Here is a 138,976-nt window from a genome sequence, read left to right on the forward strand (position 1 = left end):
TCTTTCAAAGCAGTTATTTCATTTGTATAACCATGTATGTTCAAAAAGGAAAGTAAAAAGGATATAACACATACACCCCCCCAGGGGATTGGTTTATTATTATTATTATTATTATTATTATTATTATTATTATTATTATTAGTATTATTAATGCTGCAATTAGCCACTGTAAACTGTTATATTTTTTATTTTCATGGAATCTTTACTTAAAACATTCATCTATTGTTTTTATTATTATTTTAAGTATCTGTTTGGTTTTGGAAAGATGTTGGCTGGCCCAGTTTCATACTGAAAATAAGAGTGAATAATCAAATGCTACTTTATATAATGCCCTAGGGACTAATCCTGCTCTAGTTAAAATAGAGCAAGAATCATATAGAATGGAGAATGGCTCCATCTTCTGACCAAAGAAAAGAGTATGAAGAGGGAAAATAGAGGGAAATTTCAGCATGAGCAAAAATGTAATGGGACAGTTTTCATATTATCTCTCTGGAATGGTTAATCTGATTTGGAGATCCACCTTGACTGGGGAGGGTTAGCCTCCATTGCTTCATACTATTGACAAAATGAGCCTACGTGAGCTTACTTGGAAGTAAATCTCAGTAGTTCAATGGGGCTTAGTTGATTGAAGAATTGTATTTCTATGATGCTTTCCATTCAAATGAATCCTAAAGCTGCTTACAAAGAATAAATAACAGTACCAGAACAGAACATCACAAATATATCATAAATCATATAATATAATTAACAAATCATCAGTTAAACAATTGCAATCTATAAAATACTATTAAAAAAACCAACAACTAAAGATAAAACAAAAATCACAATTACAGTATTAAAAAATCAGTGTAACGCTGCTTGTAATGCTGTTTTACATCATTTCCCTTCTCTGATTATCAGTCTCTTGTAAGTAAGGATTGCTGCCTAAGGGGTGGGGGGGGGTGGGAAACAGAGCCCCACCTTTTGGGAAGCTGCATTGTGTTGGGAAACTGGTAACTGTTCAGAACTGGGTAATCAAGAGCAAGGGCAGAAAGAAAACAGATCCAGATCTCCTGGTAGACATCTGGTTGATTTGCAGTCAATCATCAAGAGTTTCTGATTTTCCTGATTGATTGGCATCTTGTCCCTCTGAACCTCTGCATCTCCCGCCTGCAAATTAGGACAAGTAGTGAAGAAGAGCTGACACAGCTTAAGTTTAAGAGAGAGAAAATGCTTGAATCACTGCTGTGCCTATTTTAATAAATGTTTTAACCTTCCACCTTCTTCTGGCCAATGGAACTCAATGGAAGGCAGATTATACAGCAAACATTTAGAATAAAAATTAAAAGACAGTAAAAACACAATGTGGGGGGAAGAGCTTTGTTTGTCCATGGATCACTATTCCCTTTTGGGACAGTATACCAATGGTGGGTGTAGCTGGAGACAAAAGTAGGCAGAGCTCGACCAATTACACAAACACATAGGCACATACTCTCTTCCTTGCGCAGACACAAACATCCATTCATATTTCCTTCCATCCATTTCATACTCTTCCCCATCATTCTCCCACCTCCCCTCTTCCATCCCTAGCTGCCTCCCATCCTCACTGCACAGTTGAGCTTTTCACAAAGGCTTTTCAAAAGCCTAACTATTGCATTTGGGGAGGGGGGGGGATCTGTGTTATGGGCCAACATATAAATGACGTATCAATCAATCAGTAAGTTTATTGTGCTAGTCAAAGGCCATGACAAAAGCAAAAGCACAAACAGTTTCAGACTCAAATTATAAATCAAGGCATTGGCTGAAACAAACAGAATCATCAGCTCCTGGTGAGACTATAACCAGGGGTTCTCCACTGCTATATACAAAATGTATTTCGGATTTAGACCTCTGAATACCCCTTACAGTTCACAGCTATTTTGTCCAAATCCTTCTACCTAATCTCCTTAGCCACCAACACGAAAAGGGTCACACTATGTGTCACTAATGTGTTGGAATCACTCAGTAACCGCAGAATGCACTCAATTGTGGGATGATTGCTTCCTTGAACAAACAAAGGTTTAAAAAAGCTGGGGGCGTGTATAAGGGGCAGTATAACAAATAATGAATAATATCTTCCACCTCCAATTACCTGCATATACAAAATCTATCTGCGTATGGAATCTTTTTGTAACAACCAACCAACACTGCCGAGGGCATTGCTTGAAAGCACAACTCAATAAAGGTGGATATTAATGATACAGGCAGGGGTTTTGACAAATAACTGGCTCTAAAATGCTCCATTTTCAGTGCAGAGGAACATGGGGAGCATTAAGATGATTTAATTGCTTCTAAGTTCCTTGGTACGCAGGCTGAGACCCTACCTGCCTGTGGACTGTCTCGCCAGAGTGGTGCATGCTCTGGTTATCTCCCGCTTGGACTGCTGCAATGCACTCTATGTGGGGCTACCTTTGAAGATGACCCGGAAACTACAATTAATCCAGAAAGCAGCAGCTAGACTGGTGACTGGGAGTGGCTGCCGGGACCATATAACACCGGTCCTGAGAGATCTACATTGGCTCCCAGTACGTTTCCGAGCACAATTCAAAGTGTTGGTGTTGACCTTTAAAGCCCTAAACGGCTTGGCCCAGTATACCTCAAGGAGCGTCTCCACCCCCATCATTCAGCCCGGACACTGAGATCCAGCGCCGAGGGCCTTCTGGCGGTTCCCTCATTGTGAGAAGTGAGGTTACAGGGAACCAGACAGAGGGTCTTCTTGGTAGTGGCGCCCACCCTTGGTAGTGGCGCCCACTCCCATCAGATGTGAAGGAAATAAGCAGCTATCTTATCTTTAAAAGACATCTGAAGGTAGCCCTGTTTAGGGAAGTTTTCAATATTTAATGCTGTATTGTTTTTAACACTCGATTGGGAGCCGCCCAGAGTGGCTGGGGAAACTCGGCCAGATGAGTGGGGTATAAATAATAAATTACTGTATTATTATTATTATTATTATTATTATTATTATTATTATTATTATTCAGGAGTCTAAACAGTGATGCCAATGCTTTGAATGTTTAGTTTCCCCCAATGTATGTTTAAATTAATGAAATCATTTCATTAATTTAGGCCTCCTTCCATAATCTGCTTTCTTGTTCTTGAGCAGTTTCTTATAATCTGCTCTAGAATTACTCGGTTTTTCCATGGATTTTGCTACAGATTTCTTCTGGAAAGCCCTGTTAAACTTTGCCAGAACTTTCATAACATCTTTACATTGTGCATCAAGCCAGCTGTATTGAACCATCTTGGTATATTGTTTGAAGCTTTTGAATTTAATAACTTGGGTCTGGTGCAATTTGTGGGAAGGTGTCCACCAGAACTGACAATTCATTTTCAAAGCTCTTGCACAGAATCATCATACGAAAACTAGATAATATCTTTTGAGCATTATTGCTTCAATTGAGTGACCATTTCAATCTTTTCACACCCAAAAGCTCTACAGAAACACCTCCTGCCTGAGGAAGACATTTTATTAGGGGACCTAATAAAGGGAAGTGTTCACTTTCTGTTTGTTCTTGCACTTCAAATATTTTCACATAAGAAATTAATGAGGGTGGTACTCTAATATAATCAACAACACTTCTACTGTTTAGATAGCTAGAATAGATCAGTTGGTAGAGCATGAGTCTCTTAATCTCAGGATTGTGGGTTCCAGTTTCACCTTTAGCAAAATATTCCTGCATTGCAGGGAGTTGGACTTGATGGCCCTTGGGGTCCCTTCTAACTCTACAATTGTATGATTCTAACTATATGAAGAATGGGACGCGGGTGGCGCTGTGGGTTAAACCACTGAGCCTAGGGCTTGCCGATCAGAAGGTTGGCGGTTCGAATCCCCACAACGGGGTGAGCTCCCGTTGCTCAGTCCCTGCTCCTGCCAACCTAGCAGTTCAAAAGCATATCAAAGAGCAAATAGATAAATAGGTACTGCTCCAGCGGGAAGGTAAACGACGTTTCCGTGCACTGCTCTGATTCGCCAGAAGCGGCTTAGTCATGCTGGCCACATGACCCGGAAGCTGTACACTGGCTCCCTTGGCCAATAAAGCGAGATGAGTGCCGCAACACCAGAGTTGGCCACGAGTGGACCTGATGGTCAGGGGTCCCTTTACCTTTAACTAGATGAAAGAATGTAAACTGACCATCTGAGGGCTCGATGAAGAATGTTCAAATCATGAATAAAAACCCCATTCAGCAGTTTCATACACTGCGGATTGTATTTCTTGTCCAGGAAGTAGCTTGGTAAAAGAAAAATGCCCCCCAGCTTTAAACACAAGGGGAGTACGACTCCTTCTGAAGCCCTTCCTGCAAACAAAGTAAGTAAAGGGAGCTAAAACCACAAGAACACAAACACAGCCCTTCTGGATCAGATCAAAGACCCACCAAGTCCAGTAGCCAACTAGATGCCTTTGAGAAGCCCACAAGCAAGACCTGTGAGCAACAGCATTCTCCCCACTTGCTTTTCCCCAGCAACTGGCATTCAGAGGCATATTTCCTCCAACAGTGGAGACAGAGCACAGCCATTGACAGCCTAATCCACCATTTGCCTAACCCCTTTTAAAGCAATCCAAGTTGGGGGTCATTGCTACATCTCATGGTATTGTCAGAGAACTTATTGAAATTATAGCATGCAAATTGAAACGTGTGTTGGAAGGGTTTAGCAAGCGAAGGTTGGAATGTGAAGGTTGTTTTTGCAAGAGAACCATGAGAGAAGAACAAAGCAGCACGTAAGCAAGAGGAAGGAGATAAAGATGAAGGCCATTGCTATTTCAGAAGGCGGTTGAGCTATGCTGTGTGACTTAGCTGGCCAGAACAGTTGTTGTGTAGGAATGCTTAAAGTTTAACTATTGCTATGCTTTTTACATGAGGTGGTACTTTCTGCTCTAGGCGGTTAAATGGTGTCCATTGCAATGCTAAATAAACACCTTGCTTTGCTAACCTCTGGAGTCTGGATTTTATTGGCCATTCCGGCCCGAACCTGCAAGGTACTGACTACTGAAACCCAATATTTCCCCTTAGTAGAACATTCCATAGTTTAACTACATGCTCTGTGAGGAACTATTTATTTTTGTCTGTCCTGAACCTTCTAACAATCAGCTTTATTAGATGACCCCAGACACGAAAACTAGTGATCTTTCTCTTTTTAAAAACATTATGTGAGTCTTATTGCATATTTAAAATGGTTCTACACTTATCTGATTTTTAAAAAATGAAATTGCCATATACAAGTAACTTTATAAAGAAAGGAGAGCCCTTGCAAAAGGGTCTGTTTTTCATCTTGCATACTGTCATTGCAAGCAGGTTGGAGGTGCTTGACAAACAAGGAGTGGCACATTTTCCTGGTTCTGGTGTGCACTGATCTGCTTGCAGTTATGATTAAGAAGATGCACCCTTTGGAAGACCAGGAAGAAGTGCCATTGGAAGGAATTGATTTTGCATGGCAAGCAAGATAGGGCCCGTGAGCTATGGGTGCACCGTACACATTAGTTTTCATTTCTTTTCATTAACACAGCTGTGAAAATTGGCTTGGAATCTCTTTTACCTACAGTCCTTTAACATCGAGATATGGCATTGTTAGAGTGTTGTACTAGGACCCGAGAGGCCAGGGTTCAAATCCCCATTTGGCCATGAAGCTCACTGGGTAACCTAGGGCCAGTCATTGTGTTTTGAGGATAAAATAGTGAGTAGAACCACAGCGGGTGGCGCTGTGGGTTAAACCACAGAGTCTAGGACTTGCCAATCTGAAGGTCGGCAGTTCGAAGCCCCACGACGGGGTGAGCTCCCGTTGCTCGGTCCCTACTCCTGCCAACCTAGCAATTTGAAAGCACGTCATAGTGCAAGTAGATAAATAGGTACCGCTCCAGTGGGAAGGCAAACAGCATTTCCGTGCGCTGCTCTGGTTCACCAGAAGCGGCTTAGTCATGCTGGCCACATGACCCGGAAGCTGTACACCGGCTCCATCGGCCAATAAAGCAAGATGAGCACCGCAACCCCAGAGTCATCTGTGACTGAACCTAACGGTCAGGGGTCCCTTTACCTTTAGAACCATGTATGCCACCGTTCCTTGCAGGAAGGGGGGCATCTAAATGTACTGGTAATTTTAAAAATTGCTTTTTAAAGAAAAAAGCATGGCAATACCTGTGCAAAGTGAAAAGCTGCTTAGTACATATTTTTATAAACAGAACCAATGTGAGTTGGTGGCAAAATGACATCTGGAGGTTGTGATGTTACTTTTTTGAAAATCTTCATGGTTTTGAAATATTATTTTGACTTATTATTTGCCATGAAGCATAACTGTTACTGGCACTGCTCTTGAACAATAAACGAATCAAGGGCATTCTAGAGCGTTCACTTGGGGCAATGGTTCACATTTTAGTTTAAAAATACCAATTGCTGCCAATGTATCTTTGCTTCCACCTTTCTGCTTATTCAGGTGTTGCTCTCCCCCTTCCCTCCATCCCCTTCTATGTATGTCAAAGGGACTATTAATAGGCTTCAGAACTGCCAGAACAAGGACATCCAAATTTGATTCTCATGGGAGAGGAAATAACTGCTCCAGCTTGATGCAGATGGTGAGGTTTATTCCAATGCCACACATTGGGTTTTTGCAAAGTGTTGCAAAAGTGACTTTAAACACACACAGAAAGAGAGCAGTGTTCTAGATATAAACCAATGTGCACGTAATTCTGCAAGTCAAGGCTGGTCCAAGACATTTTTCTATCTGAAAGGACAAGACAACCCACCCCCACTTCTATATAGGAATTCACAAGGCCAATAATTGAATATTACTTCAAAACTGGCAATAATATGGTTTCCTCTACCATATCCAAGAGCAGCAGACTAAGGTGTGCAGAACACGTTGTGTGACAAATAAATTCTTATCTTCCAACCATGCACATCTGCAGGAACCCCCACACCCATCCCATGAACCATGGAACTTAAGAACATAAGAAGAGCCCTGCTGAATCAGGCCAGTGGCCCATCTAATCCAGCATCCTGATCTCACAGTGGTCAACCAGGTGTCCATGGGAAACCCACAAGCGGGACCTGAAGATAAGTGATTCTGTGCATAGCATCCAAGACACACATTCCATTTCCAAGAGGACTTATGCTAGTGCAATGGAACTCCCCCCCCCATGTGTGCCTTGCACGCCCCCAAGATCTGTTCTGCAGGGAAGGGGGAACCCTCATAACAAATTTAGAGGAACATGAGTGAGGGAGGAGAGGGAGGAGTTCCATTGTGCAAGGGGATGTCACTATGCTAACATAACTAGTTACCTAGAGCTGCACTAGATGCAACCACTAGCTTCCTTCCTTCCTTCCTTCCTTCCTTCCTTCCTTCCTTCCTTCCTTCCTTCCTTCCTTCTTTTTCAAGCAGGTTTCTAGCATTTGTAGAACCCAAGATACGAGACACAATGTACAGTATTCTTATTTTTTGTGAGGTTAGCCTGCTCCCCAATTTCAGTATTTTACTTTGTGTCCCCCCACTCCTTCCCCAGGGGGAAAAATCCTATGCACACTTGTGTCCAACACCTTGCAGCTGCTCCCTGCTTCCCAGCACCCACCATCTCAGACAGCTACTTCCTTATAGTAGGGCTGACCCTGCAAAAGATTCCATTGGCCTTCACATGATCCCCAACACCTGTGGAGGAAGGGCCAAAAGGCTGAGTGCATTCCTTAAAAAATAAATGAAAAAAAATAAAGGAGCCCCATTTAGTTGTTATAGAAAGAAGTGGGAATTCAAACAAATGAGTTCTAAATGGAAAGTTTTATTTCATTTCAATTGAAGCCCTCCTAGAACAGCCCATACAAGTCACAGAAGGGTTACAAGAGGATTGAAGAGAGCAAGAACACAGTGTCATTTTTAGATTACTTATAAAATGGTGACCCCTTGCTATGCCTTATTATTATTATTATTATTATTATTATTATTATTATTATTATTATTATTATTATTGAAATCTGATGACTTGGGAGTATTAAAATGCATAACCATTTCATGCCATCCAATAGGATGGAAAACATAGAACTTACAAGCAAAAGAACAACTGGATCTCCTATAGAAAGCAATAAGAAACATAAAGGATATGCCTCTTTTAAAACTCCTTCTAAAGTAGGAAATCTTTCTCTAATATATCTGCAGTATTGACTTTTTGATGCTTTCAAGGAATAGGGTAAACTCTGGATATATCTTCAATACCAAAGGTACAGGCAGCAGAATACTGGCTAGCCCCCCCCCCCTTGAAAATAATAGCAAATACAAACGGCACTAATGGAAACAAAATGAAATAGTTCCAAAGTTATGAAAAAGAACAAAAAGGAAACAAATAAAACATTCAATACTGAAAATAAACTGAGTAAACCCCCCCTCAAAAAAATACCATTGTACATCCCTATGTGAAAATGAGCAGTAAGCCAATGCACATATGCAGATGTCAGATCTCACAGGCATGTTCCAGATTCACATCTATCACTCACTCAGCATTTGCTGCGTTTGTCACAGGTGTTCTCCAAAAATTGGATCAGGGTCAAGTAGCCCACCTACTGCTACTGACACATGCAGGTGTGAACATGTACATGCAGCAGGTCTTCACACCAGTTCTTGTACACAAAAATGCTTCCACGTGGCCTGGAACCCTGAGTGTCTGGGGCTCCAGATCAGGAGGAAAAATCTTTGCACAATACATGAAAGCCCTGTCCTTGCAGAGGTTTGTACCATACATATAGAAAACAGTTGGGGTGGGGGCTATTTAGTGGGCATGTAGGGGCAAAGCCTAGTTCCCCTCTCATGTGTTGGGAGCATGCATTCTGAAGAGGGTCAAACATGGACTTGTTCCTCTTTACGTCAAGCATTCACACCCGTTAACATGAAGTTGCACTTGTTCCAGTCACCCTATTTTTGTAGCACTCAAACCCAGTGTTCTGTGCCTGGGGGGAAAGGAAACACTTTACATAGACAGACATTCACTGTGATTTGAGGTGCGTAAAGTAGGAGCCTGCTTCATGACTTTTCTCAGCCTCTGAGGCCCTTCCCAATGTTGCCAGAGTGATATTGGATGGTGGGGACGAGAGGATGGACTTTTTCCAGTGTGTATTTTGTTTACAGCATTTATACCCTGATCTTTAGCCAAGAAGGCTGTCAGTGTGGCTTCCAAAAATGTGTCCTAATAGGGATTGTACCCATATCTCTATACTATACTCATCTGCTGTTTTTACATGTATTTTATATTGCTGATTTTATACTTTGGCACCATCTTGAGTTGGAATGTGTCTTGAAAGACAGGGTATAAGTTTTATTATAAATATGTGTTGTCACAGGAAACTTATCAAATACTGCTGTACCTTAGTGAGGAACCACCACTACCTGATGAGCTTAAAGGGTTTGCTTTTTTAAAATTTTAAGTCCTTTGAAACTGTATAATTCCAGCACTAGTGCATCCGGCTAACTATAGGGGGGGGGGGAAGGGAATTAAATGACATCTCTCTCTCTCTCTCCTTTCTCCTCTCAGAAGCACGTATGAAGCCAATAGTGTGAATGACACTCTTCTTATGAAAAGGCTTACAGTCCCAAGAGAACCAGTACAGGTATATGCTATGATTAAGCCCTATAAGAATAAGTTAGGGCAGGGGTTGCCAACATTTTTTGCAGCACTGAGCACATTTGAAATTTTGAGAACATGCTCTGGACAGCAGTGACACCAGTTGCACAATGGTGCCACAGGGGTGTGGCATAAGGCAAAATAGCTGGTGTAGAGGCATGCCCTAACACAAAACATCTACCACATCTAAAAGAGCAGAAAAAATAGACCTTTGAAATCTGCTCTAGGGTTGTGGGACTTTATGGAGCACATTAGAGGAGGTGGGCATGGGAAGAGGAGGAAAGGGAAGTATTGTGTGAATGGAACTCTGATTGTGTAGACTTGGATTCAACTTTATGTTAGTAAGAACTGGTACTGGCAACATGCTCCCAGAATACGGCACCTATTCCTGTGTGACAAAAAATTTAAGAGGGCTGAAGAGAAGACGTAAATGTCAGCAATGCAGGCATTGGCACCATCTTTACCTTACTCTTACCTCTGAACACACACACACACACACACACACACACACACACACACACACACTATTCCACAGCATGTGTACAATCTTAGTGGAGCCTCTTACAATTGAGAGGAATTTAAGTTCAAGTAACTGTAGGAGCTTTGATGAAAAACTAAGAAGATTCAAAACTAAAAATGATCAAAATTGTTTCACTTGGCAAACCTTATGAGTGAGTGAGTGTGAGTGTGTGCATTATAAAATATATCTTGTACCCATGGACCCTTTTTAAAGATGCTCCTCACAAAATTTCAATGGAAGCAATAACAAAAACACAGATTTCTATGCTGTCTTTGGCATATGTCATGATTCAGAGAGAGAAAGCATACACTATCTTTAGCAGCATGGATGCAAGAACAACATACTATGTAATACAATACCGGCTACATCCTTAAGTAGAATGTAATACAACACAAACTTTAATGTCAATATATACAGAGCCTTAAAAGAAAACTTTTTTTTTAAAAAAAAGGAAGACAACCTGAACAAAATAAATACAATATGATACAAATCCACAATGTTTTGAGAAATGAATGATATAACGTTAACAACAGGGTTGAAGTGGGTAGGACTTTTTTGTGACTTTAAATCTGTAAGAAAATGCTGTACCCTCAAATAGCATGTATTTAAACACTGCATAATTTGCTGTCACATGATGCTTTTTCCAGGTTTTGAAATTCACAGCCAGGCACATGCCCAAACAGGTTCAAAAATGTAAACTAGGCAATGGTCTGGTTCCGACATAACATTGAAGACTACCTAGGTTAATTAACCATAGGTTCCCATTATGTCTGAAAGGGGGAAGCTATAGTTACAAAGCTCAGGATAAACCAAGAGCTTCAAACCTTGTTCCAATTTTAGGACCTATAGTTTACCACTTTAGATGTAAGAGGAAACTATGACTAACTCAAGTATGAAGAGGAAGGAAGCAAAGAAAGGGCAGTGAGGACAAGGCCCATGCATATCTTGGCTTTATACACAGAGTTGTGTTATGTCTGAATCAAACCATTCAGTGCAAGAATGCCAAAGTGCTTGGGACGGTGGAAGAATGCAGCATAAGTAAAAGTCAATTGCAACCACAGTTTTCCCACACCCCTTTTAATATGAACATTTCCATCCTAGAAAAGGGATACCGCATCTGCTCATTTCTTCAGCAACTTAACTCAACACAAATTTTCAGTTTAATAAAACTTTTCTGAAGAGGGTATTCAGGAACTATATCTGGAAGAACTGCCCATTTGTCATTTAAAACTGCATTTGACTTAAATTTGTTTTTTAAAATTCACCTATTAGTTTCAGCTACTCAGTATCTCTACTTCCATTGCAAGTCTATATTAACACAGATAACTAATTTTATAATTATCCTCTAGCAATACTGCAGAGTGGGAGCAACCATCCCTCAATCCTCATAGGAGACAAGGGGCTAAAAACCACTGAGACCTTTCCCTGTTTAAGTTGTGCTAAAATGAAGGCAACTCTGCAAGGACTCTAATGCATCTGCACAACAACTGCTATTAAGTTCAAAGGGTGTGCATAGTAGAGTTTTCTAGCGGGTTCACAAACTTAGCCACTGTGTAATTGGAAGACCCTTCCCTTGTTGTCTAACACAGATTGGGATCATACTGCCAAGTGCAGAATGAATACATATCTGTACAGGCACGACCACCACTTTCCACCAACAGGACTATTCTAAATATGGGTATAATTGGTTTGCCAAAAATATAGCTCCTATTGGATCACATACTAAAAGTAATCCCTGTATTTAATGCTAATGTATTTAAATTGTGTATTTACAACAAAATTAACTAGTGGCTTTTTAAAAATGACAAAGAGTGCCCATTTTTAATAGGGCAGATTCAACAAGTGCTATAATATAAAATCTGGGCTTTGAACACACACATAATTTGGTTTACTGAAGCCATCTTGAAGTCACACAGGTTATTTCTCTTTATATAATGCATCTGAATACAAGTGTGTGGATCCTTTGCTGCCCCATCAATTGACACAGCTGTGCCTGTAGACTTTTCATGCTATGCTACTGTGTACTTGCCAGGAAACTGTTTCTGGCTTCCTAGTTTTTCAGGGCTTCCTCCCTGTCCCAAAGGCAAGGTAGAAAATCAAAGAGGCTGTGTGCTGCAAGTTGCACCAGCATTACCCAATCTTTCAGGGTACCACTGCCCTAAAAGAAGATCATCCTAAGCAAGCAGCTTTGCCATAAAGATGTCAGTCACTGTTTTTTTCATGCAGTTTACCAAAGCAAGAGGCAAGAAAAGTGGGCCACAGCTTGGAGAAAGACAAATGTGATTAAACAATACACTGATTTTCCAACAGGTATTTGGGCATGGAGAGCCTCACAGAACCCAAACGATGGGCTGTGATATCATGATAAATAATTTTGTCACATATCTATGATTTCTTCAGGTGATTGAATTAAAGCAGCCTATGCACATGCACCCCAAAGATAATTTTTAAAATTTGTATTGCATTTTAATAATGTGCAATAATATTTCAAGATTCCACCTATATAATCAAATTGGAGGAGACAGTATGTTAATCACTCAGCAGTGGTGCTCTGAATGCAGTAGTCCTCACATTGGGAGCTCCAATTAAGCACAGGTAGATTTTTTAAGGAAAAATATTTCACAAGAAGCAACACTTTAGATGACAACTAGGACACAGTTGGTGATAGAAAACTCTATGGGGAGGGTGGGAATCTAATCACACAGGCACAATGGAGTCTCAGAGCACATAATCAAGACCATCCAACTGGGATTAGTTGACTCATAGAATGGTTACACTTACCCTCACAACAGCCAATTCACACTAGCCAGTGGTCCTCATGAATGCTTGCAAATATACAGGGCCACTTTTGAGCTTTTGGTTAGGAGATGCCATTTATATGAACAGACAGCTCCACACAGGGGGCTGTGTTGCAATTTCTACAATGACAGCAGCTCTAGAAATGGGGGTGCTGTAAGTGTGGATGTCGAAACATCCACACTTTCAGTTTGCCACACAGAGGTGGCAGTTCATTCAAATTTCATCTCCACATAGAGGTCCTTGTATAGATGCCACTACCTAGTGCAACCCAGCTCTTAGTGCAGTAAAATTCATTCTGATAGGTAAAAGTCAGGATGCTAATCCACTTTAGCATATGGCAACCTATGGTATGATCATTCATTGTAGGGCTATCACTGTGGATGTTCTGTATGTGCTGATGGCACACACACAGAAATAATTTAGTATCTTTCAAATTGCCTGTCATGAGTCTCTGAATAAGGCACTTCACTCTTTTAGCATTAAAAAAAAAAAGAAAACAGAACAGCTTTGCTTGAATCAAAGAAGTGGTCCATTTAGCATGGAACCCTATTCTGGTTTTATAAGGAAGTGCACACTAAATCCTATATTCCATCCCCTGGTATCCATTCTTCTGCCTTTTGGTGGTGAGGATGAAGGGCAACAATACATTTGGCTGGATGCCCTGATCCCCAATCCTAATTGACAGTGATGTTTCTAACTTCCATTACTGCTTTCCCTAGAGAGAATTATCCATGTCCTAGCCATCTTGCAGGAAAAACAAACAAAAGTCTGGTGGCACCATAAAAAGAAACACATTGTGGCAACTTGCATGGATCACAGTCCATAAAATAAGATGTAACATCACTTTTCAAATGTGCTCCACATTACTTTTGAGGGGGCGGGGAGGTTTAAGAGGGAGAATGCCAGTACCCAGGGCTTTTTTTCAGCCGGAACTCACTGCAACTCAGTTCTGGCACCTCTCAGGTGCGCTCCATTGCCATTAGAAGTGAACAAGGGAGGCATTCATGGTGAATTCTGGCATCTCTTTTTCTAGAGAAACAGCACTGTCAACGTCTAGTTTTCCTTTGCACAGAAGGCACTCTTGTCTTCTCCTACTCTATTATATTCTGTGCTTTATGCTATGTAAGCATAATTACAAACGTGAATAATTTTGTCCTAACAAACAATTCCATCTGCCACCCTCTTCTTTCAACATAGCTGGATGCTTCTATTACCTTACAGTCTCCCACAGATTTAGCTAATTTGGTATTACCAACAAACCAGCATTTGTTCATAGCAGCTAGCACAGAACAAGGAAGTTTTGAGCTCAAATCCCCATTCAACCATGGACCATGAGCCAGTCACTATTTCTCAGCTGGTTAATCTCACATGGTTTTTATGTTTCAACTCTTGTTCAAAGGATCTGTTGTGAAAGGTCCCTGCCCAGGACCCAGGAGAGAGTCATCCAGTCAGAATAGACAACACTGGGCTACGTTTGCTGACAAGGTATAAGGCAGTTATATAGATTTGGGGAAAGGGAAGGACACACCAAACACACTATCCAAAATTCTTTGTAAGAGTGGGACTTTAAACTGTAAAATGTTAAGTCACACTTTCACTGATGAAATAAATGAGGGATCTATAATCTTCTTTACTCATATAATTTTATGCTCATAAACTAGGGTATATTACTGTAATGATTTATTGAATTTAGAAACTGCATTCTATTTCAGGTGTTCAGCTCCAGCTGCCCTGTTATTCCCAACGGAAGCATCAACAAAAATGATATGATCTCCCAGCATATTTAACAATATGTAAATAGTTAAAACTAGTTATGTTCTTCATATTTAGTCACATGGAATGGAGTTTCTTTTCCCTGACTGCATTAGTGGTTATTTCAAGAACTCACAATAAAAAGGTGATCATATATTATCAACATGAGGGTTTTTATTGGAGGAAGGTTCCATCTGATCTCATCTTGCAACATCTCAGAAGCATATTCTGTGGCCAAATATTGTGAGATCATTATACAGTCTAGGCTAAGGCTTACTGAAATGTGCTTCTTTTAAAATTCACATCTTTGGGGTAAAATACACCAGTTTGTAAATCCAATGTGGGCTAACATGTTAAGCTGCTGACCTTATGCTTAAGATTGGTTATGGCCACAACAGCAAGAAATTGCAGACTTTTCTCTACTTTTTCCATTGAGACAAATTCTCCAGAACAGATTAAAAAAAAATATTTAGAACACATTTCAAAGTTTAGATCTGATCCAGGACTTCAACGGGCTTAAAATGGATATTCATCTTTGAAATGTTTATAAAGGGTCTGGAAAAAAGCTAATTTAATGTACTAATTTCCTACAGAAAGTATGAATAAATTTAAAAACATTATGAAATGTGAATATGTTGGGGTTTTTTAATTAAAAAAATCAGTATCTTATAATTCATGGTGAAATAACATCTAATGGTGGAAAGGGAATGAAACAAGAAGAGAACACAGTGGACTATCAAGGTAGCTTCAATTGCCTGTCAAGAGTAATAATGGTAATTCTATAGGTTCTTGCTCTGGAGGGCTTGTATTTAAAACCTCAGTGCAGAAACAATTATCAGCCCTTCTACAGTAAATGAAAGGGCACAGCCCATGTTTTGCAAATGTATACAGTACTGACAATGGAACACATCCCTTATCACAGAATGATAATATTGTTGGAGGGGGGCTCATCTAGATCACCTCACAGTCCTAGATATTCTATACCTAATTGTCTTATTCTATACCTAAAGCATACCCAAAATGCCTACTCACCCTTTTCTTCAAAGCCTCCGAGGATGGAGATGTCACATGTATGTTAAAAATACAGTAGGCTTTATCATTCTAACCACCAACACCTCACAGCAGTCTTACACAAAAGCACTCCCAGGCTGACCAATCCTACAGTTCTAGTGATGGCTTTCACACTACGATGAAGTGCAGGTTCATGGCTGATTCCCTTTGTACATTTTCTTCAGTTGCCTGTTACCAGGCATACTTGGGGCTTCCATTTTAGCGTACATGAGTTTTGCACCGGCACATCCTTTTCAGTTATCCTTATCTTGCTGTACCAATGAGTTAAGTGAATGGAGTCCATTGGTAAAGTGACCAATTTACAAAACTAGAGCACATAAGTTTGATTTTGTTTCGTTATTTTACAATAGGGCCAGATAGCAAAAATACTAAAACACTGACTATTTTCTTTCAATTTTAAATTTACAACTTGAGCAGTGTTGATGGTCCCCTAAACCATTTATTTATAAACTGGGAAAAACTATACAGTATTTAAAAGTATTAACATAATGCAACAGATCTTTGAAAAGGACCGTGTACAGAAAACTCTTCATGATCATTATGATGTACCCTGATGCTTTGTTTCAATGAATCACTGACACTTCCTGCAAAATGTGTGATGAATCCCACTGAACCTGTGGATATCTTCTTTTTCTTCAACAGAATTCAAGTAGTGTAGGAGGAACTTGTATATGCCTTTTAAATCACAGGCCAGGCAGATACAGAGCCACTTATTGAATTTTTTTCTCTTGCTCCACTTTGGTTAAGTGGCCCGGTGGAACTATAAGTCGGTTGATGTTAGCTTTTTCATGCTCCGTCGTTGAGCTAAGCTTGAAGCTGCAACAGGCTCCAACACAGGCTGAAATGTCTTGTTATTCAGTGCAGAATAGGTGGCAGCCATGGCACCCTAAAAGACAATGAAATTAAAATAGATACCCTCATGAAGAATAACAAAACCAAAACCCCAATTTCCCACAGGTATCAACAGATTAATTAGTTCCAGTTTTACCTTTACTAGATGAGGTGCATCTTGCCTGTTTAGCTGGTAATGTGGCAACTGGTCCCTACATGCTATCCACGAATGCTTAAGAACTTGCTCTGCAGTATATCGCTGATGTGGATCTACATGCAGCATATGAGATAGCAAATCCTAAAGCAAATTGGACAGATACAACTGTTACAACCAAATCTAAGCAGTGAGAGATTGGACCCTTTTGGTCTTATCAATCATATAATGACATTCAAGTGATCTTTCTTCTGAAGCAATTAACACTCATACAAAGAGAGAAGCCCAAATGAAAAAGAGCACCATGTGTGCATCAGAGCCCACATGAGTCTCTGAATTTTCCTCAGAGATTTAAACATACAGTAAATTCCAAAAAAGCAATAGAGCATGTTCTAAATTTTAATTTTGTATAAAACAGTCTCATGTTGCTTTATGTTGCTTTTGGCCAGCACTCATAACCCACTTAGGCATGCTGCAGATGTAATATTTCCATCTCTTACAGAGAACATTCTATGTGAACTATTAAAAGTTGCATTTCGTAAATTCAGTAGAATAGTTTCAGAAGTAGTAAATTATACATGTTATCGACTTTTAAATAATTATTGATCAAAGGTGCTATATGTGATGAATACATATACTGTTTGCATTTATTCTATCCTACGGGTGACATCAAATGTTAGTCATACACTGAGTGGAACCACTGATGTCAATTGCCTTACGTCCATTTATTTTAATAGGTCTATTCAAAGTTTGATTTAGTTTAATGTCACCCTATGCTTTTAACTGTGACCTTTCATACAGTTTTAAAATTCCACTGCTTACCTATAAATCTAAGCTAAACAAGAACTTCTGATTTCGGAGATGAGGTACAGTAAAAGTCTCAGACATCAAATGCCATAGGAAAACAGGATAATTGAATGTCAAAATAAATGGGCTCATAATTTACATACCATCTATTCATATATATAGAAATTTAATGAGTTTTTAAATAATTAAAGCTCATGCAACACAAATTCTACAACAGCAGCTTGGGTCTGAGTTTCGTAAATAACAAAACAGGTTGCTTTTTCTACCTCCAATAAATACCTTAGGAGCCAAAAGTGACAGAGACCAAAGTGATGCTTTCAGTTCTGCTTCAATACAAAATTACCTTTCAAATGTTTACAGAGAAAGGTCTTAAAGGTAAGTTTGCTGTTGATGTCATAGTTTGAATTATTGATCCTAGCCAAAAATGTTATTCTGATGTTTCACACAGTTACCTGTATTTTATAAATTATAAGATAAAATACATTTACACCTTTGCTGCGTCTGAAACAGTGTCCCAGTTGCCTCCACTTAAAGAAAAATTCCCACTGCCTATTCGTAACAGGATTTCCTCAGGGGTATCATTGGGACCATTGGCAAAAGGAGTATACCTGGGTTCCAATACAAAAGAACAAGATTAGAATAATACAATAATTTTAACAGACATCACTGAAGCCTATTGACTATGAGGTGTCAAATTTCATGTAGGATGGCACTTAGTTCACCTGTGCTAGACTATAGAGAAATAGCTACAGCCACATAAAAAAACAGTGTGGTATAGTGGTTAGTGTGCTGGACTAGGACCAGGGAGACCACTCAGAGATAAAGCTCACTGCATGATCTTGGCCAGTCACTATCTCTCAACCTAACCTACCTCACAGGCTTGTTGTGATGGTAAAACAGAGAGAGGGAGAAGTGTGCAGGTTTCAAGGCGGGAGTTGGGAGCAAGTCTGCAAAAACTTACAAGGTGTCTGTGAAGTTAACTCTTTATTCAAAGAAACAAAGAAGTGCAGGCCTAGCGATCATAGCAACTCTTCCCAGTAGGTCTTGCCCCAATTAGGCCGTTACGAGGACTGAAGGTCCCCACCTTCCACTGCTCTCTAAAGGTTCCTCCTCCCTTGGATCCTTCCCCAGGAACCTGAAGCTCCTTCATTTTGTCTCTCTTTGAAGAAGAGTAGAAGAGTTTGGATTTGATATCCCGCCTTTCACTCCCCTTCAGGAGTCTCAAAGCGGCTAACATTCTCCTTTCCCTTCCTCCCCCACAACAAACACTCTGTGAGGTGAGTGGGGCTGAGAGACTTCAAAGAAGTGTGACTGGCCCAAGGTCATCCAGCAGCTGCATGTGGAGGAGCGGAGACGCGAACCCGGTTACCCAGACTACGTGACTACCGCTCTTAACCACTACACCACACTGGCTCTTTGCTCTGCCCTATTCATCCCTCTTCATGTTCTGAGAGACCAGGGAGGAGGGGAGCTGGTCACAGCAGCAGGAGGAGACATATTGGCTTCTTCAGCAGCCTGTTTCCAATCTGCCTCTTGGTCCCCCTCCTCACCAGCCTATGCTTCTGCTTCTGGACTGCTCTCTGCCACAGTCTCTTCTTGCTCACTAAACCCTATTAGCTCTTCAGCTTCTGAAACCTCCTCTTCCCATTCTGCTCCCTCTTCTACTACTTATCATTGTCCTGCCACCCATCCCATGGCTCTGAGCCTTCTTCCCCTGGGGGACCCCCAGCTTGTGCCTCCCACCACTCTTCCTGCATCCAGCCAGTGCATGACAGTACAGCACCTTGAGTTCCTAGGAGAAAAGGTGGGCTATAAATGTAATAAAATAATAATAATAAAACATTCAGTGCAATGATTAAATGAAAAACACTTCTTACCCAGCCAACATTGTATAAAGAAGGACACCCAAGCTCCAGATATCACAAGCAGCATCATATCCCTGTCGCATGAGAACCTAATGAAATAGAGAAGAATAAACAGTTCAATTTTTCTGTCATAAAAAGACTGTAATTTGAAAGTCCCAACTAACAGCTTAAAGGAAAATCTCAAAAATATGCTAGTTACAATAGCTATGATTTCAGAAATGTTCTGGTTAAAGATGACAACAGTTAATATTGAAAATTGGTTTCTATGCATCTGCTTTAACAGTTAAAATAACAAAACGAATTGTTAACATATTTATTTTGCAAAGCTTTGTTAACTGCCTTGAGCTATGAGAACAGCTCTCTATAAATGTAATAAGTAAACAATTTGATAAAAAAGTAACAAAACAATTAACCTTTTGCAATTAGAAGATACAAGGCAAATAGATAATATAATGTAACTACTTTCTTGAGATGTCACAAGAGCATGTGCAAATAATATACAAGAAATTCAGCATACCTCTGGCGCTACAAAGTTGGCAGTGTAGCAGGGGGTTAAGAGAAGCCCATTCTCCCCCCGAAGTTGTTTTGCAAAACCAAAATCACAGATCCTGATGGAGTCAGCATTATTTGAGTCATCCATATATAAAATGTTACTGGGTTTAAGGTCTCGATGCACCACCTTAAAAATACACAAATGTTAAACTGAAAACTGAAAAAAGCAGGAAATGATAATTTGGAGCTTTTTCAATTTTTTGAAAAGAAAGAGACAAATACTTCAGATGCAGAATCAATACAACACGCATGTGGGCCCAATATGGGTGCTCTAATTAGATACTATTCATAGCATAAATGCAACTTAACCAGGCTGCTGATTTAGACTGCAATCTTAAGAACACGGGATAAGGAATAAACCCTATTGTGATTGATGAAATTTATTTTTGAGTAAGCATGCTTTCATTAATTTTTTTTAAGAACTGATGCTTGCTTTTCCATCATGAAAGCAGATCCAGATTTTAGTCACTAGTGGAAAAAAAAGAAAAACGACACATTTTTCTTTTGCCTACAGATTTCAGAATTACTATTGTAAATTTACTTTTACGTTATTGCTTACCTAATCAAACTCTTGAACACAATATCCTACAGTCCTGTTTACTATGTAGAGTACTGCCTAGTTTAAAGTTACTCCACAATATTAACAACATATTAGAATGTATACGAATGTAATTACTATACTATACTATATTATATTATATTATACTATACTATACAATAATCAAAATGGACATAACTTACTCCTTGACAATGAAGGTAGTCAACTGTTTTAGTGATCGTAAACAATACAGCACTTGCTTCCCGTTCTGAGAAATACTTTTGTCTGAGTATACGATCCAGTAGTTCACCTCCCTTCATTAATTCAGTGACAAGGTAGATATATTTACCATCATCATACACCTGCGGAAATTAAATGCATATGAATAATGTAAATATTCCTAGGCACCTGATTACTTGAGAAAAGTGAATCAGAGTCATATAATATATTCAACTAAGTTTAACTCAGCATAGACCTACTAAAGTTCATATCCCTAACAGAGTCATAATAAAAAAAATTCTTCCAGTAGCACCTTAAAGACCAACTAAGTTAGTTCTTGGTATGAGCTTTCGTGTGCATGCACACTTCTTCAGATCTGAAGAAGTGTATCTGAAGAAGTGTGCATGCACACGAAAGCTCATACCAAGAACTAACTTAGTTGGTCTTTAAGGTGCTACTGGAAGAAATTTTTTTATTTTGACTATGGCAGACCAACACGGCTACCTATCTACTACTAACAGAGTCATGCTTATTAATTTCAATGTATCTACTCTGAGTAAAATGACCAAAAAAAATCTGAATTACAAAGTCAAATTCCAGTATAGGAAGGGCATCCCTTCCCTGGCAGGAAACAGGATCATGCAGCCCAGGCAGCAGGATTTAATCTCCACTCAGCACCAGATGAGCAGAGACAGAAGATCAGCCCAAGACTAGAGGATTTAAAAGGGAAAGGGGAGACTTTCAAAGGCTTTTGCAAGGCTCCTCTGCTTCCAAATACCAAATTGTGTGCCAAACTTTCAGGCAGCATTTTGCAAGCAAAGGCAGGGTGCAAGAGAACTCCCCATTGCATTTGCATGCAAAATGCACCTTTCTTTCTCCCCTCCCAGTTTATGGATGTGAAAGAGAAAAAGGAAGGCACATAGACAGTGGATCCTGTCTTAAAGTACCTGTCTTAAAGCACACTTTGGAGCACCCACCCCATCCTTTAAAGGAGGTGGTCACTACTTCAAAGGGTGCTTTGCAGCTTTAAGATAGAATGCTAGAGTGTTTACCTTTGCAAGTCTTTGTGCATTTCTCTTTTAAAACTTCAACAGTGGCTTGAAGGAGAAGTGAAAGACAACGTGCAAAGCTGCACAAGGGATTTTGACAGGTGGGTATTTCTGTCCACCTTTCATTATTATTATTTATCCAATTTATATACCACCCATCATCTGAAGAGCAGGTGGTTTACAAAAACCACAAAAAATCATAACATAATAACAAACGAACTCCTCATACCCTGTTTAAAAGGCCATAGGTGGTTTAATTAGGCAAAGGCATAGGAACAGAGAAATATTTTTGCCTGGCACCTAAAGATATGCAATGAAGGCACCAGGCAAGCCTCCTTGGGGAGAGCACTCCAGAAGCAGGAAGTCACTGCACAAAAGGCCCCCTTCTCATGTTGCTGCCCTCCGGACCTCTTTCAGAGGCAGCACAGGAAGTAGGGCCTGATATGATGATTGCAGGTTCTGGGTTGGTTCGTATGTGGAGAGGTGGTCTTTGAGTTATTGCAGTCCTGAGGCTTTATAGGTCAAAACCAGCACTTAGAATTGGGCCTGGAAACTAACTGATAGCCAGTTTAGTTGGTCCAAGATGGATGTTATATGCTCAAACTGCCTTGCCCAGTAAGCATATTGCTGACAATGTACTCCAAAATTCTGAATGACCCTACTCAGCAGTTTCATGTGGATGTTAAAAAGCATTGGGGGGATTGAACCCTGAGGAACCCCACATTCCAGGCTCCAGAGGAGTGAAGAACACTCCCCAAGCATCACCCTCTGGAAATGACCATCGAAGTAGGACCAAAACCACTGCAACCATTGAAGTAGGACCAAAACCACCGCAAAGTGGTGCTATCCAGCCATAATTTCGACAGTAGCTCCAAAAGGGTATTATGGTCGATGATATCTAAAGCCACTAAGAGGCTGAGGAGAATTAACAAGGACAAATTTCTCCTGTCTCTCTCCTGAAAGATGTCATCGTGCAAGGCGACACAAGCAATTTCTGTGCCACAATTCCGACTGAAATGGATCTAGAAAATCAGATTTTCTAAGATACCAGGTGATTGGCAGGTGCTCACCTGTCAAATAAGGCCCTGAGCGGCCTGGTAAGAATCTGTCTTCTAGAACCAAAAATATTATCCATCCCTAGTTCTAGCAAATTCAAATGCACATTTACTAAGGCCACATTAGTGTTTCATTTCATTATCTGTGTGAGTCCATAAACCAAATGAAACCACATGCAAATGAATTCCAGGCAATGCTAACATACTACCAATTCCCACAGAGATTACATCATTTCTTATGTAGCAAGGTGCACAGATATATGTGTGAACCTCTATGTATGTCTGTGGGGTTTAGCAAAAAGGCACAGTCTCCCCTACAGCAATGGTCACATGGACAATTGAACACATGGCACAGCATTACAGTGGAACCTCTACTTACAGACATAATCCATCCCGGAGGTCTGCCTGCTGGTCAAAATGTAATGCTAGAAGAGGCATCTTGTGTGTGTGCGCATTTGGCGACAGTGCACTTTTGCGCATGCGCAGACGGCGGCAGCCGTTTCCACACATGCGTAAATTGCGGCAAACCGGGTGTTTGCTTCTGGGTTTGCTGCAGACGCAACTTGGAACGTCCGTGAGACAAGGCATATGTAAGTCAAGGTTCCACTGTACATTCAGTTATGGTAATGGGCTTTTAATGAGGCACAGTGAAATATTTTCCTGAAAATTATTAAAGAGGTTGAACTTTCTATATTCTAGTGAAGAATAGCAAGAACTTGTTTTACTAAATCCATGTTTACAGATAGTATGCTTTTTCAGAAACCAAGCAGAATACATACATCTTTTAAAGTGATAATGTTAGGATGCTGTCCATAGCGCATCAGAATCTCAATTTCTTCAGAGGGATCTCTTTTACTTTTGTCAATTATCTGGAAATATTAAATGGCATGCAAATGTTACACATTAGGTTTTTTAAAATGAAAACAGTTTTATAGTAACAATAAAATGTAAACAACTTTAAAAACCTGTAAACCACAATAAACATAGTGTTTGTAGGCATACATCTGAGCAAGTGCTTTACCTCTGAGAGAGGTAATTTCAAGGAGTGCAGTCCAGTTATTAAGACCATGTAAATAGTATGCTTTTTCAAATAAAATTATACTGAGTTGCAATACAAATGACTGGCTTGTTTATATGACAAAATGAGATCTTGCTACACTAAAAGAGAAGGAATCCAGATTGGATATTCTCTGTACTACTCTCAGCTCATGTAACAACTACTAAGATCAGTAACATCTTTCCAGTTTTGAGAGCTCTGCAACTAGCATAAAATAATCCCAGTTTTAGAGGGTTTCAGAATAATACCACATAAACACAGAGAAAAGGATTCCTCTCAATTTTTTGTTCAGTGATAATATTATTTCTTTAAAGACTATGTTGCACAATGTTTTCACTGCTGGGCGGTTACATATGAGGTGCCAATATGGGAATCTTCCATGACAATTCCTCTAGCACACATTGTATCTCCCCACCCCATTTTTATTGTGAACCAATTTCACAGGTGATCTGTGAGCTAGCTTGAGAGTCTCCCCCCCCCACCATGCCAACTGAAACATATATTAAAAGCTTGGGCGCCCATATTTTATTCAATTGGTTTGTTTTTAATTCCTCTGCAAGGTCTTTTCCCCACACAACTTTCAATCCCAAGAAGATAAGTAGTATTTTTAAAAATTGCATAAATCTTTGACAGCAGGTCTTTCAAAGATGTTCAAAAAATGTGAGAGGATGAATCACCTGTTTTAAAATAAAGGAACTGGAGATAAAGTAATGAACTTGCTGGAGAATTAACAAACCCATCAGGGCACCTTGCAGTTGGCTTTTTAGTTGCTTTTCTGACAATGGGCTACCATTAATATAAGAACATATGAATCTATAAAGGCCTTTTCTTTGAAATGCCTTGAAGGAAGTTCTTTTTTCTTGACAGTACAGAGCATTTGTGCTAAATGGGAAGGACACAGTGACAACCTCTGCCATTTACAGTGGTACCTTGGGTTATAGACACTTCAGGTTACAGACTCCGCTAACCCAGAAATAGTACCTCGGGTTAATAATTTTACTTCAGGATGAGAAAAGAAATCATGCGGTGGCGGTGGAGCAGCAGTGGGAGGCCCCATTTGCTAAACTGGTACCTCAGGTAAAGAACAGTTTCAGGATAAGAACGGACCTCCAGAACGAATTAAGTTTTTAACCTGAGGTACCACTGTATACCAAAATTCAATCAAAGAGGATAGGAAGAGATTATCCATGTGTTGTCATTTCTTAAAGGAAGAGGATGTTATGTTCACTTTCTAGCCTCTTAGGAATTATAAGTATGGGGGGGGGGGACGTGTAGCACTGCACACTACCACCTTATCTACTATTGACCATCAACTGAATACAGTGGTACCTCGGGTTAAGTACTTAATTCATTCCGGAGGTCAGTTCTTAACCTGGAACTGTTCTTAACCTGAAGCACCACTTTAGCTAATGGGGCCTCCCGCTGCCGACGCGCCGCCAGAGCACAATTTCTGTTCTCATCCTGAAGCAAAGTTCTTAACCTGAAGCACTATTTCTGGGTTAGCGGAGTCTGTAACCTGAAGCATCTGTAACCCGAGGTACCACTGCACACCAGTTGGTGTTCACAACTCATGCACTCAAGTTTTCTCTTTAGCCTACATGTTATGATGCTCTGAGAAACAAGGACAGCAATAGAAGTGAGGATCTGATCATGATGCTCTGAGAAACAAGGACAGCAATAGAAGTGAGGATCTGATCACCATTTGGCCAATGTAGGTCTTCTGACTGGAGGACCACTAATGACTGAAATATTTACTTGTTTCAATATATTATCAGCTTTATCCCCAAGTGCTCTGTTGATTATCAGTTTCAAAAATATTTTTATTTGACTTCTGCTTTATTTTGAAATATGTATAGAATGCTTAATCAGAAAAATCTAAGCAGTGTACATTTTTTTTTAGTATTAATAAGCACAGATGAGATCAGCAAAGCATAAAAACAGAATGTACAACACTAAATTATATGTCTGGGTTGGCATGCTGAAAGAAAAAGATTTTCAGCAGGTGTCTAAAACAATACAGTAAAGCCACTTGCCTAGCATCAATAGGCAAGGTGTTTCGAAACACAGATGTGACCGCACTAGAAGATTGACACATAGCTACTGTGGAACATTATATAGCACTTGTAAATAGCGCAAGTTCTACAGACAGAAGCTGTCCAGAAAGTACATATGGAGGAAGGCAATCCTCCAACGAAACTGGTCACAAGGCGTTAAGGGCTGTATAGACCATTTATTTATAGAAGATAAAGAGTACTGTGGCATCAAAGAGACTAAATCTTTTTAAGTGTCCTAAGCAACTCCAGCAGGACATTACAAAGATATTCCTAAGTTGCAGGATACTCCCTTGGGTACATGAAGGTAACTATATGTAAGCAAGAATACTGAGTATTTATTGTAAAGCTTACAGTTGAATAATGTTTTAATAACAGGCTGCTTTATAAACATTAGAGTGAAAGGTCTTTGTTTTAAAAACGTACATTTTTGTATTCAGCAGAAATAGTTAAGTATGGTTAGAGGAAAGAGATCTAAGATCTATTAATAGATTTGCCAGTACCAACTATGGAGAAAGGAACTCCATATATACCTTCACAGCAAACTCCATGCTTGAAGCCATGTGGATGCAGCGCTTACACACTGAATATGAGCCAACACCAATGTCCTCCTTAAGTTCATAAGCATCTGTGAATAGTGCACTGTTCCCATGAAGTTGCTAAAAGCAAACAAACTGTTGTTTAAAACTATACACAATTCTTAACAATCATTTCATAAACTTCAGCAAATGATTCAGTTCCCAAACATATGGCAAATATGCTTTTATTAGATGCTTCTGCAGTGTGCCCAGAGTGGTACAATAGGGCAGCAATGAGAACCATAAGGGCACAGAGCTGCAAAACAAGATCACAATTTATTGGCTTAACTTAACTACTGATAGTTTTGTCTGCCTCAAGTAGGACCCTAAGGACAAGAAAATATAGCCATGAACTGTAAGGGAGATGCAGAGATCTAAATAGAGACCATTATTTGTGGTGTGACACCCCTTTTGTTTATATTTATTTTTGATTCAGATTTGTCATGGCCAATAGCTAGTACAATAAAGATATTTGGATTGGATTGGGCATTGGAAGCCTGATGATCTGCACCTAAATGTTAATTGCCTTATGTAAGATGTGAATAAGATATCCTACATAAGACATGCTCCCCGCCCCCTGAACCTCCAGAAAAAACAATCCTCAGCTGGGAAATTGTGTGTACTAGCTAGAATTTTGAGACTGACAAGTTTCATCCTCTATGTTTATTTGTGAACCTGCTACAACAAGGGTGGGCAACCAGATGCAGTTGGCAGGCTGGATTCTAAAATCCCTCCACCTTCCCTGTGGGCCAACTTTGGAAGACGGCTGGAGCTGCCCACTTGTCAATCACCTGACATCAGATGATGACTTCAAGTGAGTTCTCTCTCAGTGCTAAATTAGGAAACACCTTTAAAGTCTGTTTGCAAGTATGGTATGGATTCAAACCATGCCAGCAGGTGGACGTTTTTCGTCTGCCGCTCTACACATAAAAAAATGATGTTTTTCCTCTGCAGATTGGCAGAGGAAAAAACACTGTTTTCAGGCAGAATTTGAATTCCTACTATGCTTGTAAATGGACCTCAGAGGAGTTCCCTTTCAGCACCCATCAACGGATAAAATTGAGAAGAAGTTCTTTTAAAAGCTTGCACTCAGCACAACTTCAAAAGGCACTAGATTTCAGCACACGTTAGCTGATTGGCTCAGAGAAAAGCCCTACCAGCTTACTAGCAAGTTCCCAGTGCAGCTGATTCCAGTCATGTATTCCAGCCCTATATTTTCCTGCCCCACTTCTGATGTTACATATCCATAGCTGTCAACTTTTCCCTTTTCTTGCGAGGAATCCTATTCGGAATAAGGGAATTTCCCTTAAAAAAAGGAAAACGACAGCTATGCATATGACATCTCATACGATGCTACATATGAGGTTCGGTGCAATACAAATGGGTGTGGCTTGGATAAAACTGCCTCGCAGGCCAATTAGATCTGTGAGACAGAGGTCTTCCACGGCTGTGCTGGAGGATTAATATTCAGAAAATAGAAAATATGCATCTTGTATAAGCAATATTTGCTTAATAAGCAATTACTGCAAATCTTATCACTACACCACTGGAAGTAGCTATTTCAATAGTTATATGTGTATACAGGACCCAGGGTGAGAAAATGAAACCTTTTACCTGTACTATTGGCAATATGTTGTTGAGAGGGGAGATTTTGTGGTCTTCTATGGCCGTAGTTGCGACAAAGCTAAAGCCTTTGAAGAGCTGGTGTGCATTAGCACTAGGTGGAACTCCTGGAGAATCTAATGATTAAATTTACAATACGTTAGGCAGCCCATAATACATTTTTTTCCACTGCAGTTATGGATTTTTATTTTACTTTTTGAAAAATAAAGACAATTTACATTTATAAGAATTTAACGGATCTATAAGAGGAAGAAACTGACAAAGGCAGAAGGAATAAAGAGCTACTTTGTCTTCTTTCTGAGATTTGTTTTTCAAACAATTAACTTGACGATTTAATTTCCAAAGAGATCAAAAAGCATATTTTAAAGGAAGCAAATTAATGATCTCTTCAAGATATTATTGATAGAGTGTTTGCTGTAAATGGCCAATGCAATAATTATATGTGAACTGATTGTTGTTTTTAAGCAGATTAGATCCGTTCCAACACTGCTTGGATTTTAACTGAAATTTACACTGTAAATGGGCATGGTAGAGAAAAGAGTTCATATTGTTGTTTGTTTGACCGTATTACCTTTTGGTGTTTTTGCTGTGAATTCTGGATCAAAACAAAATGTGTCTTCTGGCCTCCCGGAAGCAGGTTTAAATGGAGGCAGAATCTCTCTCCTGTATAGTTTCTGAAAATGGAATTGCAATATATTATTTCCTCATGAAGGCAAACACATCACATGCAAAATTAAACCATCAAAATGTAAAGTTGGTATCTCTCTTTAAGTTGGTTTCACCTGATTCTCTAGTGTGAATCGGAAGAACTTCCAAAAGGCTACAAAAAACAATTCTCTACATGCTTGAGTGGGGAAAAAAGACAATAAAAATATCTTTCTCCCGACTCACTTCTTGCACATAATGGCTGAACTTGCACATTAACGCTAAGCCATGGCTTAACAGTACATGCATGAGTTGTAGTGAGCCCCAGTGAAACATTGGTTTTCTACTCTCACTTCCTCTTCTCTTCCTGTAAATTTGGAAAAAGGACTTCCACAGAGAATGGTTTTATTCTAATAAGATATAAGGCTATGAAGATCTTAAGATGGAGACAGGAAATGTAATGATATTGAATTGTTAATAAGATCAAAAATATTCAGTACGGCAAGTATATTTTGGACATTCCACTGACTGTTGGCATCCATCAGCAAATGTTTGGTAAGCAAATAAAATTGATTAGATCAAAGTTTGATCTAATGGTAAATGAAAGCAAGCCAGAGACAAATGAAATGAAAAGTGGAATCAAAGATGATACAGAGACTTTGGAAAAGAATATGGGTAAAGGATTGGCAGAACCAGAGGGTGAAATGGTAGAGTTGGAGGGAACAGATAGTGAAATAGAAAAGCCCTTCACAAGGGTGTTTGGAGGAAAGAAACAGCCAAATGGTGGAGTTCGATTCTACAGGAATGGAATGAAGTCATGGATGGAGAGAGATGGGATCTGTAATCAACAGAGCTGAGAAAGAAATGCTCTCTCAGTGTACAATTTTGAGTGAACTCAGAAGAAAAAGATATCAAACCTCTGGCCCTTTTCTTGGAAATGTTTTTTAGATAAGGATGCAAAACCACATCAAACCCAACAGGAAATTGGAACTGAAGACACTGAACTGGGTATGAATTAATGGTTACATAACAAAAAAAGAACTATGGAATAGTATCTCAATATAACAGCAGAGAGACTTATGTGGACAATGACAGAATTTTTATTGTTATTGTTAAATATGGAGGCATGTTCGTTGAACTTATTGGAGGCAAAGTTGATATGTTTGATCAAAGAAAAGCCATTGCTGTCTTTTATTAATAATAACAATTAGATAAAAATTAGAGTATGAAACGGGAAAATGAACAAATTTTAGACATTTAGGACTGAAGGTTGGAAATGGCCGCTTACCTGGTGCCAGGGTGGGTGGCAGTTGTGGTGTGTCGCAGCTGCCCCTCTACTCCCCATGGGACAAGACGCCACATCATAGTGGCTAATTGTTTGGGGATCCACAGGAGAGCACGTCATCCTCCAAATTGCCAAATCAAGGGCATGCTTTAGGCTGAGATTGGGCAGTAACCAGTGTGGATGTCTTCACTCTGGTCTGACACCTGAATATTTAGACTGGTTGTGCCTGAGTTCAGGACCACTATGGTTTAATAATTGCTGTATCTGGAGCCAGGAAGGAATTTTCCTGCAAACAGATTGGGCCCTATTGGAGGTTTTGTCTTCCTCATAGCAAAAAGGCATTGAGTTGAGATGAAGTAGTGCATCACCTCTACCTCAATCAGGTGTGATCTAAGAATATCCCATTAACAGGGAATAAATGGGTCTCTGTCCAGTTTAAAAGGCTATAGATTGTTTAATTAGCCAAAGGCCTGTGAGAAGAGGAGTGTTTTTGCCTGGTGCCTAAAGATACAGAAGAAAGGCTCCTCAAGCATTCCACAACTGGGGAGTTCCCACAGAAAACACTCACTTTCCTAGAGGAGATACATGAAGAAGGACCTCAGTTGATGACTGTAGGGTCTGGGTTGGTTCATATGTGATTTCATCTCAGTCTCCCTTAATGGTTTTTTTCTTCTTTTCTTTTTAGAAAATAGGTTTTCTAAATATATGCTAGAAGTACACAATGTTTGGCTGCTTGAACAATTTGATATATCCCACATTTATTTATTTTTTTGAAAGGCAACATTACAAAAACGGAGTGTTAAATTTCAGGCTTCTTTTATGTACTCACATTCCAATCAATGGTTGAAAAGAAAGGATGTCTCTTGATTTCTTCAACCCCATCAGGACCAGCTCCTGTCATTTCAGGAAATGAAAGGTACTAAATCAAACAGCGTAAAGAAAAATATTGTGGGGCATCCAAAGAGGCTTTGACGTTTAGTTTCTCAAATAGCACCTCTCTACCTTACCTAAAATATATTGGAATATCGTTTCAAAACTAAGGGTTTTGAGTGATAGTTTTGAAGAGCAGACTGTTGTCTCTTAACACAATTTAGCTGACATGCCTCAAACCTTGGGCACTCTTTGAATCCCAGCCTATATTTAGTAACAAGATTTAAGAAAAAGTCTGAGGATATGGAACACATCTACTTATAGCATTTGAAGTGAAATAAAAATTCCAGGATTGACCACATGCAGTTTTTTCACCTTCAGGTGTACCATGAAAATGAAAAAAGAAACAACATTGTTTATATAAGGTACTGTACCCACACATACATCACTACCCAAAACAAACAAGCCCCTGTCACAGTTATTAGCCGACTACTATAATTTTATCTTTGGGAACACAGTATTTTATTAGTTCACAACAGAATACACCCCAAAGGAGCTGCATAAACTAAATCAAGATAAGGAACCTCTATCCCTCTGTAAGTTATTGCAGACCAACTCCCTTCAGCCAGAGTGTGCAAGTTCAATGGTCAAAGATGAGGAGTTTTAGTTCAGCAACATCTCCGGGGCCACAGGTTCGCCACCCAAACTACATTATTTTGAATGACGGCTCATTTTGATGAAGCATGATTCATTATAACTTGAACACAGAGAGTATGATTCATTATAACTTGAACACAAGCAGAAATTACAGTCAGGCTGTATCAGAAGACAGAAAAGAAGGGATGTGAGGCCACCATCTGTCCTGTCATCTGGCAGCAGTCATTAAATCAGGCTGCAGCAGAGAAAGAACAAGAAGAAATGCAGAGGACACACCATTGACTCCAGTGAAAGACCAGCAATGCTACTGAAGTTTTCCACTCAAATAGGTCATTAGAACAACTTGAACTCAATTTGCTTATTTCCTCCTTTTTCCAAATTTATTTTCCATGAGAAATAGTATAACCTTTGCATAAGCCAGGACAGACTATAAATGCAAAGCTAGTGAGACAATTGAATAGGAACTTAATATTTAACACTCAAGGAAATGCTTGGTTTGAAAACATCTTTAAGACATATCCCTCTGTGGTTTTGCTAAGATTCAACAGAATGAATCTTTGATAAACAACTAAATAAGCAGGCCTTAGTTGCTTACAATATAGGCCAGTGATGGCGAATCATTTAGAGACCGAGTGCCCAAACGGCAACCCAAAACCCACTTATTTATCACAGAGAGCCAACATGGCAATTTAACTTGAATACTGAGGCTTTAGTTTAGAAGGGGAGATTGGTGCATCCACGTGGAGAGAGAATGGAGCAAAACAGTGGTACCTCAGTTTTCGAACAGCTTAGTTCTCAAACTGCTTGGAACCCAAACACTTCAAACCCGGAAATTAAGTGTTCTGGTTTTCAAACTCTTTTCAGAAGTGGAACATGCTCTGTTCTGAGTATAACTTCTATTTTGAGTGCCACACTTCCATTTTCAGAGTGAGGGAAGGCAGGCTGGGTGGCAAGTGAGCAGGCACCTGCCACCCTCTAGTGCTGGGTCCCTCTGCCGCCGCAGCCGCCGCTCCTCAGCCGTACTCCTCAGCTGAGCTGCCGAAATCTGCTTCTACTTGTGTGCAAGCAGGAGTGGAGGCAGGGATTTCTCAGAAGTGGAGTGGAGGTTTCACGCTCCTCAGCTGAGCTGCCCGATCCCACTCCTACTTGCGAGCAAGCAGGAGCAGGATCGGGCAGCTCAGCTGGGGAACTTGAAGCCTCCACTCCACTTCTGACTCCGTTCCCATTGGCCCTGGCCGGAGGGTGTGTGAAGCCTCAACCTCGAAGCAGCAGGAGGAAGGTGGATGCTTGGAACTCTTGGTGGCCCACCAACGCAGCAGCGCACTTTTGAGAATGTGCATTGCGCTGTGCCCTCCCCACCCACAACAGAGGTTCCCCAAGGGAAAATGCGCACCCTGGAGATTGTGGCTACGTTTTGCACGCACACACACACACACACTGATGCCCCATCTGAGGTGCTTCTACTTGGACACAAGTTGAGCTGAGGACTCGACACGCTGCCCTTGCTTTCTGCCCTTGCCTTCTGTGCTGGGGCGACAGCGCGCGAGCCCACAGAGAGGGCTCTGAGTGACCACTCTGGCACGCATGCCATAGGTTCACCAACACTAATCTAGGTGATACAAACTTACCTAACCTATTTGAAGGATTCCTTTTAAACAACATCCGGAGAAGACTTTGAGCTTCAGTACTAAGAAACTGTGGCATGCCTAGTTTTGCTCTAGAAAAAGAGAGAATTCATGTTCAAAGCATACTAATTAAATAAAACATAGACTATGATCTGTGCAATACACTTCAATGCAACAAAGAAGTATGCAGTTCAATTCAATTCCCCTAAAAGAGCACATTTAAAAGGGGTTTAACAATTCATGTCATCCACTTTCTATATTGCATCTTACACAGAATTGTATATTCTTGTTCATCTATTCCAGATAAACAAACAATTTTCTGGGAATACAATACTCCATTATGCTTTCATGAGCTGACTATTTAATCAGAGTTCTTTGCAAAGCTTTTCTCCCCATTCCATAGTCCAAAATCATTGAGCAAGTCACCAGAACACATGCTCATTCCCTATGTAGAATCAAGTCCCAAAAGCACTCACTGTGGCTGGAGAGGGGCAAGAATCTAGTATACAATTTGGCAAATAAAAGTGTTCCTTACCTTTTCCGAGAAATATATCTGATACTATACAATAGCTTTTTAAAAGGGGGGGGGGATGAACACAGTGATCTTAACCTTTGCACAAAAACCTGCCAGCATCGCCAGAGCAAGTTTCTTGCAACACAAACCAAAAGCTATTGTTTGCAACATTGTGCCTCTGCTGTTGGCAAGCCCCAAACTAACCCAATTCTAAAGATTAAACCGTTTGACTGTAGGTTTAATAAGCAAAGACCCTCTAAAGCAGGGGTAGTCAACCTTTTTATACCTACTGCCCACTAATGCATCTTTCTTGATGGTAAAATTTTCTTCCCACCCACCTGTGCTTGATGGAAGGAGGATTCAGCTTGTGCCGTAGAACCCCCTACCGCCCACCTGGAATCCTGAAATGCCCACTAGTGGGCTGTAGGGACCAGATTGACAACCCCTGCTCTAAAGCATAGAAGACATTAAAATTTAAAGAAAATGCCATCTCCAAAATGTAATTTGTTCATTTGTAGAATACATTTTCTAATCATTTAGGTCATAAAGAAAACTGAATTTTTACTCTATATTTTCTTTCATTCAAATTAAAGATTATATGGTATTAGTCAAATATAATTTGTATTATACTTTCTAAGTTGGAAATACTTAGAAATAGAAATATTTTGAGATAGAGAACAGAAAAATACTTACTTGAGTATCATATTCATAGTTTCATTTCGATCTTTACCTTGAAATGGTAATGTACCAGTAAGCATTTCAAACTGGGAAAGAAACAAGCCCAGATCAAACTTTTAGAAAATCTAATTTTAATTTGGAGGAATTTTGAACTGGGGGTAGGAAAGCAGCAAGAAAATAATAAAATAGCTAGACGTGGAATTTATTATATATCCCCCCATGAAGTTTGGAGGGCCATTAGTTAAAATGCAGCTATACTATTGGCAATTGCTAGTTTGTTCAGCCATAGCACATACAGACAACAACAAACAAAATGCCCTTGGCTAAAATTCAGTCCATGAGTTTGTTGTAGTAGTTCATTGCCACAATAAAAAAGCACAAAGGAATATAAGATTCTTCAATCAAATGGTAATGCTAAAATGTATTAAGGTTTTCATTGTCAAAATATTGTGTGGTGAAATGTTTTCAGTTGCCATACTTCAGTTATTCAACACAGAAAATAACTACAAATTTCACACAGAGGTTAAGTATATTTTAAAACAAAAACTTTCTTAGATTTTAAGCTGGGCAATATAATGCTATATCAACTATCTTGACAATCACAAAAACATGTGGACAATGGCAACAACACGCAGCACATCTGATTGTCATGTAAAATTAGGTAATGAAATATACAGTACCATAAGAACACCAAATGACCACCAATCAGCACTCTGGTTGTGGCCTCGTCTGTTTACAACTTCAGGAGCCATGTACTCTACAGTACCACAGAAAGAATAGGCTTTCTTTTCTTGATCCACAGATTCTTTGCTGAGGCCGAAGTCTAAAATAGTATTATACAATATTTCACATAAAGAAACTTTGTGCCACAGGGGTTGCAAAACATTACAAGCTTGAACTGTGTATTTTTAGGAGTAAATATACTATCCTATAGCCCATAGGGCAGAAAAAATGGGATGCAAAACAGCTGATCAAGGAACTCTCAAATTAAACAGAAAAATAACTGAAACATTTGCAAACTGCATGATAACACGGTATTCTTTTACTGTGTTATTTCCTGTACTATAATAGCTTCATGTGCTCAGGGTTAATCAATATTATATTATTGGCCTAAAGGCAAAATGATGGCAGATACAAACAAAGTGGTTGCCATACTGTTCCACCAATATATGAGCTTCAATGACTCATGTGAATATTAATAAGTCACCCTTGGCTTATTATACTTCAAACAAAATTAAATAGGTTTTTTAAAAATGGATCTTTAAAAAAAGCACTATGCTGGAAGACTGAACATAATCTGTACATACAATATAACATTTATTTTCAGGTATGCTTTCAGTGCTGCTCAACAGTGAATACAAGGACAGCACAGTTTATTAAATAAGTTGGCCTCCTAACAAGCCATTCTATATACACGCAGGTCCCACTATCTGCCCACTTGTTACCCGCAAATTCACTTATCTGAACACAAGGAATTATGCCCAAATCTTGTTATATACACAGCTGACTCAGAAATCCCAACAGCCAGAGTTTGTTCATTTACTTATTTGCTTGTGCTTTGCTCATCAGCAGCAGCCATTTTGGGGCAGAAATCATGGACAGAGGGAGGGGAGAGTGAGATCAGACAAATCAGAGAGCAGGAGAAGTTGGACAAATCAGTTTTTCCTTTGTAATTCTTTTGCTGGTTGGTTGCAGCCATTTTAGGAAGAAACCATGTGGGACGGGGCAGAAAAAGATCATGGTTTGTAAATGTTCTCATAGGGGGGGAAATGGAAATCATTAACTCATTGTGTGAATGCTCACCCAACAAATGATTCCCTGGGAACTGTAAGTGGGATCTGCATGTACACACCTCTTGCCAAATTCTTGCCGTACAATATAACATGAAAATGTTCATCAATAGCAAAACTATTACTGAAAAGTCTCATTTTTATCTAACATTAGGAATTATGGCTGTATTTTTAAAGCCATGTAGAAACATGCCAGTAGCAACTCATATTAACAAAGCTGCTGTTTGGTTTAAAATCAGTTTGCCTCCAGCTGCTGTGATTGAAGTTTCAAGGAAAGAACAGGTTACAAGAATCAATCACGTCCAGTTTTCTGTAAAGCTTTTTCAGACCATTTTTTAAAATCTTTACATGGCTTCCACCAGTGTCCAGAAGAACAGTCTGCAAGTTAATCCAATGGTACAAAGGCAAATCCAGCCAAGAAAAAGTAAGGGGAGTGTGTGTTCGTGTATGTGCATGCATGTTTAACTGTCATCTGTAATACTATCTCCCTCCCCATCAGGATTTAGTTTAAAGCTCTCCTGATCAGGTTCACGAGACTCTTAGCAAACATATTCTTGCCAACTGCTATGAGGTGCAGCAAATGCCCGTTTACAAGTTCACATCATAACAGCATTCAATCATATTATTAAATCAATCAACCATCTCATTCAATCATAGAATCATTCATAATTATAATAACATTGCAATACAATTATAATATCACAATTACATAATCATAAACACACAACACCATACAACCACACAATCAGATCAATATCATACAATCATAATATTTCCCAATCACAATATCATAACAATGCCATCACCAAATATCATAGCCCTCACCTCCCCAGCCCACACACCCCACCCCGGCTGGCCAATGCAAAACGAATTTCAAGGAGAGGGAAATTAAGCCTCTCCCATATTACACTAGTCATCAGCAACCAGTGGCGTAGCGTGGGTTGTCAGCACCCGGGGCAAGGCAAGTAATTTGCACCCCCTAACCAGTGGATTTGCGCCCCCTAACCCGTGATTTGCGCCCCCTAACCCTAACCCCCAGATGTTGCGCCCGGTGCGGCCGGCCCCCCCTGCACCCCCCACGCCACGCCACTGTCAGCAACATGTGTTGGAGGAGCTGGATATAGGTTAATATCCTTCATTAATGATCATATGATATGATTTGATGATTGTACAATATGATAGTGTGATATTGTGAAGGTATGATATTGTTATATTGATTGTATAGTTGTGTGGCCATATGATATTATGACTGTATGATTTTGCTATTATGATAGTACGATATCATGATTATATACTATTATATGATATGATTGTTTGACATTATGATTGCAGGGTATTATATTATAATTGTATAATTTGTTTTAGCTTAGCTCATTGTGCCCCTTTAGAACAATACATTTCACAACTTAATGTTGTCTTCTACAAAGATTCATTGACTTTGTTAACAATGCCACACCAAAAGCTGAGTAAGCTTGACCAAATAACATGTTTTCTCATATATATTTTTTGCTGTGGCTATGTGAAATACTGCCAAAATTCACTCATAAATGCCTACTTTGCTTTTTTGTCCCTTATAATAAAGCTGAAAAGAATTTAAAGTGTACTTGCTAACAAGCAATTTTCAACTATATTTTAGCATTTTTCTTTCTATTAAAATTGCAGCCTGCAAAATAATGCAATATTCCCCTCCATGACAGAAAGAACATTCTGTTCTAAATTCCAGTTCCCCTATGACTGCAGAAGCAAGGCAAAGGGACATTCCAGACCTATCCAAAGAACAAGACCCACCAACTGCTATTCAAGAAAGAATGCCAGCAAGTGAAGATCAACCAGGTCCAAACTGGATGTAAAGACATGCTTAGAGACCGGTACTTTGTTCAACTGACCAGAGGTACTGATCTTTCACCTCCCCTTGTTCCTTTTCTCCTAAAGCCATTCTCTTCCTCTCTTTTTTTCTTATTTTCTTTTTAACTGAGGTGAGACACTTTGGGAGAAAACCATTTTCTACAAAACGTGACAAAAATAAGGTAAATGTAAACCATTCACATGGAACCCAAACAGGGATTTTACCAATCCTCACTCATCCTAAATTTGGGGCGAACCAGCTCCTCCCTGCATACTATTTTTCCTGTTTTATCAAGAGTAGAAATTGAAAATTTTGAAGGACTCAGATGAATTTTCTCTCTTTTGGAATGACTGAAAGACTAAACTCAGATTGTTTAGTATGAAGATACTTAAGGCAATCTACAATGATAATACCTCTACCTCTACTTATGCAGGGGTTATGTTCTGGGGGTCACATGTAAAGCCAAAAACGTGTATAGCCAAAACTCATTGGGTTCAATGACAGGTGGGATTGCCAAAGTATTTCTTCCTGAAACCCTGCTCCCTTTTCGGGGTTTTTAGTCCCTCCCACAAGTGTGTAAAGCTGAATTTGCGTAAATAGTACTTCTATAGACATATACAACATTTAAATCCAAGGTGCATTTCTGCACTTATACAACATTCCATCTACATGAGAGAAGTGTACTAGGTCTTCTTCCTGCTTGTCTTTGATGACCTTTTATATACTTTGGAGATACTAGAAGCAAATATTCTGTGTCTGCTATCATTCTGACATAATCCTTCATCTCTCTCATCAAACAACTGTGACACACAGATCGTTATACAAAACTAAGACATTAATACTTTTGAGGCTACAATCCTTTGTGTGCTTACTTAGGGAAAAACACCACTAAACAGAGTCTTACTTCTGAGTACACATGCAGTGGATTATTCTGTAAATTTCAGCAAGATGTCAGAAGGTATCCACCAATGAGTTCCTAAATAACTAAATGGTCAAACGGCTGAGCTTCTATTTGAAATATTTCCACCTGATTTATAAATTTCACCTAAACTCTACAGTTACTATGTTTAACTGCTTGGGTTTTTTGTTATTTTTACTTTATGTGTCTTTTTTTATTAAACCACTGTGAAAAAAAGTGTCTAATACATTTATAAGCTGAATAAATATATATGAGGGCAATCTCAATAGCAAATGAGCTACAACAAATAGAAACCATGCCTGACAAACTGGGCCATCAAACTGGAACATAGTATCTGCTTCCATCATAATTTTGGACCAAGAAATGGATCTAACAGCTGACATCCTCTGCAGAAAAGCAGAAGTAGATTAAAAGAATCATGAGGATATTAAATTATACTTTGGGGTTCTAACCCACTCAAAAAAATGCAGACAATAACTGCTTCCACTTCACTGTTGAAAATCCTTTCAACTAGGATCCAAGGGCACTATTGCAAAAATAGAAGGCATTTCCTTTGGGCAGCTGAGGTCTCAATTTCAGAGACCCCTCTTCTTGATGCAGCCTCCGAGCTCAAATGCCATTCTGTTTCAGTGACTCCTTACAATAATCAGATATTTCGCAGAAGCAAGGCATTGGTGGTGAAAAATTATATTCAATTCAGAAGCTAAGCCAATATATTAAAACATATTGTTGCAGAATAAGTGCTTTGGCCCTATATACCCGAATGAACATCTCCACCCCCATCATCCAGCCCGAACAATGAGGTACCACTCAGAGGGCCTTCTAGCAGTTCCCACATTGTGAGAAGGGAACCAGGTAGATTACCTTCTCGGTAGTTGCACCTGCCCTCCCATCAGGTGTTAAAGAGGGGGAATCTACACACATAAAAACACTGTGAAAATGTTTTTTAAAAAAAATGTTTTGAAAAAGGCATTGAATTTTGCATAGCTCACTATTACTATCTAGTGTCACATTTGTATATTGCACTTTACAACACATTTAAAACGTTTTATTTGCAGCTGTGTAGCCGAGTCCAGAGATAAACAATTATATAACTTTCCATAGACATCTGAAGGCAGCCCTGTATTGGGAAGCTTGTAATGTTTGATGTTTTGTTGTGTTCTTTTATATTCTTGGGCAGGGTACAAGAATGAACGAATGAATGAATGAATGAATGAAATTCTTCTTCATCTTCTTCTTTTTCCCTGATTTAATTAAAAATCTCCAAGAAGTGCTTAACAGTCAACAGGATGGTGCATGAGAATATGTGAGCTTGCTGGCTAGGACACTGGAGGAAGTCACAACAGCTTACAACCTGGCTAGAAGAAAGTCATTTCTGGTTATATGCACAAGATCCTGGCATACAATAACCTCTAATACTCTAAGTCTAAAATGATTGAAAATGCACAAGAAAAAATGCACATAATAGCTGTGAAAAACTCAATGCAGTATCTCCTGCTACAACTTTTCAAGATACTTATATAAATATTTTTTAAAAGTTATGTTGGTAAGTTCCACCTACCTGTTAACTTGATATGTCCTGCTTCATCAAGCAAAATGCTGAAAATTAAAATCCACATTCACCAATACACATAACAGGAGAATTTATAATACATTTAATTTAGCAAATGAAATAATAATTAAACCAATATTATTTATATACAGGCATTCCCCCCCCCAACCTTATGTGGAGGTTATGTTCCCAGACTCCGCACATATATGTGAAAAATGGGGGGCGCTATTGAGAGAGGCTGGGAAACAGCTCTCTCTCAGCAGATCCCATCCATCCCATCAGTCTTCCCCAGGCAGCTATGTACCCTCGGACATGCATGCCCTGCCTGCCTCCAGTGACCAGAAAGTTGAGCTGTGGGTTGGTAGCTGGGTGGCTCCAGGTGCCCAACACTGCTGCTGGACTTCTCGGCACTCTCTCTAGTAGTCTTGGAAGTTGCTGGAGACCGTTTATTTTTTATCTAATTTCTCCCCCACTCCTCAAGAAATAATGTTGCTGCCTATTTGTTGGGCAGCAAGGGAGAGGGTGATCAGAGGGCAGAGGGACTCTCAGATCCTGTCCAATAAACAAAACTGACAGAAGCGAGTGAGCGAGGGATGGGCAGGTGGGCAGAGGCATGGAGCACCCCCACCCCACAATGGCTCTGCTGCCGAGGAAGAAGAAAGACAAGGAGGGTGCGTTAGTGGAGGCGGCAGGACAATCAGAGCGGCCGTGCAAGCTGTTTTTCCCCACTCTCCAGGTCTCTCTTGCTCTTTTTGCAGTGTTTTGGCACCATTTCCTGGTTTAAATCATTTATTTATTTCACGGTGATGCGTCTAAACGTGGTCGCACGTGAATGGAATGCGCGTAAGTGGGGGGGTGCCTGTATTATATTAACAAATGTGCAATACTCTATTTTCAATATATATTAGAAGAATAAAATATCTAAACTTTCATGTATTCTATATTTTGATTACAAAAAAGGCAAATAAATCTTCGAACAAGAGTACTGTAGTAACGGATAAAATACATTTTACTTTACTTTTCTGGCTTCAGGTCCCTGTACACAATTCCCAAGCTGTGCAGATGATCCAAAGCAAGGGCCAGTTCTGCGAGGTAGAATTTCACATCTTCCTCTGTAAACATAACCTAATAAGAACTATATAGATTTACATTCTGATCTTGTTAAATTTCTGCATATCTAAGATGACTATAAACTCCCGTAAGATCTAAAAAGCTGTGATGCATGTATCCCCCATAATCCAGGATGATGGGAGCTCAGGCTGTATATAGGCCATCAGAAAAGACAAGCTAGAGAGGGCTAGCATAAATCCTGCTAGCTCCCAACGGAACAGATATTCAGATCATTCCTCCTTCTTCCCCTCACCCCTGCTAAAAGATGACTGGGATGGACAGAAGGGAAGTAGAATGATGCTAAACTCCCTAACAGATCATCATGTGCTCTACTTGCACACCCACTCCCTCCACATGAAATAAAGATCTGAATGCAGTCCAGATACTCCTTGGTATAAAAATGCTGATAACTGATTTCAGAAAACAGCCATTTTATAAAAATATTCTGCAACTTGGAATGAAGTAGGTAGAAATGTAAATGCTAAAGTAGTATATATGAAGTATAAAAATATTTATAGAAGAATATTTATAGCAGGTGGAAGAGATTCAAAGCAGAGTCAAGATTTTCATTTTCTCTTGTTCCAAGGAAAAGTAAATACTTAAACACACATTCCCGTTTTAGGAATGAGCAGTTGTAAATGGGAGGCATATTTCTTAGTCCATACTGTATACTGAACGAATTACAGGACAATCCTATGTATACAGGCGTCCCCCCACTTACGCGGGGGTTACGTTCTGGGGGCCCCGCACACGTAAGTGAAATTGCGTAAAATGAGGAGTGCCCCACTTTATTAGGAAGGGTGTGTGGGGAGGAGAGAGAGAGAGACTAACCCCAGAATTTGCCCAGGGCTGCTGCCAAGCCTGTCTCAAGTCCATCTGTGTGCCCGAGGGGAACCAGTGTGAACAGTGCTGGCAGCTGGCCACGGAGAGCAAGGGCCAATAAGAGCACCCAGCAGAACTATCACAAGAATGGGGACGCGGGGACGCAGCCAAGTGGCAGGGAGAAGGCATCTCCCGACCCCACGTCAATTGAAGGCTGCCTTCCCTTATTCAGTAGAAGCCCAGAGCGATTTCAGGGCAGAAGCCTCGAGCAAGGGAAGGTCTGTCTGTCTGTCTGTTTGTTTGTTTGTTTGTTTGTTTGTTTGTTGGCTATCCACATAAACATGGTCGTACATTAATGGGATGCACATAAGTGGTGGGGTGCACATAAGTGGTGGGGTGCCTGTACTTCTCAGAATCCCACAGATTGAGTGTGCATAGGATTACAGCCTTCAGCTCATAAAAACCAAAGAAAGTTATTTAGGTCTAGAAGGAAAAAATCTTTTATTGGCACAAATCAAGATGTCACAGAGATGTGGCACGGTTCTGAGTTCTCCAGAATTCAAGATCATGGAACAGAATCCAGAAGCTGACCTCATGGTTACTACTTCAGCCTTATTTTTGTACTCTTTTGTTTTTCTTCACTCTTGTCACTCCCTACTTTGTGCAACATCTTGCTTGGTGAACAGTCCTGGATAACTCAAAAGCTTGCCACACTTCTGTGACATTTTGTTTGGTCCTGGTGAATGTTCTTCCCAATCGCGGGTTCAGGAGCCTTACCCAAAACACACCCATTACTGGAAACTCTGCTCATTTAATTAAATAGGTCCAGCTACTTACAGTTTTCTAAGTTGGTATGTCTTTATGATATATGTACTAATGTATATTCAATATATATCATGCAATGCACAAATGTGGAAGGACAGGGTAAAAATGTAAAATTACAAGATAGTCCATTTTGCCTAATGTAAATATTAATTTTATTTTCAAAATTATAGAAATACGTACCTCTTTGGATAATCTTGTGAACACATCTCCTCCCCTGAGAAAATCCAATATTAAATATAGCTTCCCTTCAGTCTGAAAAGCTGATTTGAATAATCATAAGAATACTTCATCAAAATACTAAATTAATACCTGCATGCTTATCTAGAACTCTAAATATTTTAATACTATTTACAAATTAAAAGTACTCAAGACTTTTTCTAATTTTGTATCCAATTTTACAATTAAACCTTTAAAGAAAGCAGACAAAAGCCATGAAAGTTAAATTCATCACATGCTTGCATTCTTATTTGCATAAGTAGAAACCTCAATCTAAATTCAAGTGAACTTTATTGAGACAAATAGGCTTCATGAGGGAGTAGAATTAGCACTACAATTTGGTCGTGTTGAGGCAGAAATTCTATATTTAGCAATGTGGTCACAGGCTACCAAGATGTCATACATTATCAGTGGTGTGAAGGGTCCTTTTAAAAATAGCTTCTTATAAAACTACAGCTATTTCCAGATTGTCCAAGAACAATTTTAAGACAGACCAAATAGTGCATTGAAGAGCTCATTCAGTCCAGGGATTGATCATTGTTAGTTTCATGCATGTTCACTATCTGTTTATCATGTGTTCATTCATAATTAAGTTCTATTTTGCTTTCCCATCAGTCAGCAAATTTCCCCAAAAAATCTGTAAGAAAATGCTTATTAGAATTTTCATTTAAATATGCATTTCAATGGACACAAAAATACTCACCATAGTGCAGTTTGACAATAAACGGATGATTTACTTCTACTAATATATCTCTCTCCATCTTTGTACGAACTCTATCTCGAACTGCAAACAGAAATGGCTGTTATCTATATTAAGCAAGCTACCTGAATTAAATCAGCCGCAGAAAACTTTATAAACAACCACAGTTTAGTTAAATGGCTATTTTCACTAAGAATTTGAGGGATAATATATACAACAGGCGGAATTCACCAAGGAGTTTCTGTACACAAACCACTAATGTTTATTCTACAAAATGACTCTCCTTCACTGGAGAAGGTTGGATGGCCATCTGTCAGGGATTCTTTAACTGTGATTCCTGCATTTCAGAGAATTGGACTAGATAACCCTTGGGGTCCGTTCCAACTCTACAATTTATGATTGCACTGGGTCACCAACCAGATTCACACACACTGCAACAAAAAAGTCAAGAGAAATTCACTGTAGTAGTATGATTTACAGGTATAACACGATATATATGGAGAGGCCATATTTTAAAATCCATAAATCACTGTCATATCTGTTTAAACCTTTATTAAGGCAAGCCCTAAAAATATGTCATTTAAAGCTACGGAAGAAAGACATGATTTTGAAGAGAGTGTAGTCTTCAACCTTGTTTTCAGTGTTCAGGATAAATACTGGAACAAATGCCCCTCAACATGTGCAGAGTCCTTTTCACTTAACAGGGATATTCTGTCACTATATTTCACATCAAAATGAGCAACTGCCAGGCAGGATAAGCCCAGGCACTTTTTAGTCAGGAAATCAAGCACTGATTTAAGATGAAGGAAACAACTGGTTTAAACAGAAGTCTGCCATCATTAAGCCACACATTTTGAAATAATCAATAATCAAGACCCATTGAACTATTTCAGATGTATGCCCTTGAGGACTGCAGCCAAACACTTCAGTCCTACAACATATTTACTTAGGATATAATTACCTTCAATTGAACTTGTAATTAATTTTAGTATAGGAATGATTATTAAACTATAAAACAAGGCATGGTTATAGAAAAATGTATTCACCTGGCCCTAAAGATAAGTAATGAAGGAGTCAGGAAAGCCTCCCTACAGAGAGCATTCCACAAACGGGAGCCACAGCAGATAAGGCACGTTCTCCTGTTGCCACCCTCTGGGCCTCTGGTGTAAGGGGCACATGAAGAAGGGGCTTTAGCCAATGTACTGTATTTTTAAAAAAAAAAAAAATGCAAGCAAACCTTTTAAAGAAGCTTTCTTCAGAACTTTCATTGCATACAGCTGTCCAGCATCAGGACCAAAAATTTTCCTCACGAGGAATACCTAACCAGAGAACAGAGATTAAATATTTTACAAATGCTTACGAATTATGCACGATTGCTTTTGAAAAGCTAATGTGAACTTGTAATCCTTTAGTGCAGATGTTTTCAGACTTTTTGGGTCCATGGCTCTCTTGTCAAACTACATTATTTCTGCAGCACCGCTGTGGGGCTCAAAAGCCCAGTTATGTCACCCCTTGCCTACAGAGCCTGCAGCCCCTCATCCCTCCATTGTGGAGGGTTCTCTCAGCCTCCTTCTCCTTTCCTTGGCAATCCTCTGGGCAGCTACAGCTGCCCCCCCCCCCGGTCTCTGAGTTGCCCCCCTGCCCCAAAGTGAGGTGCCTCCTCACACTGCACCAGAGGGGCCTAGGAAGCACCCCCTGGCCAGCCCCAGAGGCACCATTCACCTGGAGAGCTTGTAGTCAGGACTGCTGCAACAGCTGTGCAAGCCTTTGGGAGGCAGAGATGCAAGAGGGCATCAGAGGAGGGAGGGAAGGAAAGTGGGACACAGGCCAGTGTTGCCCGCGGCATCCCTGACCATCATTCAAGGCACCTCGGGGTGCCACAGCACATTGGTTGAAAACCACTGCTTTAGGGAAAGGTCTTGTTTCCCAAATCTATAAAGTACTAAACTGAAATGTTGCCACCTCTCACAATTATAAAGGCATGATAGGAAAAAGATTTGAGTGATCCATTAGATTATACCTTATGGAACAGAATCCAGGTAAAAGCCCCTTTTAAATCTGCTCCAGTAAGAACCAGGAAAATGCACTTAAAGGTATACACTAGTTGTATAATTTTATTATTGAGTAAAATTACTAAAAAAGCATTAGCTATGTATTGGAGAAATTGTAATGTCATACGGTCATTTATCCACCTGCAGTGGCAATACCCCAAAGTCTTTTTGTTTTGGAAAAAAGTAGGCCTTACCACAAAACAAGATACCCACTTTGATCCTAAAACAGCACTTCTATCATACTACTCACAAACTGATCAACAGCTTTCCCAGAAGGATCTTATTACTCACCTGATCAATGCAGCATGGCTTACAATTGCAAGGTATTAGAAGACTGTAAATGCAGACCTATTTTGAGACCTCACACCCCCGGGACTTAACATTAATGGACAAAGTGACAGACCATGTCTAAGAGAGTTGAATAGACAAGAAAACCACTGCTTTTCAATCAACCTGGCACAGTTTTATTACATATGCAACATTGATAGAACATGGTTATAGACATCCTAGGACAAATGACAACTTGCGGAATGATACCTGTTTAAAAACTTAAATGTTATTACATATACATTTGGTGCTTCAGGAGGTGTTTAAGAAGTAAAAATGATAAAATATTTTTAGGGGAGTGATTACTGAAGTACGCACATGGTACACGCTCCAGTGTTGAAGTCAAAATACAAACTTGCTTTCAGGCAAGCAGTAAGTCTGCAGATAAGGAGAATCCCAGGACCACCAAGTGGCCAATATGATAATATGTCAGATTAGAATAATCCTTCCCTTACCTAGCTGACCTGGTTTTTTCCAGTCCCAATTCTACAAACTGAATACTACAGAAATACAAACTTAATACAGGCAACCCCAATTTATGCACGGGTTACGTTCCAAGGCACCACGCATTTAAGTGAAACCGCATATATTTGAAGCAACATTGAAAAAGCCTGAAAACTTTGTTTTGTCCCCACCCCATTCTGCCCATTTGTGACATTTTCAGGGCACTTCCAGATTCAGCACAATGTGCATGGGCACAATTGTGCACATACTGAACCGCACAAATGGGGGGGGTTGCTTTTATATCCACAGCATGAACTAATTAAGAGGCTGTGTACTCATGTAAAATAGAGGCTAACTTGTACCTACTCTTCCATGTGACCTATAAATATTAAACACAAAGGTGAACTATTGTGTTTCTGGGGGAAGAGGAAGGGAACTGACAGAGAACCACATAAAAATACTTGCTTTGAAATATTACTTAAGACTTTAAATTAATTGCAAACCTGTAAAATTTGCCAGTTTGACTTCTTCCCAGGTACTCTAGATATATGAAAGCTCCCACTCTTAATTCATTTACTCTGATACTGGTGCAGGGGCTAACTATGTCAAGTCACACCATGCTTAAAAAAGATTATGAACTACCCTTAGCCCCCTTCCCCCAACTTTACTTTCATTTTTATAACCTAGCCATGCTATAACATTATTTCAGTCCAAGTGTTTTAGCTGAAACTAGTTAGCAAACCAACTTTCAATAATAGCTGTAAACTGTCATTTGGATCTAACAGCTGGTAACAAAACTGCTGATTCAGATGTAACACTTAACCATAGTTAACAATGAAACATAGCGGGAAGGAAAGTATAAAATAGCAGTGGATAACCTTTGACCCATAAGGCACTGATAAACTTCCAAGTCCCATCAGCCCTAGCAGGCATGGCCAATGACAAGGGATAATAGGAATTGTAGTTCAGCAAAATCTGCTGAGTCCCTATGCCTGATATAAAAGAAGATGATATAAGCGGGAAGGGAACACTCCTGATCCTCTAACCATTGATTGGTTAACTTCTGCATTAGGCCTATAAATAATATAATCAATTTTAAAATTGTTATAAAATGTTAATATCATATAAAAATATTTCCACACCACCCAATTTTGAATTTTCAGTGTAAAACTTATCTATAAGTGAAACTGCTAATGAAAAATAAAAATGCATTATTTAAGTTGTGTTGAATCTAGCAACTCATTCCACAAACACACACATTTTAGTGTTTTAATAGCAGTGGAGATGAATACACATCCGTTTAAGGGTCACTTTCATAGCTTTCCAATTATTAGTTATATGCCACCCATCTGACTGGGCTGGCCCAGCCACTCTGGGCGTCTTCCAACAAATTATAAAACCACAGTAAACATCAATTGTGTTGGCTAATCGTTTATGCTCAGTAAATCAAATATGCCTTTTCCATCTTCCACCAAAAGCAATATGTACTGTTTCATCATAAAAATGACTAAAATACTTTCGAAAAGTAAAACGTCTTGTGAAAGCAGTGGAGAAGGTATTAGTGTATGTACTTTGTAAATTTACTATAATAACTCTCCAACATAGATAGCTCACTATACAGTCATTAAATACAACTCAAGTATGTCTTTAGATGAATGAACAGGACTAGAAATCAAATATGACATGAAATTGCATTATTTAGAATAAACAGTTCTAGTTTTGTCTTACCTTTCCAAATGATCCTTGACCAAGGACTTTAAGTAATTCAAATTGTGCAGGATCTGCTTTTTCACATCCTTCTTTCACATGATGAGTAATAGGTATCTCTTTCACAACTCCTTCATCCTATTCAAATAAAAATGAATAATAACGACCACTGAAATAATAATCTTTACTGCCCCCATCTGTCTACTTTACTGTTTGTGAAGGGGAAATTATTTATACATTTATTATTCATACAATCTACAGCTAGTGCTATAAAAATAAGCTGCTCTGCCCATAGATGTATAATCATAAACAATATACCACTACCACCTATCAGAAGCCCTACTACAAATTATCCAAAAAGTGAGGATGGGTGATGGGTTGGATGTTAGCCAACAAACTGAAGCTGAATCCTGAAAAGACAGGAGTGTTATATGTTCAAATTTCCGATGTCGAGAAGGAGAGAAAACAGCCTGTTCTGGATGAGGTTGCACTCCCCTGAAAGGAGCATGTTCGTAGCCTAGGACTATTCCTAGATCCAGCACTGTCACTTGAGGCCATTGGTGGCTGGGTTTGCCTATTTTCAGCTACAACTGTTTTGCCAGCTACAGCCTCTTTTGAACAGAGATTATTTGGTCACTGTACTCCATGCTCTGGGAAATTCCAATGTGCTCTACATGAGGCTGCTGAAGTAAACTTCAACTAGTCCAAAATGCAGTGCCCAAAGTTGCTTTTAGAGCACATATGATCTATATAACCCCTTGTTTTAAAATAGCTGCCTGGGCCACCAGTTCATTACCAGGCTCAAGGTGCTCATTTTAGTATTTAAGCCAAAAAAAACATGGGCTCCAAATATCCGAAAGACCACTTCCTTCCTTACAAACCCGCTTGGTTGTTAAGATCAGCAGAGGGGGGCCCCTTGGTAGTTACACTTCCTGCAAAAGTTTTGTTGCCAATGGCCTAGGAGAGGGCATTCATCCCCTGTGGCATCCACTTAGTGGTAGAATTCCCTCCCCATGGAGGTATGTCTGGCCTCTTCACTATACAACTGTTCAGGAATACTGATGACACACCTCTTTACCCTGGCCTTTGGCACCTGAGATTCATGTTTACAGAAACCCACCTATTCTGGTGAATGTAGAATGTTTTAATTGTTTTTAATTCCGAGTTTCAAAGTGTTGTAACACACCCTGAGACCTGCTGGTGAAGAGCAGTGATAAATAATATTTAAATAATAATAATAATAATAATAATAATAATAATAATAATAATAATAATAATAATAATAATGGGAAGGACAATTCAGGCCTCTATGATCCTTTCATAGTAGACTGTTCCTTTTTCTATTGAAAAGCTCCTGTTTTTAGGGAACCACTGAGTGGGGAGGATACTGCAGGCAATAGTTACAACATTGTCCAAGTCCTCTCAGAGACATAGTCTCTAGCAGATCCTTATATTGGTTGTGAGGAAGCAACAAGATTATCAGACCTTGAGAGTAATTCATTGTCTACAAACAGAAAATAAATGCTTAGGATATGAAGCATGTTGCATGTTTTATCAACATAAAATTACAAATCACTGTGCAAGGTAGTGTAAGTTTGGGACTACAGTATGGGTAAAATGTTGCTTAAATGGGTAAAATATTTGACAGTGTTTACAGTTTAAGTAGGCTAAGTGGTTAGAAGTTAGGTGTGAAACAAGGTGAATAAAACAGAGATGACAATCTCATAGTCATGGGGGAAGGAGAAGGCTAGGAATGCCTTTCACCACTTTCCTCTGGTTTGCCAACTACAGCTGTTCCTGGACAAGGATAGCTTAACCACTGTCATCCACACATTGGCAACTTCAAGGCCAGATTACTTTAATGGGTTCTATATGGGGCTGCCCTTGGGTCTGATTCAGCAGCTCCAGCTGGTGCAGAATGCTAGTATTTAGTTTATTTGGTCTGCCATCTTGATTCAACATGGCACTTGGTGTCTAAACATAGGAAGTCTGCCTCTTCCACCTTGGGAATCCTCATGCCAAGTTCAGTGAAAGTATTTTCAGAGGCATCCAAAACTGCATAGGTTGCAACTGTCCTGCCAAATTTGGCAATGCTATCTTCAGAGCCATCCAAATTAGTAATGGTTGGAACTATTGGTTCAAATTTGGCAAAGTCATGGTAAAGTGGATAACAATATCTTCAGAGGCATACAAATGGATGCTTAACGCCAAATTGGGCAAAATCACACCAGTCATGTTTCTGTCCAGCATCTTGATTCAGAATGACAGCCAGAAGCTCCACGTTAACAAAAATTGCTGTCCCAACCTCAGGAACCTTCATGCCAAGTTTGAATCAGTGCAGTTTGTACCAGTCATACGAAAAACCAGACAAAGCCGTGCCCAAGTCACGTTTTGGACTATCATCCTAATTTGAAAGTGCATCCAGTGTTCCAAGGTTGATAAAAAAAATAGCTGCTCCCACGTCAGGAACAATTGTGCCAAGAATGAAATTGGTGCAGTTTGCACCCACTGCACTGAAAATCCAGTGAAGTTACACCAAAGTCATGTTTCAAGCTGCCATCTTGATTCAAAATGGCATCCAGTGTTCCAACATCAACAAAAACCACCACCCTCACCTCAGAAGCCTTCATGGTTTAGCAATAATAGCTCAAGAGGCATCTGCATGGAGAATAAACAAACCACTTTCCAAAATATATAGTAGATAATTAATATATACAATGTTCTCAGACATTTACTGCTTGAATTTCAAAAGATGGTATTAATCAACAAAGCAAGTTATTACCTCAATGTGCATAAAATACCTTAGACACCTCAGTATCTGAATAACTGTTCCAGTTCCTCACAGTGATGAGAAATATAGAAAATAAAAGGCTTACATTTTCAAAACTGAATATTTAAGATGTGTAACAACAAATCTGCTTTGTTTTTAAAGAACTCAGTTTCTTCCAACAATGCACTGAAGATATAAACACCACTAAGAACTTCAATTGTATATAAATGCTGACATCAGAGCCTCCATCTTTCCCTCACATAAGATTAGAAGGCATCTAAGTAATGTCCTGACACATATTAAAAATTCATCCCTCCTTTTCTTAAGGAAAAACCAGTTAAAATGCTAGTATTCATGTTGCCTAGTGACAGAAAAAACAGAAGTCATATCAATAAGCTCTAATAAAATCTTCAATAGCTACTGATGCCACACACAAGACATTCAACAATGCTGTTTTCATATTTCAATAAACTGGAACATTTGCATGAAAAACCATTTTAGTCATTCATCTGTTTCTATTTTTTTCTTCCACCTTAAGTTACTATCCTATGACATCACAATTTGTTTCTGTGGAACTTGGCAACAGTCATTAAATAAGAATCCAACAGGAAAAAGCAATCATACAATTGTCCATGGAATAGTCTCCTGTAATATAAATCCAAGGTCCTGGCTGAGTAATTTTAGATCCCATGTGCTATTCAGTTATATTCATTAATTTGAAAAAACTACATTCAGTGTATCCTAAGAATTGAGTAGCAACCACGTAATGTAACAAAAGAAAAGAACTTGGTCACTCAACAGCTGTTCAGTGTGGGCAGCAGCAAAAGAAGCAGAGCATAAGTATCAGGGAGAGAAACCAGGTTTTATCAACAGTATAGTGCTCTCAATCACTTGACTTTTGTTTCAGATTTAGCCTTCTGCACATTTTGTTCCTTGGACTACAGCTCTTTAAACCTCTGTCTACTTTCTTCCTGCTATTGTAGTCCTATCTTCATCTACCTACAAGTTTGATCTGCTAAAGCCAACTTCCTTTAGTTTCTCTACTCCAGCCCCTTAATTAAGATATCACAATCCAGAATATCTGCAACATAAATGAAGGTCCAGGGGGGTAGTCCAGAATATTGTACCAATTCTGCTGCAGGATGTCAAGCTGGTCCCACAGTACTATTACTACTTCTTCTTCCCCCACCCTGACTTTAAAGCCAAAAAAATCAGATCACACAACCACCATCACAGCCAAAGTTGAGCAACCAAGCTATGAACAAGTCATCCATCCTTTTCAGGTCCTGATTTGAAGAACTTGCTCTGTCTGCCCTATGATCTATAAACACCAACCTCACTCACTGTTTCCTTGAATACTCATTGTTATGTAATTTAGAACTGCATGTGGTATTTTATTGCTTGTAAAATAAAGTATCAGGTATGAATATTATGGTGCATGTGTTTTTAATGCAGATACTCTCCTTGCCTAAACTAAGACTTCTTCCGTTTTAAAATGAAGCACACTACTAATAAGCAGAAGTCCGCAGCTTAATAAAGGCGGCAACAATTTTGCACGGAGGTTCCATTCCTGGCCCCCACACGTATCAGCAGAACATGGATAAGCACCTCCTGCCCCAATTCAGCCCTCATTTTGCCTTCTTCCAGGTCCAAAAGGACCTGTGCATTGGCAGTCGCACATCAATTGGATACACCTAAAATGGTTGCTGCCTCTATCACACTGCTTCAGTAACAAAAGAAGCCACAACTAGCAGAAGCCACCTTCTAACAAAGGTGAGACAATAGTTCTGTCAGTTCTAGAGTCCACAATCCTAGGACTACTTGGCACCTGGCCCTGTCCTCCAAAGCTCTTATTTTCCCACTTCTTTCCTGTTCATACAGCCTTTTATATTACCCAGGCTTTACATCAGCTCCTATACAGCCCGCTGCCAAGTCGACTCTACTTCCTTTAGTTACTCTATTCTTGACTCCAGTTCCTCTCCATCCCCAGCATAGAACTATTCCTCAATTCTAGACTTCTTCAGAGTTGCCTTTCACCTAAATTTAGCTATCTCTTTTGCACTTTGTAACAAAGCACTCTTGGCTACAACAGCAAGCTGCTTATCAAAAAGCAGGACTGAATCAAAAATAACTCCCAGGTTCCAAAGCTGTTCCAGTGGTGAGATTACAGCCCCATAAATTATAGCAAGATCTATCATCACTTCTTACTTGTCTGAATTCAACTTCAATCTGTTACCCCTCTTCCACTTGACCATAGCTTCTGGACACTGATTTAGGACAAAGATAACAGCATTTGGAAACTTAGTAACTTAAATTTAGAGTTGGATGTCATCAGCATATTTGATTAAGACTGTTGTAAAACCACTAATGAAGAAACTCTCTTCAAACCTTGAAGATTTTAACCAATCATCAGCTGGTCAAAAATACCCACAAATCACCTTCTTAGGCAAGCTACTTGAGCAAGAGGATGAAACTGATTGTCTCGTTTCATTTCAGTCTAGTTCTAGGCTTGTTCTTGGCACAGAAACTGCCCTAGCCAACCTAATGGATAACATATGCCAGGATAAGGGGAGTGCTTCCAGAGGCAACGAAGTACTGACAGTTATTTATAAAGCACTTCACAACACTAAGCACCTACTGGAATGGCCCCTCACCCACCAAATACCCTGTTGGAATGATTCCAGAGATAGGGGAAGGCAGGCAAAGACCAGCTCCAGGGCTGGGCTGCTCTTATTTTAAGCTTGTGTGGCTTTTAACGTATTAATTACATTTTATTAATATTGAAAACTGGACTGGGGACATGTCTCAAATATTCTCTATCTCCAGTCAGACTCAGAAATCTTTTTCTGCCTTTGTCCATGTTTCAATGCCTTCCAAATTAACAACTTCCCTTCCCTTCACAAAATATGCACTGTAAGGATTCTGTGTTGCCTCAGCAATCATAATGTTTGTAAATGATATTTCATGCCATCACATCATCTGAGCCAATCTGTGTATTGCCACCAAGTGCAAATAAGGTATACTGCCAGACATTAGAGGAATGGGGAATATGAAACATCCCCTACAACGGTCTTCCCTAACCTGGTCCCCTTCAGATGTTGCTGGACTATAACTACCATCATCCCTGACCATTGAAAAAGCTAGCCAGGCTGATGGAAAGACACCAGGTTGAGGAATCCTGCTCTTAATGTATGCAATACTCAGAATCATGTGTGCCTAATATCCAAGATAGCACTCATTGCCTAATATCCAAGATAACACCCAGGCTATGCATTCCATAGATTGCTTATGTAGTCACTATATATAGCACTAATATATAAACCAAAGAAGAAGCCAACTAATAAAAAAGAATTAGACCCAATAGCACATCACTCAGATGCCAGTACTGATGTTAGAGACCTAGAAGTTTTGCTTACAGGTCAAGCATTAGAAAACAAAAAAACAGTATTTAAAATAAAATACTTTCACTGGATCCCCTGAGAAAGAATTTGGAAATTATTTAAGGCATTAGACTTTACTATATGATTATCAGTCAAATGAAAATCAGAGCAAAGTAACACCACACAGAAAGTCTAAGGAAATTAAATACAATCCAGAACACTGTTTGTATACCTTTACTGGACAGAATGCCTATAAGATTAACATATTTGCCATAAACACACTTGAGTCTATTTCAGGCTGGCTGGTACTGCTCAAAAGTAATTTAAACATCCAAAGTGGTGGTGATGATGATGATGGTGATTCATTTATTTATACCTCACCTTTTTCCCTGGCGGGACTCAAGGCAGCTTACAGATAAAAACAAACGCCACTAAAAGCATAGTGTCTTATGATAAAACATTTTAAGAACTATTTTTTTCTTTCAACCAGGCTTATAACTAGCACCATCTAAATTGCCTATGGCAAATAAGCATGGTTCCATTCCAAGTGATCAGGAAGAGCTTTGCATAACAGGCCCTCTCCATTTGTTAAGGCTATAAATGACTAACCAGCACATGTAAGAAGGCAGGCAAAAAATAGTTCTGTGAACTATTAAGTATTAAGTATTAAGCATTTATTTTCAAGACTGCTTCCAGTAACAATAAAAATAGATTCTAAAAATTATAATAATTTGTAGTTACTTCTTCCTTCTGAAACAAAATGTCATTCAGGCTGCCTGCTGCCAGTATACGGCTTTCCTCACCCAAACAAGCATCAGATATGTATCCAACACATATGGAACAAAAATTCATTAAAAATACTACTTGATTTGCATCAATACTGCAAATCTTGAAAGTCAAACTATTTCAAGCAAGGTTACACATCACCTATGTGCATCACCTATGTCATACACTCGGGCACATAGGGGAAAAAATCCTGAACTTTTCTACTGAAGAAGCAGGGTAAATTTCTATTACTTCTCTTTTACCTCTCATTTTGTCCTCCAAGTTTTCTCCTAGTTTGGTTCCTAAATAAAGCATCCAAAAGAAAATATGAAACTCAAAATATTTTGATGGCAGTTCCCACCCTTAAGAACTTATGCATGAACTTACTTCATAGGAATATGGTTCTCCTTCCTCCATAGGTTCATCCACCACTCTAATGCCATTCAGCTGCAGAAATAAATGAAAAATGAGGTTAAACAGAAAACTTGAATAGAATTGCAGAATATATCCAATACAAGTGTACTGGTCATCACATAATCCCTAATTAAATATCTTATTTAATAACCTTTCCAGAACACTGCTCAGAAGGGCAGAAATCTTAACTTCCCCCATTAATTTCAATAATGTACAATTGCCTAACACTCCTCTTAAAAAATGCATGTTTTCTGCAGAGAAAAAGACATAAAGCTGAACGACCAGAAGTTTCAGATTATTTATACCTCTGGGTAGTATAAATACTTTAGATAATGTCAAATGGGTATTTTTAAAATTAAAACACCAATTAGTACGGATTCCTGTTCTGGAATTATAGTTGGAACCTGATTTATTTTTTGTTTTGTTTTTCTTTTTAATCAATTACTTAAATTGCCATGATTTAAAAGTCAAATCACCCAATTGACAGTTTTCAAATAGGTAAAGGTCATAAAAAGGGGAAATAACTGTCTGTCCATATGGCTTCTATGGTTCAAACTAGAAGAAGGAAATTTATGAAGAAGGAAATTTATGAAGAAGCATTAGAAAAATTCTTAAAAGTTCAACAGCTAAGGAAGAATATGGCTTTCAATGAGTAATCATGTATGCATGTTTTGTAACAGAATCGCCTGTTTGAAAGCAAGATAATTAGCAAGATGGCTCAGAGGGTCTGCCTCTACGAAGGAAACTGCCTTATACAGAGTTAGATCATTGGTTTATCTAGTTCAGTATTGCCCACACTGACTGGCAGAGGATTTCCAAAGCTTTTGATTGAGTTTCTCCCAGCCTCACCTGGAGACACAAGGAGCTGAACCAGGGATCTTCTGCACGCAAAGCAGATCTACAGCAGTTCTCTACTAAATCTAATTTTATTACAATTGCCTCCATTTAATAAGAGCCGTAACTGTGCTAAGTTACGAGTTGCTAAATTTGATTAAACAGTTGAATCATACAAACAAGGATATGCACTTGCTCCGACATGTAGAATAGTAATAATTAAAAACTGGAAAAACCTGCTAAAGACAATTATTCATTTTGCTATATTAATTACCAAACAAGTCACCCTCCTGTGGTGTGCATACATATATATCATTACAACAAAACTACAAAACTTCCTGAGAAGTTCTTCCCCATTTTATCCTCATAACAACCCTGAGAGGCAGCATAGGATAACAGATAGCAATTTGCCTATGGGACTGAATGGCTATTTGAACTCTTTAGTCAAATGTTTTTCCAATGGAAAATTATAGAATTTAATACACTTACAAAAGAGAAGATATATATTACTTGGAAAATTATTTCCACTGCAAGAAAAAAGGGGAGACTCTTCTCATTCAGCCAATCTGGATTCAGTCCCAGCATCAGCAGTCAACACAGAGGGCACCTGCTGAAGCCCACTGCTGAGTCAGTCAGCTACTGCTCTCTGTGGAAGCTGTGGCCAGGCTGAATTCCCAGTTGAGCAGCAATAATACACAGACAATTTCCCACTACAAGGCATTCCTGGCGCCTGTGCTCAGACCATATCTGAAGCTCTGTGTGGCTTCCTGTACTAAGATATTGAGTTTGAGTGTTGCTGGGAACAGGAGATTGCAATCTGTTGCACAAATCCTCGGTGGGATTTGTAAGGATCTTGCCTGCCTCCTTCTCAAAAAACGGTGTAAGTCTATTTAGACTCTAAGTTTACTTCATTGAATCCTTCTCACACTTTCAGTTTAGTAAAGTGTAGAATGTGTTATGCTATAGCAAAGATAACTTTGTTCAGTTCACACATTGAGCATTGTCTCCCAGGTAGCACTGTTAATCTTATTTATTTATTTTTGTTTCATGTGTTTCTTTTATACTTTCAAATCATTGCATTTTAAGTTTAAATTACTTATTATCCATTTACTTTAATGACAAGTATAATATCATTTTAGACATTCAAACATTTAATCCTTCCATTGGTGTTACCTAATTTCATATATCGTCAGCTCTCATCGCTGGAGCTAACCTTCCAAATCATGCGAATTTTTATAGTTCATATAGCTTATAAAGTTTTTGCAAATAGTCCTTAAATTTTTTCCAGTCCTCCTCAATTGTTTCTTCTCCCAAGTCTCGGATTCTGGCAGTCATCTCGGCCAATTCCATATAGTCCATCAATTGCGTTTGCCACTCTTCCAGTGTGGGCAAATCTTGCGTCTTCCAATATTTGGCAATAAGAATTCTTGCTGCTGTAGTTGCATACATAAAAAACGTTCTATCCTTCTTTAACACCTTTTGGCCGACAATGCCCAAGAGGAAGGCCTCCGGTTTCTTAGGAAAGGTGTACTTAAACACCTTTTTTAACTCATTGTAAATCATTTCCCAGAAGGCCTTCACTTTTGGACAAGTCCACCATAGGTGAAAGAATGTCCCTTCAGCCTCCTTACATTTCCAACATTTGTTATCAGACAGATGATATATCTTAGCAAGCTTGACTGGGGTCATGTACCACCTGTATATCATTTTCATAATGTTTTCTTTCAGGGCATTACATGCCGTAAATTTCATACCGGTGGTCCATAACCTTTCCCAGTCTTCAAACATGATGTTGTACCCAATGTCTTGAGCCCATTTTACCATGGCTGATTTAACTGTTTCATCCTGAGTATTCCATTTAAGCAGCAAGTTATACATTCTTGATAATAACTTAGTCTTTGGTTCTAACAGTTCTGTCTCAAGTTTCGATTTTTCCACCTGGAATCCTGTTTTTTTGTCCAACTTAAAAACCTCATGAATTTGGGCATAATGGAACCAGTCTTGCACCTTATTCTTTAGTTTTTCATAGCTCTGCAGTTTCCAATTGTCTCCAATTTTTTCTACAATTTCCCAATATTTCGGCCAGCCGGCCTCCATATTGGGTTTTTTCCGAGCCTTGGCCTCCACTGGTGATAACCACCTCGGAATCTTACTTTCTAATAAGTCTTTGTATTTTGTCCAGACCATAAATATTGCTTTTCTGACAATATGATTTTTGAACATTTTATGTGTTTTTACCTTGTCGTACCACAAATACGCATGCCATCCTAGCGAGTTATTAAAACCCTCCAGATCTAGGACATCAGTGTTCTCTAACAGAAACCAATCTTTCATCCAGCAGAAGGCTGCAGCTTCGTAATATAACCTTAAGTCTGGCAGGGCAAACCCCCCTCTTTCTTTTGCATCAGTTAGTATTTTAAACTTTATTCGGTGCTGCAGGTAGCACTGTTAATCTTAGATCTAGTTTTTAAAGTGCCCAAAGGCAAACTTGGAAAATACATGGCCATGCCACACTTTCAATAAGGTAAAAGCAAATACAGGAATCATATAGACTTCCCAAAGTATACTGGTGAGTAAGAAGGGCACTTAGTTTCTCCTGCACCTGCAAAGTCTTCCTTGCAAATGCATTCCAGCATTAAAACAGAAAGACTGTGTTGAGAACCAAACGTTTTTCTTGTAACATCTAGTTGGCCCTAAACTTTGACTTCATTTAAAGAAGGGGAGAATACTTCAAACAGTGCTTTTGAGAAACACGTTAAGGCAACTCCTGCAGTCCCACTTCAGATGAAACAGGAGTATAGAGACTGCCTTAAAACACTTCTCAAAAGTGCAGTTTGTGCACTTCTCTGGCAAGACCATACATGGACAGCAGCACAGTTACCACTGCTGCTCAGCCAACTGCTGGAGAAGTGTAGGAACTGCTTCAAACAGTGCTTTTGAAAAGCATTTTAATCCCCACCCTTCAGCAGATCAGTGGAGAGTAAATCCTTCTGCCTTGCCCATGCAAGCTTGTTCCCTGCTGGGAGCAGGGCATGCAGCCAAGGCAAAATTAAACCCTGACCTCCCACCCATCAGCTAACATCATCAGTCACATCAGTGGATGGGCAAGATTGGTTCATAGACCAGAGGTTCCTCACCCTTGCCTTAGGAGGTCTGCCCAGCAAGTGTGCTTTGTCTTGCCACCACCACCAACTGATCTGAACAGCTTCAAAAGCATCAGCAGTTAATTTCTACTGAAAGAAGTTACAATACATTCACTGCATTCTAATATCTGGATTTGGTTGCTCGAATATTACTTTTCAATCTCAAACAACTAACTTCATTATCAACACAGACATAACAAAGTTATCATGTAAACCAAGTCCACTATTTGATTATTATTTTCAACAAAAGCTTAATATTCAAAGCACCATTCAATCACCGCAAAGAACAAATTAAATGCTTGCTATCAATAAAACAGCAAGTCTCAAAAGCCTCTTGTGTTTACGTTCACACGTAAAGCAATTAAGCATTTACCTAAAATAAAATACCTTTCTGCAGATGCCAGCCCAATCTACCCTGTAAGTAGTAGCAGCTTATATAAATTTTGATTATTCTTACTAAATATGTTTTAAATTATCTATTTTATATACCGTATTTTTCGCCCCATAAGACGCACTTTTTCCCCTCCAAAAATGAAGGGAAAATCTGGGTGCGTCTTATGGGGCGAATGCAGGCTTTCGCTGAAGCTTGAAGAGCGAGAGGGGTCGGTGCGCACCGACCCCTCTCGCTCTCCAGGCTTCAGGAAGATATCCGCCGCCCAGGCAGCCCTGTGGGAGGTCCCACAGGGTTGCCTAGGCTGCGGATAGCAGCCTGCTTCTCGGAGCGTCGGGCGCCCTGAAGGCAGAGCGCCCGACGCTTCGGGAACAATTCCGCCGCCCAGGCAGCCCTGTGGGAGGTCCCACAGGGCTGCCTAGGCTGCGGATAGCAGCCTGCTTCTCGCAGCGTCGAGCGCCCTGAAGGCAGAGCGCCCGACGCTTCGGGAACCATTCCGCAGCCCAGGCAGCCCTGTGGGAGGTCCCACAGGGCTGCCTAGGCTGCGGATAGCAGCCTGCTTCTCGGAGCGTCGGGCGCCCTGAAGGCAGAGCGCCCGACGCTTCGGGAACAATTCCGCCGCCCAGGCAGCCCTGTGGGAGGTCCCGCAGGGTTGCCTAGGCTGCGGATAGCAGCCTGCTTCTCGGAGCGTCGGGCGCCCTGAAGGCAGAGCGCCCGACGCTTCGGGAACAATTCCGCCGCCCAGGCAGCCCTGTGGGAGGACCCGCAGGGATGTCTAGGCTGCGGATAGCAGCCTGCTTCTCGGAGCGTCGGGCGCCCTGAAGGCAGGGTGCGCAAGGCTTGGGGCGGCAGCGGACTGCTTGCGCGCACCTAGAAGCTTGGGGCGTGCTGAGGTCAGCGCGCCCCAAGCTTCTGCATGCCGGCAAGCAGTCCGCTGCCGCCCCAAGCCTCCCGCACCCGGCAGGAGGTCCCGCCGGGTGCGCAAGGCTTGGGGCGGCAGCGGACTGCTTGCGCGCACCTAGAAGCTTGGGGCGTGCTGAGGCCAGCGCGCCCCAAGCTTCTGCATGCCGGCAAGCAGTCCGCTGCCACCCCAAGCCTCCCGCACCCGGCAGGAGGTCCCGCCGGGTGCGGGAGGCTTGGGGCGGCAGCGGACTGCTTGCGCGCACCTAGAAGCTTGGGGCGTGCTGAGGTCAGCGCGCCCCAAGCTTCTGCATGCCGGCAAGCAGTCCGCTGCCGCCCCAAGCCTCCCGCACCCGGCAGGAGGTCCCGCCGGGTGCGGGAGGCTTGGGGCGGCAGCGGACTGCTTGCGCGCACCTAGAAGCTTGGGGCGTGCTGAGGTCAGCGCGCCCCAAGCTTCTGCATGCCGGCAAGCAGTCCGCTGCCGCCCCAAGCCTCCCGCACCCGGCAGGAGGTCCCGCCGGGTGCGCAAGGCTTGGGGCGGCAGCGGACTGCTTGCCGGCACGCAGAAGCTTGGGGCGCGCTGAGCTCCGCACGCCCCAAGCTCCTGGTGTAGCGCAGCGCACCTGGGGGGGAAATAAAAATTTTTTCCTTCATTTCCCCCCCTAAAATCTAGGTGCGTCTTATGGGCCGGTGCGTCTTATGGGGCGAAAAATACGGTACGGTACATTAAATTTCTTCTGGCACAACAAAAAATCATTTCTTATTTTGAAACCCTAAATCCATTGATACATTAGCTCCCCAATAAAGACACATTTCCAGCAAACTGAAAAGTTAGGGCAATTGTTTTTCAATGCAGAGACAAACAAGGGGCTAGTGAAAACAAATACTCATATGGAAGAGAGAGTTCTGCAACATTAATTGAACATCCCCCCTCCTCATATTGGGGTCCATAAACTGAGTTTGAATTCTGGAAAGACGGAGGCATGGTGATCTGAGAAATATTCAGTTGTCTGTATTGAATTGGTTCAACTCCCTCTGGTGGAGCAGGTGCACAGTCTGGGGGTACTCTCTCACTTGTAGGCCTCTAAAATATGTATCCTGTATGTGGGGGGTGGGGACGTACTATGAAACTAATGAAGCTTAAGCTTCAGGGCCCCTAATCTCAGAAGGGCCCCTGAAACAACTTTAGTCCACATTGTTTTTAAAAAATGGCCTAGTAGACCCAATTTTTGCTGCAAGACTCAAATTGATTTTTTTTTATGTATATATTTCAACAATCTCAAGGTCTGAGAGTCAATAGCACAGATGTTTTGAAGGAGTTGTGATCTATCATAGAACAACCCCATTGAAGAAGATAATAGATTTTTAAAAGTTTAAGTGAGGTATGGAGAACCTTTGACCCTCCAGATGTTGCTGAACTACAACTCCCAACAGCCCCAGTAAGCATGGTCAACGGACTAGGATGATGGGAGCTGTAGTTCAGCAACTAAGTTTCACCACACCTGTTCTAGGTACACAATGTCAACAGGATGACCTATATCTATATGACTGCGGACACTCTGTATACTTTCTTTTACAAATCCTGCACTGGACAGGATTGTGTTGTTGCTAACACAAACTGGGAATCAATGGAGTAAGTAACAACAGGTCAGATTTAGACAAGACCCAAAACTCAGAACTACACTGCCTGAAAATAGGTATAACACATGGACTTCAGATTTAGACAAGACCCAAAACTCAGAACTACACTGCCTGAAAATAGGTATAACACATGGACTTCAGTGTGAGCTTGAGTGTCACTATGGCTTCATCAAAGTTTTTTTCAAAAGCTTGAGAAAACCTTTCTTCGAAAGCTTTAGAAAACTATGGTTGTTGCACTTTTTAACCTAGCTCCACAAAATTCCCACCACTCTAGAATTTTATTGGAAGGGGCAAAGCATAACCACCAAATATTGTCCACCAATATTTTGGACCGGGGGAGAAGAGAATAAGTAATGCAAGTATTGTACCCCTTCCCTGGTTGAATCATTGAGGCTTTCAAAGGTGCTTCCCCTGGCTTTAATTGACCAATACCTGGGATAGCACTGTGGCTCCCAGCCAGAGGGAATAAGTGAGGTAGTTTGCCTCTTGCTGCTTGTATAGGGGCAAGTAATGCTTGCTCTAATATTCACCTATGATGCTGCAGAAACTTTTTCCCAATCTAGTCTAACTTTAGTCAAATTAATTTTTTCAGCATTTAATGAATTTAAAAGTTGGCAATAGAAGAAGTGGCTGCCCTTTCCCCCCCTTCTTCCTCTGGAACTTATTGTAAATATAAATGTCATAATATTTTGGAAAACTATCTGTAAATAACAAATTACAAATCTAGTAAATAAGATATATAGAAGGTTGAACTGTGAAATGATAGGTTTCAAAGATCAAATACCACCTTTCAAATCCCTTTAAACACTATGCTTTTCAGTGGATTTATTTCACACATTCAGCTGCAAGTCCTCATCTTGAGCTATCAAGTAAATGTTTATGCACATGTGAGACATTGGCCTATAACCATAACAGAAGTGTAAAAGATGCACAGTACCTTACCAGTGTCCTTACTGTCACTGTTTAAAAGCAGAAGGTAAATAAATATGAAAAAAAATTTATTTCCCTTTAAAAATATTTCCTCATTTATCCAGAATTCTTTAATTCAGCCCTCATTTTTAATTCAGCCCTTAATTTCAAAAGAGGGCAAATGAACTCTAAAATTACAGCACCTAAGTAAATTTCCAAATATAGAGTTATTACTATTAGACATTTGACACTACCTATGATTGTAAGAGATATAAATTCCTAAAAGTTCTCTTGCGCACACAGAGTACTCTTTGGAAAGTACAACTTTGCCAGGGATGTTCACCATAACTGTGTTCTGTTTTGGTGAACTGTGAACCAAGATAAATGAGAACAGTTTCATAAAATTAATCTAAGCAAAGACGATTGTAAAAAGGCTACTAGAAGAATTTATTTCTATCACATAATGAATATAGGGACAAAGTTGATAATCCAAAGATGCACTCTTCTTTCTCACCAATTCAACAATAAGAACACACACAAAAGAGGCATTGAGCTGGTAAAGCAACAGAAAATGCAAGGTTCAATTCATATTCATGACAATATTTGCTGTCTCCAAATCCAACAGCATTGTCCTAAGTAAACATCCTTTTTGTTATGGCTGAATAATTTCATTTCAGGCTACAATGTTAATCTGGCATTTGACTTCCTCATAAACTTCAAAGAGTGAAGAATGCATTTCCCACGTACAATTCTAATTTTTAGAAAGTATAAAATAAAAGAAACCGAAATTTTAAGTCTTGCCTTAATAATCTGCTAAACCAAACTAAACCAAAAAGCGCTCCCTCTCTCTCATGCACACACATCAATTTTACATTTTAAATGCATAATCCTGTCTAACACACACACATACACCTCCAGAATATTACAGGAGGAGCAGTTCCTGTAACAGCACCCACATACCAAATGTGCAACTACTTGTAAAGCTCCATTAATTGTCCAACAGTGATGTCTGAGAATGGACACTGAAAATGTTGCATGTGTACCAAGTTTACAAATATACCATAACTATCTACAGCTACCTGCAAAACTCCATTACTTGTATGATAGCATCTGAGAATGGACACTGAAAATGTTACAAGTGAATCTTAATCTGTGCTCTGTTAACAAATATACTGTAACTGATTTCAGACATTTCACAATTTTAGCACAGATTCAAAAGAGATGTCATCTGTTTCTTTCTGTATCATACATGTATCTGTTCAACATAAAATTAAGAATCAGACTAATAAATTATTTCTAGATTGACTACTTTTAAACCAATGTTAACTTCAAAACATTTCTGGTTGTTTTGATAGTATGCAGAACCTGTACGACAATAGCTGAAGATCCATAAGATTAATTTGATTTACATTTAAATCCTTGATTTTAAAGCAACTAACAATTTGTGGAATGTTGACAAGTATTTTTTAGCATTTAATCTAAAACTCCCAGATTTGTACATAGTAGTAGCCCCATACTCCTAGTACTTCAATGAAAAATGATCCATTATAAGCGATCTTCTAGCAGGTACCAGTTGGTACCTTTCAAATAGTAAGCAGGATAGTGAAGTTGGAGTGGGGGGGGGGGACAGGAGGTACTGCGGAAACAGCACCTGTTTATGCATGAACATTCTACTAGATTTCTGGGTAGGGGAATACAGTGGTACCTCGGTTTACAAACTTGATCCATTCCGGAAGTCCGTTCTTAAACCGAAACCATTCTTAAACCAAGGCACACTTTCCCTAATGAGGCCTCCTGCTGCGGGACCCTTCCACTGTTCAGATTCCGATCTTAGCCCGAGGTAAAGTTCTCAAAATGGGACGCTATTTCTGGTTTTGCGGAGTTTGTAAACTGAATCATTCTTAAATCGGACTGTTCTTAAACCGAGGTACCACTGTAAATTAAAACCATGGTTTTCCAAAGACAGATTTCATCAGTAAGACACAGTATTTAAGACATGCTTAGGATAGAGGCAAGCTTGACCTGCTTTTCCTACTGCAAAGTTTTGTCATCAGCTATACCCCCACTGTTCCAGCTTTCAGAGTAGATCATAGTGTACCAGAAAAAAATATGGGGGGGGGAGCAAGAGCTAGAAGGGCACAACCCTTGCCCACAGAAGTTTCATGCTTTTGCTTCTAGGCATTGTTGCCACTGCTTAGAATCCCTGCTTGGCAACTGGATCCTTTGCACATTAGTGTAATGTGTAATTTGGCCCTACACCTGACAAAGTTCAGTGGAGTTTACTTCCACATATGCATAGGATTGCAGTGTTAGAAGACAGTAATGACTACTGGAGGTGTGACATGCATACTAGTTTTTTGTTCAAATAAGTAACTTAATGAGTTACTTTAGAAGAAGAGGAGTTTGGATTTGATATCCAACTTCATCACTACCTTAAGGAGTCTCAAAGCGGCTAACAATCTCCTTTCCCTTCCACCCCCACAACAAACACTCTGCGAGGTGAATGAGGCTAAGAGACTTCAGAGAAGTGCAACTAGCCCAATGTCACCCAGCAGCTGCATATGGAGGAGCGGGGATGCAAACCCAGTTCACCAGATTACAAGTCTACTGCTCTTAACCACTACACCACACTGGCACCTAACAATATGCTACTTTGCACGCAGGTTCTTTAAAAGAAGGCTAAAGTTGTTGTTTTTAAACAAATGTTGCTATGTTGTATTTTAACAATTTTGAGTATAAACACCAATCTTGTTTTTATTTAGATACTCAATAATGAATTTTATTATAGTATTTTCCTAAATTACTAGGGCACATACACCATGAGGGGAGTGGGTGGCACTGTGATCTAAAGCACTGAGCCTCTTGGGCTTGCTGATCAGAAGGTCGGTGGTTTGAATCCGCATGATGGGGTGATCTCCTGTTGCTTTGTCCCAGCTTCTGCTAACCTAGCAGTTCGAAAGCACACCAGTGCAAGCAGATAAATAGGTATCATTGAGGCGGGAAGGTATACGGTGTTTCTGCATGCACTGGCACTCGTCATGGTGTACTGTTGTGCAAGAAGCAGTTTAGTTATGCTGGCCACATGACTCGGAAAGCTGTCTGTGGACAAATGCCGGCTCCCTCGGCCTAAAAAGTGAGAAGAGCGCCCACAACCCCATAGTTGCCTTTGGCTGGACTTGACCATCCTGGGGTCCTTGATCTTTACCTTTTTTTACAGACCATGATTAAGGATTCAATCACAGAAATATTTCAAAGTGTATACTGCTATAATATAGAATTGCACAGCAATTACAGTGCTCAGGAACAGCACTATGGACACATAAACAGCGAAGTTATAAAACACTAAGGATACAATCCTGCACAGTCATGCTGCTTAAATCCCACTGATTTCAATCCTATGCACACTTACTTTAGAGTTCAGCCCCATAATCTGTATGACTTACTTCCATGTATAGAATCTGGTGTTATTTAAAACTTCCTACCTCACAGAGTAATAAACTTTCAATTTATAGTCTCATACATTTACAACATAAAAAAAAATCATATTGAGCAATGAATGAGTTCTTCTAATAGAAGTGGACCAATAAAAACACTTGAAGAACAACCAGAAACTAGTCTGACCAGTTTTTGAAACAGTACTGTATTTAGATAAGAATGTTCATTAACATAGCATATAAATTTGCATTTAAGGCCTATTTTTTTATTTATTAAATTTATATACTGCTCTGCATCCGATCTCAGGGCTGTTCACAAGATAAAAATACAGGATAAAAGAACAAAATAAATAGTTAAAACAAAAACAAAACAATAACCCCCCCCCCTACAAACAGATATATTCAACTCTCTTCTGCCAATCTCAGGAACATGGGGTCTAGCACAAAGTTTCTATATTCAATGGTATTCTGTACTAGAATATTATTACTTGCACAACGTGATTTTTTTTAACTCACACCATGCACTCAATTTCCAGCAATAGCTACATTAGGACTAAGGAGATTCCAAAAGCTGCTGCTTATTTTTTTACCATGAAACTGCTGAGTATCTTTTTTTTCAAAAAAGTGTTCCGACATTGTTGAAACTATCAATTTTAATGCATCTAGAATGTTTGTTTAATGACACTTCTGATGGTGCCTGGGACAAAGGGAAAAGTCAGTCAGACTGCTAAAATTAAGCCACTGAAAGCCAAACAAAAGCCATTCTGACAAAAGCTGTTACAACTGGTAGAATGTAAAAGATCCTGACATCAAACAGTATTTGATAACATCCTGGCAATGGTAGTATACGATATAGAAGTTGGGCATACCACTTTACAGAGAACATTTTATTCATCTGAACAATACTTTGAAGACTCTAACCTTGTACAGTGGTACCACGGGTTAAGAACTTAATTCATTCTGGAGGCCCGTTCTTAACCTGAAACTGTCCTTGAAACCTGAAGCACTTTAACTAATGGGGCCTCCCGCTGCCACCGCACCACAATTTCTGTTCTCATCCTGAAGCAAAGTTCTTAACCCGAGGTACTATTTCTGGGTTAGCGGACTCTGTAACCTGAAGCTTCTGTAACCTGAAGTGTCTGTAACCCGAGGTACCACTGTACAAGCTGTTTTCCATAATAAATGAGCCCTTGAGAGAATAAAAGGTTTACCAGCTTCTCCTTGGCTTAGAAACAGTTACTACATAGGTTCTTTGATCCTCTAAGGAGAAATAAGGCTCAAAGTGCAGGTGGTTTATAAGGATAAAGAAGAAGCTGAAAGATGGGACAACTGAATGACTTTTAAACTGAACCAGTCTTAAAGAGATGTTTAAGGAGTGGGGGCTTGTTTTGAGTGAAGCTTGGGGTGGGGGGTCAAGACTATGTTTAAGAACACATGATGCAGAACCCTTGCTGAAGCTATGCAGGTCTAAGTCTAATGCACTGCCTCATTGCGAGGCCATCTGGGACCCCCAGAGCTCTATTAACACAGTAATAAATATAGTGAATTGTATTTGAGGTGCTTGAAAGTAGTAAAGCAAAATCAGCTAAGCCAAAAACAGCATGACATCTTCCAAAGCAGATACATCCAGAAAGGGTCATTAGTAATTCCTTATTTTTATTGCTAAGTTTTGCAAAACATTCCTTATGTCTGTTCCCAATTTATGTAGTTGACAGATGTCACCACACCTCTTGTTTTTAAAATGGAATGTTAGCATCACTCCGGTAGGACTGATACAGGAAATATGGCAGGAATCTATAGGTCATTAGGGCTACTTAGAGGAGACACCTCAAGGGCAAAGAGCAGCAGGCTCTTTTGAGAAGTTCAAACAAAATTTGTGGAATGGAAAGGACAATTTGGAGCCTTTCAGAATTAGGATATTAGATGCAAACCACAGCAAGATATTTCAGCAACAAATTCAAAATAGTTCATCTTCTTAAGTCAACAAACACTGAAGCAAAGAGGAGTAACTCACTACTGCACCATGGTGCCAAATATGTTTTAATGCTGAAGTAAAAGAGGTAATTTTTGTGAGAGTAAAGTATTTGTTAAGTAAGAACAAACTCAAGAGTCAGTGCCTTGCTGTGAAGGGGAGACAGCTAGCAGGGTAGAGGAAGGATGCATCAGACCTTGATGTCTGGGATTAACTACCAGGAGAACTAGGGTGAACAAAGTAGGAAGTGGTTGTTAATAAAAATAGATGGAGATGGATATAGAAGTGTAGAATGGAGGCATCTGGCAACTGTTTAGAACCGAGCATCTTTAGGACGCAGAGGACAAACAGATGTGGACAGGATCTGCCTTGGAGAGGAATCTATCTGGTAAAAGTACTTCAGTGAAAAAAAAGTGAAACCTGAGGCAGCAATAGGTAGATGGACAAGAAGAAAATTATAAGGCAATACTTTTTTGAAAACCAAGTGGTTGTAGAAAGGGGGGGGACAGTTTTCAGAGACTTTTGGGTGTCACTGGATCCTGTGCAGTAAAAAAACAGAGACCTGGAATTCGGAGCTAGAGAAGATGGAAAAGAGAAACAAAAGGGAACAGGTTTCCGTTTCAGGATTCCCTTGCATTCCACTGCATAAAGTGAGTTAGCTCTAAAATTCCCGTTCTCTGATGGGGCTGCTAAATCGACTTTTGAATAAGTCGAGGTTCTCAGTCCTCTCAGAGGGGCAAGGGCAATTAGCAAGGCCGGAGTTAGTGAAAGGGAAAGAGAAGGTGCCAGCCAAGAGGGCAGGAAAACGGGCGAGCGGAGGATGCGCGCAAAGAAGAGATAAGAGAATGACAGCGCAAGTTCAGCTGTTGATGGATGGAGGAATCTATAGAGGATTGACAGGAAGGCATGATGGAGAGGGACAGGTCAGAATAACGAAGGTATTGAAAATAAATAAGGGGGCGGCAGGTAAGCAAGCAAAAGGCAAGTTGAAGGACCAGGTGGAGTCAAGGAAGATAGGGGGGTGGCATGAAAGATACCGTAGGGAACGTATGAAAACGGGGTGGGGTGTCGATTTGGTGTCACGAAGCTCCTCTCACGACCCCGGCCGCCGCCCCCCCGCCGGCCCCTTCTCCCTCAGACCCCTCCGGAACCGGTTCCCGCATCCCTGCGGGGAGAGGAGGAGACGAAGCACCGAGGGATGGGAGAACAGCGGCAAGCCGGTACTTTCCCCTCCGCCTCCCTCACTGCCCACCACCGGCAGCGCCACGCACGCCCCCTCCTCTTAAGCCGGCGCTGCCTCTGCCTGCCGCCCGCCCGATCCCCCCTCAGAACCTTTTACCTCAAGTTCCCTCAGAAAACCCAGCCCGGGACTCCCTCACCTCTCCGCCTGGGCTGCTGCTGCTGCTGCCGCCGCCTCCTCCGCCGGAGATCTCCATGAGGCCGGCGGCGGCAGGAGGCGGGGGCGGAGGAGGGCAGGAGGAGGGCTCCGCTTCGGGCTCAGGCTGAGGCTCCTCCGCGCCCTCCGGCGGCGCGAAGGGCACCATGACTGTGTGGCGGCGGCGGCGGCTGTCGTCGTCGTCGTCCTGGTGGCGGCCGCCGCGCTCCTCCTCCACCTCCGCCTCCTCCGCCTCTCCTCCTCGTTCTCGCCCAAGCGGCGCCGCGGCGGGCAGGGACGGGGCAGCCGTTCATGCTCTTCCCCTCCCCTCGTGCTGAGGGGACGGGAAGGAGGAGGAGGGGGAGGGAGAAAGGAGGGAGCTTCGCCCTCCCTCGCTCGCTCGCCTTTCCCCTAGTCAGCCGAAGCCTCCAAGGCTGTTGCGGTTTCGCTCATCGCTCCCAGCCTTTCCATGCAGTGGCCCGTCGAGGAGGAGGAGCTGCTGCTGCTGCTGCTACCCGGGCAGGCGGGGGCGGCTCCGTGTTACGCCGACCTCCCCTCCTCCTCCTCCTCCTCCTAACATGGCGGGAGGAGAAGGCCGTCGCTAAACCGGCGTCTCTGCTTTGGTGGGCTGTTGGGTGAGGAAGGAGTGATGTCAGGCCCGGGTAGAGGAGAATTCCCCTTGCGGGAGGGGGGAGTTGCAAGCATCACGCGTAGGGTGGTGGGAGGGGGTAAGAAGGTAGAGTTGGGGAGGGAGGAGGAGGTGTGGCGTCAGCGATTGCGTGGGCTCGGGGAAAGGTGACGTCGGTGGCGATGACGTCGGCACCCGCCGCTTTTCCACCGCCACCCATCTCGTCTTCCTCTCTCCCCCCCCCCACCGCCCCCCCACCGAAATGTGCAACGCTGCTCGGATCAGAGGAGGGAGAGAGATTTGGCTGTTTTAAATAATAAAGGCTATTTTATACTCGAGATGAGTTTTGGGTTGGGTGAGCGGGGGGGGGGGCGACAGGCAAGTAGTGGAAGAACCAATTTCCTTTTTTAAAAAAAAATTAAATAAATAAATCCAGATGCTATTGAGACAGTCGTGCTGCTGTTGCAACTGAAGCACCCTGAAAGGCTGGTGCCGCACAGTAAACCGGTTAGGGCTGCAGCTCCAAACGTTTGCTTCCACCCCCCTTCAATGTTCCATTTAGTTATTTCGTGGAATTTGCATACCTCTTGACTAAGAAGAAGAAACCTCAAAGCGGTTTACAAAAAGAATAAAACAATAACATCAATAAAACAGCTGCGACATATTAAAAGAGTGATTAAAAAATAGCTATAAGCTAAGGACCAACCAAGTTAAAACACACCAACGTGCTACATATTTGGGCAGGCTTGCCTAAACAAGAATGTTGGGTTTTGTGTTTTTTTTAAAAAAAAACGCTGGCTTCAAAAAGAGTACAGTGAAGGCACCTGTCTGACGTCAATAAGTGCTGCCACACGTAAGGTGGATTTCTTACAAGTGCAGAATGGGTATTATGTGACACCTGTAGCAGTGCCAGTTCCACAGATCAAAGCAAGTCAGGTATATGGCGTAAGGCAATCTCACACGTAAACTGCTCCCAAGTTGTTAAAGGTTTTACATACTTGAACTTGGCCCAGTAGCAAGTCAACAACCAGTATAGGTCTCTGAGCACAGGCATTATATGCTGACAAGGTCTCACTCCTGCCAGCAGTTGTGCCACAGCCTTCTGGATCAAGTGCAAAGGAAGCCCCATATGGAGCACATTGTTGTAATCCAATCTTGGATGTAAGCAGTGCATGAACTACTGTGGCCAAGCTTTCCCAGTCCAAGGTGCTTCTAGCCTCTGAGGCTGCCTTGGTCTCCAGTGACAAAACTCGATCCAGGCAAACCCCCAGACTGTCAACCTGCTCCTTCAAGGGAAGTGCAAACCTATCCAGAAAAGGCAATTGACCAATTTCTCAGACATGGGAACCACTCACCCACAGTGCCTCTGTCTTGCCAGGATTCAAGTTCAGCTTATTTTCCCTCATCCATCTCATCACTGTCTCCAAGCACTGGTCTAGGTACTGCATGGCTTCTCCCTGTTCAGATGCTCACTATGCTCCAAAAAGTGGCCTAAATTATATTGAATGAATGCACTTACTAGAGAATGTGCTTACCAAGTCCCAACAAACACAGGAAGCAGATCCTGTAAAATTAGGTTGCAACAAGAGTCTTTGACGATTTTGTAGTCTTAAGACAACTACCTCTCTGAAGTAAAAAGTGATGGGTGAAAAGATATATGCAAACTGGGACCTTTCTTCCACACCAGGTTTCAAGGACCTGCTTCTAAGAATGTTCAGAGTGCCTTTCTCCAACACTAAGGCCTGTGCGCTTTACTGCTGATTGCAAGGTAGGTAACCAGTAAGACACTGGGCTTAGTGCCACATGCAAAGTTCAGTTTTTGCCACAACATATTATCTCTATCTCCATAAGCTCTTGAAGGGAAATGTGATGTATCACAAGACAAATTTTGTATGCACTGGTTGAAGATATGCACTGGTTGGCTGAAAGTTGGCGGAATAATATTTATATAATACTTACCCCCAAATGCTCAAAGAGTATCACATGAATTCTGATAGTTATTGTTAGAACATCCCTGCAATGTGAGTTACTATTATTATCTTTGCCATATTGGGGGTGGGAAAGGTTTAGTGACAGCAGGCATACAACTAACTCATTCTTCTTTCGTAAAGTAGATTCAAAGCTATTTAGAACTTAAAAGTTAAGAACCAGTACTTTGAATTGTGCTTGAAACTGAATAAGCGTACAACGTAATTCTTTATGAATTGATCTAGTAATATGCATCCTGCTATCCACACCAGGCAGAATTCAGCTTCAAGAATTCTGAAGTTTCTAAGTCATCTTCAAGGGCAGCCCCACATATAATTTACCACAGCAGTACAAATGGAAGACTAACAGGGCTGGAAGACTCACCATAGCTAGGCTATCCCTAACCAGGAATGGCTACAACTGGGCAAATTAACCTAAACTGGTAAAAGGGACTTAGAACCACTTGAGGTTTCATTAACAGAGCTGGATCAAGGAGTATTCCCAGACTGTGCACCTGCTCTTTCAGAGGGAGTGCCAAAACATTCAGAACAGGAAAAACAGCAAGCTCCCAGACCTGAGAACCACCTACCCACAGCACCTTAATCTTCTCAGGATTCAGCATCAGTTTCTTGGCCCTTATCCAGCCCTTTACCTAATCCAGACAACAGTTCTGAAATCCTTTGAGATGTTTGTAGGCTGTCAACTTCCCACACACCTCTCCCTGCCATTTTCCCCTTTTCTTTTCTTCAGCCTTCCAACCTTTTGCCATCGCGTTCATCCTGCTCGTCTCCCCCTCTTGCTTATAATATATTTGCTTTTGGGTGAAAGGCAGTGGTTGCGGCAGAGCAACTGCAAATGTTCTTGGGCAGTACTAATTATCTGGGTTTAGCGCACGTTTTGGGACTGAACCAGCCTTGATCTCCCTGATAGATTTCCTTTATGAAAAGCAACCCTGTGTTACTCAATCTTTAAGTGGTGTTTAATACCATTAACCATTGTATCCTGGACCAGTTGTTCAGGATTGCTATCAGAATCACTGTATTACTTCAATTCCTGCCTGTGCTGCTGAGTCCAAAGAGCACTGGCAGAATGCTCCTTGGTGGCTGTCATTGTGCTATGGGGTTCTGCAGGGCACTATTTTGTCCCCAGTGCTATTTAGCATCTAAATAATTGAGTCAGGAGCAGTCATTCAGAGTTTTGGAGCACAGTGTCATCAGTACTCTGATGACACACAGCTCTGTTGCTCCATAACATCTTAATCAGGACTGGCTGTGCAAGCTCTGGACCAATGCCTGAATGCAGTGAAGGACTGGACGAGAGCCAATAAATTAAAATGAGAATCATAGAATTGTAGCGTTTGAAGGGCCCACACGGATCATCTAGTCCAACCCTCTGTGGCTGATTAGCTGTTCTCCCTGTGCAAAGGTCAGAGGGGGCAGGGTTTCTGTTGAGGAAGGTGATTAGCTGTGGGAGGAGCTTATCAGAGGTAGCAGGGCAGCAGTTGAAGAAGGAGCAAAAAAGGTTTTCTTGTGTGTGTGTGTTTCTTTGTGGCTGATTAGCTGTTCTCCCTGTGCAAAGGTCAGAGGGGGCAGGGTTTCTGTTGAGGAAGGTGATTAGCTGTGGGAGGAGCTTATCAGAGGTAGCAGGGCAGCAGTTGAAGAAGGAGCAAAAAGGGTTTTCTTGTGTGTGTGTGTTTCTTTGTGGCTGATTAGCTGTTCTCCCTGTGCAAAGGTCAGAGGGGGCAGGGTTTCTGTTGAGGAAGGTGATTAGCTGTGGGAGGAGCTTATCAGAGGTAGCAAGGCAGCGGCGCGCGCCTAGCGGCGCGCGCATTTTGATCCATCTTTTAGATTTAGGGGCACTAGTCTCAAACATTTGTTGGGGGAGACCTAGGTTTTTTTGTGGGGGGAGTTATTTGTCCTGTCTTCACACTTTTTATGATGGAGGACCGCTGTAGCCACCCCAATGACGTTCTCAAGATGGAGGGGGAGGGAACAGCTGCAGTCGCCTGCGGTTCCTGCGCAATGTTTGCCATCTTGCCAAAGGTTGCAGGCAGCTTTACCTGCAGCAATTGCATGTTGATTGCCCTCTTAAAAGACAAAGTCCAGCAACTGGAGGAACGTGTAGCTACGCTCCAAAGAATTAGAGATCTGGAGCTCTTCTTGGAAGCAACAGAGCACACCATCTCCACCAAGGAGGAGACAGGGGACTCCCCTGAGAAGGAGGCTAGTTCATCAACACAGGAGCCAGATATATGGAGAAACGTGACTCAAAGAAGTAGGAGGCCCAGGGTTCGTTCTGATTGTTTAGAAATACACAATCGCTTTGAGGTCCTCTCCCCTAGCATGGAAGACGAAGAGCAGACTCCATTTGAGGATCTCTCCCTCATTTCAGTCGATCAGGTATATGAAGACGAGCAGCAAAGTCAGTCCTCAGGGAATGTGCAGGCGACCTTGGAACAGACAGCTCATGGAAGAACCCCGACCAAACCTAAGAGGAGGCGTGTAGTGGTGATAGGGGATTCCCTACTGAGGGGAACAGAAGCAGTGATCTGTGGGCCTGACAAGATGTCTCGGGAAGTGTGCTATCTCCCCGGGGCTAAGATCCAAGATGTAACTGAACGACTGCAAGGAATCATAAAACCCACTGACAAATACCCCTTCCTCTTGGTTCATGTGGGAACCAATGACACTGCAAGCAATAGCCTCCAGAAGATCAAAAGAGACTACGAGGCTCTGGGCAGGAAATTGAAGCAATTAAATGCACAAATTGTCATCTCATCTGTCCTCCCAGTTGAACGACGTGGCCCAGGGAGAGAGGGAAAAATAGTGGAAGTGAACAGCTGGCTTCGCAAATGGTGTAAACAGGAACGGTTTGGATTCTTAGATCACGGACTGCAGTTTCTTGAAGATGGACTTCTGGCAAGCGATGGGCTGCACCTCACAACGGTTGGGAGAAATGTTTTTGCCAAAAATCTCAGAAACCTCATCAGGAGGGCTTTAAACTGACTAATGTGGGGGAGGGAGACATTGCTCCTGAAGGTAGGAGTCTATCAATTGATGAAGATGATCATCCAAATGTCATAGACCAAATGGAGCAAACAGCACGCAGACCTAGTGGTGGGAGGAAAAAATCCTTAAATAAGAGACACGGGGGAATGATTAATGGACTTCAATGTCTGTACACTAATGCGCAAAGCATGGGAAATAAACAAGATGAGCTTGAGCTCTTGGTACAGCAAACTAAATATGACATAATAGGCATCACTGAAACCTGGTGGGATAAGTCCCACGATTGGAATGTAATAATGGGGGGATACAATCTATTTCGGAGAAACAGACCAGACAAGAAAGGAGGAGGAGTGGCGTTATATGTCAGGGATGTGTATACCTGTGAAGAGATCCAAGATTTAGAACCTCAAAGCCAAAGTGAGAGCATTTGGGTCAAAATTAAGGGAGAGAAGAATAACAGAGACCTCATTGTGGGAGTTTACTATAGATCCCCAAGCCAAACGGAGGACATAGATGATGCCTTCCTGGAACAGATGGCCAAGCATGCAAAAGGAAGGGAGATAGTAGTAATGGGGGACTTCAATTACCCAGATATTTGTTGGATGTCAAACTCAGCCAAGAGCATAAGGTCAAACAGATTCCTCACTGGCCTTGCAGACAACTTCATTGTCCAGAAAGTGGGAGAAGCAACAAGAGGAACAGCCATTTTAGATCTGGTCCTAACCAATGTTGATGAGCTGGTTAGTGGGGTAGAAGTGGAAGGATCATTAGGCGCGAGTGATCATGCTCTTCTGAAGTTTACTATACAGCGGAAAGGAGCAGCCAAGCATACTAGGACTCAATTTCTTGACTTTAAGAAAGCCGACTTCATAAAACTTAGGGAAGTGCTGGGTGAGATCCCATGGACAGTAATACTAAAAGGAAAGGGAGTTCATGATGGCTGGGAGTTTGTTAAGAGGGAGATAGTAAAAGCACAACATCAGGCAATACCAATGAGACGGAAACATGGAAGGGGCCTAAAGAAGCCAGGGTGGCTATCTAAAGAACTTTTAACTGAGTTAAGATTAAAAAAGAATGTGTACAAAAAATGGAAAAGGGGGGAAACCACCAAAGAGGAATTCAAACAAATAGCCAGCACGTGTAGACACAAAGTCAGAAAAGCTAAAGCACAGAATGAACTCGGGCTTGCTAGAGAGGTTAAAAGCAACAAAAAAGGCTTTTATGGGTATGTTCGTAGCAAAAGGAAGAACAAAGAAACAGTGGGGTCACTCAGAGGAGAAGATGGTGAAATGCAAACAGGGGACACAGAAAGGGCTGAACTCCTCAATGCCTTCTTTGCCTCAGTCTTCTCCGATAAAGAAAACAATGCCCGACCTGAAGAATTTGGAGCAAATGATTCAGCAAAGGAAACACAGCCCAGAATAACTAAGGAGATAGTACAAGAATACTTGGCTAGTTTAGATGTATTCAAGTCTCCAGGGCCAGATGAACTGCATCCAAGAGTATTAAAAGAACTGGCAGATGTGATCTCAGAACCACTGGCAGTCATCTTTGAGAATTCCTGGAGAACAGGCGAAGTCCCGACAGACTGGAGGAGGGCAAATGTTGTCCCTATTTTCAAAAAGGGGAAAAGAGAGGACCCAAATAATTACCGCCCAGTCAGTCTGACATCAATACCAGGGAAGATTCTGGAGCAGATCATTAAGAAAACAGTCTGTGAGCACCTAGAAAGGAATGCTGTGATCACCAATAGTCAGCATGGATTTCTGAAAAATAAGTCATGTCAGACTAACCTGATCTCGTTTTTTGACAGAATTACAAGCCTGGTAGATGAAGGGAACTCAGTGGATATAGCCTACCTTGATTTCAGTAAGGCATTTGACAAGGTGCCCCATGATATTCTTGTAAAGAAGCTGGTAAAATGTGGTCTTGACTATGCTACCACTCAGTGGATTTGTAACTGGCTGACTGACCGAACCCAAAGGGTGCTCATCAATGGTTCCTCTTCATCCTGGAGAAGAGTGACTAGTGGGGTGCCACAGGGTTCTGTCTTGGGCCCGGTCTTATTCAACATCTTTATCAACGACTTGGATGATGGACTCAAGGGCATCCTGATCAAATTTGCAGATGACACGAAACTGGGAGGGGTGGCTAACACCCCAGAGGACAGGATCACACTTCAAAACGACCTTGACAGATTAGAAAACTGGGCCAAAACAAACAAGATGAATTTTAACAGGGAGAAATGTAAAGTATTGCACTTGGGCAAAAAAAATGAGAGGCACAAATACAAGATGGGTGACACCTGGCTTGAGAGCAGTACATGTGAAAAGGATCTAGGAGTCTTGGTTGACCACAAACTTGACATGAGCCAACAGTGTGACGCGGCAGCTAAAAAAGCCAATGCAATTCTGGGCCTCATCAATAGGAGTATAGCATCTAGATCAAGGGAAGTAATAGTGCCACTGTATTCTGCTCTGGTCAGACCTCACCTGGAGTACTGTGTCCAGTTCTGGGCACCACAATTCAAGAAGGACACTGACAAACTGGAACGTGTCCAGAGGAGGGCAACCAAAATGGTCAAAGGCCTGGAAACGATGCCTTATGAGGAACGGCTAAGGGAGCTGGGCATGTTTAGCCTAGAGAAGAGGAGGTTAAGGGGTGATATGATAGCCATGTTCAAATATATAAAAGGATGTCACATAGAGGAGGGATAAAGGTTGTTTTCTGCTGCTCCAGAGAAACGGACACGGAGCAATGGATCCAAACTACAAGAAAGAAGATTCCACCTAAACATTAGGAAGAACTTCCTGACAGTAAGAGCTGTTCGACAGTGGAATTTGCTGCCAAGGAGTGTGTTGGAGTCTCCTTCTTTGGAGGTCTTTAAGCAGAGGCTTGACAACCATATGTCAGGAGTGCTCTGATGGTGTTTCCTGCTTGGCAGGGGGTTGGACTCGATGGCCCTTGTGGTCTCTTCCAACTCTATGATTCTATGATTCTATAATGCAGAAATCTTTTACTCAACGTGGGGCTCAAACCTACGACCTTGAGATTAAGAGTCCCATGTTCTACTGAATTTATGTTTTGCACCACATTGATAATTTATATGCAGGGGCTATCTATAAATATTTTAAATAATTAATAAATAACTATTTAGCTAAAATTACTCAATGCCTACATCATTTCCCATGTTAGATACAGTACTAGAGTATTGGTCCAACAAGTAGAGTATTGGTCCAACAAGTAGATTAGGACCCACACATGGTCTGATTTATGGTGGGTCTCATCTGTTGTGCTAGATTTATGTTGGGGTTTTTTAAGAGCAGCAGGAAGGGAGAGTGAATCCTGCATGTGGGTTTTCCACAGGCATCTGATCAGCCACTGTGAAAACAGATGGGCCATTGGCCTGATCCAGCAGGCGCTTCTTATGTTCTTATCAACATTAAGATGAAATCTTTAAAAGGTTGGTGTTTACTACTCTGGATGCTTTATAATAAGCCTTATAAAGCCTATTCTCAATCCTTTGTAATGACTCTTCCTGAGCTGAGATGCCCTGTAATCAAGGCCAAGTTTGCCTTTGGATGTGTGAAAATGCAAGCAATGTAGAGAGGTGTATGTTTTCCAGAGACGTGCATTCTGCAGATTTTCACACTTCTGACTGTGCATTCCCTTTCTCTGAATATTGTGGTCTCTTGTTAGGCTTCCCACATTTGCATTTGTAGGTATCTGTAGATGTGTGCAGCCAACCATGACTTCGCAAAGTAATATGATAAGGGCCCAAAGATGCAAATCCCTAGTTTTCAATTGAGGCATGGCTAGGCTTCAGCAAAAATTTTAGCACCATTCCTATGATTAATTCTCTCTCCCACCATTTCCTGTGACATAACAGAGGAAACAGGCACTGCAGCCACTTGTTTGGGCATCTGGCTTGGCTTCTTTGTGGGAGCTAAAAGGTGTAGGAGAAACAATATTTATTCCTCCTGCCCATGCCATTTCCTTGAAACAATCTGTGCCCAGTGACCTTAAAAACTCATGCTTGGGTGACTAACTGGAAATACCTAATGCAAGGCAGGGACTGTTTTGGGCTGATTTGCACAAATACTATGTTTGTACCACATTTGTGATGGTACACACTATACAAACAGGGCTCCTCCAGTCCAGATGACCATTCATTCTGATTCACTTACACAGTGATTAGACTATGTCCAGTCTTTACTGAGCATTCATTCTGATTTTGTAGGTGGTAGTTACACAACAATGAATATTCATCCTGGTTTGCTTGCAGGTGTTTACACGTGTTCCCATTGATTATTTGTTTTCCCCACACTTTTCAGTATTTGCACATTATTTTCCTAATAGCAAAAGTCATTAAAAGTCATCATCTGAGGCCCTCCTTCATGTGCCTCCTCTGAGAGAGATCTAGAGGATGGCAATAAGAGAATGGGCATTTTCTGCAGTGGCACCCTGTTTGTGGAATGCTCTCCCCAGGGGGGTTCACCTTTAGGCACCATGCAAAAACATTCCTCTCCTCCCAGGTCTTTGGCTAATTAAACAATCTATGACCTTTTACACTATGGGAGACGTTATTTTTGTTTGTTATTATGGTATGTATTTTGTGTGTTTTTTATTGTAACAAATCTTTGGATGAAAGGCAGCATAGAAATTTAATAAATAATAATAAGAATATTAAGAAATGGATTTGTTTCATTAGGAATGCAGAGCATTGAATCCAGTTTAATTGTACAAGCTTAAATTTCCAGTATGCACTTGAATCTAATAATAATAATGAGAGTCATATGTAAAGCATTTATTTCTGCTCTCCACTGTTTCCCAGCTACAAACAGGGACACACTTCTGTGCTTTACCTAACACATAACATTTTCCCTTATCCCCCTTCAGCCCCATCAAGGCACTCTATTTTTAGGGCTACAGTGCTTAGTATATTACTATAATTTGTTAGACTAAAAGCATCTTTCCTCAATTAATCAAGTAGAAATTGCCCTGATTCAGTGCGCGCGTGTATGTGTGTGTTATGAAAACCTAAAAAACTACCACAGAAATTCCAGAGGATTACCAACAATCCAGAATTAAATACATTATGAATCAAGGTTTTCAAATCATCATCATCATCACACACACACAGACACACACACACACACACAGAGAGAGAGAGAGAGAGAGAGAGAGAGAGAGAGAGAGAGAGAGAGAGAGAGAGAGAGATTTAGCCAACAAAATGTTACTCAAGGTAGTTCCACTGAAATTAGTGGAACTAAATTACTTGTGTTCATTAATTTCAATGGGTAAATTCTGAGGAGGGCTAACATTGGATATAAGCTAGCTAGCTAGGAAAACTGAAGATAATAAGTATCATTTTCTCTTTTGTCTTATATAAGAAGGAATGTGCCTTTTGAGATTATGCCTGCTATAACTCACACATGCATCATTTTAAAACAAAGAATGCATGTTTTTGGCATCATACATATATTTGTTTCCTTATGCAAGTTTAATTGACTACAGCTCATACAATCAAATGATTAAATGTCTTTAATGTTCTCTACCTGTTGTATTTACCGTATATTTTGCTGCCATTGTGCTGTCCTTACCTGTGTACTCCACTTTCAGTGGAGAGGCATCACCAGCTTCTGGGGGATCTCATTCTACCTAGCTGCTGCCAGGAGGGTCACTGCTGCTGAGTTGGAAAGGGAACTGGAGGTGCAAATGAGTGCTGGAGGACAAAAGGGGCAGTGACACACAGATGATCCTGGGAGGTTTTCCAAGCAAAAAACAAGAAACTTAGTTGATTTCAACAAGAGAGGAGGGGTTTGAAGGTGAGTAGCTTTCCTTGGATTTTCAGTTGTGTGTGGTTTTTTGGAAGCCAATCAAAAGATGTTCTATAAGACTCTCTCTCTCTCTCTCATATATATATATATATATATATATATATATATATATATATATATATATATATATATATAATAGGTGAAGGCAAGACATTTGCACATTCCAGAGGTCCCAGGTTTCTGAACAGCAGGTGTGGTGAGCCACTCCCTTGTTCATGACAATGAAGAGATTGTGGTGGGTAATGTTCTCCCATTGGTTTTTGTCCTCTGAAGTCAAGTTGCTGCATAAATGCTGTGCTTGTTTACAAGCAAAACAAAATAGCAAAACAAGCAAAACAAAACTGTGTGAGCCAAGGTAGCAGGGCAATACTTGGCAACACCTGCTTACAGACAGACCTCAAAATTTCATGGAAATGTTGCCCTTTAAGATTGGCTCTACCAACGCACATTCAAGGGTGTCTTGATAGTTTTGCTTTCATATGGCATCACTTGTGACTTTAGAGCATCACAGAAAAAGCTAGCAAGTGAAGAAAAAACAAAGCACTTGGGTCTGTCATTCCCCCCCTCCCTATTTTTTTGTAACATTGGCAAGAATGATGGAACAATCTGGTCCACCACATGGTTCAAGAGAAGATTCTCTCTCTCTTGTTCAAAGGCAGTGTTCACATTTGTAAATCTGGGTACAGACTCCAGGCTGTTGTAGCGTTGTTTATCTGAAAATGTTGGGAAGAACTACATGTTTTATTCAACTAACCATTATAATACACTGTAACACAGCTATGTGATTCTAAAAGAGAATTGCAGTTCATGGGTGCTGACATATCTGCCTTCATGTAGTCATATCACAAATGGCAATATGAGTTGTTTTAGCAAAATATATATGGTGACTTCTTCTGAAGTTTAGAAATTAGGACTGAATGTTGTTTGTTTTTAAAGGGCATTTGCAGCAGAATTTGGCAGGTTGCAAGAAAACTCAACCTAGAACTCAAAACAATCATGGGTGTAGGTCATTGGACTTTGGGACACAAGTATCACAGGTGGAGATAACCAGCAAGCCAAGTAAACCATAACCAGTAACCCAAAAATAAACCTTGGTTTCTGCTCATTGTTTGGTGAGAAACAAACCATAAGCACTGGTTCAGATATAATGGTAAGCAAGCCTATGAGTTGCTTGCTTGCTTTCTTGCTTGTTTGTTTATTACATTCATGTCCTACCTTTTTCTCCAAGGAGCTCAAGGGGGCATACATGGTTCTCCTCCTCCTCATTTAAGCTTCACAACAACCCTGTTAGGCTGAGAGGCAGTGACTGGCACAAGGTCACCCAATGAGCTTTATGGCTGAGTAGGGATTTTAACCCTGGTCTCCCAAGTCATAGTCTAACATTCTAACCACTACACCACACTAGCTTTCATTGTGTCATAATCTGGGGAGAAGCATAGGAGCCAGCTCCTGGAGGCCGTGGGGACGTTGGCCCCCACAATAAAATATTTGAGGCTGGGCCCCCACACAGTTGATGGGCATTCCCATTCAAATAGTGTGTGTGCACGGTGCCATGTGATAAATTTTGCAGGGCGGGGCTTATCTGGGCCCCCACAATATTTTATTCAAGTTGGCACCCCTGGGAGGAAGTGAACCTGGCACTAGTCATAAGCGGCGCACACCCACCCACCCCACTGCTCATTCTCTAAATATTTCCCAGCCTTATGCTACAGGGAAGACCTCAAAAGCAGTTAATTCTAAAGCAACATTTCCCATATTTTCCATGATGAATTACTGTCCATTGGCACATATATTGGCCTGTATTCAAGTAACTAATCTCTCTTCTGGCCAAACAAAGCACTTTCCCACTAATATTTTTACCACTGTCAATTCATCTACAATCACATTAAAGGTTAAATTGTTGTCCATCTGGATGTTGTCCTTTATAGGACTCTCCTGCCTTGTGCGGCTGGCAAATTTCAATATGTCCAGATCATGGGTATCCTTAAATCTACTGGCAGTTCTGCAAAAGGTCCTTTCTTCCTCTCCTTCCCACTCTTGACATAGATTGGAAGGAGCTAACTCCTTCTATCATACAAATTGCTAATCAAAGGTCTCCAGAGATATGATCAAGAGGGTCAATCCTTTCAGACTGTCTGCCAGTAATTCCCTTTCCACCTCTTCCCGGCCCAACCCAGTCACAGAACAGCTGTTGTATGAAACAAATAAAATCAAACAATGAAACATATCCTCCAAGTGTCCCTATTTTCCAGGGACAGTCCTAGATTTACAAAAGCCGTCTTGGTTTCTGATTTGATCCCAGAATGTCCTGCTTTTTTAAGGATGTCCCTATTTTCATTGGAGAAATGTTGGAGGCTATGGAGTCATGTGCCCCCACCCCGAGCAAAGGAAATAAGTAACTATACAACCTTTAGAAGAGATATGAAGACAGCCCTGTGAAGAGAAGGTTTTAATGTTTAATGTTCTATTATGCTGTGGGTTAAACCACAGAGCCTAGGACTTGCCGATCAGGTCGGTGGTTCAAATCCCCGCGACGGGGAGAGTTCCCGTTGCTCAGTCCCTGCTCCTGCCAATCTAGCAGTTCAAAAGCACGTCAAAGTGCAAGTAGATAAATAGGTACCGCTCCGGCGGGAAGGTAAACGGCGTTTCCATGTGCTGCTCTGGTTCGCCAGAAGCGGCTTAGTCATCCTGGCCATATGACCCGGAAGCTGTACGCCGGCTCCCTCGGCCAATAAAGCGAGATGAGCGCCGCAACCCCAGAGTCAGTCACGACTGGACCTAATAGTCAGGGGTCCCTTTACCTTTTACTATATGTTTGAAGCTGCCCAGAGTGGCTGGGGCAATCCAGTCAGATGGGCTGGGTATATATAAATAAATAAGTATTATTCCATTATGGAATAGGACACCCCTATTTTCATTGGATAAATGTTGGAGGGTATGATGAAGCTTCTACAAATAATATAGGGATCAGCCCCTACCTTAGATTTATTTATCCATTTAACAAAATTTATATACTGCTTGACTGCAACAAAACCACTAAGTGGTTTGGAGGATATATTGCAACTATAAATAAAAACAGTAAAATCAAGTAATTAAAAATATTTTTAAAATAATTAAAATCAGCAGTAAACTACAACGGGAAGAGAAGTAGGATAGCGTATGGAAGGGACTTTGCTATGCAGTTATGAATTCCTGGTTTTCCTTTGCTTGTTCCAAATCCGGGCTGTACGTAGACAGGGACTGGAGTGCATGAACAGCAGCCAATTTGCTTTGAAATGTGCCGTTTTTCGTTCCATTTTTAAATTATCCATTATGAGACAAGCCTTCAGTGCTATTTGCCCTCGCACTTGATGCTACATTATGAGGTGAAATAATTGTAAGTGCACTTTTGCTATATCACCTTCATTATAACAGCTAATCCATACTACTCCCCAGCTCAAACGTTATTGTTCTGTTAACTGGTTTCCTATCAGAGAAAGTGGAGAGAAAAATCATTTTAGATAGACCACTCATTTTAGACTGATTGCTTTGTTTCTCAACAACCTTGGTTTATTAGCAGTGTGCTTGTTGAGTTTTAAATGAGAACCACTCTCTCTCAAAACAACATGGTAGAAAATGTTCTCTTTGCAATGTCATGATATTGCTATGAATTGTTAGACTTGTTGCTGACTTTCTTTGTGTAACTTAACAATGAGTTCTGATTGCATGCTATTACTGGTGGCTGGGGGGGCATGGAACGCTAAATGATAGGAGACTGGGATGAGAAACAAAATTCAGCAGTCCTTACTGATAATAGGCACCACAGAGTTGATAATTTGTCACCGCACTCTGCCTCTGGTGCCACTTTTAAGAGCAAGGGCCAACCTTAAAATTTTCTGAATAGACTGAGACCTAGAGAAGACAGGGTCCTAGTAGGAAGTGAAAAGATTAGGCAGCTGGCTAATTAGGGACCAGAGAGAAGATCAGCAGGGGAAAGCCATGCCACAGGTTGCTATTTTATCTCTATGGGAATTACAGTAAGCATTTAAATGAGGCTGTTGGGAGGGGTCATTAGAAGGTCTGGGGTAAGGTGCCATCATTATGCTGATGATACTCAGCTCTGTTCCTCCCCAACAACTAAATCAGAAGAGGCTGTGCAGTGCCTGGATGCAGTGTTGTGAATGAAGAAAAATAAACTGGAGGTAATGAAATGCAGTCTACTGATGTTTCAAATAAATAAACAAATGGGAGTAATGGAAAGGATCAACCAAAGAAAGGGGCGAACGCACGCACATGTGTGTGTGGACTCTGAAAGGTTAGGGGGTCTAAAATGGGAAATTTGCAGCCAGGTGGCCCAATGTATAAATGAAAATTAGTGTGGTGGGAATTGTTTTGAATTAACTAGAAGAAGCTTTCATTGCAGGTGCCTAGAAAATATACAGGTTTTACAAAGGGTGTTCTCCTTCATGGAGAGCACGTGTTGCAGTGGGGGCCGACAGGACACTCCAAAGTTGTGGGGCGGGCTAATTGATCGTTGGCCACTGTTGTGATTGGGCTTCCCTTGTCGTTGGGATGAAGTTAATGTTGTCATTTGTTGATTGACAGCCAGAAATGCTAAAACTCCCTGCAGGAGGCGTAGAGCTTCCTCTTTTCGCTCCGTGCATCAGATTGCCCGTCCCCCCGCCCTATATTTAGGTTTGTTCGCATTGACCTTGCTATGCCTGTCATGGGGTCGTCTGCTCTTGGGGCAGGGGCCCAGTAGGAATTTTGTCAATCTGGCTGATTGGCTGGGGCCATTTGGTTTTTGCCTACTGCGTAGCAAATCGTCACAACTTGTAAGGTTGCGGTTAGGCATTGGTTTATGGTTTGGTTGGTTGAGGGGCATGGATTGGCTGTGCCTGCCCCTCTAATGCTGCTGCTGCAAGGGATTCTGTTAAAGGAATACAGGGGCTCACTATTGCTTTTGCCCAACCCTGTCAAGGGGATAGGGCCACGCAAGAGCCCCTGGTTGCATTTGGGGAGGGCTGAGGGCAGGTTCCCTGCTCCGTCGCTACCCCCAAGTGTATTCCCCTTTTCTGACTTTCGCAGGCATGCAAAATGTCAGTCTGTCCCCCCTGGGGGGCAGATAGTCGCAACCAATGCCTAAGCAACCACTCACATTTTTGTATTTTAATAAAGTTGTGGCCAAAAATTATGCCAAAAACCTTAAACAAAATTTCTGTGTATTTGGGGTGGCCCTGGGGACCTCGACATGCAAGCTGCTGTTATGACATAAAGTTCCATACATCTGCATAATTTACCGAAATTGCTTTCTCTATTTTTTCATAATGAAGGCTTTAATCACACTCCCTTGCCTTCAGATTCATCGGTGGATTATATCCTCATTGTTATTCTTTGGCCCACATTGCTTAACTGCATCAACTTTACTCTCAGTGATGTCACCCACTAATGGACATTTAATCTTTCCTTCACATTCCAGCTCCTAGTCTTGATTTACTGTCATAGTACCCAGTACCCAGAATTCTCATTAACGCTCCATTTCAGGAATGCATTCTTTTCCAAGAAAGCATTTAGGACACTTTTATGTCTGTGGTTATACATGATACAAAACGGAATGCATCTTAAAGATACATATAAGGCTAAATATGTTCATAAGAGTTTTCCTAGATCCTAGTCATCATTTAAAATTATTGTGAGAAAAATCTCAAGGTTCTCTTGCATACAAAACAGATTCTAATGGGAGAGAGATAACATGTATTACATTGATTTTCTCCCCTTCCGTCAAAGGGATTGGGGTTGTATCCATAGGGTGACTCTGTTTGTCCCCATAATGACCCCCTCAGGTAGAAAAAACAAAGAGTAGCACCTTAAACACTAACACATTTATTGTAACAGGGGCTCCATGGGCTCAGGCTCAGTTCATCAGCTGAATGCAGTGAAATCTTAGTTAGCAGGTATATAAAAGTGAAAATAGTAAGGTGGGGGCTGAATGGCAATTACAGTGAGTTACTTACATGTATGTTAAATAGGCAAACATTTACTTTTTTACAGCAGCAGATTTGTGCATGGATTATAGTTACAAGAGATTCCAATTAAACATCAGGAAGAACTTTCTGACAGTAAGAGATGTTCAACTGTAGAACAGACTTCCACAAGAGGTGGTGGAGTGTATTTCCTTTGATGTTTGTAAGCAAAAGTTGGATGTCCATCTGTCATGGATTTTTTAATTGAGATTCCTGCATTGCAGGGGGTTGGGCTCGATGCCCTTTGGGTTTCCTTCCAACTATACAGTTCTGTGATTCTACTTTGCATTGCTGAGATGGTTGTGTTACCACCTATAGTGCAGCTGGAAGCAAACAAAACCCAAAAAAGCAAAACAAAAAACAGCAGATACCCTTGCACTGGTAAGTTAATTAACACCTGTAGCGTGACCAAATAAATAAATAAATAAATCTTATGAGTCAATTTAATGCACAAGTGATGACATGGAACTTTTTAATGAACCTCTGAGGTATGTTAGGCACTAGGAAAAAGAGAGAGTTATTTATTTATTATACTCTACGTGCTGATTTTCATCATCAACAAGAAGTTCTTAAAGCAGTTTACATAGTACAAGTTGGTTTAGGAGAGGTTTTGAGAGCAGTGGATTTTTACACATGGATCTCCTCCTGCTGCTGAAAAGACAACAGTCAGCACCAGTCTAGTATACAGTACTTGCAGAGAGCATTCCACATCAAGGATGCCATCACTGAAAAGACATCTGCTACACCTCACAAGTTCTCAGTGAATATGACATGAAGATATATCAGAATGTATAGCACTTGTCTTCTATGTAACACACACACAACCTGTAAAGGAAATGACACCCCACACACTTTGGAAAAACTGACCCAGAAACATAGATCATTGTATTTTAATATATCATTGTATTTTAATATTCTGCTGGAAGCCGCCCAGAGTGGCTGGGGAAACCCAGCCAGATGGGTGGGTATTAATAATAATAATAATAATAATAATAATAATAATAATAATAATAATAATAATAATTAGTGTTGCCTTATATCGTCCTGATTCACACATTAAGCTGGATGAATAGCTCAGCTGATAGAGCATGGGACACTTAATCTCAGTGACGTGTGTTCAAGTCCCACACTGGGCAAAAGATTCCTGCATTGCAGGGGGTTGGACTAGATTACTCTTGTGGTCCCTTCCAACTCTGCACTTCTATGATCAGCTATGTGTGTTCTATGATCCATGATCACTTTATACCAGGGGGTCAGCAAACTTTTTTAGCACGAGGCCGGTCCACTGTCCCCCAGACCTTGTGGGGAGCCGGACTATATTTTGGAAGGAAAAAAGATGAATGAATTCCTATGCCCCACAAATAACGCAGAGATGCATTTTAAATAAAAGGACACATTCTACTCATGTAAAAGCATGCTGATTCCTGGACTGTGGACCAGATTGAGAAGGCGATTGGGCCGGATCCGGCCCCCAGGCCTTAATTTGCCTACCCATGCTTTATACTGTAAAAAACAACAACCTGGTTTAATGTGACTACTACTGCAGGCTGCTACATGCTGCTGAAATCACATGTGCTTTGCTTCTCTGTTGCTGCTCCTGCACTTCTAGGAAACAAGCCACAATGTGCTTAGCATTATGTTTAAACCTGGACTCATGCTTTGTTTCTAAACAAACCAGGATCCTGCATTCATATGCAATGCAGGCCAGAATGTGGTTTATTTCCTGGCAGTGCAGGCTCGGGGCAGAAATGAAGCATCAGCATGATGTGTATTCACAATAAAATGAAAGGGCCTCTGAGCATTTGGTCCATCTAGCTCAGTATTGTCACAGACTAGCGGCAGCTCTTCTGGGTTTCAAGGCCAAGCTACATGAGACGATAAATGCCATATTTGCATCTAATGTGCAAGGTTTCTAAAGTAGAAATTGAATTAGCTGGAGGAACTGATAATCCACAGTATCACAGCAGGCATGGAGAAGGAATTTAATCCTTTCTTCCCCTACTGTGAACCTGAGGAAAATCCTCTGAATAACTTGAACTTGAGTTGGTTTGTTTCCTTCTCCCTCCCATCCTTTTCCCTTTTGTGTTCTGAGGGCAGTGAGTGTAATTTGTCAGCCACTCTAGGATCATTTTTTGGCTGAAGAGCAGTGTGTGTGTGTGTGTGTGTGTGTGTGTGTGTGTGTGTATACAGGGGTACCTCGGGTTACATATGCTTCAGGTTACAGACACTTCAGGTTACAGACTCCGCTAACCCAGAAATAGCACCTTGGGTTAAGAACTTTGCTTTAGGATGAGAACAGAAATCATGCTTCGGCGGTGTAGCGGCAGCAGCAGGCCCCATTAGCTAAAGTGATGCTTCCGGTTAAGAACAGTTTCAGGTTAAGAACGGACCTCCGGAACAAATTAAGTTCTTAACCCGAGGTACCTCTGGATGCGAACAGGATCCGTTCCAGAGCCCCGTTCACATCCTCAAGTGAACACAACCCGCGTCTGCGCTTCTGCACATGCGCGTGACATCATTTTGAGCGTCTACGCATGCGTGAGCGGCAAAACCTGGAAGTAACGCGCTCCGTTATTTCCGGGTCACCACGAGCGCAACTCGAAAATATTCATCCCAAAGCATATTTAACCCGAGGTATGACTGTATATTTGTGTGCGTGTGTGTGTGTAAAGAGGCCACTGACAATTAGGTCCAGTTGTGACCGACTCTGGGGTTGCGACGCTCATCTCACTTTATTGGCTGAGGGAGCCAGCGTACAGCTACTGGGTCATGTGGCCAGCATGACTAAGCCGCTTCTGGCGAACCAGAGCAGCACACGGAAACGCCGTTTACCTTCCCGCCGGAGCACTTGCACTTGACGTGCTTTTGAACTGCTAGGTTGGCAGGAGCTGGGACCGAGCAACGGGAGCTCACCCCGTTGCGGGGATTCGAACCGCCGACCTTCTGATCGGCAAGTCCTAGGCTCTGTGGTTTAACCCACAGCGCCACCCTGGTCCCATATATATATGCAAGCAAGCAAACAAATGCAGGCTTGTGCATCAACAGGAAGGCAAGAGATTAACTACCGGTATCTGCTACAGTGGAGGAAATATCCCATGACAATTCCTGATTGGTGCAATGTTGCAATGATCCTATAAGAATCTCTGCACTTCTTGTGGCCCTGAAGTCTGCATGTGTTCATTATATTGCCAAACACACATCTCAACCTTTAAAAGAAATGGCGTTCATCATGTGGTGCATAGTGCATGGATTTTGAAGCATGCTCTAACAAGTGAATGGGAAACAGTGCCTGGAAAGTTCACTTTTTAAAAGCAACTAGTTCAAGTTCATCCTGTCCAAAAAGGAATAAGTTCCAGATTGTCCTTTTGCAAAATGAACTAGTTCAGTTCTAGCTAATCCAAATGAACTTTTTAGTTCAGTCTTGGCAAAAGAAATTCAGCATTCAGTATGTTGCACAAGCTGATATGCAGAAGTATAGGATCCAAAAGTAAATCAGGAGCCACACACAAGTAATAAAATGTCAGACAAAATGCCAACAGGCTAGGCTTTCCCCATAATATCTTTTTCAAACTAAAAATGGTTTCTCCTGCTTAATATGTGCCAGATACAGTGGTACCTCGGGTTACAGACATTTCAGGTTACAGACGCTTCAGGTTACAGACTCCGCTAACCCAGAAATAGCACCTCGGGTTAAGAACTTGGCTTCAGGATGAGAACAGAAATTGCACAGTGGCAGCAGGAGTCCCCATTAGCTAAAGTGGTGCTTCAGGCTAAGAACAGTTTCAGGTTAAGAACGGACCTCCGGAATGAATTAAGTTCTTAACCCAAGGTACCACTGTACACAGATGTTAAAAGCACAAGGCACCATTTGCTGCTGCTGTTGAAAGAGCATGAATTTTTTCAGCAGGGAAGAGATAGGAAATGCCTCACATCCCTTTCTTCCTTCTGATTGCTCAGCGATAGTGATTACGTGACTAAGTGATCTTAGGAACAGCAGTGCCTCCGTAGTTGCATAATAAGCCTTAGAGCTTTGCCTCCATGTTTTCATGGACATCCAGTTGACACAATTGTTTTTATTTATTTGAGAGTCTGAGCCTCCTGCTGCATGATGCAGGTGTGAAGAGAATGAACATGAATACACACTAGAAATCGTTAAGTTTTACTGCAAAATGAATTTAATTCATCTTTAGTTCATCTGGCAATTATGAGAACTAGGACTCAGCTATAAAGCTGCAAATAAAACATTTTAAGTGTGTTTTAAGTGCAATATACAATATGCATTAGATGGCATTAGTGAGCCTTATGGAAAATTCAACATATTTTTTAAAAAGCATTTTCAGAACTTTTTTTTTATATGTGTGTGTAGATTCCACTCTACTTTCAGGTGTAGTTCAGAATTTTTTTACTCGAAGCACTGTGGGAAAGTAATGCAGATTTTTGTTATCACCGTGTGACTAAGACAAAAAGGGTGGTAGATACCAGCAAACTATTGTTCCTGAAATAGAAATCTTGCAATCAGAATCAAAAGAAAAGAAAAATCCAGTTTATCTAAAATCTTGATAGCATATACTTCTTACTGCTATTCTTGCTGTAAAACGGGGGGGGGGGGGACCGGGACCCTGTTGTGGACAAATTCCAGTCGGGCAGAAGCATTTGAAGAGGAAGACAAGGTGCAGGGCCAGTGAGGGGTGTGATCTGGGGAGAATCCCAAGGCCTGAACAGAGGGGTCTGGAGGACCTCATTACTGAAATTCTCCGTTCGTGCTGTAAAAGATCAAGTTAACAAAGCATAGAAAAGATCCTGACTATTAGCAAGGATGACCAATGAACTTATCTTCAGGCCTGTTGTTTATCTAAGCTAGGAGTGAAGAACTCTTTTCATCGTGAGGGCTGCAGCCCCTTCAGAGGTAGGCAGGGCCAGAGGCAAAAGGCAGTGGAGCAATTAATGTAAATTTTACCTTTGTATAGTAGGCTAGCTTCTGCACACACTCACAGTCCCCTCTCTATCCTCCAGCCAGTCAAGCAAGTGGCGTATTAGAGTTCAAAGACATGTTCCACCTGGCAAAAATACTTGAAGACAGTGCAAAGCAGTCTGGGTAAAGAGGGTGTGACCAGGGAGAGGGTCTGACCTGGGAAGAGTCCCAAGGGCCAGACAGAGAGGCCTGGAGAGTCACATATGGTCCCACCCCTGACCCAAACTATGTCTTTCCAGCTAGGGGGACCCTAGTGTTTTTAAGTGTCAAGATATGAAAACGGAGGACAAGCTTCCTGAAAATACAGTTTGCCTACTAAACTTTCCCTATAGTGTGCAGCCAAAGGAGGCTGCATTGGGTCTGTTCTAGACAAAGTTTCCATCCATTTGGAGATGTGGATGAGGCCCAGCAGGCTTGGACAATGACCTGTGTAAAGAGTTCGCACACCAACAACCCCCAAATCTTCTGCAACACAGAGAAGTTCCCTGGCAGTGGTTCAGAAACAGTCAATGTAGAAATGTTTTCCCAGTGGCAGATCATAGAATCATAGGATTGCAGAGTTGGAGGGGACTCCAGGGGTCATCTTGTTCAATTCCCTGAAATGCAGGAATCTCAACTAATGCATCATGTCCTAAACTAATCTGCAATCTTAATGAGAATACAGAATCAGCAGGATGCCTTGCTCTGTTAAGCACCTCACCTTGAGTATTAAGTATCATTCACTGTTGGAGATACAGTATCTCCTGGTATGTCCCGCAGAGGACCCTAAGGTCCATGAATAATAATAGCTTAAAGATCCTGGGCCCTAAGGAAGTCAGACTATCCTCCGCCAGGGCCAGGGCTTTTTCAGTGTCGGCTACGACCTGGTGGAATGCTCTGCCCCACGAGACTAGGGCCCTGCAGGACTTGATCTCCTTCTGCAGGGCCTGTAAGACAGAGCTATTCTGCCTGGTCTTCAATTTGAATTAGCCTGATCCTCTATTCCCTTTCCCCTTTCCTCATCTTTGAAGAAACCCTTTCTGGGACGCCACGTTTAAATTCTTATTCACACACCTCCTTGCTGGCTCTAGTAGGACCAACTTGGCCAGTTAGCCCTGGTGATCTACTGACTGGGGTTTCCCCCCCCCCAAAAAAAATGACCCCTGATTTTTTGAATTTTATTGATATTGATGCTGCATTTTATGTTGTATTCTGTGCTGTTTTATGCTGTTTTTAAGTTGCATTTTAATCAATGTTTTATATTTGCTGTTAGCCACCCTGAGCCTGGTTTTTAAACCAGGAAGGGCGGGGTATAAATATTTTTTTTAATATTTATTATTATTATTATTATTATTATTATTATTATTATTATTATTTTATTTTGGGCTATACAAGTCCCTGATACATATTTGTATGGCTGTTGTGATATGAACACTGCTCACTCCTAACCAGTGGTTGCCAGAACAAGCAACTGTTGTCAAGATTATACTTAAACTTTATCTGACTGACTTTTTTCTTTTTCTTTTTTGCTTGCAAGATTTCTATTTCAGGAACAATAGCCTAGCAATTTCTATCAATCTTTGCATCTTAGTCATACCTTGATAACAAGCTAACCTCAGCTCCTTTCCATTCTTTTCTTCCTCTTCCTGAAAAGTGTTTTTAATATCAAAAATAACTAGATGCCATGAGAACAATTTTTTCAGGAAAAGATATGTATATGGTATTGAACATACTTTTCAAATATTGTTCTCAGCAAGGTTAGGGTGACATGTATGTTCTCACATTCACAGCAGTGCTTTGAGACTCTCTATTGCTGCGTATGTATAGCTTGCTTAAGGACCAAGTCCTTGAATGCAGCTATTTTAATACTGTTCCTAAGAGCCTTTAGTAAGAGTGTATGTAGAGTTCCAATCACAATTTGTCGAAAGGTGTGAGTTCACAGTTAGGGGTACTCATTATACATCTTTGTCACTTGGGACTCAAGGGACTTCAATACCTAGGAGTGCCTTTTACCAGTTTCAGCTATTCCTGGGCAGTGATAATCTGACGACAGTGGTCCATGGATTTATAAAAGATTACTGCAATGTACCAAAAGCAAAGGAACGCGGGTGGCGCTGTGGGTTAAACCACAGAGCCTAGGACTTGCTGATCAGAAGGTTGGCGGTTTGAATCCCCACGACGGGGCGAGCTCCCGTTGCTTGGTCCCTGCTCCTGCCAACCTAGCAGTTCAAAAGCACGTCAAAGTGCAAGTAGATAAATAGGTACTGCTCCAGCGGGAAGGTAAATGGCGTTTCCGTGCGCTGCTCTGGTTTGCCAGAAGCGGCTTAGTCATGCTGGCCACATGACCCGGAAGCTGTACGCCGGCTCCCTCGGCCAATAAAGCGAGATGAGCGCCGCAACCCCAGAGTCGGTCACAACTGGACCTAATGGTCAAGGGTACCTTTACCTTTACCAAAAGGAAGAGAGGAAGCTGCCTTATACTGAGTCAAATCACTGGTCCATCTAGTGGTATTATCCACACTGAGCTGGCAGTGGTTCTCCAGAGTGGAATCTTCCCCCAGCTCTACCTGGAGATGCCAGCGATTGATCCTGGGATGTTTTCCATAAAAGGCAGGTGCTGTATCACTAAGCTACAACCCTTCCCTGGGCTGCCCTTGCAGATGCTCTAGCAACTGCAGTTAGAACAAAATGCTGCTGCTGCAATGTTGCTGTCCAAAGCAAACCATCGTCAGCACATGACATCTTCATTGAATCAGCTGCATTGGCTACCTATATGCTGCCAGGATAGGTTTACGGTATTGCTACTTGTTCACAAATCCCTAAGCAACCTGGGACCAGGCTTCTTGAGAAACTGCCTCTCTCAGTACACCCCAATCTATCCATTACATTCCATGGTAGAAGACCTCCTATTACTATGGACAGCTCCTACTCTTTGCCTTGTGTCCACCTAAAGTTGGGTTTTCTGTGTGGTGACCCCTTTAGTGTGGAATTCTTAAACATTTTTTTCTTCACCCAAATAATTTACCCAATTTTTAAAATACCGTAATTTGTCTGAATTCTTTTTTTTTTAAAGTCACCTGATCATCTTCTTGTGTTTTGCTATTATTTTAACTGCCTTATTTTTTTCATGAATATTTTATGATACTTTTTGGTTTTCTGTGCACTACTCTGAACTTTTAAAATGTGAGCGGTCTATAAACCTTCTTAAAAATAATAATAAATATTAATCAAGAGGGAAATATAGAAGAATGTTATTCAAACTACAGGCTGGCTTATCATTGTCCAGATTTCAGAAAGCAACTCTAAATGGCAAGAGGTCAGCTGACAGTGAGGCTTGGAGAACGCCACTCCAAGCTACAGATCAGTCCAAGTGAAAATAAGCCAGAAACAAGAAGTTCCATGTTCAGTCCTAAGTAGACTGTAGTGACTGACACCGACACAGAATCCAAACTACTCCATCACTAACTCAGCAGCTACTCAAGCTCCCTCATTTAGAGGTAGGGCCATAGTTTTGCAATAGAGCAGATCCTTTGCATATAGAAAGTCCCAGGTTCAATCCCAGACAATGGACTTGTCCTGATTTGCTTGCACAATGCTTACGTGGAGGTCAGACAGTGCCTGGTCTCTATTGCACATTCATTCTGATTTGTTTGCAAGGAGGTTACAGTATATAACAACAATCGTTCATCCTGATTTGTTTGTGCAGCAGTTATATGTCTTCTCATAAATCAGTCATTCATCCCATCCTTTCTTCCTGCGCTTCTCTGCCACTTTCCTAAAGTCAAAAGGTCCAAGTTCCCCCCTGCACAAACCTAAATCTCCAGTATGTGACTGAAGTCCTGTCACAAATAGTGATGCTTCAGGCCACCTTAGAATTAAGTAGGAGCTAGCTTCAGAGCCAGTGCCATGGTTTCATCCCTAGGAAACATGAACCAGTCATGAAGAAGGGCGACTTATCCTATGCAGACCACCTTTCTTATAACTTGGGATAGGTGAACTTGCAACTCTTGGCTTCCCTCAGTTTCTCATTTTTCTTATCTTAAGTTCAGTTTTCCACATCTCTTTGCATTTATTTTCTTAAAAAATTATTCATCAGCATTTTAGTTCGAGTTTCTCATGACATGCACATTTTTGTATGCAATTTTGCTTAATATCACATTTTGGAAAGCAATTTTCCCCAGTACAATGCATTTGTGTATGGTTTTTGTTTTGTTTTTTTCCCAATACAGTGGTACCTCTGGTTACGTACTTAATTTGTTCTGGAGGTCCGTTCTTAACCTGAAACTGTTCTTAACCTGAAGCACTACTTTAGCTAATGGGGCCTCCCGCTGCTGCCACGCCACCACCGCGCGATTTCTGTTCTCATCCTGAAGCAAAGTTCTTAACCCGAGGTACTATTTCTGGGTTAGCGGAGTCTGTAACCTGAAGCGTATGTAACCCGAGGTACCACTGTATATGCATTTATATGTACACTTTAACACCAGTGTATGCATCTTCATACACATTAGTTGGCTGAAGAACTGCATTGCAAAATTCAGAGAAGTGTGACTTTTGAAAGATGAGCATGTTTTGGTTCACATATTGTTTTATAAATTATGAAATAGGTAAAGTCACCTTTAAATGAAAACCGAATTGAGTTTCTCCCTCACCCCAGCCCATAACCACAGTCACTTTTATACACATATTGGATTACCAATTGGACTTTGCAGCTTCAAAACAGACCTCTCCTTTTTGAAATTAACTGTGGGGACTGACTGTTCTAAATAGTTTCGTCTTGTATTGAAGCACTGTCCATGAAAGCTGTGCCATTCATTTTCCTCTTGTTTTGCTTTTAAAGGACACATCCGAAATAGCAATTACTTTTGCTATGTATTTTTAAATTACAGCTTTGATACAGAGAAGGATGGTAATGTGAATCACAGCTCATGTAATTGTCTTCCTCCCACTGGTGACTTCTTTTTTTTAAACCAGGAAAGGAAGAAAGAATAATAATCTAGGGAAGTCAAAGGGCTAACAGGCAATCCCTAGTTATTTGTAACAGTTTTTATTACTTAAAAAAAGAGAAAGAAATCATGATCGGCACAGAACATGAAAATGCATCTTTGACAGTTCAGGGTCTCCCTTCCTAATTAATAGGAAGTGCTAGTCAACCGTCCTGCAGGCTGCTACATGTCCCTGACTTTTCTTGAATATCCAGTTTCAGCTGTATGTGAAGTGACCTTGGAGGTGCTATTTTTGCTTTGTTATTTGTTTTGTTTTGCATTATTGAGGCCAGCTACCTGGGAAAGAATGGGGGGTGGGGAGAGTTCCACTCCCACACAGGATATTCTGCCACTTTTTGAATTATTTTATTTTATACAAAGATTCATGACCTGCTCTTCTGGTGCTCACGCAACACTCATGGTAGCTAATAAATTTTTTAAAAGCAAAAAACAATAAAATGCAACCATATTCCAAAAAAACACACAATATAATAAAAAAGAAGCGATTTTCATGGCACTGAAAGAGTGGCAAGTGGGAGTGAGTTTTCATCCCTCTCATAGAACTCACAGCCATCCAGTAAAGGTGAATGTTTGAATGTTTGGGACAGAGAAAAAGGAGTTGCTTCTTCACACAGTGCATAGTCAGCTATGGAATTTGTTCCCACAATATCTGGTGATTGCCACCAACTTGGATGGCTTTAAAATAGGGGTTATTGTCAGGACTTCTTTTCTGCCGGAACTTGATGGAAGTCAGTTCTGGCATCTCTCGTGTGGGTGCCATTGCTATTATAACAGAACAAGGGAGGCATTCATGGCGAGTTCTAGGGGGAAAAATAGCACTGGTTATTGTTATTACAGTGGTACTTGGGTTACATACGCTTCAGGTTACAGACTCCGCTAACCCAGAAATAGTGCTTCAGGTTAAGAACTTTCCTTCAGGATGAGAACAGAAATCGTGCTCCGGCAGCGCGGCGGCAGCAGCAGGCCCCATTAGCTAAAATGGTGCTTCAGGTTAAAAACAGTTTCAGGTTAAGTACGGACTTCCGGAACGAATTAAGTACTTAACCCGAGGTACCACTGTATTGGTATATTTTAAACAGATTTTATATATGTATATAGTTTTCATTCTATCACTGTTTAATTGTATTTTAATGGTTGGTTTTTCTATGTTTTTAGCAGTTCTTGTTTATATCTGTAAGCTGCCTTGAGTTCCGTCAGGGGATAAGGTGGGGTATAAATAGTAATAGTGGTAATAATAATAATAATAATAATAATAATAATAATAATAATAATACAGATTCATGGAGGATAAGGCTATAAATGACTGCTAGCCATGATGGCTTTGTATGACCTTCATTGCCAGAGGGAGTATTCCTCTGAATAACAGTTTCTAGGAATCACAATCTGGGACAGTGATGTTGCACAAAGTCCTGGTTGTGGGCTTCCTTACCATAGGCATCTGGTTGGCTATGATGAAGACAGAATACAGAACTGAATAGGTCTTTGCTCTGACCCAGCAGCACTCTTCTTAAATCCAGTCCTATGGACCAATTTAAAGAAGTAAGCAGTGCAAGAAGTAGTGATAGTGTCTGAATGACTGACTGATAGATTATAGTCACACTTCACCTGAAGCTCTCAAAACAACTTATAAAAAATAAAGGGAGTAAACAATAAAAATCACCAAAAGAAAAACAGTTAAATAACTAGCATACTCTGAGAGGCTTGTGCAAACAGAATGCTTTTCTAAACCTGGTCCTCAAAACTGAGAGGAAGATCCAAGTGTAGATGCCACCACAGATAAGGCCCTGTCAGCACCCGATATACGATATACAATATCTTTATTGTCATTGTCCCATGCAGAACAATGAAATTGAAAAACTACATAAAACTACATAAAAACTACACAAAACTACATAAAACATTCAAAAACCCCTAAAAACTTTGAAACCCCATTTTAAAATACACTATACTATATGCTGCGTTTAGAACCAGAATTGCATTTGCGTAGAAACTGTTTTTCAGGCGGCCTGGCCTTTATAACCCTATACCTTTCTTGCCCATGTTCCTAAAATGCAGAGGAAACACCCCCACTCCCAAAAAAGGCCTTTTCGGTGAGCTGTTATCTGCTGACTTTTCTGCTGGCAGAACGCATTGTATTTTATCTACAACCACACTGCTCCTTTGGTCTTTTGTGCAACTGAAGCTTTAGGATTAACCCTGACCCTGTATATGTCTATGCGTAAGTCAATCCCACTGAGTTTAATGAAGCTTAAAAAGGTAAAGGGACCCCTGACCATTAGGTCCAGTCGTGGGCAACTCTGGGATTGCGGCGCTCATCTCGTTTTATTGACCAAGGGAGCCGGTTTCGGCTTTCGGGTAATATGGCCAGCATGACTAAGCCGCTTCTGGCGAACCAGAGCAGTGTACGGAAATGCCATTTACCTTCCCGCCAGAGCACTACTTGCACTTTGACATGCTTTCGAACTGCTAGGTTGGCAGGAGCAGGGACCGAGCAACGGGAGCTCACCCCATCACGGGGTTTCGAACTGCCAACCTTCTGATTGGCAAGTCCTAGGCTCCGTGGTTTAACCCACAGTGCCACCCGCGTCCCTTTAATGAGGCTTACTCCTATGTAAATGGGCACAGGACTCCATGTTATTAGAAATAAAAACAATTTTGCAAATATGTGTTACCGTTAAAACTTCATGTGTGAATAAGAACCCCATCAAAGAAAATAAGTGCCAAGCCTCTACTAGATTACGTCCCTTATTACCTGATTTCTTCTATGCTAATTTGTCACAAACTTGAAAGACTCATTATTACCTCATTCATTTGCCAAAGCAAGGACAGTCTGTCAGTTACCCTCTGGCAGATGTCATTGCCTTTGCTCTGGAAATGTCCCAGTGCTTATTCCTCTGAAGTGGTTTAGCAATTTAACCCATTGCAAAATGTATATGTTTTGAACCTAAACATTTGAACCAATTTCTTGTTTCATATAGAAGAAGAAGAAGAAGAGTTTGGATTTGATATCCCGCCTTTCACTCCCTTTAAGGAGTCTCAAAGCGGCTAACATTCTCCTTTCCCTTCCTCCCCCACAACAAACACTCCGTGAGGTGAGTGGGGCTGAGAGACTTCAAAGAAGTGTGACTAGCCCAAGGTCACCCAGCAGCTGCATGTGGAGGAGCGGAGACGCGAACCCGGTTCCCCAGATTAGGAGACTACCGCTCTTAACACCACACTGACTCTCAAAATACTAAATCTCTTAGATTTTCTTCTTTTTTTAAAGATGATATTCTCACGATGTTGAATGTTTTGTAAGGTTTGATGGATAGGCCTGATAAAATCTGCAGTGTGGTGATGAATGTGTAGAATGCATATAGTGCTGACTGAAAGAGGTTCTACAGGTTCTTTAGCAAAGCAGAAATGAGACTTGGATGGCCTAAAAGAAACGCCTTTCTGAAGTACATGAGTGAAGTTGAATCTTAGCCCCAAATTGTTTGTGTTCAGATCTAACCTGGTATTTTATTGGAAATTGGCGTTATTTTGATGTCAGGATAGTGTGCTGACCTGTTGCCAGCCATTGATTCGGATCTGAGTCAGACTTAAAAGCTACTCACTGAATCACTAACAGCATAGCTATTTTATGTGCCATGCATATTGCAGTACCTTTCATTGCCACACATTCATCTTATGCACAAACAATCTCTCTCTCTCCCTCTCTCTCCCTCTCTCTCTCTCTCTCTCTCTCTCTCTCTCTCTCTCTCTCTCTCTCTCTCTCAGTGTGTGTGTGTGTTTGTGGTGTGTGATGCAAAGGCATGAATATATGGAATATCTTGACAAGGGTTACTGTTTTTTGAATGATTTGATTTATGCAGCAGCTTGAAAACCAATGCCAGGCTTGTCGTTTCAAGATGTATAGATCAGTGCCACATTGAGTCAACAAATTGCTTCAGCGTGGGAGAAGTGAACAGTCAGATGATGTCACCATGCACTCTGTCATGAGGCCTTGAAGGAGCCAGCAACAATCAGGCTGAGAAAGAGGGGTGCTGTCACTTCCAGCACTGTCATCAGGCACCTAATCCCAGAGCATTCCAAGAGAAGCTGAGACAAAAGCTCACCGAAGCATCCAATAAGCAGCTAATTTTTTTCTGGCACCAGTGAAGCTTGTTCTGAGCTATGTGAGATTTCAAAGGCTGAATATAAAAAGGTTAACATGAGCATATAATAAGACTTGCATTGAATTTTTCATTGGGGATAAACAGCCAAGGTTCAAGATCTATCTCTGCAGCATGCTCACAGGGCAAGATAATGTACAAGAAAAAAGCCCTTGCCTCGATCAACTTCACAATCAGCCTCACAAACAGAAGGCATTCAGAAATTGTTATCAGAGAACCTTGAAAATTCTGCCACAACCAAGGCAAGGCTTTACTCTTCATGTTTTATATTATCAGTCCTAAACATTTTTAAAATCTCGCCTTTGTGAAAGCTAGGAGATAAAATAATGAAATCAAAACAGCAAACTAAAACCAGCCAATTCTGGGAGAGCAGAAGAAACAGCTACTGGATTAAAATGATTTGTTTAAAACCTGCAAAAATAAAAAAAGGTTTTTATTTGGTGTTGAAATGGCACCAAAGCAGGGACCATGCAAGCCTTCCTGAGGGGAAGTGGGGCTCGTCTTGGATGTTAAAGATTTTAGTGTATGGACAGCCATAGGGTGTTGGATAGCATGCAAATGCACTACACTATGACATGAGGTTAACTGCTATATAAATGGTTGAAATAAATAAAGTAAATAATTTAATTTCACGTGTCATGACTTGGGAAAGAGTGTTGCACAAGGTCTGTCTTCTTCCCATATTTGTTCACCCTTGCATTTTTATTCCACACTTGAACCAGAAATGGTTCCCAAAGTGGGTACCATCATGTTTCCTGCTTGGCAGGGGGTTGGACTTGATGGCCCTTGTGGTCTCTTCCAACTCTATGATTCTATGATTCTATAATTTCAGACAGACACATGTATAATTTCATTTATGAATCGCTTCTCATAAGAAATCACAAAATGATTTACAATATGCTAACATATATTAAACAGTTACACACACACATCTATATTTACAGAAACCACAACAATGTCTTTTAAAAAAGAAAGAAATGTTTGAGGGAAGATTAGCCCCATATTATTCATGTTCAGTTTCTGCTTGTAATTCTAATGTAAACCAGCACTTGATCAGTATCATGTCACTGTGACTTTTTTTTATTTCTTTTTAAAATACATTTAAGTAATAGTATAAAATATTCTATAATATACAATTAAACTGACACTACAATGGAGGCCAGAGGACAGAAATAATCCAATAATAAATAAGGTTGCACGCCACCCCAATCTTTGAGTGGTGAGAGATTCCAGAGGTTCCAGGAACTTAGCCAGGGTTCATGCTTCCTTTTGGAAACGAGGCACAACAAAGACTGTGATGTCTTTAGGATATATGATTTATTTACACATATATACAACCTGAGCCTACAGTGGAGGGGTTTGCAGCATTAACACCCCAAGAGGGCCTTGCTTCCCCCATCGCCACAGCCTTGAATTCAAATAGAAATCAAACATTGCTCTGTCTCTCTAGTTTCCCAGCCTGCAGCCTTGCTTCTAGTTTCTCTACACGCACGCACGCACACACACTCCCAACTCTGGTCTTTGTCTTTCTAAGAACCAAAATTTGAAGGAGGGGGCCCACCCTTTTGTTATCTGGCATGGAGCCGCTTCCTTTGTTACCTTAATGGCCATTTCAACCATTTGAATCTTTGCTTAGATTTCAACACTTGCTAGATCCAGGGATTAGAAGGGTCTTAGATATGCAGCCTAACACCCCCCCCCAAAAAAACCCATGACAATAATTTGAAGACCAACAGCGATAACTATTCATAATATTTATTCTTTTTAAAGCCTTTTTAAAAAATGGAAGATCATTTCCATTCTCACGAGGGTCTTGAGCAAGCCAGCCTAACCAGCCACAGAAGGGGACAACATGGAAAGCCCTAGGTGAAGTCCACCATCCATCAAATTTCAGATGATGTGTGCATCTGCAATTGCTCAATGCACTGTGTAGAACCTATAAGAGGATGTACACTTTGTGGTATAGATAACATTAAGTATTCAGCAAAAAATTGTTCTGGTTTGCTTGCAGAGGTGGTTGGTCTATTAGGGTGAATGGGTCTATGTCACTGGGGTGGGTGACACTTAATTTTTGCACATTTCATCAGTGAGAGATCTTAAAAATATGTTTTTGGCTGTGAGGAATTCAAACCAGCTATTATTTTTGTGATTGAAGAACATTTATCTTTGTACATCTATGTTTGGTTAAAAAGCATAAAACAGAGAAACATTACCTTGTAATCATAAAGCAACATAAGAAAGTAATCAGAAAGTTTATAAGAAATTTACCGTATTTTTCGCCCTATAGGACGCACCGTCCCATAAGGCCCACCTAGTTTTTTGGGGGGAAATAAAGGGGGAAAAATTTCCCTTTATTCCCTTTAAATAAAGGGAAAAAAATTTTCCCCCCCAGGCGCAGGGCTGGGGTCGGGGGAGGCCCAAGCTTCCCCCAACCCCAGCCCCCAAACAGGCAGCTGTCTGCAAGCCGTGGGAGCCCAGCACTGGCTCCCGCTGCTTGCGGAGAGGTCCGCGAAGCCTGGACGCACTGATCTCAGCGCGCGCAGGCTTCGGCATGCAGGCAACTCTCCGCAAGCAGCGGGAGCGCTCCCACTGCTTGCGGAGAGGTCCGCGAAGCCTGGAGAGCGAGAGGGGTCGGTGCGCACCGACTCCTCTCGCTCTCCAGGCTTCAGCGAAAGCCTGCATTTGCCCCATAGGACGCACACACATTTCCCCTTCATTTTTGGAGGGGGAAAAGTGCGTCCTATAGGGTGAAAAATACGGTAAACAACAAGTTTCATCAGGTCTTGCTTTGCTTCGTTCTTGGACATCAGCTGCCAACTTGCTTCTTGGCCTCTGATGTAGCCCTGCTGCCTCTGTGACTTGTTGCACACACCTCTCCATAGACTGAGCATGACGGGGCCGCAGTGGAACTTGCATGAGTTCCGCAATGAACTTCTTTACTTCCGCTGTGGTAAGCTGATATTCCAAAGGAGGTTCATGTACCCTGTCAGACCAGTTTATCAGCTCCAACAGGAATGAAACACTGGGACTGGTGAAAGGTGTCTTCCTCAAATGTACAGAAAGAACTAACAGTGTGTCATCACCACTGCCCCTTAGATCAACAATCTTTTGGATACCAGCTCTTCTCTGTCACAGACATCTGTGCACAAGGGTGAGTGAATTATCATTTCACTGAATGCAAAGCTTGCTGAGCACTGGATGGTTGGCAAAATGGCATCCTCTACAGTCTTCTTTTGCAGCAAAACTCGCCGCAGCTCAAACAAGATGTGGCATGGGCCTTCCACCCAAGAATGTCATGCATGTAAATGACAGTATTCCACTGTCAGTCTCTAGTTGTTGAGGGTTTTGCCTTTAAGGCAAAAAACAAAAGGAAAAAAAATAGCTGGGGGAAAAGCACTGTGGAGAATTTTCCTTGGGAAAATGGCAGGACAAATTATAAACTGCTCAGACCCAGTATGGGACAAGCAGAAAAACTCTCAGACCTGCACTTTCTAGGCACAAGGCAAGCAGAGGTGTGGATGAGCCCCTAGTCTCAGTGCTACCCTTGGTAAACTCAGCAGAGCAGAGGAGGATGGAGACAACATTAGACTTAGTTCTGGCTCTGCATATCATAGGCTCTGGCTCCACCAACTCTTGGCCTCCCCACTTTCTGCCCCACCAGTCCCAATGGGGACCAACCATCACTGCTTGCTTATACAGGTTGAAGTGTACGTGGGTTCCCACGAAGTGAGACACAGTGATAACAGCAAGAACCTTTACTGACCTAACAGAACTGGACAACAGGGGCAAAGCAACTGCTTATATACATTTCTGAAAGCCTAGGCCACTCCCACTCTCAGCAAGACTGGCTGTCTAAACTCCCAATGGCAGTAGCCCAAATCCTGAAATGGTCTGTGGTGATTGGATATCATTGGATATCGAATCAGATCACAGGGGCTCAGAATCCTAAGTCCAGACTCAAGCTCAGGCAGAGTCACCTAGCACTACACCAGGCTTCCTCAACCTCGGCCCTCCAGACGTTTTGGGACTACAACTCCTATGATCCCTAGCTAGCAGGACCAGTGGTCAGGGATGATGGGAATTGTAGTCTCAAAAAATATTGAGGGCCGAGGTTGAGGAAGCCTGCACTACACATTTATTCCATGGGCATCTTTCTGCAGCAGATTTGCTTTTCTGTCTAGGGCAGAAAAGGTTGAAGTGGGTGGAGGTGTTGATGTGAGGCTGTCCCTGCCTCAGAGCAAAGAGACTGAGCTTTTGGTTTCAGTATGTAATGCACACTCTTGTCTTAAACTGAGAAGTATAATGGATTCACACCATGCTTGAATATGCAGAAGCTGGGGGGGGGGAGAGATGGTTGTTCTTGGTAACGAATAGTGTGCTTTAATGGCAAAGCAGTTAATAGCAACAGTTGGTGAAACATAGCATAATGCACACTAAGGTTAGTAGGCAAACTCAAGCAGCAGCCAGGAAAGCAGAGCTTGGGATGAGGTTTCAGGCCAACAAGGGAGGCTAGTGACATATAGAGGGCAGAGGATGGGGACTCAAGAGTCTGGAAAATAAGGCTAGAACAGCAGTACTATTTGGAGAGGAAAAGGTCACGAGCACAGGTTGAGCTGGTGCTCACGCAGGAAGCTAAGGGGGACTTGGAAGTATCTGTAATCAAAAGGGTCCTAAAAGAACCAGAGGGAGCTGGCAAAGGCCTCATGCCAGGGTAAACAGTCTTCTGCTGCCAGACTATCTCCTGATAATCAGTGCAGTATCATAACTATAGCAGATGCAGACATAATGTAGACTGTGCTCCAAGGGCAGACCATTTCTGGTGAATCATCATGTATCTGCTGGTTGTTGGGATTCTTAACAAAGAATATTCTGTCAGTGCAAGATGGACTTGCCCTGCAAGGTACCAAGCAAAAGTTTACACTTAAAGCAGTAAAGACAGTGTAGTTATGTCTTGCAATATATAAAATGTGCATAGAATCACAGAATCATAAAATTGTAGAGATTGAAGGGACCGTGTGGCTCATCTAGTCCAACCCCTGCAATGCAGAAATCTCAACAAAAGCATCTGTAACAGATGGCCATCCAATCTCTGCTTTAAAACCTTCAAGGAAGGAGAGTCCACCATCTTCTGAGGGAGTCCATTCCACTGTCAAACAGCTCTTGCTGCCAGAAAGCTCTTCCTGATGTTTAGTCAGAATCTCCTTCCTTGAAACTTGAATCCATTGGTTCAGAGCAAGAGAAAACAGGCTTACCCCATCTTCCATGTCACAGCTCTTTAGATATTCGAATATAGCTATACTATCTCCTCTCAATCTTTTCTTTCCCAGGCTAAATACACCCAGCTCCTTCAACCACTCCTCATCAGGCTTGGTTTCCAGACCGTTGAACATCTTGGTCTCCCATCTCTGCACATGTTCCAACCTGACATTATCCTTCTTAAATTGTGGCACCTAGAAATGGTCACAGTACTCCAGGTGTGGTCTGACCAAGGCAGAACAGAAAGACTTCTGTTGATGCATCTTAGAATAGCATTAGCGTATATGTTTTTTGCTGCTACATCACATTGTTAATTTATGTTAAGCTAGCTTGCTTTTAAAATGCATATGCATCAGGAAACCATGGGATCTCCATTTTTTTAAAAAATAAAGTAAATAAATAAATAGACCATGCAAGACTGAGATTAGCCCAAGCCTGAGCTGTTGTGTTAGATGTGCAAAACCTCTGTTCAAATCCTATTGAAGATCACTGGATCAACTTTGACTTCTCTATCTCTCTATCTCTCCCTAACCTACCTTGCAGCATGATTCTACATACGGTAAATAAATAGGAAGCAGCTTTAGCAACTGCTAGGGGAAGGTCAACCCTTTCCTCAGAAACACGTATTGTTTCCACAGTTATGTCCTATAATCTTTGCCCATTGACTTCCAAGGGATTTTTTTTAATTGTCCCAGAATACTTAACACAACCTACCTTACAGGGTTGTTTGTGTGTGCGGGAGAAGGGGACGAGATACTCCCAAATACAGAACACTGGGGTCCATGATCCATGAAGGAACAATATTACAGATTGATCAAATGGGGTGGAACAAATTAAGGTCACAGAGATATGTAGGTTGTGGAAAGAAGGAGATGATGACTTGCTGAATCAAACTTGGCAGAATTAGAACAACGGGGAGAGGGAAGTGTGCAGAGGAAGGAAGATTCAATTCAATAAGAAATATTTGGCAGAATTATCCCAACATGTTTATAGTACAGATGGGAATGTGCGTATGATTCACTCACTGAGCAGAGCTCTTGCTCCTTTTTAGAACAACAACCCCCAAAAAGTCCATTGTCAATTCTGCACGGTAGAAGGACTTCAAAGGCAGCTTTTGAATATAGCAGTTGCCTAATATATGCTTAAATGATTATATTACAATCATAGGTCATCTTTGCTCTGAAAGCCCTACAACTTAATGCCCCAAATGAGCAGGAAGTCATCTTAAAATAGGGAATACAGCAGATGGGTGGCTTTGGGTAAATCACTGTTTTTCAGCCTAGCCTGCTACACAGGTTTATTATCCCAGTAGGTACACCAGCCTGAGCTCCCTGGGGGAATACTAAGTGATCAAATCCCCCCAACCTCTACATTTTAGTTACTGTTTGAAAAATGCATATCTATAATTATAATGGGGGAATAAATACACTTAAGTTCACATTTAAAAGTGAGCTTACTTAATCACACTTTTTGAAACAATACACAAAGTGAAATACAGTAGGGCAGCACAGCAGATTCAGACAAATCCTGAACTGAATTGGACTGATTTCTGCCCTTCCTGAATTAGGTTGAGGTAGCTACTAAGACTGCAGAGCGGATTGGATTGTCCCAAATCAATTTGTAGAGATTTGTGATGATCTGTAGCTCAAAACAATATCTCAGGAAGTCAGTAAGCCAGTCCCCAAGCTGTTGCAATTATTAATTCCAACACCATATAAGGTGTGGGGAGCAGAAGGGGAGGGGGAGGAATGAAGGAAGGGGAAATGGAGGAAGGCTGGATTTATCTGACCCCACCCAACACTCTCCAGTCACAATGCTTGAGGGGAGGAGGTGGGCTCTGCTTAATGAGAGCTGCAGAGCTGGCCTAAAATGTTACCACCCCACCCAGTACTCCCTAGGTTCTGTCTCTTAGAAAGTGTTTGGTGGTGCTGAATGGATTTGTTTAACTTGTGCTTGTTTTATATCCTCCCCCAATCAATCTCAGTGTCATCCTTTAAAAAAAAAAAGTTTGCTGTCTGTGTTTTAGTATTCCCCTCCTCCACCACATATACCCTCTATGTGCTAGGGTCTCTTCTATGATTTTTCTTCTTCTTGTTGACAATCTGTTCCTCAAAAGACTCCTGTATCTGGTTTATTTTCTCACACACACCCCAGCATATCTTCATGCCGCTGCAGTGCAGTTCTCCAGCCAAGCGATACATACATACATACATACATACATACATACATGTTGTTGTCATTGTTTAGTCGTTTAGTCGTGTCCGACTCTTCATGACCCCATGGACCAGAGGACGCCAGGCACTCCTGTCTTCCACTGCCTCCTGCAGTTTGGTCAAACTCATGCTGGTAGCTTCGAGAACACTGTCCAACCATCTCGTCCTCTGTCGTCCCCTTCTCCTTGTGCCCTCCATCTTTCCCAACATCAGGGTCTTTTCCAGGGAGTCTTCTCTTCTCATGAGGTGGCCAAAGTATTGGAGCCTCAGCTTCAGGATCTGTCCTTCCAGTGAGCACTCAGGGCTGATTTCCTTAAGAACGGATAGGTTTGATCTTCTTGCAGTCCATGGGACTCTCAAGAGTCTCCTCCAGCACCATAATTCAAAAGCATCATTTATTCGGCGATCAGCCTTCTTTATGGTCCAGCTCTCACTTCCATACATCACTACAGGGAAAACCATAGCTTTAACTATACGGACCTTTGTTGGCAAGGTGATGTCTCTGCTTTTTAAGATGCTGTCTAGGTTTGTCATTGCTTTTCTCCCAAGAAGCAGGCGTCTTTTAATTTCGTGGTTGCTGTCACCATCTGCAGTGATCACATACATACATACATACATACATACATACATACATACATATTACAGTAAAATGGCCTTATAACTGCATATGTTATTGAGCCTACCATTTAAAAATGCATTATTTTAGGGAAAACCACTTTGCAAAAGTGTGCATATTTGGCAAAATTTCATAGCAAAGTATGTACATTGGGAAATTTGTACACTAAATTGCTGATTAATTTTTATGAGAACTTCAAAAAAGAAAGATTCAAACTGATATGGAAATGATGAGAACTAAAGAGTGGAAGAATGAGAAACTGAGAGAAACCAAAACTGACAGATTCGCCTATCTCTATCCCTCATACAGTCTACTATCCTACCATTCCTCTTGGAACTAATTGCTATATATAAGTAATTGTCACGAACATTTCAACAATCTAATCAACACTAACAATGAAAACAGAAGAACCGTGAGTTAGAAAAAAAACCTGGAAGTAGCCGTACCATAATTCATTACACAGTTTCTCAGAGCTTGTTTCTTCTTATTGTTATCATAAGCCAGAAAATCTCGAGAGATTGCAGGAGGTGTGCCCTCTCCAGGAAGATCATTCCACAAATGTGGTGCCACTGCAGATGAGACTGTGCCATACATAATCACCAACTCAGTTCAGACAGAGGCACAGTAAACTATGTTTGCTATTGAGCACTTCTAGGCTGTCACTGTTTAATCACACACCAACAAATTCAGCTTGTGCAATTGAGGTGAATTTGGCCCTCTTGTGCATCAAAAACTCTTCTGAAAACCACCAGACTTTTGGCGGTAAAAAATTAAAAATCAGTGGGAGCATGCACAGGAAAGTGTGAGGTAACAATTGCTTGAGGTGACATTGTATAACAGGCACCCCCAAACTCGGCCCTCCAGATGTTTTGGGACTACAATTCCCATCATCCCTGACCACTGGTCCTGTTAGCTAGGGATGATGGGAGTTGTAGTCCCAAAACGTCTGGAAGGCTGAGTTTGGGGAACTCAAACCTCTCCACAAACAAATCAGAATGAATGCTTAGTAAGTGGCTGGGCTGGTGTTGTATAACTTCTGAACAAACCCTTTGCAAAACGAAAAGAGGAACAAAAAATACCAAGATGAATGTTCAATAACCAGGTCATCTGGAGTAGACCTTAAATTATCCAACATATGATTATGTAATGGACTGGCTGGATGCAGAGGAGTGGTGGAAGGCACAAGTTGGGGAATCCCCAAAGGAATCCACAAGGGAAGAACTCTCAGACCACAGGGATTAGTGGTGGGATGATGATAAGTGTTCAGAGGATGAAGAGGGAGCATATTGGGAGAAGGAAGTGTCAGAAGCAGAAAAGGTGACAGGGTTTAGTGAGCAGGAAGAGGCAGTGGCAGAGCAAAGTCCAGAAGCAGAAGAGGCGGGAGTCCATGAGGCAGAGATGAGTTGGTCTGGTGAAGAAACCAAGTTCCCCTTTCCCTTGGTCTCTGAAGACCAGAAGAGGTATGAAGGAGGAGGAACAGAGACAGTAACATAGGCATAGTCTCAGATTGCTTGGGAGAGAACTGGGGGGGGGGGAGCTGTGGAAAGGTGGGGACCTTCAGTCCTTGCAGGTGTCTCTCATTGGGGCAAGACCTACTGGGAAGAGTTGCTGTGATCCCTAGGCCTGCACTGTTTTGGTTCCTTTGAAGCACTGCCACTGGGTGTTCTATTACTGACCTGCCCTGACTCCAGCTCCTGACAGATGACCCTCTACCATCCACACTAATGAAACTTATCAGATTTATGCAGCTTCTTCAACAAACTCTTTGCTGGATCTATCATGAATTGAGCTACTGTTAACAGATTCCCACACATCATGCAGTGAATATCATATGCCTCCTGCCTCTAAAATCAGGATTGCACTTTTGTGAAGGGTATGCACGCATCTGGATAATTACATGGATCCTGCGTGGAAAGTTTTCCACAAATGCAGAGCAAATGGCTTCTTGGTGATAGTCAAGAGGATCAGTCCAAAGTTTAACCAAAAATAACTCCACACACTATCAAACGGGAATTTTCCAAAGGCTACCATCAATAATTCAGACTGAATTGCTATTTTATGCTAGTGCACTGAAGAGAGGAAAAACTGCTTTCAAACAGAAAGGAAGATGGGTGAGAATGAATGCAGTATTGCCACAATAAAGGGGATTAGTCTATTATCAGCTTGCCCAGAATCTTACCCTAGTATTTATTTATTCATTTAGACTATTTCCATTCCATCTTGCAACTTACGTTTTCAAGATAATTAAAAAAATTAAGACAAAAATGGTATGACAGAAACAGGTAATGGAATTTTTTAAATAAACAAAACACAGTACTATTAAAGGAAAGAAGAAGAGGGAGCACCCTAGAGGACTCATATTAAGGGGATAGGCAAATCAGTCAATTTCAGTTTCTCTCTGTTTCTCATTTTCCCACTCTTAAACCCAGTTCTCCATATTTCCACATCGCTTCGTATTTTTTAAAAAGATGTCTTACTCAAAATTAATCTACATTTCAGTGCATATTTTCCTGAAGAGAGAGTATAGTATAGTATAGTATAGTATAGTATAGTATAGTATAGTATAGTATAGTACAGTGGTACCTCTGGTTACGTACTTAATTCGTTCCGGAGATCTGTTCTTAAGTTGAAACTGTTCTTAACCTGAAGCACCACTTTAGCTAATGGCGCCTCCTGCTGCCGCTGTGCCGCTGCTGCACGATTTCTGTTCTCATCCTGAAGCAAAGTTCTTAACCGGAGGTACTATTTCTGGGTTAGCGGAGTCTGTAACCTGAAGCGTATGTAACCTGAAGCGTCTGTAACCCGAGGTACCACTGTATAGTATAGTATATATTTTGTTGCAGGGCAATTTCCCTAGCTACAGTGAGTGCACTTTCATAGAACTATTTTCTGTTACATATGTTATTTAACTTATATGTCACCCTTCATCCAAGGATCACAGGGCAGTCTACAGTATAAAAACAAATAACATAATAACCAACAATAACCAACAACAACAAGGCTTTGGGTTGTTTAATTAGCCAAAGGCCTGGGGAGAAGAGGAATGTTTGATGAGGCATTGTTGGAAGCAACATTCTTTGTGTGTGGCGACAGAGCGCCACAACTCAGTAGCACAGCATATGTCTTTACAAATCCTCGGGTGGGTCATGTAGGGCAAGATGTCTCTGAGATGGTCAATACCCAGGCTATTGATTTATTTAACTTGTTCATTACATTTATATCCCACCTTTCCCCCAAGAAGCTAAAGATGGCGTTCCCTCCAAGTGCCCCAGTTTTCCAAGGACAGTCCTGGAATCACGAAAGCAATCCCAGCTTCTGATTTGGTCCCGGAATATCCCTATTTCCCCCACCTGCACCACTGCTGAGCTCAGGGAGGAGGATGATTTGTCCCAAGGGATGCTTGTCCCAAGCAATGACAACGGTGGCAGCGAGCATCCCTTTGCCTCTTCGTGGCTTCTCCACGGCCACTGCTGGGCAGCTCGTAGCAGCTGTTGGGAAAGTGGGTGAGAAGGAGAGGCTTCCACCACCGAGGCCCTGCACCGTGTGATGTGTTGGCTCTGCAGAAGGCAGGGCTACCCTGGGCGGGAATCAAAGCAGAAGCCCAAGGTGTCTTTTTTTTTTAAAATGCTTTGTGCCTCCATGTCTATTCTTGCCCATTTCTATAATTTATTTATTTAAATCTACCAAACAATAAGATAAAATAAAACTGGGTTAAGGGGTTTTCTCAGGGGAGTGGAGGGTATGTCTGCTGTGTCCCATTGGTGTTGCTTGTGTTTCTTCCATCTGTAAAGGTAAAGGTAAAGGTAAAGGGACCCCTGACCATTAGGTCTTGTCGTGACTGACTCTGGGGTTGCGGCGCTCATCTCGCTCTATAGGCCAAGGGAGCTGGCGTACAGCTTCCGGGTCATGTGGCCAGGATGACTAAACCACTTCTGGCAAACCAGAGCAGCGCACGGAAACATGGTTTACCTTCCCGCCGGAGCGGTACCTATTTATCTACTTGCACTTTGACATGCTTTCGAACTGCTAGGTTGGCAGGAGCAGGGACCGAGCAACGGGAGCTCACCCCGTCATGGGGATTCGAACTGCTGACCTTCTGATCGGCAGGTCCTAGGCTCTGTGGTTTAACCCACAGCGCCACCTGAACCTTCAATACTGGGTTAGTGCCAGCTAGTCTCCTCCTGGGTTTTATTCACCTCTTTGTTTTTTGTTTCTTTAATTTTGACCCCCACACTCTCCACTCAAGCAGCTCAAGGTGGCAATATATCCTCCTCCTTTGCATTTCCCAGTGTTAAGGTATCTTACAGAGCAAACAACTAATCCAAAACTAGTGTGAAATCTGACCACCGCTGCGCAGGAAAAATGGGACATTTTCAACAAAGCATTTCAGTTCAGCTGATTCTTTACACAACTTCACCACCGGGTGTCAGTACAGTAGCGCATATTACACAGAGAATTAATCCACAGTTTGTGTCCCCTTCAAGTCAAGAGCAGTTGGAACATATTATGCTACAATTCCTTCCTTAGCCCCGTTTGTTTCCCCAATAATTGTCACCTCAGTGGCAGAGCAGCGTCTGTTTTGCACCCATGTTCAACCCCCAGCGGTTCCAGATAGGAGTGAGAGAGACCTCCAGATCAATGTTCTGGATAAGAACCTGTAAAGCAGCGACAGCTAACATAGTGCCCTCCAAATGCAGCTAGAACCCAGTGGCGTAGCGTGGGGGGTGCAGGGGGGCCGGCCGCACCGGGCGCAACATCTGGGGGTTAGGGTTAGGGGGCGCAAATCCACGGGTTAGGGGGCGCAAATCCACGGGTTAGGGGGCGCAAATCCACGGGTTAGGGGGCGCAAATTACTTGCCTTGCCCCGGGTGCTGACAACCCATGCTACGCCACTGCTAGAACCCCTCATCATCCCTGACTATTGACCATGGTAGCCAGAGCTGATGAAGCTAGAGAACATTGCACTGGCTATCCCTGCGGTAAAGGCAGGCAGAATTTGACAAATCTCAATTTCATTCCTGAACAAACAAAAGCAGAGCAAACAGATTTGTTCTAAAATTATTTGTTCTAAAATTATTATTATTATTATTATTATTATTATTATTATTATTATTATTATAGGTAAAGGGACCCCTGACCATTAGGTCCAGTCATTACCAACTCTGGGGCTGCAGTGCTCATCTCGCTTTATTGGCCAAGGGAGCCGGCGTAAAGCTTCCGGGTCATGTAGCCAGCATGACCGAGTCACTTCTGGCGAACCAGAGCAGTGCACGGAAACGCCATTTACCTTCCCGCCGGAGCGGTACCTATTTATCTACTTGCACTTTGATGTGCTTTCAAACTGCTAGGTTGGCAGGAGATTATTATTAGGGTTTGAGAAAACAATTTTCACAAAGAAATGTTGCATCTCACATTCATAGCAGAGATAGCCTGCAAAATGCACACAGAGAATTTGTGTAACAGATGCTGCAGAGTTGGGATACTGTGCCCTTGTGCTCCTTCATGGTCGCTCATGTTTCACACCTGCCCTACATTTCCCCCACGTTCTTCCATCACACTCAGCCCATCAACCCCCAGAATTCAAAGTTCTGCAGAGAATGAGACATAACTGCAAAATAAAAATAAAAATGGGATTGTAAGTAAACCAAGCAAAGGAAAGTGTACCTGCATCATAGGCTCAGCTGCTCAGCTTCAGGGATTCTTATGGCCCCTCCAGGCACCCTATTTTCTGTGCTCTCACTCACGATGATTTGCACTCATGATGGTATTGGGGTAGCTATATGCAACCCATCGGTTTGCACCTGCTAAAGTTATGGGGCAGGCTTACAGCTTTGTTTCGAAGCAGTGCCTGCCTCATAACTACTTGCTGAAATCCTGATGGCTTTTATACCGCAAACGTTCTGATTTAATTTTGTGTCCTGCTTTTGTTGTGGTATGGTGCAAGAGTGCCCCTCCATATGGCAATAATGCAACAACACTGGGGAAGCATCTCAAAACTAACAAAGCTGAATGATTTGTGGACGGCCAATATAAATCCACCACTAATTCCACTGCCATTATTGCATCAATAACATGTTGCAGAAAACCACAATCTGGAGAGGATCACAGGGCTTGGAAGACCAAATATGATGGCAGGAATTCTACCTGAATAAGCCAGCTTGGCACCATATAGACATCATGCTGTTTCTGTTCCTAACATAACTATTTGTGGGGACTGCATTGTGAGAATGGATTGATTTATTAAATTTACATGCCCACCTATCAATAACTACAACCACCAACATCAAAAGGAAAGTAGATGAACAACAGCCAGACCACATCTTTTCATTACAAGAAAGACATCATCAAACAGCCTGGGTTTGATCTTTTGTAAGCCACTCTTGAGAGCCTCAAGGGTTGTAAAGTGGGATATAAGTATTCTAGGGTTGCATATACATTATACATTTACAGTACATTTAATAATGGTACTGCTCTATTCTGCCTTGGTCAGACTACACCTGGAGCACCACATCCAGTTCTGGGAGCCACGTTTTAAGAAGGATATTGACAAGCTGGAATGTGTTCAGAGGAGAGCGACCAAAATGATCAAGGGTCTGGAAACCAAACTTTAGGAGGAGTGCTTGAAGGAGCTGGGTATGTTTAGCCTGGTAAAGAGGAGTCTGAGATAGCCATCTTCAAATATCTAAAGGGCTTCCACATGGAAGATGGAGCAAGCCTGTTTTCTGCTGCTTCAGAGGGCAGGACCTGAACCAATAAAATCAAGTTGTACGAAAGGAGATTCTGATTAAACATCAGGAAGAACTTTCTGACAGTAAGAGCTGTTTGACAGTGGAATAGACTCTCCTTCCTTGGAGGTTCCTAAGCAGAAGTTGTCCTGGATGCTTTCGTTGAGATCCCTGCATTGCAACGGGCTGGACTGGATGGCCCTTGGGGTCCCTTCCAACTCTACCCTTTTATGATTCTGTGAAATCCTGGAAAGAGCTGTAGCACTGTGAGAGATAGGCTACAGTTCCAAGGATTATTGAGGCAAAGTGATGTGATTTAAATGGATGGGCCTTAACAGTGTATGCAGCATAAACAAACAAATATTAACTTATCTGAACATGCAATTTTACTTATTTGTTGTTGAATTCAAGGTGATTCTTTAAAAAAGAAAGTGATTTTTAAAACCTTCATCCTTAATGCACAGCAGAGCACGTTTAAAATACACTGGTACCTCGGGTTAGATACGCTTCAGGTTACATACGCTTCAGGTTACAGACTCCGCTAACCCAGAAATAGTGCTTCAGGTTAAGAACTTTGCTTCAGGATGAGAACAGAAATCGTGGCAGCAGTGGGAGGCCCCATTAGCTAAAGTGGTGCTTCAGGTTAAGAACAGTTTCAGGTTAAGTACGGACCTCCGGAACAAATTAAGTACTTAACCCGAGGTACCACTGTACATAGAGGTATTCAACAATGCAGCTCCATCAGTGCAAGAAATTACGGTATGTTTCTGCAATTGGACTTACCTTCTCCTCTCCTCGCCCACTGTTTGCCATGCACCCTCCCCAAATCTGGTCTGAGGGTTATGTGGGAAACCCAGATTTAGGGGACATGCAAGGAGGGAAGATGGAATGGAAGTCCCATTGCACATCCAGAAGTCCTTGAGGTGATGAAACTATTTTGCTGGGTACCACCCTCAGTCTTTTATCTCCAGGTTTAATTATAACATTCATGGACAAACTGCCCTTGGAAGGTGTAGAGATTACATTATGTATGGCTCTGTTCAGCATGGGTTAAAAGGGGCAACCCGTCCACATTAAATCGCCTAAGTGATGCACCCAGGATTAACAGGATACCTCTCAAAGTATTAACAGACCACCCCATTTACTGCTGGATGGATGCTGCATAAAAGAGACTGGGAACTCAGCTACACTGGTAAGAAAAAGAGATTTATATGTGTTGTATATGCGGTATAACATTCTGCAACCAGATGGCGACGTGGAGTTCGTTTTTTTCTCTACCTGTTTTCCCTGTAAGATTGCCGGAATAAGTATCAACAACCTCAGATATGCAGATGACACAACCTTGATGGCATAAAGTGAGGAGGAATTAAAGAACCTTTTAATGAGGGTGAAAGAGGAGAGTGCAACATATGGTCTGAAGCTCAACATGAAAAGAACTAAGATCATGGCCTCTGGTCCAATCACCTCCTGGCAAATAGAAGGGGAAGAAATGGAGGCAGTGAGAGATTTTCCTTTCTTGGGTTCCGTGATCACTGCAGATGGTGACAGCAGTCACAAAATTTAAAGACGCCTGCCTCTTGGGAGAAAAGCAATGACAAACCTAGACAGCATCTTAAAAAGCAGAGACATCACCTTGCCAACAAAGGTCCGTATAGTTAAAGCTATAGTTTTCCCTCGTAGTGATGTATGGAAATGAGAGCTGAACCATAAAGAAGGCTGATCGCCGAAGAATTGATGCTTTTGAATTATGGTGCTGGAGGAGACTCTTGAGAGTCCCATGGACTGCAAGAAGATCAAATCTATCCATTCTTAAGGAAATCAGCCCTGAGTGCTCACTGGAAGGACAGATCCTGAAGCTGAGGCTCCAATACTTTGGCCACCTCATGAGAAGAGAAGACTCCCTGGAAAAGACCCTGATGTTGGGAAAGATTGAGGGCTCAAGAAGAAGGGGACGACAGAGGACGAGATGGTTGGACAGTGTTCTCGAAGCTACAAACATGAGTCTGACCAAACTGCGGGAGGCAGTGGAAGACAGGAGTGCCTGGCGTCCTCTGGTCCATGGGGTCATGAAGAGTCGGACACAACTAAATGACTAAACAACAAAAACAAAAATGCTTATTTGATGTGTCTAGATCCAGCCAAACAGTGGTTCACTGTTCACCTAGCTTGGTCCTATACCTGCCCCCCATCCCTCCACCCTCCTCATTTCCAATGTCCCCATGGACCTGAAAGATGCTGTCATGGCTGGATTCCCTACCCCACCCCCTTTCTCTTATAGAAAACATCTGGTTTGCTCCCTCCAGACAAAGCTGCTCATTTCAGTTTTTGTATTCATGTGCTTTTGCGGGCTGCTAATAGCTCCATCAATATTGCAAACCTCACACTTCATTAATGATTTCAATCCAGCCTTTTCTGATTTGCCCCACTGTTGATGCTGCTAATTAACAGCTTGTAGAGGGGGAGAGTGGCAGGGGATGCTACAAAGGAAGCAGCCCCATGCAGGACTTTCATCTTCATCTGGCATAAACAGCAATGCCTGGCAGAGACCCAGAGATGGCTAAAAGGAACATTCTTCCTTGTTCTGGTGAGACAATGAGGGGAAAGAGTTTTCAAAGGGAAGCAGAACCTTATTCATGTTTTAAGTCAAAGCAGAAATAAAGATAAAACAGTGATTGGCTGTAGTCTGTTTTGGTCTGTGCACTTGAAACCATAATACACATAGCCTGTACCTTGCCAAGCTAGTCATAACCCACCAGTTATATTGGACCAGCAGAAGATTGCAAGGCTGCCTGGCTTTGCTGCCAGTCTGGGACTGCAAAAATGGGAGGGTGTGTTCCTACAACTGTCCTTATTTAGCTAGTCATCCTTCTGCAGGATTCAGCCCCCTTCCCTTTCCCAAATCTCTAGAAGTGAATTATCCAAGTGAGAGGTGCATGCATTTGCTTAGAATGGGTTTGTGTTTGCATTTATTTATTACACCCAAACCAGTAGTGGGCAGCAGTGCAAGGAACTATACCTCCTCCCATCTTGACTAATGTGTCCTGATCCACAGGCCCAAAGGAGGACTTGTGGGAGTGGTTGGGTGCAGGGATACCAAAGAAGGATGTCAAAAACATCAGAGGGATCAGTTCAAGTGCTTTATTAAAGAAAGGTGTGGACTTACAGCAAAGCAGCCTGCCAGGTCTGCCAGATTTTATAAACGTGGGACAGACACTGCAGCAAGGAGAGGGCTTGTCCACACCCAAGCAGATGTTTATACATTCATTATACACAAAGCATCATATATCACTTTGCCCAGGACTTCCCATCATGGCACCTGAAGGCATAAGTGGCACATACCCAAATCTTACAGAGTGCACCCCCCCCCAATACCAGTAAGCCACAGGAATGCAGGGAAATGCTGCCCTGCCAACCTCTACTGACCACACCCTTCCTCTCAAGAGGGGGGCTAATGGAAATGTCCAACCATGCAACTCAAAGTGCAGCAGAGAAGTCAGCATTGAATCACATAAGGACCAATAAAAGTAATGTCCGTCTTATTATACTCCAAAGGCCTGTTGGATCAAATGGGTGTTGAGTAGCCTGGAAGCATATAAATGTAGATAACAGTGATTTCCACAGGGAGGGAGTTCAATAACCAAGGCACCACCACCAAGAAGGACCTGTCTCATGTGCCCCCAGATTATGTTCACCATGTGTACCACAAGCCAAGATCTCATCTGCAGATCTCAAAACATGGGTTGGTTGGGACTGGATAATGTGCCCAATTTTTAAGTACTTGTGTCCTAAACCATTTCAAGTTTTGTGTGCTATTTCTGACAACTTGGGCACTGGTAGCCAGTGCAACTCATTCAGGATAAGTGTATATGATCCCATTGTATTACCCCACAACAGCATTGGGGCCGTGGCATTCTGCAGTAACTGGCAAACTGCAGTAACTGCAGTAACAGGCAAACCAGCCACAGCTGGACATAGGCACTCTTAGCCAGAGAGGCTACATAAGCCTCCTTAGACTCTAGGAGCATTCTCAGACTAACCACCTGTTATTTAAGGGGCAGTGGTGCCCCAACCAGAACAGGCCATCTACCTAAATCCCATACATGGGAACTGTCTACCCACAAAGCCACCATCTCACCAGTATTCAGCTTCAGTTTGTTGGTTCTTATCATAGCCTCCAGGTATGCAGACAGGCACTACAGTGCCATGTGCCCAGTGGTGGCTGGTGCCTATTGGAACTGGTAGGGTGGAAGACAGAGAAGTCAACTGCCTGTGACAGGCAGAGATGACTAATTCTAGTCTGTCTGTCGCCATCATCCTCCCTGAGGTCCACAAGCAGAGGTGGATTTCAGGGAGGGTTACTGGCTCACTCACTCACAGTGGGCGCAGAGCCCTAGGGGCACCAAATTTTGGTGTCACATAGGATAGGGCACAGCTGAAATTTGAAACCCCAAGGTCCTCCACTGCTACAAGGGTAAAACTAAGGAGGAGGAAGCAGACAGTGCGTTCCCTGTCTGGTTGTCAATAAGAAGGCAGGCAAGCAGCTGAGGGCAGACTGAAGTTGGTGAGGCAGTTCTTCATTTCCCCAAATGAGTCAATCTCCATCGCATGTATCGCAATCTGCTGCTCATGCATGGCATCAAACAGAGCACTCTCAGGCAGCTTCCAGAACCCAGTGCCCTGGCACAGCTCATTACTGATACCTGTCCTGTTCTCAACTATGTTCTCCTTCCCCCAGGGATTTGGATCAATGCTGGGCAGTTTTCCTAGCATCTCAGTTCCTGCAGAACATTCTTTGCTTCTCCGAAGGGCTTTATGGATCACCCCCTTCCTTCAAAGAGAAGTAAACAACTAGAGTTAGGAAGATGTGTAAGTGGCAGGAGGGCATAATTAGCTAACAATTCTATTCTGGCTGTGCAAAATTTACAGCGAGTTTCCGGCCACGGTTGAAAATTGATGTTCCTCATCATTGCGTCTTACATGTTTATGCACATCTAGGAAAAAGTATGTATGTTTGATAGAAAATATTCTTCCCTTTGAAGCTGTCTTTGACTCAAAGCTATGGGGGGATAATTAAAAATGGTACAAGCTCCAGTTTTTGAAGAAAGTACACAGTGCCCACAGGAAGGTGAGTCATACCTGATGGAGTTCATTTTTAAAAAAAAAACTAATGAAAACATTTTATCTTACAAACTTAAATGCATCAGGAAATAAATACGAGGTTTTACATTAGGGTTCAATACTAATTCTTGATGGTTTGTACACAAGACCTCTTGTCCTTGAGTTTAAATGCTCAAAACACATTGGGCAATAAACTACACATAAGAACACTGAATAACTCAGTTGATTAGAGCGTGCTGCTTATAATGCCAAGGTCACAGGTTTGATTCCTGTATGGGACAGCTGCATATTCCTGCATTGCAGCAAGTTGGACTAGATCAGGCATAGGCAAACTCTGACCCTCCAGATGTTTGGAACTACAATTCCCATCATCCCTGACCACTGGTCCTGTTAGCTAGGGATGATGGGAATTGTAGTCCCAAACATCTGGAAGGCTGGAGTTTGCCTATGCCTGGACTAGATGATCCCTTCCAGATCCCTTCCAACTCTACAATTCTATAATTCTAGAAACAAAGGAACCTGCCTCATACTGAGTCAGGACACTGTTCCATCCAGCTCATTATTGGCAGTGGCTGTTTAGGATTTCACACAGAGGACACTCCAAGCCCTTTCTGGAGATGCAAGGGATTGTCCCTGGGGCATAGCAGATGCTCTGCCAATGAGCTACAGCCCTTTCCCATGGTGCACAACTGTGTCCATTGAAATTCTCAACCCTATTTCTGAGCAGAAAAATCGGGAGCCAGGCTATTTCACTAAATTTATCCAAAGGGGGGCAGAGAAACCTGTTAGCAGTTTATTGGGGGTCTTCTCCCTATCAGCAGTGGCTGTAGTACAGATTCTGACTTTCCCTCTAAGGTTCCACCCCCCCCAGTCCCCTTGCCACTGCAAGCGATTGTAACAGCAACAGTATTGGCAGCTTGGATGTCGTTTTTGCTTCCTCCGTTGTGCCACTGCCCTGGTGTCATTCCAAGATGCAGGGATGATGTGGGGAGTGGAGAAGGCAGCCACTATGAATTTTATTTTTTAAAATACTGGAGAATTGGGGCAGGGGGAGAAAAAGAAAGAGGCAGAAATTGTCCCATAAAAGTGTCTTCTAAGGCACTTCATCTACGATCTAACAATTCGTCTGTTCTGCACCTTCGTGGTGACCTCCCCTTTCCTTTTTGCTATATTGGTGCCTTCCTTTCTTCACTGTAGAGGCCAAGCAAGTCACACATTGTAACTACAACTGAGCCAGAAGATCTTAACAGAAATTGTTTTGCTTGAAAGTGGGACAAAAGTTTCACAAAACTGCCTCCCCTACACTCACGTTTTTCAATACCACCAGTGCTTTTTTCCCCTGGAGGGATGAAGGGGTACACATACCCCTAAACATTTTGTGAATCTTTGTACTTTTGTCCATTTACTGTATTTATTTTTCCAGATTTGAACTATAAAATTGTGATTTTACTCCGAAACATTTTTTTATAGAAAAAAAGCACTGAATACCACTACCAGTTTTGTGGTCCAGGAGAAAATGAGTGCACTCTCTGTTGTTGTTGGCTATTGCCCCCCCCCCCCTCCATCAAGACGTCCTGCTTCTGGAAGCTTATGTTTGATGTGTTGTTGTTTTTTCCTCTTTATTTTGTTGGAAGCCGCCCAGAGTGGCTGGGGCAACCCAGTCAGATAGGTGATGTATAAATAAATAAATAAATAAATAAATAAATAATGCAAAAACCACTGCTCTCACTTGGATTTGGCTTCATGATGACTTGTGGCTTCATAATGAAGCATCAGAAACTACTGCTTCCTGACCTCTCTAGAGCCTTGTGGGAGACAATCATTGTGCCACAATGCCCATTGTGCCATCATGTCACCGACCAGGTATGCAATGCCTACTGTTAATAAGTTTACCCCATACTTTACCTCTGTTCACATCTTTGAAGATGACCCGGAAACTGCAACTAATCCAGAATGCAGCAGCTAGACTGGTGACTGGGAGTTGCCACCGAGACCACATAACACCAGTCTTGAAAGACCTACATTGGCTCTCAGTACGTCCCTGAGCACAATTCAAAGTGTTGGTGCTGACCTTTAAAGCCCTAAACATCCTCAGTGCAGTACAGTGGTACCTCGCAAGACGAATGCCTCGCAAGACAAAAAACTCGCTAGACGAAAGGTTTTTCCGTTTTCGAGTTGCCTCGCAAGACGAATTTCCCTATGGGCTTGCTTCGCAAGACGAAAACGTCTCGCGACTTTGTTTCCTTTTTCTTAAAACCGTTAAAACAAAGGGTGCTTAGCTTGAACAGCTGCAGTTGCGACTTGACTTCGAGGAGCAACTGTTAGCACGTGGTTTTGTAGCCTTTTCTCAGACTTTGCTCACTTTTGAAGCTTTTCCAAAACTTTTCCAGAACTTCTCTTGCATCCATTTGGTAAGTTAAACTTTTAAAACTTTTTGGGGGGTTTTGGATTTTGGGTTGGGGTGTTTGGGATTCAAGGACTTGGTGTTGTGGGGGGGTTGCGATAATCTGGGAGCTTGTGGGGTTTTTTTGGGAATTTTTATGATTTTCTGTGACCATTGGGCCAGGTGGTTTTTTTCATATTTTTTTTCCTGAGTTTGAATTTCTGAGTGCTGGCTGGCTGGGGGAACAGTTGGAGAGGTTTCTGCAGGAATCTGGGAGCTTGTGGGGCTTTTTTGGGAATTTTTATGATTTTCTGTGACCATTGGGCCAGGTGTTTTTTTTTCAAAAATTTTTTCCTGAGTTTGAATTTCTGAGTGCTGGCTGGCTGGGGGAACAGTTGGAGAGGTTTCTGCAGGAATCTGGGACCATTGAGCCATGTTGTTATTTTTTGAAATTTTTTTTTGTCTGGGTGGGGGAACAGTTGGAGAGGGGTTTGCAGCAGTTGGGGAGGGGCTGGGGGAGCCGTTGGGGAGGGGTTTGCAATTTCTGTGTGGTGGGTGGGTGGGTGTCTGTGGGAACAGTTGAGGTTTTTGAAGGCATTGGTGATTTTTGAAGCTTTTCCAAAACTTATTTTGCAGCCATTTGAGGTTTCTGAAGACTTCGGTGATTGATTGTTGAAGCTTTTCCAGAACTTCTCTTGCATCCATTTGGTAAGTTAAACTTTTAAAACTTTTTTGGGGGGTTTTGGATTTTGGATTTTGGGTTGGGTTTTTTGGGATTCAAGGACTTGGTTCTGGGTTTTAATTTCTGTGTGGTGGGTGGCTGGGTGCTTTTGAATTTTTTGGATTTGAAGCACATCACTGATTTCTTTTTCTTTTTCTGAGTTTACGAAGGTAAGAGCTGTGCTGCCATGGGACCCAAGAAGACTGCTGCTGCGGTGGCCGGCGAGAGGAAGAAGGAGAAGGTGACGCTGGAAATGAAGAAGGAGATCATCCGGAAGCACGACGGCGGAATGCGTGTGACGGACATCGCCAGGGAGTACGGGAGGAATCCATCAACCATCGGGACCATCCTGAAGATGAGGGAGAAGATCCTGGCGACTGATGCAGCCAAGGGAGTCACCAGGATCGTGAAGAACCGCCCAGCTGTTCTGGAGGAGTTCGAGAAGTTGCTGCTCATCTGGATAGAAGAGAAGCAGCGTGCAGGGGACACAGTGTCTGAGGCCGTCATTTGTGAGAAGGCCAAGGCCTTGCACGCTGACCTCATCCGGGAACAGCCAGGAACCTCAGGCGAGCCAGAAGTCTTCAAGGCAAGCAGAGGTTGGTTTGAACGGTTCAAGACAAGATCTCGCATCCACAGCGTGGTCAGGCATGGAGAGGCTGCCAGTTCTGATGTTCCTGTGGCTGAAGACTTTGCAGCGGAGTTCCAGGAGGAAGCAACTGAGGAACGGCTGTCCTCCAAAGAACTGAGGAACATTTGCCTGAAGTGGAAGGATGTGCAGGCTTTTGCACAGCGGCACCACCCTGACAAGCACGTGGCACGTGACCTTGCGAACACTTTTGATACGAGGGTCATGTCGCCTTTCAGGGAGGTGCTGAAAAGGCGGATGAAGCAGCAGACTATGGACAGGTTCTTGAGCAAGAAGCAAAGAGTGGAAGAGGAGCCTTCTTCGAGTTGTCCCCCAGAGTCTTAGAAAATGTACTGTACACTTTGTTGATTTTTAAATGTTTTTCTGTCATGTTTATAAAGTTAATTTATTTTCCCTTCAATTTTTGAAACTGCTCTTTACAGTATGTGTGACTTTAAAGAGCAGTTAATAAACTGTTGTTGTACCAAATTTGGCTGTGTTTGGACTTTTTTTGACCATAGGAGCGCATCAATTGATTTTCAATGCATTCCTATGGGATTTCGTGATTCGCAAGACGAAAAATTCGCTAGACAACAAAACTTGCGGAACGAATTAATTTCATCTTGCAGGGCACCACTGTATATCTGAAGGAGCATCTCCACCCACATCGTTCAGCCCGGACACTGAGATCCAGCGCTGAGGGCCTTCTGGCGGTTCCCTCATTGCGAGAAGTGAGGTTACAAGGAACCAGACAGAGGGCCTTCTCGGTAGTGGCGCCCACCCTGTGGAACACCCTCCCTTCAGATGTGAAGGAAATAAGCAGCTATCTTCTCTTTAAAAGACATCTGAGGGCAGCCCTGTTTAGGGAAGTTTTTAATATTTAATGCTGTACTGTTTTTAACTCTTGATTGGGAGCCGCCCAGAGTGGCTGGGGAAACTCAGCCAGATGGGCGGGGTATAAATAATAAAGTATTATTATTATTATTATTATTATTATTATTATTATTATTATTATCCCCCCAACATCACTGAACCTGTCCCCCTCCCCCCAAAGAAAACCTTTTGTGCACCCAACAAACAGGATGACAAAGTTTGTGGTACATTTTGACTTAGCCCCCAACTGTAAAAGCGCTGCACTAAAAATGTGCTCCAAAATGCAGGAAATAGGCCCTTTTCTCTCTCTTGTGACCACAGGACAGCCCTTTTGAGGGATGGGGAAAACAAGTTAGGCAATGTTTCTGTTATTTATACATGGCAGGCGCCCCTCACCTCATCAAAAGATGGCTACATTTTTGTAATCTCTTTTTCTGTCAATAAATATAACTCATTAAATCTGTGGGCTAGGCAGCTTGTTACTCAGAATGCCTCATTATCTGAAATTGGGTTACGTCCTATGACAAGCCACATTTGTATCCAAGACCCTTATTTAACCACATAGATACTGCTGTCATCTGTATAATAATCACCATTCTGATAGCCAGCATTGAGAAGAGAAGCCATTGGCCATGTCCATTTTAATGAACCAACAAAAACGCTCTTCTCAAGGCTGAGAGACATCTAAGATGACCTTTCATGTGTGTATGAAGAACACCTCAAGAATTGTTGTTTTGAAGCATTCCACCGGAGTTTGTAGACAAGAAATGTAGTGACAAGAACTAGTGTCAAACACAAAGCAGTGAAGCAGAGATGAATTGATAGCACCAGTGGCTAATAATAATAATAGTGACCTCCACTTGTAGAGACAGTAGATTGCTAGCATCTAGGAATGCACAACCAGGGGTGGACGTTGCAGTCATGCCTCCCCAGCGAAGGCTGATCACTAGAGAAGATGGGGCACTACCCTACCTTCCTTAGAGCTAGACCAGGAGGTGGTACTGCCTTTCAGCTTGCTCTTCCTTAGTCTCATTGCTACCCTTGCTGATTCCAGTATCCATCCAGACAAGACCAGACCTGGAGGCAGGGATAGTCCTCAAATAACGACTAAACCTGCCTCCTCGGTAATGACATGGTCTGGTCTTAGCGTAACTCCTCCTACCCATGATCATTGAGATTAGTTGTCCCATATATAAACATTTGGAAGTAAACCGCTTTAACCAGGATTTTTGTACCAGCTTACAGAGCAAAGAGAAGCAATTTCACATTTAGTGTTTTGCTGTAAAGTGCAGCTCCTGGCCTGGCTACCTTTCATTACCTGCAGCTGTGGGGGTAGATAATGGATGGATAATAGTAATAGCACACTGTATACTGGGGAAGCGTTCAATAAATAAATGGGCAATGATAATAAAGCATAATGTTCAACAGGTGGGGAAATAAGCCTCTTATCGTTGAATCCTATATAGCAATTGCCATGCAGATGAACCTAATGAGTGGGTGTTTGTGGCTTTTTGCCGTTCCAGTCTTTTAAATGACAACTCAGCATGGACGTGGGAGATTTGCGTTCAAATCCTCAACACAGTGTGGAATTTAATGGTACATTCAGGAGAGTTTGTGGTGAGGAAGGGGAAGTAAGAACTGCGCTACACTGTAATGAAAACCATTACAAAAATTATTCATCCAATAAGTTGTTTTGGGCCGGCCAAAGACATTTTATAGGTATCACTACAATGCCCGGTAAGTAGAGACCTTACAAAATTGCACTCAGTGTCTTGCAAAATATTACAGGGCCAAACTATACGTGATGTTACTCTTAAGCTTTAAATGAATGTGCTTAACCTGGCTGGTTTTATATTGGAGAGAAATCAGCTGCAGGGCTGCAAGGCGGGATATGCTACCATTCCAGAGTGGATTCATTAGCCAGGTTTTTTCTCACTGTCTGTGTGTGCTGATAATTCCCTCTTGCCTGCCTCCAGACATGCTGTTTATAGAAAACAGCGCTTTGGGAGCAAGACGCAGACTTAGAAAGATTTCCAGTGGAAAGCCGGCACAAGGCCCTGATCCATATTGGAAGCATGCTCTGGATCAGGAACCTACAGCTGCTTCCGCTACAAAATAAAATCAGCCAGCATAAGAACACACATTTATACACATGAGAAAATCACATATAACTTGTCTCTTGTGACAAAGAAACTCTGCATGCTAAAGGCAGATTTGTGGTGGGCATATGTGGACTAAGAATTCTAGGATCCAAAGAATGTAAGTGCAGACAAATGTTTCTAATTCCACAAAGTGCAAGGTACATGTCAGAGCCAGCTGTGAGAACCAGTCAGCAAGGTCTATTAAAATGTAATCCTTGGAATCTGTTGTGGAAAGACCCACTTCTTCCTCACGCAGACTCCCTCCACTGAATGACCTGGAAATGAATTATCTGTATAAAGAGGTAAAGGGCAAAGAGGTAAAGTATTCGGATCTTCCTTCATCCCTATTTATTCTTCTTGAGATGTGGCACTCTCCTGGTCTGTCTTTGGTACAGATCTAATCTCTCTTTAGTGAATAATTAATCTTCTTGGGGACAAGGCTGCATATACTTCAGGGTAGGCAGAAATCAAGAGGAAGGCTGCTTTTCACAGTTTCTGGGAACTTGGATGGTCTCACCTGTACTGCGTTGTTTCCTTCCAAGAAAAGTAACATCATGCCCTCCATCTTCCAGTAACATCATCCCCTCCATCTTCCAGAGGAAGGTCTATTTATGCTTACAGTTGGGCTTCTTGGACTGAATGAGACATATGACTTTTAATAAACATCCTCCTATTAATTCTGGGCAGCCAGGTGCTACAGAATGAGGAACTCCTAGTTAGATCGAGAGGATATATCCTGTGTGTGAGAATCTGTTATGACCAGAACCTGCTGTGCGGTACAGTTGGAAACAGGATCCAACATGAACAGTAGTCATGGAATTGAGACTCACAAGAACATGTGGATCAACACCTAGATCAGGCTTCCTCAACCTCGGCCCTCCAGATGTTTTTGGCCTACAACTCCCATGATCCCTAGCTAGCAGGACCAGTGGTCAGGGATGATGGGAATTGTAATCTCAAAACATCTGGAGGGCCTAGGTTGAGGAAGGCTGACCTAGATCCCCACTTGGGAAGAAAACCTGATGGGCTTGTGAACATGGATAGCAGACTTTTCAACCTTTTTGAGTCCATGGCTCCCTTGACCAACGACATTCTTTCTGCAGCACTCCTGTAGGGCTCAGGAGCCCAGTAATGTCACCCTTTGTCTGCAGAGCTAGCAGCCTCTCACCCTTTTTCGAACACACTCCCTTATGGAGTGTTCCCTCGCCCTCCTCTCCTTGGGAGTCCTCTGGGCAGCTGCCACCCCTAGTCTCTGAGCTGAACCCCACCCCACCCCACCCCTAAAAAAGGTGCCTTCAAGTGGCACCATTAGCCAGCAGAGCTTATATCCAGGGCTGCTGCAACTAACAGCTGTGCAAGCTTTTGGGAGGCAGAGATATGAGAGAGCATCAGAGGAGGAAGGGAAGGAAAGAGGGACAGAGGCCAGTGTCTGGCACCCCATGTCCCATGGCACTGGTTGAAAACCACTGATGTATAGTATTTCCCATCAGTTCATGCTAGGATTGGAGCCTGTCCCTCAGCATTATACGTGTACCCCTGAACTGGGGGTGATACAGGCAATGCTCTATGCTAGTGGCATGTGCCATGCTCAATTTGTAGTGATGGGGTGTGCTGGAGGAGGTGGCAGCAGCAACAACTGGTGTACTAGACAGCTGCAAAGCATAAGGCATGGGTGATTCTTCCTCCTTCCATCATCTCAAGGCTTTATCCCATGTTATAAGCCTCCAGGGTGGGTTTTATTTATTTATTTGGGCAATTTATATACCGCTTATATGTTAACAGATCTCTAAAGCAGTTTATACCATAGGCTATTAAATAAAAGGCCAATAGTAATCCGGAAAACCTCTTGTGTACTAAAATAATCATTACACATAAAAACCAGCTACAAACATTATCTCAGAGAATCCTTGTCCTTGAGTGAAGATAGGTGGAGGCATTATGCTGGATGGTCTAGGATATGACTTTCTATTACTTTCCTGGCCTATTGAGGTGCAGTGCCTATGAAAATGGATAGCAGATCTACAGCCATGGTGCTTGCTTCCTGCTTCATTGCACCACTCCAGTAAGAACACTGTCCAGTAAGGCTTCTGACTTCAGTGGTATCTTCCTACAATCTTGTCTAGCCAGTCTAAATTGGCAAGGTGCAGGAACAGGGAAAGGAAACATCTGTAAGCTGCTCCTATAAGGTAATAATGAACCTGAGAAAGGCATTACCAAAGAGCTTCCAGGAGCTAAAGAACCTTCAATGGGGCTTCACATTTGACTTTTCTTGACTCACAGGAGAGCAGCAGGATCTGTGTCCTCCTGCAAACATCTGGGAAGGCAAGAGACATGGCCATGAAGCAGGAACAGCAACAGAGCTGCAGAGAGCAATAGAGGATCAGTGGCCTGAGATTGTGTGTCCCAGCTTGCTGAAAGCAAAATAGAGGGAAGGCCTGAGTGAGAAGGTGGTCTGAACAGAAGGAAAGGAGCTCATATCTTATTAAATATTTATTTAGATGTCTTTTTGTCCTCATTATATCCCACTTCTCCGCAAGTCTGTTTAATGCAACTTTCTCTTCTGGGCCAGATATGTACCACTGGAAAATGAATAGGTAGAAGGGGGAAAGAAGTATGTTTGGGGAACTTTCAATCTTTGACTTGGGCCAGAACGCTAAAAAACAAAAACAAAAAAACCACCCAAACCTTCCTCCTAGTAACTACATTGGGGGATATCTGATTTAAAGAAGTGGTTAGTTTCCAACATCATCCCCAGCACAAACTTCTACATTCCCCACAAAAAAAACCAAAACCAATCTCGACCTCACTAAGATTGGGGTAACCACCCTGGAATATGTGGTCAAGAATGAACAGGTGAGAAGAGGTGAAAACCCTGTACCACTACTTCAACACATAAGCTCACTACTTGGTGGGTAGTACTTTATATAAATATCGTCATCTTCACAATTTATCACTATTCCTCCTACTCCTATGATGACAGAGTTCAAAAATGTGAGATTCAGATTTAACTTCGTGATGAACTCATACAAGGCCAATGATTGAGAATACAGAAACTGAAAAATTCATGTAGGAAAACGAATCACTTAGCCTTTATTGAATTTCTTCAGTCTTTCATACTTGGTAGATATAGAAAAATATCCTTAAGTGTAATAGATAAAAGGTAGCAAAGACAGTTAGCCCTTTATGCTAACCAATTTGACTTAATAGATACAAGTTTGTAACAAACAAATTCAATTTATTAATTAAAGTTTTGTGAAACTATATCCAGAAAACTTAGGAAACAAAAAAACAGTGACCATTTCTGGAATTATTAAAAAGCGTGCATTTCAGTGTGGATGCATTAACTTTAAAAAGGAAAAACATAGTAAGAAAAAGGAAAAAAAGATGCAGTTATACAGAATGGATACATTAGAAAAACAATCTTTAACCAAAATAAGTGACTTAAAAACTATTCAATAACTGAAATACAATATTCATATTTTATTTTAAAGTGTGGACCAAATCAAACTTGGTAAACTATCTGTTGATAAGTTAAAAATTCTATGGCACAAATTTTCACAAAAAAGTTAAGGCAGCAACCAACAGTTTATATAAAAATAGCTGATTAGGTTTCTAATGAATGAAATAACCTTTGTTGTGTGATGGATTTTGTTAATACAAGATTATAAATATCCTTATATATATATACACACAAAAACAAGATCAATACAAATGGATGGAATCCATATTTCAATAAACCAAGATCTTATGTCCTGGGTTGCAGTGGAGGTACTCAAGTTAAATATCTGTCATAATTCTTCTTGCTACACATACCATTTACATGTCATAAAATTGCAGTACAAATACTGAGTTTCATAAGAGAAATTCAGTTTTTAAATCACACTAAATTTACAAAACTTACCCAAACTGGTCCAACGGACGTTATGTTAAAGATATATTCACTTCAACTTCGTTGGCACATTTTAATAGTAAGTATATATATATATATATATATATATATATATATATATATATATATATATATTTGCTTTCGTAGATTTTCACGGGTACAGGAATGCAGGTTTTGGTGTCTTCGGGTATCTTCCCGTGTAAGAGTTGGGGTGTCTAGGCGACGTTTCGACGAGGTCTCACTCGTCATCTTCAGGCTGGTGCTTTCGGCTTCTTGTTACTAGAACAGAGCAGGATCTCAGTGTTTGAGTTCCTATAAATACTGTTGAGGGGGTGTGGTGTATAGCCTCCAACGTTCTGGGCAGAGAGGAAGTTCCCAGGTTATTGTGCCTTTTCTTCTTTTGTTCATTAATTACTTGAGGGATATCTCAAGTAATTAATGAACAAAAGAAGAAAAGGCACAATAACCTGGGAACTTCCTCTCTGCCCAGAACGTTGGAGGCTATACACCACACCCCCTCAACAGTATTTATAGGAACTCAAACACTGAGATCCTGCTCTGTTCTAGTAACAAGAAGCCGAAAGCACCAGCCTGAAGATGACGAGTGAGACCTCGTCGAAACGTCGCCTAGACACCCCAACTCTTACACGGGAAGATACCCGAAGACACCAAAACCTGCATATATATATATATATATATATATATAGTTGCACAACACAAAATACAGGAAAACCACCAGAAGCTTTCAAGATAAATTGAAGTCAAGTGTTATTACAGCAAACAAAAGAAAAAAGTCAAGTGTTATTACAGCAAACAAAAGAAAAAGAAATTGGGAGCTTTACAAGGGTAGCTTACGTACTGAGAATGCATTGACCATTTTGTGCTGGGACCACCTCCACAGCTGCCAGCAGCTTAACAATGAACAGAGTGAAGATTGTTCGCTCTAAACAGTTATACAGTATGCTCAATTTTTTTATTAAAAAAAAATCCAAATTTGTTTTGCATATAACTAGATACGGAGTGATCCAGTTAATAACAGACAGCAGGGTAGGGAAAGGACGTGAGAGCTTTTGCATTTGAATATTCACCAACTCATATAAAAATGACATTATCTTTCTTTCAGCTGCAGTCTCCTGCTTTCTATGTACTGTACGCATAAGCAGGAGATAGTCCTCTGGCGGCAAGATTACAACAACACAAGGAGCTGAAAGGGCAAGGAGCTAATACTTGAATCTCTTTCCCTTGATCTCCTTACCCCAGGAAAAAAGCATTTTCAACAGCTGGGAAGCACAGCAAATTGCTGACTCCTGCTCCTTTAGTTACTCAAAGCTTTGCTGCCTGCCTTCCATGCTGGGGGCAGTGGTGAGGAGGGCAGAGCAGACTTTCATTTCTGCACAGATGTGTCTCTTCCAAGCAAATGTTCAGTCAGCAGATTCCACGCACTCTCTGCCAGTGCCACAGTGACACATTTACCAACACATGTCCCCCTCCCCATGTTGTTGTGTTACAGGATGTTGGATATAGGCATGTCTGAATTGTGCTCCTTTAAAACCAACATCAAACCTTGGCATTAGTTCAATGTTTCCTGCTATAGATAAAAGACAACCTTTGCAATGTCCGAGTCCCAATGAAATCAACCTAAGACCAAAGTCTTAAGGACCTCACCGTGGCATGTCTCGTTGATTTCAACAGGCCCGAAGCACACCCACCTTTTTCTCAATTGTCTTGGTGATTCTGACATACTGGGATCATAGCTGATCGCAAGCACTTCATTTTCAAGCGCAGCCAGATAAAAGGCCAAAACCATAATATAGTCCAGCAAATGGAGGGCACATCACGCGCTCTCTCTTGCTTAGAAAATATCATTAATTCATTCAACTGGTCAGTTCTTTTTAAACACCTGATCTAACTCCTACAAATGTTCTAGGTGGGGAAGAGAACTAAATGCACTATTTTAGGAGGCTGCTCTATGAATACCTATGAATTTTATGCAGAGGAAAAGTGGATGAGAGTCATTTAAAAAATTGCAAACCCTTTTTTCCCCTTTTTTAACTAGTCACTTTTATATCACATATGCTACCTTTGACAACAAATTAAGCTCCAACCTACACATTGACATGGGTGGGCAGAGGCTTTCTGTGTTCTTCATAAAGCGTCAGTGAGTTTTGGTAGAACTACACTGGATTTTAAATTCTGTGACCTCTTGGCTGCTTTTTTTTTTTAAAAAGCTACAGGAATGTTGGGTGAGGCACAGCCAGTGATGAGGGTGGGCTAGTTTGGGCCCAAGAGGTAGGCGGAGCCTATTGTACAGGCTAGAAAAGGGGAGCATTTAACAAGAGAAAAGACTCTTCAACTGAAGAAAACTCCTCTATATGACAAGGAAGGTGACTAGGGAGGAAGAAGTTGCTTTTTACCTGTTTCCAAACCAACTGGCATCTCCAGCTAAGAGGTTTCTATGGGGAAAGTAGCAGGAAGAGCTGGATAATTACAGAAGGTAGAGTTCGGTCTCATCGATAGTGTGGAATTAACTCCAGCCACCTGCAACAAACACTGGAACAGCTACTCCAAGAGAAAGACGGAGGTTTGAGAAATACCTGCAGCTACCAGCTTATTTAGCATATCTGTTGCAGCTTTGAGGCACAATGCTGTGGGGAGCTTGTACAATTCTGTTCACCTCAAAGGAAACATTTCCAGCAGTGCTTTGCCTTAACAATACAGTAATATTTCACGGTGGTTAACACACACACACACACACACACACACACACACACACCCCTGCCTATCAAATTAGCCATCCATTGCCATCATAGTGCTAACCATATTAGCAGAAGAAAAAATAGTTCAAATCTGTAACAGCAGTTATCTGGCCAGTTGGCCAGCCTGTAGCCCTCCAAATGCTGCTGGATTCCACCTCCCATCACCCCTAATCCTTGAACATGCTGGCTGAGGATGGAGGGAGTTGGGAGTCTCAGGTCAGCCACCCCAGATATAGGCAATGTTCAAAAAAAGGCTGGTGTATGTTAGGAAGTGAACATTGGCTGCAAGTCACTTATTGCCACAGGGTGGGAAATGTCACATTAGTCTGGCATGGCCTCTAAGCGATGTCATCTTGCAGAGGTAGCATGTAAAAAATGGCATGTGGTTTGCTTAAGTACTGGGTTGTTGTTGCTGTTTTAATGCATTAAACTGTTCCACATTCCAGGTTCAGCTAGGAGGCATTAAACTAGCATGCGCTGATTTGTCCAAGCTATTCTTGCTATAGTCATCCGAATAAATCAGGATTTAAATTTATACCCCATCCACCCATAGTTAACATTAATTCATGAGCAGGGGAAGATTTTCCCAATGGTTCTCCAATGAAAATCAAACATTAATACCTTCTCTGTGAAAGCACATAATACAATGCCAAATATCAAAGACTATTCCAGTAGTTGTAATAGTTACGCAACTCAACCCTCATATAAATACCATCTGGATGAAATACATTGGTTTGTGTGGTAAAGTCATTGGGTTCTTGCACATGGGGGACATCACCAAGGTAGAAAAGGTACCGTACACAGAAGTTAGTTCCCCAACTTACTCCCAGGTTAAGTAGGTACAGAATAGCATGTCATTGTGGATTAGTCTTCACATAATGCAAGAATCTAAAAAGTGGGCCAAATTCAGATCGAAATAGGATGCAGGTGGCACAGCCAGAATGTTACCATTCTGGGGTTTTTAAAGAGAGAGATTGAGAGAGAGGGATTGAGAGTGTGTGCCAGCCACTCCTGCAGCTGTACAGAAAAGAAAATTACAGCAGCTGCAAGTGCCCTTATCCCCTACACAAGCCGATTCCACCAAAATTCCATTTTATAGAATTGTTAAAAGGGAGTCCTGACTTCCCTTGTGTCTGATCACCTGGGTTCATGTTAAAGGTTCTAGTAAAAAGACAAGTCCCGAATAGAACCTGATGGGTGTGGTGCAGGGAATGTACAACCCTCCAAGAGAAGAGGAGAAGAGGAGGTTTAGCCTGGAGAAGAGGAGGTTAAGGGGTGATATGATAGCCATGTTCAAATATATAAAAGGATGTCACATAGAGGAGGGAGAAAGGTTGTTTTCTGCTGCTCCAGAGAAGCGGACACGGAGCAATGGATCCAAACTACAAGAAAGAAGATTCCACCTAAACATTAGGAAGAACTTCCTGACAGTAAGAGCTGTTCGACAGTGGAATTTGCTGCCAAGGAGTGTGGTGGAGTCTCCTTCTTTGGAGGTCTTTAAGCAGAGGCTTGACAACCATATGTCAGGAGTGCTCTGATGGTGTTTCCTGCTTGGCAGGGGGTTGGACTCGATGGCCCTTGTGGTCTCTTCCAACTCTATGATTCTATGATTCTATGATTCTAAGAGTTAGCTGGACTACAAGTCCCATCCTGCCCCTGGACCATTGGAAGCGGCAAGGTGGGGTGGATGAGAGCTGGAGTCTAGCAGCATCTAGAGGGCCACAGGCTCTCCCCATAATGCCTGCTCTACTGAATATACAGGCTAACAAATTTGAACAGGCTTATGATCCGCTGCAAACTAACCTGAGTGTAGAAGGCTGGCACAGACAGTTAAATAAATAAAATAAATAGAAATAAATAAAAATGCATATTTGCATCACTTGAAGATTGCAAGACTCTTATCAAACAGCTATTGCGGCTCAGTCACATCCATATAAAATACATTTTTGGGCTAAGTCAAGTCATACATTTCAGCTGCTGAAATTCCTGCATTGCAGGGGGCTGGACCAGATGACCCTTGGGTACCTTCCAACTCTAAGATTCCATGACATCAAGAAGTGCACAAGAATATGCAAACAAGGCCCCCAAGATGTTAAAATTAAAGTCTTGCAGAGTTATATTCACATCCCACCCAAGCCCTTAAACACACTGGCTGTGTTGTGCGTGTAAAACTGGAACAAATGCCTTACTGTCAAGGGTTCTTGAGGGAAGGAAGAGAGTTCCCTAGCACAAGGGAAGTGCATCAATAAATGATTGATAAAACAATAAAAATTGATGCAGGACTTTCCAGGACAATCACAAGGGACGTGCCTAAGCAGTATTCAAGTTCTCACATTTTACTTCTAGCCAAGTAAAATGTGAGTCCGCTTGGGGAAACCTGGGCACCTAAGTGGGAGGTAGTCAAAAGTACAGAAAACTAAATTTTTCATTGAAAGATTAGCAAATTATGGGTTCTTCAGATATGCTTTGCCTTTCTACTCACACCCATTCACTTGCATTCTACGATGACCATTAGAAAGCTAGGGCAGAAAAAAGCAATTAACTGCCAACACTCAACAGGTTGTAAACCAATGTTATCCATACTCAGAGCAGACCCATTGAAATAAATGGCTTTTGAGGGCCATTAATGGCAATGGCTCCGTTCCAAGTATGACATAGTCAGATACAACTCAATAGCTATAGCGAGCAGTGCATTTGTGCTAAACTGAAGTGGAAGAAAAAGGTTTCCAGCATCAAGGTACTGTGCAGGTCCATTAGGTCTTGTATAGATCCTTTCCACACTATCTAATGGCACACAATCAAAACCTGTGCTCTCTGAAAGGACTTTGACTTGCATGACACAAAATAACTGCAGGGTTCGGCAATATGTGCCTGCTGTACTGCTTCTCCCATTTCCTTTTCCCCATTATTGTCCAAATATCCTCCTTTCTCTAACTGCCTCCCTCTTCCACATTGCTATCCACTACACTTCTGCCTCTTCCCTATCATTCCCACTCTCTTCATTTCTTTTTTAATTGAAAGTAATTTTCTGGTGGATTTTACTCCTCACAGCAGAAGTCATGCCTGTGACATGATTACAGGAGAGTGCAAGGGGGGGGGGAGATATACAACATGGCCTTGGGAAGAGATTTAAAAGCTTCCTGAGAATCTCAACTTTCATTTTTAAGCAGCAGGTTTCTAGCCCTTATTGCTGCAAACAAAGCTGAGCTAAAAACACTCAGTGGGTAATGCCTCCTCAAATCACAGAACCCAGAGGGATGGCTGAATGAGGTTTCCAATGGGCATGGGGAAGTAGGGGTAGGGGCTTCAATGTCCTGAATACTTCCCTGCCCCTCCTCAGAATGAAGCAAATCAGAGTGATACGCAAAAATAGCAGAACTGTGTCAAATAAGAGAAATCAGGATATTCCGTACAGGTCCAAGGAATACATCCTTTTTTGGCACGAAATTTTGAATTCTTGGGTGCA

At 41.7% G+C, this 138,976-nt stretch overlaps 2 protein-coding genes and 2 long non-coding RNA genes across 6 annotated transcripts; 3 read left to right on the top strand and 1 right to left on the bottom strand.

The window, feature by feature from the left end:
• Window positions 1-7,758: 7,758 nt before the first annotated feature.
• Window positions 7,759-71,377, bottom strand: RPS6KA6 (ribosomal protein S6 kinase A6). Of its 3 annotated transcripts, XR_014004385.1 has the most exons (23): window positions 70,645-71,377; window positions 56,015-56,074; window positions 48,734-48,850; window positions 45,421-45,502; window positions 44,187-44,267; window positions 43,448-43,527; window positions 41,529-41,635; window positions 40,520-40,557; window positions 35,084-35,226; window positions 34,419-34,489; window positions 33,215-33,303; window positions 30,889-30,953; window positions 28,701-28,803; window positions 28,121-28,245; window positions 26,462-26,587; window positions 23,600-23,689; window positions 20,701-20,859; window positions 19,925-20,086; window positions 19,420-19,496; window positions 18,033-18,150; window positions 16,739-16,879; window positions 13,101-16,636; window positions 7,759-12,953 (listed from the first exon to the last, which is right to left on the bottom strand). XR_014004385.1 is itself a non-coding variant. In XM_081180160.1 (22 exons), exons 1-22 carry the CDS (start codon window positions 70,807-70,809, stop codon window positions 16,511-16,513), a joined length of 2,325 nt encoding a protein of 774 aa, XP_081036286.1. In that variant the 5' UTR covers window positions 70,810-71,377; the 3' UTR covers window positions 7,759-16,510. The 3 variants fall into 3 exon arrangements, 2 of the variants coding, with proteins under 2 accessions (XP_081036286.1, XP_081036287.1); XM_081180160.1 differs by having other exon boundaries at window positions 7,759-16,636; XM_081180161.1 differs by lacking the exon at window positions 70,645-71,377 and adding an exon at window positions 56,891-57,001 and having other exon boundaries at window positions 7,759-16,636.
• On the top strand, window positions 69,637-84,741 carry LOC308579306. The gene is made up of 4 exons (XR_014004399.1): window positions 69,637-70,485; window positions 72,956-73,036; window positions 81,867-82,072; window positions 83,021-84,741. It is a non-coding gene; the product is annotated as an uncharacterized lncRNA (long non-coding RNA).
• Window positions 84,742-124,229: 39,488 nt separating this feature from the next.
• Window positions 124,230-126,211, top strand: LOC308579166 (putative CENPB DNA-binding domain-containing protein 1). The gene is made up of 2 exons (XM_081179979.1): window positions 124,230-124,533; window positions 125,142-126,211. The coding sequence occupies exon 2, from the start codon at window positions 125,414-125,416 to the stop codon at window positions 126,194-126,196; it is 783 nt and encodes a 260-aa protein (XP_081036105.1). The 5' UTR covers window positions 124,230-124,533; window positions 125,142-125,413; the 3' UTR covers window positions 126,197-126,211.
• Window positions 126,212-133,433: 7,222 nt separating this feature from the next.
• Window positions 133,434-134,973, top strand: LOC308579220. The gene is made up of 2 exons (XR_014004371.1): window positions 133,434-133,547; window positions 133,581-134,973. It is a non-coding gene; the product is annotated as an uncharacterized lncRNA (long non-coding RNA).
• Window positions 134,974-138,976: the final 4,003 nt, after the last annotated feature.

The sequence above is a fragment of the Podarcis bocagei genome (assembly GCF_964188305.1).
Source record: "Podarcis bocagei genome assembly, chromosome: Z".
Classification (NCBI taxonomy): Eukaryota; Metazoa; Chordata; class Lepidosauria; order Squamata; family Lacertidae; genus Podarcis; species Podarcis bocagei.

Coding starts and splice junctions, on each gene's coding strand:
- RPS6KA6 (XM_081180160.1), bottom strand. CDS start 70,809: ATGGTGCCCTTCGCGCCGCCGGAGGGCGCGGAGGAGCCTCAGCCTGAG. Junction 34,490..35,083: donor GGTCATTTGGTGTTCTTATG/GTACTGTATATT, acceptor TTTCTTTCCCAG/TTTGAAATGCTTACTGGTAC. Junction 18,151..19,419: donor CTTTATACAATGTTGGCTGG/GTAAGAAGTGTT, acceptor ATTGGAACCCAG/GTATACTCCTTTTGCCAATG.
- LOC308579166 (XM_081179979.1), top strand. CDS start 125,414: ATGGGACCCAAGAAGACTGCTGCTGCGGTGGCCGGCGAGAGGAAGAAG.